We start from the raw sequence: 144,179 nt of genomic DNA, 5'->3' as shown, positions 1-144,179 counted from the left end.
CTGAACAGGGTCCAGTAACCATCACAGTGGCAGATATCGAAGAAAGGGTCTCCAGTATGAAGAGTTGGACAGCACCAGGGCCTGACATGGTTCACGCCTACTGGCTGAAGAAGCTGACTGCACTCCACGAGCGTCTGGCAGCACAAATGAACCAGCTGCTAGTTAACGAGAGACACCCGGAATGGCTAACCGAAGGTCGGACGGTCCTGATCCCCAAGGACCCCAAGAAGGGACCGGTCCCCTCCAAGTACCGACCAATAACCTGCCTCAGTACTACATGGAAGCTCCTGTCAGGCATCATATCGGCTAAGATGAAAAGGCACATGGGTCAATACATGAGCGGGACACAGAAAGGAATTGGCAAGAATACCAGAGGCGCAAAACACCAGCTACTGGTAGACAGAACAGTCAGCCGAGACTGCAAGACCAGACTGACCAACCTGTGCACGGCCTGGATTGATTACAAGAAGGCCTATGACTCAATGCCCCACAGCTGGATATTGGAATGCCTAGAATTGTACAACATCAATAGGACCCTAAGAGCCTTCATCAGGAACTCAATGGGGATGTGGCGTACAACACTAGAGGCCAACTCCAAGCCCATAGCACAAGTCACCATCAAGTGCAAGATCTACCAAGGAGATTCTCTGTCCCCACTGCTGTTCTGCATAGGCCTGAACCCCCTCAGTGAGATCATTAACAAGACTGGCTACGGATACCGACTACGGAACGGAGCAGTTGTCAGCCACCTCCTGTACATGGATGACATCAAGCTGTATGCCAAGAGTGAACGAGACATCGATTCACTGATCCACACTACCAGGCTATACAGCAATGACATTGGAATGTCGTTCGGACTGGAGAAGTGTAGTCGGATGGTAACAAAGAGAGGGAAGGTAGTCAGAACTGAGGGGATTGAACTACCAGATGGCAACATTGCAGACATAGAGGACAGTTACAAGTACCTGGGGATCCCGCAGGCAAATGGGAACCATGAAGAGGCCGCTAGAAAAGCTGCAACCACCAAGTACCTGCAGAGGGTCAGGCAAGTCCTGAGGAGTCAGCTGAATGGTAAGAACAAGATCCTGGCCATCAACACGTACGCCCTGCCCGTGATCAGGTACCCTGCTGGGGTAATAGGCTGGCCAAAGGAGGAGATAGAAGCCACTGACATAAAGACAAGAAAGCTCCTTACCATGCATGGAGGGTTTCACCCCAAGTCCAGCACCCTGAGGCTGTACGCTAAGCGGAAGGAAGGGGGCCGGGGACTGGTGAGTGTCAGCACCACAGTCCAGGATGAGACAACGAACATCCAAGAATACATTGGGAAGATGGCCCCAACTGACCGAGTGCTCAGTGAATACCTCAGGCAGCAGAAACCCAAGAAAGAGGAGGGAGACGAGGAACCATCATGGAAGGACAGGCCCCTGCACGGTATGTACCACCGGCAGATAGAGGAGGTGGCTGATATCCAGAAATCCTACCAGTGGCTGGACAAAGCTGGACTGAAAGACAGCACAGAGGCACTAATCATGGCAGCACAAGAACAAGCTCTGAGCACAAGATCCATAGAGGCTGGGGTCTATCACACCAGGCAAGACCCCAGGTGCAGGCTGTGTAAAGATGCCCCAGAGACAATCCAGCACATAACAGCAGGGTGCAAGATGCTAGCAGGTAAGGCATACATGGAACGCCATAACCAAGTGGCCGGCATAGTGTACAGGAACATCTGTGCCGAGTATAACCTGGAAGTCCCAAGGTCAAAATGGGAGATGCCCCCAAGGGTGGTGGAGAATGACCGAGCTAAGATCCTGTGGGACTTCCAGATACAGACGGACAAAATGGTGGTGGCTAACCAACCGGACATAGTGGTGGTAGACAAACAGAAGAAGACGGCCGTAGTGATCGATGTAGCGGTTCCGAATGACAGCAATATCAGGAAGAAGGAACACGAGAAGCTGGAGAAATACCAAGGGCTCAGAGAAGAGCTCGAGAGGATGTGCAGGGTGAAGGTAACGGTGGTCCCCGTGGTAATCGGAGCACTAGGTGCGGTGACTCCCAAGCTAGGCGAGTGGCTCCAGCAGATCCCGGGAACAACATCGGAGATCTCTGTCCAGAAGAGCACAGTCCTGGGAACAGCTAAGATACTGCGCAGGACCCTCAAGCTCCCAGGCCTCTGGTAGAGGACCCGAGTTTGAAGTATAAACCGCCCGCAGGGGTGTGCTGGGTGTTTTTCTTTTTATTTATATATATATATTAGAGCTGCAACGATATTCGTATCGATATTGAACCGTTCGATACAGTGCTTTCGGTTCGGTACGCATATGTATCGAACAATACAACATTTGTAATTTATTTTATCAACTTTCCTTCTGACGATGCTGTCTGTGTGGAGCGCTCAGTGAATCTGCGTTCGACTACTCCGCCTAGGCTGCACTGTCGAGCGCAGATCCACTGAGCGCTCCACACAGACAGCATCGTCAGAAGGAAGAGTGCAGGGCAAGCTAGCGAGACAGAAGTTAAGCTCTCCTTGCAACATGGCAAATTGAACCTCTCCCACCCTCATTCAGATCTGGCGTTTGGAATTATTTTGGTTTTCATGTGACGTATGACCCTGAAGGTAAGCGAGTCATGGACTAAAGTAAAACAGTATGTTGGATGTGCCACGCAATGCTCAATTACATGGGTGGGAGCTAGTGTGTTAGCGCAGTTAGCTCGTTAACGTGTTGGCCGTCTTATTAATCGTTAGCTTACTATGCAAACATGACAAGTGAAATCTCCCGCAGCAAGCTTAAACATGTGAGAGGTTGATTGCGCAGAGAATCGCTGAGCTTATGTGAGTGCGTGTGTAAAAGCAGCAGGATATATATTTTAGTTCTGCTGAGCCAAATAAGACAGGTCAGGGTGAAGAAGTGACAGCCAAAGAAAAGCTTACCACAAAACGGAGAAGTTATGACAAATCAGACTATAAGGCAACAAGAAAGTGCAGCTTTATGGTTTCATGGACAAAAGAATTTCTGTGGCTGCAATATGATGAGCTAAATAACCAGGGGTGCGCATAAGTGGTCCGCAGGTGCGCATTCGCTGTCAAAATAAAAAACACGCACAAGGGTTAGGGTTAAATTTAAAAACTGTACTTTTGAGTTAAAATATATATTTATAATTTTAATAAATGACAAATTAAAAAGGCATGAACATTTTTTTTGTATCGAAAAAATATCGAACCGTGACACCAAAGTATCGAACCGAACCCAACCGTGAATTTTGTGTATCGTTGCACCCCCTACATATATATATATATATATACATATATATATATATATATATATATATATATTAGAGATGGACCGATCCGTATCGGTATCGGTCCGATACTGACCTAAATTACTGGATCGGATATCGGAGAAAAATAAAAAATGTAATCCGATCCATTAAATATCACGAAAGCACCTCACAAAACTTGCAACACGCGGTAACTCACCTCAGAACGTTAGCACTCGGAGCAGTATGCATCACGTGATAGAGCGGCTGTGGCATGCGGGACCTGTCGGTGGTCTGGATAGCATGTGGAGCTTCGCTAGCAACCCGGCATTTCATCTCCGACAAAGTTATCCCGAGAGAAGTAAAGCAAGTGTGTAAGTCCATCTCTGAATGTTTGTAAAGCATTCCTGCATTAAGCTTAACAAACGATATATGGAGCGACTGCCTCCTCTTGCTGCTACTTCAATCATGAAACTGCTTAACGATCAGCTGATCGGCTTTTCTGTCGCGAGTCCGTGTCTCTAGTTTGTTTTTGGCCCACTTTGCACCAGAAAGAGGAAACCAGCGGCTGAACAACAGCAGCACGTTTAAGCTTGATCAGCTGTTGTTAGAATTTATTTATTATTACTTTCTACTCGAGGATCTTTTTCTACGTAGCTGACGCTGGTAACTGTGCAGGGGCGCATCTAGCAAAGTTTAGCCAGGGGGGCCGATAGGGCATGAACAGGGAAAAGGGGGCACCAAGACATACTTTTCTTTCTTATTCTCATTTAAAATGTCTAGCTTTTAATAAAAAATTATCTGACACCCAAAGTTTTAATTTGATGCAAAATGAATAGAAGTCCATTACTGTATATAGTAACTATTAAGTCTAATATACCCTAGTAAGGTATAGTACTTTTTCCTTTGGGAAGGTACCATCTGTGCAGTCTGCAGTTCTGTAGAAGAAAGATGTTGAATCTATTTAATATTTCTTGAAAAATAATTGATTTCTGTGCATTTTTTTTTCACACTGCATCAAATTAAGGTTGATTACGTCGATTAAGCATCATGAGGTGGAGCGTGAGGGGTGGTTCCCTATTTTTTATTTATTTATTTTTGTTGTTGCTGGGAGTTGGAACCCTATTAGTTAGGTTGCTTAATATTTACGCTAAGTACTCTTTAAAATACCAGAATAGGGAGGATGGTGTAGGTTTAAGTTTATTAGATTGATCAGTATTGCTGAACTATGAAATATTTTTTTTGCATACAGGTATAACAGAATAGCTTTAGTGTAGTTGTTGTTTTAAACTTGAGTATGAACTTATACAAAATGCAGCAAGATATTTAAAAAAAACAGTTTTGTTGATTAAAACACACTATATCGGATTCATATCGGTATCGGCAGATATCCAAATTTATGATATCGGTATCGGTATCGGACATAAAAAAGTGGTATCGTGCCATCTCTAATATATATATATATATATATGCAGGTTATATGCAGTGAAACAAATTATTTTAAAAAAACAACCAACAGAATAATTTACGTTTCTGTTTCAGACAAACACCATCTGACTTCACAAATAACCCCCAAGAAGCTGTACTAGTCATGTGCTTATTGAACAGATAATTAATGTATTATTATGGGATCTCTTAAATTATTGTGGGGTCTCTGCTTTACAATATTAACAATATAAACTTGAGATGACTGCTAGCACTATATAAATAAAACTGAGTTGAACTGAACATAAAAGAGTAACAACTTTACAGGCCGGGTTGGAAAAAGGAAGAATTTATTGAAATCTTTAGCTTCAGCAACCGTTTCTTGTTGTTCCTCATAGGACTGCTGATAAATTCTGGCATATCCAAAAGGTGCACATTTGTTTTCCTGCAAGAGGTCGCTTATCTTGTTAACAGTATTGCATCTTCACTGCATTAGACTCTTGATACTAAATCAGACGTACTTGACTCTCCGGTGTAACTTTCAATAGGTTATCTGTACCTTAAAGCAGATACCTCATAAGCTGGAGAGGAAATGGTGCATCAATAATTTAGACAATCTTGATTTAGCTTTGAAAAATTTGAATTTCTTCCATGTATCCATTCTGTTCCACTTATCCTTATTAGGGTGGGCTGGTGAAAAGTGGGGTACATCGTAGGCAGATTGCCAATCTGATGCAAGGACAGACAGTTATGCCAGTTCCACAGGGTTCAGTACTAGGACCAGTTCTATTTACATTATGCATCCTCCTCCTAGGGGGTATTGAGACTACATAAGATACGTTTATTGTCATTGTAACACACAGCAAAACTGGAGGCACTGTGAACTTGGTGTATACAGACAAATGTAAGCAGTCATCCCATTTGACAGCCATTTAATTTATAAGCATCTCAGGTATGACTGTAATGAAAACAGACCTACAGGGAGTGCAGAATTATTAGGCAAGTTGTATTTTTGAGGAATAATGTTATTATTGAACAACAACCATGTTCTCAATGAACCCAAAAAACTCATTAATATCAAAGCTGAATGTTTTTGGAAGTAGTTTTTAGTTTGTTTTTAGTTTTAGCTATTTTAGGGGGTATCTGTGTGTGCAGGTGACTATTACTGTGCATAATTATGAAGCAACTCAACAAAAAACAAATATATACCCATTTCAATTATTTATTTTTACCAGTGACACCAATATAACATCTCCACATTCACAAATATACATTTCTGACATTCAAAAACAAAACAAAAACAAATCAGCGACCAATATAGCCACCTTTCTTTGCAAGGACACTCAAAAGCCTGCCATCCATGGATTCTGTCAGTGTTTTGATCTGTTCACCATCAACATTGCGTGCAGCAGCAACCACAGCCTCCCAGACACTGTTCAGAGAGGTGTACTGTTTTCCCTCCTTGTAAATCTCACATTTGATGATGGACCACAGGTTCTCAATGGGGTTCAGATCAGGTGAACAAGGAGGCCATGTCATTAGTTTTTCTTCTTTTATACCCTTTCTTGCCAGCCACGCTGTGGAGTACTTGGACGCGTGTGATGGAGCATTGTCCTGCATGGAAATCATGTTTTTCTTGAAGGATGCAGACTTCTTCCTGTACCACTGCTTGAAGAAGGTGTCTTCCAGAAACTGGCAGTAGGACTGGGAGTTGAGCTTGACTCCATCCTCAACCCGAAAAGGCCCCACAAGCTCATCTTTGATGATACCAGCCCAAACCAGTACTCCACCTCCACCTTGCTGGCGTCTGAGTCGGACTGGAGCTCTCTGCCCTTTACCAATCCAGCCACGGGCCCATCCATCTGGCCCATCAAGACTCACTCTCATTTCATCAGTCCATAAAACCTTAGAAAAACCAGTCTTGAGATATTTCTTGGCCCAGTCTTGACGTTTCAGCTTGTGTGTCTTGTTCAGTGGTGGTCGTCTTTCAGCCTTTCTTACCTTGGCCATGTCTCTGAGTATTGCACACCTTGTGCTTTTGGGCACTCCAGTGATGTTGCAGCTCTGAAATATGGCCAAACTGGTGGCAAGTGGCATCTTGGCAGCTGCACGCTTGACTTTTCTCAGTTCATGGGCAGTTATTTTGCGCCTTGGTTTTTCCACACGCTTCTTGCGACCCTGTTGACTATTTTGAATGAAACGCTTGATTGTTCGATGATCACGCTTCAGAAGCTTTGCAATTTTGAGACTGCTGCATCCCTCTGCAAGATATCTCACTATTTTTGACTTTTCTGAGCCTGTCAAGTCCTTCTTTTGACCCATTTTGCCAAAGGAAAGGACGTTGCCTAATAATTATGCACACCTGATATAGGATGTTGATGTCATTAGACCACACCCCTTCTCATTACAGAGATGCACATCACCTAATATGCTTAATTGGTAGTAGGCTTTCGAGCCTATACAGCTTGGAGTAAGACAACATGCATGAAGAGGATGATGTGGACAAAATACTCATTTGCCTAATAATTCTGCACTCCCTGTATAGTCTATGAAAAGCATTCTGACTGAGGGTCCTCAGAGCTCTAGGTGGCTTAGCTGTGGAAATGGCACTATCCATTGATCAGTTTGGTCTGTATGCAAATTCATGGGGATCAAAGTCAGGAGGAAGTCAGGCTCTGATATGTTGTTCAGACATAGCTTACATTTTTATTGCTATGCAATGACCAGTGATGACCAATTAGTTAAACTGCAGGAATGCCCTGAAGACATATGTCTGAGATACTTACACTGAATAGCATTAGGTTGTCCTCAACTAACACTGTGAGGAATCTTGGAGTACTTTTTGACAAGGATATGACCTGTGATGTGAATATTGATCAAATATGTAGGAGAGCTTCCTTCCATTTGTGCACCATCTCTAAAATGAGAAAAATCTCAGAGTCTCAGAGTGACGTTGAAAAAGTAGTTCAAGCATTTATTACTTCCAGGCTGGACTATTACAATTCATTATCAAAAAAATTCCCTGAAAAGCCTTCAGCTAATCCAAAATGCTGCAGCAAGAGTCCTGACAGGGACTAGAAAGAGAGAGCATATTTCTCCTGTTTTGGCTTCCTGTTAAATCCAGAATTCAAAATCCTGCTCCTCACATACAAGGTCTTAAATAATCAGGCCCCATCTTATCTTAATGACCTTGTAGTACCATATCACCCTATTAGAGCACTTCGCTCTCGCTCTGCAGGCCTACTTGTTGTTCCTAGAGTATTTAAAAGTAGAATGGGAGGCAGAGCCTTCAGTTTTCAGGCCCCTCTTCTGTGGAACCAGCTTCCAGTTTGGATTCAGGAGACAGACACTATCTCTACTTTTAAGATTAGGCTTCAAACTTTTCTTTTTAATAAATGCTAATGGCTCATGTGACCCTGAACCCTTCCTTAGTTATGCTACAATAGGCCTAGTCTGCTGGGGGCAGTTCCTTCCTCACTCACCTGTTTTCACTCTCTATACATTACTTTTTTTTAATCATTTCTGGCTCTTCTACAGAGTCTGCGTCCTTTCTTCCTCCCCTTGTGGCAAATAGCTGCTCCTCCATGAGCCAGAGGCTTCTTCCTGTTAAAAGGATGCATACAATTACAAATAAAACTGAATTATATATACACCCTAACTCTAAGTTGCATCCATTGGAGTGTGAATGTGTGTGAATGTTAGATACAAACGTCTTGATGAATGCTCAATCAACCAGGTAAGGAAATCCCAAAAAGAGGACTGAAGACGTCACCTGGATGAGTGACGAAATGGCCTATAATTAACTAAGACTGCTGGGTCTAGAGATGGGCATGTTTGCTGCGCCATGATACATAACAGTGGTGAGTATATATGCGTTTACTCTCATGTGGTAGATACAGATATATTGGCCACATGCAGGTGTTATTTTCCATCCTCTGTGTGTATTAACTGGTCTGAGGAGATGGGGAGCTGGAAATCAATCCAGTCTCTTTGGGTTGTCACTGCAGCGTATCTTTTTCCTCCTGACAGATGATCAACGTGCTCTCCTCCTTTTTTGTGGTCCCGATCAGATTCAGAAGCTTCCTGTGGCTTCAGCACCTGGATGGTGATGTGATCCAGTTTACATCATCACTCAGACAAACAGGTCAAAGAGATTTTGTCCTCTTTAGAAGGGAAAGGCTTCACTTTGTCAGTCCAGACTGTTATAGTCACAATCCAGAGAAACAAGGAGCTAACCTTTTTTGAAGCCTTATAAATCACTAAATTATGTGTTGTTCCCTCTGTTTTTCAAACACATATTTATTGTGGATTCACCACAGTACTCTAAGATAACCTCTTTATCTTGCACAAAACTGTTGAGTATTTTCATGCAACACTTGAAGAACACAACATTGGTATACATGTAATTAGTTTGTTTTGAATGAAGTTTCACAATGTGAAAAACTATTTATCAAAACACATCATATACAGATCCAACAAAGTTATTACAAATAATGACATTAGAGGTCATTTTTAAATCTGCAGTTTTTCAAGTGTCACTGAGCAGTCCCTACCTTTAAATCTAACCTCTCTTCTACCATTTATCTCCACATCTAAACATCTCTACCCCTGTTTTCTCTCCGTGGGAACTATAACAGCTGGACCTTTACCCAACAATGACACACTGCATACGATCACTTTGTGTGTTTGCTGACATTTCTTCAGCTATTAAAAATCTAACATTTGAAATTACCTACCACCAGTGTTGGGTAAGTTACTTTAAAAAAGTAATTAATTACTAATTACTAATTACTAAGTCAATATTGTATTTAAAATACTTATCTAATTACTGTGTCAGAAAAGTAACTTAATTACTAAATAATAATGGATTGGATTTATATAGCGCTTTTCAAGGCACCCAAAGCGCTTTACAATACCACTATTCATTCACTCTCACATTCACACACTGGTGGAGGCAGCTACAGGTGTAGCCAAAGCTGCCCTGGGGCAGACTGACAGAAGCGAGGCTGCCATATCGCGCCATCGGCCCCTCTGGCCATCACCAAATAAGTAATTTAACTAAATACTTCTTAAAATCCCTATAAACCTTGAGTGGCAAACAATAGAAATTAAACTCTTTAAATAACAAATTTTTTTTTTAAAGACGGAGACTCTACAGTACGCAGCGGCAGCATCTCTTCCACAATGTAGCCTGCAATCATTTTTTAAGCTCACCTTCAGACGCTTTCTGTGCTGCTGAAGTAAAATCAGGTTTTGCTGCTTAGCAGGAGTTGCTGCGGTGTTATCCATGGATGATGAACAAGAATCACTCAGAAATGTTCGTCTATGCTCTGTGTCAGGCGCTTCAGTAGATTACTTGTGCTATTAACAGCAGCCGATAGTTTTTTCTCCCCAGGACATAGCTTACATATTACTGTAATGTTCTTGTCTGCTTGTTTCAGAAAAGTGAAGAGACGGGAATATGTCCATTTCAAAATGACGCGCAGCTGCACTACAGCGATGTTAAAGCGGCAGAGTTTACTTCTACGTTTAGAAGACAAATTATGGAAATTAAATAATGATATTCAGCGAGTTTAATTATTTTACAATGTAACGCAAGTACATTGTAAGTAACTGTAATTAAAATACCTAAAAATGAACAGTAATTAGTTACTCTACTTTTTCAGTGGAAAAGTAATTTAATTACCGTAACGCGTTACTTAGTAACGCATTACACCCAACACTGCCTGCCACTTAAAACTTTACTCCTTTTTTGCTCACCGCTCTTCTCTAACAGTAGTTAGATGCTGAAGTACATGACTTACAGACTTCTGCACACATTTCAGCCACTTTAACTCCTGAGTGTAGACACTATAAATGATGCTGTTAAACTTAATGTAAGTAGAAAGAGCAGATGTTTGTGTTAAACTGTAAGGAGTAAAGGTAAAAAGTTACAGATACCTGAAACTTCTACTTGACTAACACTCTTTTAAATTCTATTCAGGGGTCAAACTGCAGCAGGGCCTAACAGTAATGAACTCTAACTCCAGACATACATTTTTAGGTCTCATACATCTAATGAAATCTTTTTTCTTCCAGGTACTGAAAACATGCAGGATGTTCATTTAATGTAATGTGGACACTTAACCAACAACATTGCTTCCCAGAACAGTGACAGTGTTAAAATCAGCTAACATGACCATGGGGCGTGATGCTAAATAAAATGTAATGAAATGGCTGTTCAGTTGTAAGCTAGAAACCAGACCTTATCTACTAATATTACGCTGAACCTCACTAATGCTCTTGTGGCTGAAAGAGAGCAAGTCCTTGCAGTCAGATTCCAATTATGCTCTTCCAGGAGAGGAGGGGACTTTCGGTATGTTGCATCATCAGTAACATGTTTTAGAAACAGAGCTTTTAAAATATGTCTTGGTAAATATTTTTAAATGGTTTGGTCTTGAGCTAGTCAGACTGAAGCTTTCTAGAAAACTAGAAAATTGTTCAAGCAATCGGTATAAAATTGTAGTCTGAGCTTAATTTATGTTTAAAGCTGGTCAGAGAAACAAACAATCTCGACTCTCCTCTGAGAATCCTACATGTTTGTGCTGTAGCCATATTGACAGGACTACATTTGTGTCTGCCATAAAGAGACAGGGAGAGATGAGAGACCTCTGTAATCCGACAGTATTAAAACAACCTGCAGGGAAGAAGGCCATGATTAAATTTATTAGTCTGAGACAGCCCCTACATTTTGTGAGTAACCCAATTTTAGCTGTGTCTGCTGGGGCCAGTGAAAACACTGCTCCCTGCGCTGCTTCCAGCCAGCCAGCCACCATAAATCATCTCTGCTGTTTCATCTGGCGACTGAGAGCAGGGAAAAATATCATCAAACCTGACCTCCATGTCCTACATTTTATGTTTTATGTTTTCCATCAGAGGGAAACTCACTCTCTGTCTTTGTTTTCCTACACAGGGTAGCACCCTGCAATGATGAAAAGCCGGGAATAATGAACACAGACCTAAACAAGAGCATCGTGTTAAATTGTCTTAGTGTTAGTGTCTTAATGTATGTCTCAATGGAACCTAAGATGCCACAGTGCTACTGCAGATAAAGGAACTTTTAATATTACAAAAAAGAATTCCTCAAATAGATTGAAAACAAAAAAGAGGGTGAAAACCAGAGCAAAAACAAACAAAAGATGAAGATCTGATCCAAATGGGCTTCAGAGTCGTGCTCTCCTCAAAAATAATATCAGCAAACTTAACTAAAGAGACCAAAATTCAAAAACAGGACTGCTGGTAGCCTACGACTCAAATTCTGATTAATATTCTGACCCCTTGAGGGAGAGAATGGATGAGAGACCCTACTCCACCTTATTTAAAAAATTTTATTAAGCGTGCTGCTGAGCCTATGAGTGAAGCAGGAAAAGAGAAATCACATAAGAATGATAGAATAAAACAATCAATGTGCATTTGCATCCATTTGCACTAACCAGAGTGATGATTTAGCAAAGACCTTGAGCTTTTCCACTATTTTTAATGCAATTATTTACCTCTGTGAAATGGGTTAAGTGGCAAATTTGGCTCTGAAAATGTTACATTCAATTTAAAAGGGATTACTACTCTGAACAAAAGCTCCACAGTCTAATCTATCCGTCTAATTCATCCAAAGTGATTTTCTGAAATTGTTCAGAACAGAAAGTTTTCATTAATATTATTTCTAATCACACTGAACTGTATTTTTCATTGTTGAATAAACAGTGTGTAACAATAAAAATGATGGTCTTGCCAAACATCAATTATTTATTTTCAGTGATCCCGAGTAAACCGTCACCAGACTGGTTCAGATCTCTGGAATCATCTATTTCTAAATTCCTTTGGAAGGATAAACCCTCGCGTATAAGCTTAAAAACACTACAAAAGACCAAGGATAAAGGAGGACTAGAGCTGCCTAACTTTCAGCACTACTTCTTAGCCAACAGGCTTCAGTTTATCTCAGGATGGCTAAAACATACCCTCTTAGATGAACCTTGGCTAGATGTAGAACAAGCACTTTGCAATAATCTAGAGATCTCAGACCTACCATTTATCAGCTCAAACATCCAATGACATGAATGCTTTAAAAGCATCAACATCAGCACTTCTCTGACAGCATGGTGGGAGTTTCTAAAAATGACTTCATTAATCCCATGCAAACGTACACCTATCTGGAACAACCTTGACATATTACAAAACACTAATATGATAAACTTCCCAGACTGGAGTGGTAAAGGAATTAAATACTTGGAACATACAGTGGGGCAAAAAAGTATTTAGTCAGCCACCGATTGTGCAAGTTCCCCCACTTAAAATGATGACAGAGGTCAGTAATTTGCACCAGAGGTACACTTCAACTGTGAGAGACAGAATGTGAAAAAAAATCCATGAATCCACATGGTAGGATTTGTAAAGAATTTATTCGTGTGATCGTGGCTCAAGAGTTGGCAGTTCGTCTTGTGATCGGAAGATTGCCGGTTCGAGCCCTGGCACCAACAGTCTCGGTCGCCTACTGCCTACTGGTGGTGGTCAGAGGGCCCGGTGGCGCCAGTGTCCAGCAGCCTCGCCTCTGTCAGTGCGCCCCAGGGTGGCTGTGGCTACAATGTAGCTGCCATCACCAGTGTGTGAATGTGAATGTGTGTGTGGATGGGTGGATGACTGGATATGTAAAGTGCTTTGGGGTCCTTAGGGACTAAGTAAAGCGCTATACAAATACAGGCCATTTACCATACTTAATATGATGTACAATTTTGATTACATTCAGTTTACAGTATTAAGTAGATGGAACAAAATTTTGGATTAACTGACCATCTATATTTCAGTTACATTGACCAAGCATGTCAGTGTTATTTACTCAATTTTTTCATGTTTGTTTAACAACTACAATTATTCATTTCAACTTAATATGTTTAAGCTTTAGTTATTTAATTGATCAAGTATATTGAACAGATTTGGCTGGTTTCCAATCTACTCAATATTTTTAAGTGTAAAAGTGTTCCCTCAAAAATTTTAATTAAATGTCACTTTTAGTTTTTAGAGTGTGTCCTCATGAACATAAACTAAAAATAATCTTCATTCTAACCAATATAGAGACTGTCTGATAGATCACATTATTCTTGATACAGCCTCTCCCACCACATTAGGTCAATCCCTCTGGGCTTCTTTGATTGGCTGCTCCCATGTTTTAAACAGCACGCAGCAACACCACATATGAGCAGGCGGAGTGAGGTATGGGGTCTTCTCAGACCTGTTCTCTGTTTGCCGTCTGGAGCAGGGGACCGGGAGGAGGAGTTGGCCGTCTGGTCGGGGTCTGGGATGCAGTTGTAGAAGTATAGTCTTAAACTTAGTTACAGCAGTTTCAGAAAGTCATCTCCTGTAATGACATGCATTCCCCACTGCCGTGTGGGGATAATTGTAAGTTTTAATGATTAAAATTGATCAGACAGAATAGAGTTTTCAGGAAACACTGTTAAATGTTCAGTTTCTATGCCATACAGGGAGTGCAGAATTATTAGGCAAATGAGTATTTTGTCCACATCATCCTCTTCATGTGTGTGAATGTGTGCGTGAATGGGTGGATGACTGGATATGTAAAGCGCTTTGGGGTCCTTAGGGACTAGTAAAGCGCTATATAAATACAGGCCATTTACCTTTTTTTTTCATGCATGTTGTCTTACTCCAAGCTGTATAGGCTTGAAAGCCTACTACCAATTAAGCATATTAGGTGATGTGCATCTCTGTAATGAGAAGGGGTGTGGTCTAATGACATCAACACCCTATATCAGGTGTGCATAATTATTAGGCAACGTCCTTTCCTTTGGCAAAATGGGTCAAAAGAAGGACTTGACAGGCTCAGAAAAGTCAAAAATAGTGAGATATCTTGCAGAGGGATGCAGCAGTCTCAAAACTGCAAAGCTTCTGAAGCGTGATCATCGAACAATCAAGTGTTTCATTCAAAATAGTCAACAGGGTCGCAAGAAGCGTGTGGAAAAACCAAGGCGCCAAATAACTGCCCATGATCTGAGAAAAGTCAAGCGTGCAGCTGCCAAGATGCCACTTGCCACCAGTTTGGCCATATTTCAGAGCTGCAACATCACTGGAGTGCCCAAAAGCACAAGGTGTGCAATACTCAGAGACATGGCCAAGGTAAGAAAGGCTGAAAGACGACCACCACTGAACAAGACACACAAGCTGAAACGTCAAGACTGGGCCAAGAAATATCTCAAGACTGGTTTTTCTAAGGTTTTATGGACTGATGAAATGAGAGTGAGTCTTGATGGGCCAGATGGATGGGCCCGTGGCTGGATTGGTAAAGGGCAGAGAGCTCCAGTCCCACTCAGACGCCAGCAAGGTGGAGGTGGAGTACTGGTTTGGGCTGGTATCATCAAAGATGAGCTTGTGGGGCCTTTTCGGGTTGAGGATGGAGTCAAGCTCAACTCCCAGTCCTACTGCCAGTTTCTGGAAGACACCTTCTTCAAGCAGTGGTACAGGAAGAAGTCTGCATCCTTCAAGAAAAACATGATTTTCATGCAGGACAATGCTCCATCACACGCGTCCAAGTACTCCACAGCGTGGCTGCAAGAAAGGGTATAAAAGAAGAAAAACTAATGACATGGCCTCCTTGTTCACCTGATCTGAACCCCATTGAGAACCTGTGGTCCATCATCAAATGTGAGATTTACAAGGAGGGAAAACAGTACACCTCTCTGAACAGTGTCTGGGAGGCTGTGGTTGCTGCTGCACGCAATGTTGATGGTGAACAGATCAAAACACTGACAGAATCCATGGATGGCAGGCTTTTGAGTGTCCTTGCAAAGAAAGGTGGCTATATTGGTCGCTGATTTGTTTTTGTTTTGTTTTTGAATGTCAGAAATGTATATTTGTGAATGTGGAGATGTTATATTGGTTTCACTGGTAAAAATAAATCATTGAAATGGGTATATATTTGTTTTTTGTTAAGTTGCCTAATAATTCTGCACAGTAATAGTCACCTGCACACACAGATATCCCCCTAAAATAGCTAAAACTAAGAACAAACTAAAAACTACTTCCAAAAACATTCAGCTTTGATATTAATGAGTTTTTTGGGTTCATTGAGAACATGGTTGTTGTTCAATAATAACATTATTCCTCAGAAATACAACTTGCCTAATAATTCTGCACTCCCTGTACACTCCGCTGTTCTTCAGCTTCCCTTCTGTCGGTTCCACCTGCTCGCCTGACTACCATTGGACTCAGAGCCTTTAGTTGTTCTGCCGCGAGACTTTGGATGCACTTCCACTTGTTCTCTGGTCCACACACTGTCTCACCACTTTTAAATCACGTCTCAAAACTCATCTATTTAGAATTGCATACATCTGATCTGTCTTAGTCCATTTTTACCTGCTCAGTTTTTATACTTGCCTTTATACTTTTATGACTGTCTAAATTTTATTTCACCATGTTTATTAAATATACATATATTTTTTAAATGTTTTTTATGCTATTGTTCACGTGTAATTGTAAAGTGACCTTGAGGGTCTGAAAGTCGTCTATAAATAAAATGTATTATTATTATGATTATTACCTTACTTTTCACAATAAAACAGGAAACATAATGAGACGCAGACATGACAACATGAGCTTGACAACACAGGACACCCAGACATTAAACATATGACAGATTAAGACACACAGACTTAACATGACGAACCGACGAGGAACACGCACACTATAAATATATACAGAGGGAAAAGAAGACTGGAGGTGAGACATGGACATAACTAAGCACAAACACAACACGATGGCTGGGGGAAAGACAGGTGGAATGGGTCACAAGGGGAAAACATGTAAAAGAGGAGGAGACGGGAGACAAAGACATCACTGAAACACATGAAGGTCGAGGGAGACTCAAACACAGGGGGAATCTAATAAACAATGAACTATAAGGGCAACCTAGGCAAAATAGAAATGAGTTTAAGATAACTAAATGAACTTAAACATAAACCATAAACATCAAACTATAAGAAAACACTGGGTCAAACGACCCGGGATGGTGACACCTTCATCAGGTTGCAAGTCCAAGAAGTACATACGGCTATTTTGAAATTTGCCACTGACGTTTTTTTGCCTACCACCTGTCTTCCCTCATGTCTTCCAGTTTAGATTTTTGGATTTTGGATTGACTTTCTGCTAGCCTCAATAAAGTTTTTTATTTTTATTTATTTACTTTTTCACCACCTGAAGCTCTGGTGATAACAATGAGCTGGTTAAACCTTTCACTAGCCATCCAGTCACAAAGTACTCTGGTTTCCTCCGACCGTCTAAAAACACATCAGATTAGCTTAATTGGTGATTCTAAATTGACATTAGGTGTGACTATGAATGTTAATGGTTTTATATCTCTGTGTGTTACACCTGCGGGGTGCACACGGCCTCTTGTCCTGTGACAGGTGGAATAGGCCAGACTAATCTTAATGCTGTTGGGCATGACACAATCCTCTGCCATAATGAAGCATTGTGGCAGAGGATTAACATTCATTAATGCCAGGAGTCATTTTTAGAAAATTTGAGAAGCATGCTATGGCAGAGGATTCAGCTGCATGAATCCCATGATCCTTTTTGCCATCACACTAAGTCACTCAATTACATGGACAGCAAGTGATGTAGAAAATTCTTGAAATCAGCAGCTGATGAGAAAAGAACAACCTGAATGTGAGCTGAGGACAATGTTCTCCAAAGTAAAAGTTGTTAAGGCGGATTTCTGCAGGCCATTTCTGCCTTCGTGGTTCCTTGCCACCTAACTGCACATATATTGACTTTGAAGCATTCTTATCCATCTATTGAGGCTCCAGTAACCCAGGGAGGGAAATGCAATCAAGTGGCTTTACTGCTGAGTTATTTACCTGCATTTTAATTCATGTTTGAGGAACACAGCAGAGGTTCTTGCTGCACCTGGTTACTCACACACACACACACACACACACACACACACACACACACACACACACACCTCTACTTGCTCCTATTTGGTGCACTACCGTGTCACTGTGAGGATCGATATGCCTCGGTAATGGCTGCCTGGAGAGTGGTGCGCTTGAATGACAGTTCTGGGACCGTGGCTGAGTGATGGAGCACTATTGCCAGCTTAATTAACTTTTAGTCAAGTCTCCAACAACGTTCAGCACCTCACCACCCTCTGCCGCCTCACCTCTGCAATACTCCTCTCCACCTCCACCATCCCATAAGCATAAACAATGTGCCAATTAAAAGGCTGCCTGCACATCCACACCTCTTTGTTTGACACACAGCTCTCTAAATAAGCATTCATCTTGGTATCTATCAGACTTGTTTATTGGATCATACTTTATTGCTCAAACAGTTTTGCTAATGAAGAAAGGTTTTTCCCTTAAATGAATTTTATATGGCAGCCTTTACTTACTGTGGAGCTTTGTATGGAGACATTTACTGCATTTCAGTAACTGCACATTACTACTAAAGAATTCAATTTTCCCCCTGTCAATCCACATTTAACTCAAAACCTAATTTGCTTGCCTTGTTGTAAGGAGGATCAATAGGTTGAATAGTGAAAGTGGTGCTGTTGGGTGAGAGGGGAATTTCAAGAAAGCGTTACTGAACGGTTTACGTCTGCATGCACATGTCAGGGAAGGGCACACACGCTCCACAAACACACCTCTACAATGTGTATATTTTTTCCCTGATGGAGCACAACAGCAACCCACAAAAGTACGAGAATTCAGCTTAGCTAGCAGAGACCAAACTGTTTGCAGATGCAAAGTCAGTGTTTCAAAAGTTCCAAGCGTTAGACTACCAGTATCGATTTATTCTAACTCAGTAAGCAGCATAGAGCTACAATACAACAGGAGTCAGTCTAAAGTTTTGCAGCATTTCACATTGTATTAGTGTGTTAGAAGAAAGTCAAGTCAAGTCAAGTTTATTTATAGAGCACATTTAAAAACAACCAAGGCTGACCAAAGTGCTGTACAGTAAATACAGATAAAAATACAATAGAAGAAAGAAAGGTGTAATGCAAACCTTCAGCCTGAACAATAAATGACACAACTGATGGTGTAATCCTGAAACTGTGAAACATCTAAATGACAGTCGGAAGAACAACAATGCTGAGGTCAGGAGGAATTATGAGGCACAGTGATGTGCATTTGGTGTCATGATCTGGCTGTGTGGCAGGCAGGAAATAGGACCCAAACGCAAACTCACGGGAAAACAGGACTGAACTCAAAATACAGCTTTATTGCTGACAAAAGATAACAGCGATACAAAATAACATGAAACTAAACTGGGAAGTACTAAGGAACGGACTTACGAGGAAACACACGGACGGGCACACAGTCATGAGGGAGAACACGACACCGAACTGAGGGAGACGCAGACATAAATACACAGAGGGTTAACGAGGGAAGTGGGAACACACGGGGAACACAGCTGACGCATACTGACGAGAGACTGTCAAAGTAAAACAGGAAGTACACGGAGGTTCAGACAGGAGGAGAGAGAGCACGGGGAGAACACAGACATAACGGGCTGGGGAAAACATGGAATAAAACACAAGGAGAGACGAGGGCTCACAGATACACAGGGGCACACAGGAGGTAACCAAATAAGGAACATCTTAACTAAACAACCTAGGAACCAAGGCATAAATAGGGAACAAAATACAAAACACACAAAAACTAAGAATACTGGGCCAACATGGCCCAGGACCAGGACATTTGGTGTTCTAACAGCTAAATAAGTCACGCTCAAATAACAGTTGCCAGCACAAAAAAGTAGCAAGCGCTGAAAATGGCTGACACTGCCCTCACAACTATGCTCTGTGAACCTCAAATTTTGCCAGGATCAGCTTCCTAATTTTTCCTTATTTGGTTGATCAAGTGCTTAAACATGCTGCCTGAAAGACAAGGATCAAAAATGAAACATGAGTCAAATTATTTCATGTGTTGGGCACAGACTGCAATTTAATTCAGTTCAGTTTCATTTAAATCAAGTCCCCTCAAGGCGCTTTCTATTGTAGGGTAAAGGCCCTAAAATTGTATATAGAAAACCCCAACAGTTAGACAACCACCTATCAGCAATCATAGGTGACAGTGGGAAGGAAAAACTCCCTTTTGACAGGAAGAACTGGCAGAACTAGACTCAGGTTGGAGCAAACATTTGCTATGTGACCGGTTGGGAAAAAAGGAGAGCTAAAGGAAAATGAGGAATGCTTCCATCTTCTATTTACAGCAGTAAAAACCCACTTTGTGTTTCTGTTTTGCAAGAAGAGTGTCCCGGTTACCAGTGTGCTTGTTTTAGGTTTGTGTTTATCTGGAACTAAATATACCAGGGGTTTTTTCCCTTTTGAAGCACATTTCACTGGCTGTAGGAGAGCTGAGTCATCATCCTGTGCCAGTGTTGTGTTAGATTATAATATTATTTTATGCCATGTTAAGATAAGATAAGATAAGATAGAACTTTATTAATCCCTCGGGTGGGTTCCTCTGGGAAATTCGACTTCCAAAAAAAAAAAAAATCACAGCAACGACCGAAGTTACAGTTACAGAATTGTTATATATATATATATATATATATATATATATATATATATATATATATATATATATATATATATATATATATATATATACAGAGACAAATATAAATAAAATATACAAAGGGGATAAATAGAATAAACAGGAATAAAAAATAAAAATACAAGTGAATTGCACATTTCAAGTATTGAGTCTATTGCACCGTTGACTATTTACAAAAGGTATTGCACAGTGAGGTGCAGAGGCACTACAGCTTAGTTGTTCCCCCCTCCTTTGTCCCCCTGTCTCCCCTCCCTCTCCCCTCCAGAGAGGAGTTAAACAGTCTGATGGCGTGTGGGACAAAGGAGTTTTTAAGTCTGTTAGTTCTTGTCTTTGGGAGAAGCAACCTGTCACTGAACAGACTCTTCTGGTTGTTTATGGCCGTGTGCAGAGGATGCCCAGCATTGTTCATAATGTCCATCAGTTTCTTTAATGTCCTTTTCTCTGCCACTGTCACCAGAGTGTCCAGCTTCATGCCGACCACAGAGCTAGCCCTCCTGATCAGTTTCTCCAGCCTGGATGAGTCCTTCTTTGCTGTGCTGCTCCCCCAGCACACCACAGCATAGAAAAGTACTCCAGCAACCACCGACTGGTAAAACATCCTCAGGAGCTTCCTGCAGATGTTAAAAGACCTCAGCCTCCTGAGGAAGTACAGTCGGCTTTGGGCTTTTTTATACAGGTGCTCTGTGTTGCATGACCAGTCCAGTTTATTGTCCACCCACAGCCCGAGGTACTTGTACTTGTTGACCACCTCCACCTCCTCCCCCTCTATCTGAACCGGCAGTGGACCTGCTCTAGACCTCCCGAAGTCCACAACCAGTTCCTTAGTCTTTGAGGTGTTGAGTTGCAGGTGGTTTGTGTGACTCCATGCGACAAAGTTCCTCACCAGACTTCTGTACTCCTCTTCCTGATCATCCCAGATACACCCCATGATGGCTGTGTCATCTGCAAACTTCTGAATATGGCATAATTCAGAGTTGTAGCAGAAGTCAGAGGTGTACAGGGTGAAGAGAAGAGGGGACAGCACAGTTCCCTGTGGTGCTCCTGTGCTGCTGACCACAGTGTCAGACGTGATGTCCTTCAGCCTGACGTACTGTGGTCTGTCGGTGAGGTAGTCGGAGATCCAAGCCACCAGGCAGGGGTCCATCTCCATCCTGTTCAGTTTTTCCTGAAGCATACAGGGCCGGATGGTATTAAAGGCACTGGAAAAGTCAAGAAACAGTTATACCCCTAACTAAAGCTTGTGAATTATTATGTAGTTTTAGTTTGCATTATTCTCCTGAATTAGAAGAAGCTGATAACTATTGCATTTGTTAAACTGATTTGCATTATATTAGACTGCTGATTTATTGTGGATGAATGATATTGTTTTATGATGCATTATACTGCTGAGTTATAAGAAAATACTGTTTGCAGAAAGTCATCGCCTTATTTGTCTGATTAGAAGAGAACAGAGCATACTGGAGTTTTCTGCCCCAACTCAGCAGGAGCAGATAAACAGGGAGCCAAGGTCGTAGCTTAGGCGCTGTGTGAGAGAAAGCATGTGAATGTTTAGGCTTTTATGATAAGGTGGAGGCACCAGAGGCTATAAGAGTTTGAGCAATGCTCCACCATTTTGAGATCTGAGGCTGTCTGCATCAGTGTCCATCTCCCACGTGTGTGATCATTAAAATCATCGTTTGACTCAACCCGGCCGGACCAGTGTTGTTATTGTGGTTTTTTCTCTTGTCTCCATCCCCAATATTTTGAACCTTAACAGTTGCCAGTCCCACTAGATTACACAGAGACAGACTGTGCAAACAACGTGGTCACGTGTGATCAGCTTCAGGCCCGTGCTGAATAGTGGCTCCATAATAACTTATTTTCTGCAGTCTTTATCCGACTGGCTGACTGACAATGACTGAGTGATGCAGTAATAGCAACTATTGTGCTTTAACTTCACTGTAACTAAAATGCTACCTCTTTCAATTACTGCAAAATAATTAAAAAAATATTTTTTGTTAATCAAGAGTAAAAATGATCTAATGACATAATACAGAAAAAATACATAAAATTACAAATAAATACTTTTAACACTTTCACTGAAGGACTTTTAGCTTGGTTTCTTAGTACTTTTACTAAAGCAAATAGTTATTATTCTACTAAATAGTTTTTCTACTGCTGGTTAGTGTGGTGTCATCTGGGATTATACTGGTATACATTGTAAATTGAAAATGGTTTTATTGGAAGAGTGCCACGCCCTTTGTAAGCGTGTAGGCCAGGATGGAGTGGGCTGCTCTCACCCATTGACAGATACTAATTTCCTAGTCTGGCATCAACAGGGTCCACTCTTTGCTTTATGGACCATCCTGTTATCCTTCTACCTCAGTTTGACATCTTGCATTGATTTCACTCCTCACTCACTCCAGTGGTGTCCTCATGATTGTCCACAGGGTAATCTGAGGTGAATTTAACTGATGAGTGTCACCTGGTGGAAACAGGGCACTGACAGTAGCACAGTCACAGTCAGTTCCACACACCAAACTTGTACGTATGGATGGAAATGTTGGTTTCCAATTTTGCACAACCCCTTATTTCCCCTTGAAGAACACACATTTCATTTGATACTTAAAGCCTCAATAATTATGTCAATGAAACAAAACAAAAAAAGCAAGCTTCAAATATACTGGAACTCTATTCATGTGTGTGTTTGTGTCTTCTTTGTTTTTTCATTGTGAAATTTGTGTTATTATTATTTTGACCCTATAAGTTGTAGAAGGTTTTTTTTACATGTGTTAGCTCATTTTTTTCTCTACTTAATCAAGTATTTTTTTCAGACTTTTGTTGTATGACTGTTGTATGACTTACATTTTAACTACTGATTGTATCTGTTTTGATTTTATATACTGTTTTGTTTGTTTGTTTCTTTGCTTGTTTTAATCAATTTTAAATCATGCTTTTTATTTGTTTTTGTTTCTAATGTCTCTGTAAAGCACTTTGAATCACCTTGTTGTTGAATTGTGCTATACATGTGCTACACAATAAACTTGCCTTGCCTATGACAGTGGAATCACAACAAAATACTTGTTTTTAATCACTGTTTTTACTGTGATAAAAAAATGACTAGTTAAGCTGACAGAGTAATTTCTGAACGTTTTAATAAATCAAAGTGTTTTTTACTAAATAAAACACAGATGAAGAACGTGAGCGTGAAATTGTAACAAGATGAACATTTTAAAGAATTACACTTAAAACAACATGAAAGACTTACCTTTGCAACATCCTTGTTTCAGATAAAGTTTGAGTTCTTGCTGTGAAGCTGTTTTTTTATTATCAGGGTGGCTGTGGCACAATAAACCCAGATAAACTTCTAATCCAGCAACTCTTGTGTGTGAGTTTATTTCTATAAAATATAAATTGCTGTAGAAATATGTGTGCAAAGGTGAATGTGACTTTGTAGGAGTGAAAACGCTTTGACGTGTGCTCTTTTGTCCAGTGGCAATACTCTCCAATTAAACACACACCAGACAAATAATCCGATCAGACCTTGAACCATGTTTCTTTTCTATCTCTCGCCCATTTTTTTATTTAGAAAATACTGTGATATTTTATTAAAAATGTTGCAGAAAAACTTTATACAAGTGTCCAGAAATATGCGTAGTATTACCGAAGGCAAAACTGCAAATAAATACAAGACTAACTACTAAATAAGGACTTTTCAACTCTATATTAAAACCCTCGTTATCTCGACTGGTTTATAGACCAAATGAATATATATTTAATAGAATTTACAAATGTAGCTTAAAATCATCTGCCTCTTTTTTCATAATAGGATGCAAAATGGAAAGAGAGTTATGACTACTCGTGTTGTAATTTCATAATAATTAGCATCATTAATATTTACACTCATTCACTTTTTTGTAACCCAAAATATCACAATCCTGGCACAATACTTTACATATTGCTAGCATATGACAATTTAAAATATCTAACATATATTTCTTTACAAACATATCCAACTAATATTAATACAAAAAAATCACTGCCTTTTTATTTCTAAATAATACATTGCTGGTCACATCGTAAGCACAGGCAGTGCTGAGACAGAAAACTGCTGGAAGCATAACAGGGTGACAGCAGGTGATGGGAGTGAGTCAGTCCATACTGTCAGACAGTAGATGTCTGAAATGCAAAGTAAAGCTCGTTCTACATGCAGTATCTAAAACGTGGACACGAAGCAATGCACGAGACAGTACTGTATGTGGTGACCTGCGAACCCGCAGTGTGCAACTCTCCGAGTGTGGGATTGTGATCGCAATTTGGTCATTGTGCGAAAATGAATGAAACACAAGTCGTAACAGGAAGAAAGAATGACAGATGTTCAGGTATATTTACACAAACCTCAACATAAAGCACAAGCAAAATAAAAATAAAAACAATAGTTTCAGGAGCAATTTTAATATTGTTTTTCTTCTTTAAAACTTTTTGTATTTCCACTCATGTCTATATACCTTTTTTCGTGTTCTTTTTATACAAAGTTTTCATAAATACATTTCATGTGCCCAAGTCAGGTGCATGGAGGAAAAGATGGTGTTCCATTGTTGCTTTTCACCAACTGTCGTCTTTGTCTGTCAACATAGAAACTGCTGTTTTTGTCTCATGAGATTATATAACAGTCATCCACTGGTTGCCCTTTGTCTTGGTAACACTCCTCGAAAACCTTCGTGACAATTTGCTCCAAACAGTTATTACTGTAATAACATTCATTTTGAATAGTTTTGTGAGTTTATGATCACTTTATATTGTATATGCTTTTCAAGAAGGCTTGGTAGCAAAATAACATCTGCTGAATAACTTATATTCTCCTCGTGTGGGTAGTTGTTAATCCAGAGGGAACCTGGCACAGTCCCGTCCCAGCTGAGCTATACCCGCGTGGTGGAGTGGCCGTGGGGCAAGTTGGTACTGTTCTGGCTGCCACCAAAAGTGTTGAAATTGTGCAGAGGCTGCATGCCAGCCAGGGAATTGGGGATCATGGTGATGGTGCTGGGAGTCATCAGTGGTATATCATCAGGTGACCTGCGGAGAGTCAGTGTGTAGTCTGGTGGGCAGGTGAGCCGCAGCGTGTCGTGGGCCTGAAGTGAGTCACACTCATGGTGGTGCTCGTGTTCCAGCTGTTGCTGCTTCATCTGTAGAGACATCAGTTCCTCACTCTGCAGATGGGCTACGTCATTGGCAGTAGATGGAGTATTGGTTGGAGCAGAGTTGCGCTGCGGGGTGGGGACGCGCTGGTTGGACTCATGGCGACGTTTGTCTTTCTTGTAGTAGAGTGCAGCAAAGGCGAGGATGTTCAGAAATAGCAGCGATGCTCCCACGGCGATCGTGACGCTGAGCTCAGTGGAGTAGTCCCGTTTGGTCTCAATCACCACAGTTGACTCATCAGTCAGGTCCCCGCTCTTGCGCTGGTTGGTTGTTTGCTTGGTGTTGGCAGAAGGAACTCCCGGGTGGCGTGTGGTGGAGGGCCAGTTGTTTTTACCCGGGAATCGTTTGGTATAAGGATACGGTGTAGTGTCCTGTGGAGGTATCTTAGTAGTAGTGGATACATATTGAAAAAATTCATTAATGTTGTGAAGGTGTGGAACCAGTTCGAGCCAGAACGCAACCTTGGTAGCTCGGTAGTGGTCTCGGACTCGAGGTTTGAGGCCAATGTGAAGGTAGAGCTGGTCCTTGGGGTTGTACTTTGTCCACGCTACCTCCTCGAAGCGGTTAGGCTTTGTGTGGATGAATTTGGTATCCTGTGGAACTGGCTGGTTTGGATCCCTGAAAGAGAAAAGCAGATAAAACCCTTTTCAATCAACATGCCAAGGATTTCTGGACAGCTAATTATTACTACATTACTGTATTTCTAATTCATTTTGACAAAGGAAATATACAGCTGTGAAAAAAGCTAAATATCTCATTCATTACCATTTAAAACACAGCGAACACAAAGTAACAAAGCAGGTTTTTCTGACTTTGAATTAGCTCTTCCTCAAATAGTTTTAAAGTGATGTGATAATACAATTCAACAATGTAAGAGTCCATTAGATTCAGTTAGCACGAATTTGTGACACTTCCAGATGAGTCATCAGCCCCAAACCCCAAAGTCTTTCATCTGTTTTCATCTGTTTGCTCCTTCTTTCCAAAGCTAATGTGTTTGGAGGTGACTCTGAATTTGAATGCACAAGCTGACAAAGTCTTCTGTGTCCTTAAACACCAATGACACGTTTCCAGGTTACATTTTCTTAATATTCAGTGTTACTCAGTGCACTTTTTGGTAGCTTGAGAAAGAGCTACCTCTCCAGTGACTTTGTGAGAATGATTTCATTAACTTTGAAGAATTGTGGGGGAGTGAAAGCTATACAACAACCTTGGAGCTGACACGCGGATTGTGGGTTGTTGTCTATCTCAGTACTCAAGAGGAACAGTTCACACATTGCATTTTAAGATGCAACAAGAAGCACTGTTTGTGACGTATTTTGTGATTACAGACAGATGTGTTGTGTACAGTCAGTTTCTGGCTGTCTGAATGAATGTGTTAGAAAATATCCGGTCTCTTGACGTTCTGTTCTGCTTGGTGATTTGCAGTCCAGCTCTTTTCAGTGCCTCGAATCCTTAGAATCCGTTTCTTTTAAAAGTATTATTATTATTAGTATTAGTATTACTGTGAATCTTTCAACGCTTAAGTGAAGCCTGAACTGAAACATAGCCAGAGTATAGTACTGCATATTGCTCTTTATGCACTGCTGCCCTCTCAAACTGACAAAAATGCAAAATTCACTTAATAGTTATGAAAGACATTTTTAATGCTATTAAGGCCAAGTTTAGCCTAAGAGCATATGTATAATTCCTACTGTCAGCAATTAAAGATTGTATTTTAAGGGGAAATGTTCATGATTAGCTCGTTGTGTGTGTGTGTGTGTGTGTGTGTGAGAGATGGTGGATTCAAATCCAGGGCCTTTTTGCTGTGAGGCAACAGTACTTATTGTAATTATTATTATTACTACAGAACTGCTGCCCCTGACACTCCATCCGTCCAGTTATTCCACATATCCAGAGCTGAGTCACAGGAGAAGCAGACCCCCCTCTTCCTAGCAGCCTCCTCCAGCTTTTCTGGTGGGACAGCCGAGAGATATAATCTCTTGTGTCTGCCCCAGGGCCTCCTTCCGATGGGACATGACCGGAACACCTCACCCAGGAGGCATCCGTGTCAGATGCTCAAACCACCTAAACTGACTCCTTTCAATGTCACTCTACTCTGAGCCCCTCCCAGATGGCCGAGAGGCCAGCCAACCTTTGGAGAAAGCTCATTTACGCCGCCTGTATCTGCGATCTCGTTCTTACAGTCACTACCCAAAGCTCGTAACCAGAAACGCAGATCAACTGTTAAATCGAGAGCTTCACTTTTACTCTCAGCTCTCTCTTCACCACAAAGCACTGGTATGTCTGATGACTTAAATCTACTGCCGAGTCTGTTTATTATTCTTAAAGTGTCTTATCTAGGCTCGAAACATGACCGTGTCCAATGAAATAAAGTCTTAAGGGAGAAAAAGCTGACCCAAGAGTTCTACAATCACAGTTTCCGATATGTTATTCCATATATTATCAAAAAATTCACAAAAATACCCACACACCTACACACACACACTTGTATGTGTACCTTCATATATATCAGAATATATAAGGAGCTTAGTAAAACTGGCTAGATATTGGAGAACTGGAGAATCAAACTAAATTATAATGTTATATTGTTATTAAATTGCTGGTCTTTAAGGTTAAGACGATGTATTCATTTTGTAATCCTTTAAATGTTTATTAAACCCTGTTTTTTGTAAGCTATAGCTCAGAGCAGGTCATCTGCTAATTGGAAGGTTGGTGCTTTGATTCCTCCAGTCTGGATACCAAATATGCTTGGGCAGGATACTAACCCCATGTTGCTCTCCAATGCATCCATCAGAGTATGAATGTGTGTGAATGTTAGATAGAAAGCCCTTACATATAAAGAGCACAGTGTTTGTCTGAGTGGGTGAATGAGGTAAGCTGTGTAAAGCGCTTTGATTGCTCTGATAGAAAAGAGCTGTATAAGAACCATTTACCATTTTACTCGATGTGATTGTGTTCTTTCCATAGTATTTACACAGTAGTAAAAAAATAAATATACCAGTGTAATGTATTGCTATATACCAAATAAATAAACAGCTAAACAAATACATTAGTGTAGACATTTATGGGATGGAAATTGTATTTACTAATATTTCACATGTCTGGTATACAGAAGTCAAAGCCACAGCTTGTGCTGTACTACCCTGAGCAAGCATGTCTGGCCTTGGAGGCTTTGCAGGTTGGGTAAAACTCTTACTCAAATAGCCTTATTTTGCTACAGAGATTAGCAGATGCCGTATGTAATCAAGGCACTGCACTGCACTGGTTTGAATCTATCTAACCGACTCCAATTTGTTCATGTAAATGAGGAGTTCTCTCCACACAGGTCTAATTGTGGTGTTACAGGGTTTTGTAATACGTGCTTTGCTTAGGCAGCATTATTAGAAGGCATAGCAAATTCAGATAAAACTCTGGATGGCATTACTTTGGACTTCAACGGACATTTTGAACAAATATGTCGGACTGCTTTCTTGCATTTGTGTAATAGCCCTAAAATCAGAAGCATCTTCTCTCAGGTGCTGCATAGAAAACAACATTATGCATTTCTTCTGGGCTGGACTACTGTATTTATTATCAGGAGTGCTAAAATGCTGCAGCATTTTGGATCAACTAGAAAGAGAGAGCAGATTTTGCCCATATTGGCATGAATGTTCTTGAATAATCCGGGCCCATCTTATCTTAAAGCCCTTAAAGTACCATATCACCCCATTAGAGCACTGGATGGAAGTGTTCATCCATTCTCTTCCACTTATCCCTTTCAGGGTTGCGGTGGGGGTGGAGCCTATCCCAGCTGTCCTTAGGGTAAGAGGCAGGTTACACCCTGAACAGGTCATCAGTCAGTCGCAGGGCTAACACAGAGACAAACAACCATTCACACTCAGATTAACGCCTATGGGAATTTAAAGTTACCAATTAACCTAACCCCACTGTCTGCATGTCTTTGGACTGTGGGAGGAAGCCGGAGTACCCGGAGAGAACCCACAGAAACACAGGGCGAATGTGCAAACGCCACACAAAAAGGACCAGACCAGGTGGTGGAATCAAACTCAGGACCGTCTGGCTGTGAGGCAACAGTGCTAACCACCATGCTGCCGGCAGGCCCTAACTATATGCTTTAGCAAAAAGGAAAGTTTGAAGCCAAATCTTGAAAGTAGAGATAGTGTCTGTCTCCTGAATCCAAACTGGAAGCTGGTTCCACAGAAGAGGGGCCTGAAAACTGAAGGCTCTGCCTCCCATTCTACTTTTAAATCCTCCCCAAGTCTAATTCTGACAGAGGTTTCTTCCTGTTGTTAGGGAGTTTTTCTTTTCAGCTGTCACCAAATGCTTACTCTGTATTATTGTAGAGTCTTTAGTTTAAAATAGAAAAATGACTTGATGTGTCCAGTTTAGAAATAATTTAGAAATAAAACACACACAAAATGAGACCCCAGCTGACAAAAAGGCTCAAAACCAGAACTTTCTTGCTATGTAGCCAGCACAACGCCACCATTGCTTTCTGCACGTCTTTAAGAACTTTCACAAAAATGAAGACTGCAGTTGTATGTATCTGCTAAGCAGTCTGCTTCGTACTTACATCCATATCTGTCCAGACCTATTCAAACATTTGTTCACCACCTTCTGTTATTGAATAACAGAGCTGAATTACAAGCAGATTTTCTACCTTGTGTGGAAGACATGAATTTGTATTGAAGTTTGATCTCTTACCTTTGAGCGAGTGAGTGCCAAATTTGAAAAACCTCCTATAAAATGTTAAGGAGAGATATCATTTGGGCATGCCCATGGATGGCTGTCTGATTATGTAAACCCACGTTTCATTTCAAGTAAGGAAAAAAAGTCTGGAATTCAGATGGAGACATACAGAAAACAAACAGAACCAACAAAAACCAGCATCAGTGGCATTCATACCTAAACACTTCACAGTATTAATGCTTTCTATATTCTAAAGGTAATGTAGGCCATAGAAAATATTTCTATACAGTTTCCAGTTTTCAAAGACATGAGTGTAATATGTTCACAGCACCACCTGTGCCATTTCATAAATTTGTCCTCTCATTAAAAAGGTTGATCACAGCAACGCTGCGAGGCTTGCCCTCCAACTGGTGCTTACATATGGACTCATACATTAGGCGTTGCTAGCAGGTGGCGGCGTTTCACTTAAGGCCTGTCATCTCAGCACTAACATATGCTGGAACAATATGCCATCCCCTACCACTGCTATCAGCTTTAAGAAATGTCAATGTTTGAGGTCCTCCGTGCTTATTGAACAGCAAAATATATACTCCTCTTCCAGGTTTCCATCAAGCATCCCATCTGTTGGAAACAGCGACTCTTGCTGTAAGTTGGAATCCTACATCTGTGTTCCTGTCCATAAAGCAGGTGTTTTAAGGCATATAATTCACAGCTGCAATGCAATGTCACTACAGAGGTGCAACAGATACTTTCAGTGTTACTTTGTCCCAGCTGAAAATATCTATGAATAAAGTAGTATATTAAAAAATATTTTAAAAAATGTCTAGAATGTTTCAATCCTGTTTTAATCTGAGTTACAGTGATGGGGAATGAGGTAGAGGCCAAATACTTTGCTTTGGGAGAGGTAAATCAGCAAATGATGATATTATGAAGTGAACACAGTCTAAAACATTACTTAAGATTGCAGTTGCAATGCAGCTTTTATGATATCACTTCATGAAAAATGGGAAATATATGGCACTCATAAAACTCATAAAAGACAAAGAGAGGAAGTGAGGAAGCATTTAACGCAGTGAAGGCTGACATACTGCTGATTCTTCCACTTTCTAAATCAGTTGTGGAGACTTCAATATTAACATCGCTCTAGGACTGAACAGAGAGAGACTCAACTTTTGTTCGTCTGCCTGAAAAACATTCACTGTTTCCAAGGGAATGTGCTCGGTCCAGTCAGCAGCAACACACATGTAATGGGCCTGTAATCACTTTTCTCCTTTCCCTACATGTATGTCTGTGAAGATTCTCAGTCATCCAGGTCATCGTGCCACCACCATCTTTGAACAGAGGGCGGGGCTTACGACACCAACTATCCATCTATGATGCGGTTCTGAGATCCTTCCCAGACGCATTAATGCCCACATACATCTTGGGCCATTTGACCGCAGTAAGTCATATGATAGGGTGAGATTAGGTTTCACAGTGAGTGTAGCTGAGATATAATGTACGAATTGTGAACATTCTCAAAACTGTATTGTACATAGGTTATACTTTTTTATTGTGTGAACTTTATTTTTTGTGGAACTGAGGTCCCGTGTGTCATTGTTGAAGTGGGACATTAATCAGTGTAACGCCACCTGCGGCCACATTGCGGGTGTGGGGTTTCCTAGCCAGAGCTGTACGGACTCCACACTGGGTGAGGAGAAGCCTGCTGCCGCTGTGTGACACTGATTTTGCTGCTGCACTCTGTTTTATAGGAATAAACCCTGTTTCCAGCCAGTCCGTGTCTGTTGTCACAACGCAGTCGACCATTTCACATCTGCTACATAAAAGTGGTGCCGTGACCCGGATGCATCTGATCAGCCGCTGCCGATCGCTGAGGTTGAGCTGAACACTTCCGACACCTGTAATATAAGTAAAATTATTCTGTGGGTCAGCAAAAAATTTCCAGTGTTCTGTTAGTAGGCATTTCTCCCAGTTACACCTGTTAGAGTCTAACTGAGCCGTGTTTACTTGTGTTGTATTTTTCTGAGTGATAGGTATTTTTGTATTCCTTTTGTTTCTGATCCCCTTTGTAGTTATTGCTAACCTCCTGTAAGCAACATGGCTGGTAGGGGCCAAGACTCCTTTAACCTTTTCACGCCAGTCGCTGGGAGAGGTTGGAGACTGTCTGGGGCAGATGAAGTGAGAGACAGGTCTATAATGTCGCGTGATGAGCCAGCAGAGTCAGATGACATTATTCGAAATAAAGCTCATGAGCGCCAGTCCTCAACCCCTGCTTTGAGCGACGACAGCACACACAAAGAGCTACGTGAGCTCATTGGTGAATTGGGAACCCAGATAGGTGAATCAATCGCTAGCCGGCTACTATCCAGTCAAGTCCCACTTGGTCCAAACCAGACAGCTCCAGCCGAGTCCCCCAAAGTTAAGAGCCCTGACACCACTCTCGACCTCTCCAAAGTGAACTTAGTGGTCCGACAAGATATCAAAGACCCACCTATGTACAGAGGTGATGATGCGGATAAGTACTCTGTTCATGAGTGGATAGACATGATGGAAGTGTACTTAGAGAAGAGAGGGTTGTCTAGAGCCGTGCAGGTGGATGAAGTCTTAAACCACCTCCTCGGCAGAGCTAAAAACATTGTTAAGGTGGGTTTGAAAAGTAACTCATGTTCTGGTGTAGTGACCAACCCTGAGACCATCTATGCCATACTCAGGCGTTATTTTAGTGATAGTCCTGGCTCCTGTCAACCACTGGCTGACTTCTATGCCACCCAAGCAGTTGCAAAAGAGACCCCAGTAGACTATTGGGTGAGGCTTAATATCGCTGCTGAGGCAGCTGACAAGCATTTACAGCGTCAGGGAGGCAAAATGGAGAACATGGAGGCAGAGATAGCCATGATGTTTATCAGAAATTGTCCTGATCCCAGCCTCGCCTGTGTTTTCAAATGTAAGCCCATCAGTAAATGGACAGTAATGGAGGTTCAGGAAGCCATTGATGAACACCAAAGAGAGTGTCATGCAAAAAAGAAGAGCCTGGGCTCTGCCAGACCCCATCCCCTCCTCGTGGCCACTGCGACAACCACAAGCGAGTCGCCTGAGTTTGAACTGAACCATGCCCAAGTAGGTACAGTAAAATGTTCCCAGGACAGCCCGGGTAAGGCTGCTGGAGCTGCCGCTTCAGACCCAAGTGCTCTAGACCGCGTGCTCAGTATGCTGGAGAGGGTGTTAGAGCGCTCCAACCAGCCTGTCCACCCCGTAATTAGACCACAGCCTCTAGCCTCAGCCAGGTTCCCTTCGTGCCAGGTTTGTGGCAATAGCTCACATTCCACGCGCACTCACTGCATGAGAGAGAGGAGATGTCTAGGTTGCCTGGAGGTTGGGCATCAGAGGAAAGACTGCCCCAGAGCAGCTGAGCCCATTACCCAGCAAAATAATCCCCAGGGAAACTAGGGTGCTTGCACTTGGGAGGGGACAGTGTGAGCGAAGAGTGTGAAACCCTCAATCCCAGTGATGACATACAGACTGTATACAAAGAAAGCCTGAAGTGTGCCCCACCTGGTACTGTTGTACTTTCCCAGAATATAGTAAGACTTGATGAGGCAGACAGCCTATTTTACACGAATGCATTGGTGAATGACAAAGTCTCTTTGCAGGCCCTTCTTGATACAGGTTCCATGGCGTGTACCTTGAGCGAAGAGGCGGAGCGAGAGTTAAAGAGCGCTGGGGTCGCATTGGAATTAAGCGACACTCGTACCGACATTGTGCTAGTGGGCTGTGGTGGAGTTCAGGTTAAACCCAAGAGTATATGCGAGTTGAAAATGGAAGTGTATGATTGTACGTTCAGAGTGCCTGCCCTAGTGGTCCCCGGTCAGAAAGATCAGTTGATTTTAGGGACAAATGTTATCAAACACCTCCTCAGACACTTCAGGCTGTCCCCCCATTTCTGGCAAGTCCTGAGCAAACCCGAATCAGCAGAAGCGCCTGAAATAGTGCAGTTTCTGAATATGCTGTCTGGCATTAACCGGTGGAGGGGTGACAAAATGCCAGATGTCATTGGCACTGTCAAACTAGCTCAGGCAGTGACTCTACTCCCCAAGCAAGAGCACCTTGTATGGGGCAGACTGCCAGCGTCATCACCCCTTTCCGAGGGCAGCGCCATTCTGGTTGAACCACCAAAATCGCAAACTCATAAAAAAGGTGTCATTGTCTGTAGAACTGTGGTTTCTATGAGTGGCGATAGGTGGGTCCCTGTTCGAATCCTGAACACATGTGATAAGCCTATCACATTGAGACGAAACGCTAAGGTAGCAGATGCTTCCACTTGTGTAGCTGTTGAAGATCTCGAAGTGGCTTCTGACCAAAACCCAAGTGAGACCCTTAGGGTCCAGAGCCAGACAGTGTGTAGCGACGCACAGAGTAGCCCTCCCTCCTGCCCTAGCCTGCGTGACAGCTTGCAGAAGATGGGGTTGGAGGACCTAGACCTCGACTCTTGTGAAGTCTCAGACCACTGGAAGGCTCAGGTACTGCAACTGATCCACAGGTATGAGGATGTCTTTTCCAAGGGTAAGCTGGACTGTGGACTGGCAAAGGATTTTGTCCATCGCATCCATCTGTCTGACGACAGGCCGTTCAGACTTCCCTATCGGCGCGTCCCTCCAGGGCAGTACCACAAGTTGCGACAGGTGCTCACAGAGATGGAGGAGCGAGAGCTGATCCGCAAATCCAACAGTGAGTGGGCGTCCCCACTGGTACTGGTGTGGAAGAAGAATGGAGATCTCAGAATATGCGTGGACTACCGCTGGTTGAACGCACGCACAGTCAAGGATGCCCATCCCTTGCCCCACCAGTCAGACTGTCTGGCAGCCCTGGGAGGTAACGCAATTTTCAGTGCCATGGATCTCACCTCTGGCTTCTACAATATTGAGATGGCAGAGGAGGACAAAAAGCTAACGGCCTTCACAACACCAATGGGGCTCTACGAGTTTAACAGACTCCCCCAAGGCCTGTGCAACAGCCCGGCGAGCTTCATGCGTCTCATGATGGGCATATTTGGCGACCAGAATTTCCTAACCCTGCTGTGCTACCTGGACGACCTGCTTGTTTATGCACCCAATGAAGCAGAGGCTCTCAGGAGGTTGGAGATTGTGTTTAGCAGACTACGTGCCCATGGACTGAAGCTGGCCCCCAAAAAATGTCATCTGCTCCGAAGGAGTGTGAGATTTCTGGGCCATGTTGTGACTGAAGGCGGGGTTTCGACCGATCCTGACAAGGTTAAGGCGATCACCGCTATCTCAGAGGCTGATCTCATGATGGAGGACGGGGTTACGCCATCCCAGAAGAAGATAAAGTCATTTCTGGGTATGGTAATGTATTACCAACACTTCATACAGGACTGTTCTAAGATTGCCAGACCCCTTTTTACCCTGACTGCCGCTCCTAAAGGAAAGAAAGTAAATGCCCGAGGTGCTGCTTCTTTCCGGAGGCTCAGCCCAAGTGATTGGAAGAAGGAGCATGTTGACTCGTTTGAACGCTTGAAGGCTGCACTCCTTGACTCCGTTGTGCTTGCTCACCCTGATTTCAACAAACCATTTATCTTGTCGACAGACGCTTCACAGGACGGCTTGGGTGCTGTGCTGTCACAAGTCCAAGAGGGCGAGAGTAAAGCACGTCCCGTTGCATTTGCCAGCAAGGCCCTCGCCCGTGCACAGAGAAACTATCCCGCCCATCGCCTTGAGTTTCTGGCGCTAAAGTGGTCTGTCTGTGACAAATTCAGCCACTGGTTGAAGGGGCATAGCTTTACCGTCTGGACAGACAATAACCCCCTAACATATATTCTCACGAAGCCCAAGCTTGATGCATGTGAACAGAGGTGGGTGTCAAAGCTGTCCCCCTACGACTTCAGCATCAAGTACATTCCTGGCAGTAAAAATGTCGTTGCAGATGCACTGAGCAGGCAGCCATTCGTTCACAACCGTGTTAGTCAGAGACTCATGACTGAACCCTATGCAACCCTGTTAGAGGAGTCGCAACAGGTCAAAGAAATCTCGGTTCAGGATGCATTCAGGCTCAGTGCCAACCACCAAAGTGTTGAGTGTTTGGCCCCTGCAGAGAGCCTAGGGTGTTGTTCCCTGACTAATGATGAAGTTTCCGCAGTCTTCGCAGGCCACGCTGAGTGGGACCAAGGCTCAAAACAGAGAGCAATCTCCTGGTTGACTCAAGAGCTAGATCGGTTTCCCTCACTAGGCCAGAACACCTTGTCTGCCTTCTCGCTCCAGGAGCTACAGGAGGAGCAGAGAGCAGATGTGACACTGTCTCAAGTCATTCCGTTCGTCGTACGTGGTCGGCGTCCATCACGTAGAGAAAGAGCTCACCTGTCGCACAGAGCGCAAAAGACGATGAAACAGTGGGAAAAGTTGAAAGTGTTGGATGGTATCCTGTACAGAGTGAGCAAAGACCTGCTCACTGGCAAAAAGCGCCATCAGTACGTGACCCCATCCACATTAATCAGTCAAGTCCTGTCAGGTGTCCATGATGATGCTGGCCATCAGGGCCAAAGCAGAACTCTGTACCTAGCCAGGCAGAGATTTTTCTGGATCAACATGGAGCATGACATTCGCGAGCATGTCAAGTGCTGTAAACGTTGTGTTGTCAGCAAAACACTCGAGCCTGAGGGGAGGGCTCCTCTTGAAAGCATTAAAACTACCGGTCCTCTTGAGCTCGTCTGCATAGACTTCTGGTCCGCAGAGGATCACAGGGGCAAGAGTGTGGATGTTCTAGTAGTGACTGACCATTTCACCAAGATGGCCCATGGTTTCCAGTGCTCAGATCAGACGGCAAAACAAGTTGCGCGCCAGTTGTGGGACAGATATTTCTGTGTCTATGGCTTCCCTCAAAGGATCCATTCAGACCAGGGCGCCAATTTTGAGAGTGAGTTGATCCAAGAGCTGCTGCAAGTGGCCGGGGTGCAGAAGTCAAGAACGACACCTTACCACCCTATGGGTAACGGTCACACCGAAAGGTTTAACAGGACCTTGGGAAATATGATCAGAGCCCTACCTCCGAGGGAGAAGCACAAGTGGCCTCAGATGTTGCAGACATTGACCTTTGTCTACAACTGCACCGCTCATGAGTCCACTGGTTACGCACCGTTCTTCCTAATGTACGGGCGTATCCCCAGGTTACCAGTGGATGTCATGTTTCACAATGTTGCAAGGGACAATGATGTAACAGACTATGACAGTTATGTAAAAAGGATGAGAGATGACCTCAGAGAAGCACTCGCATTGGCCCAGACTAACACCGGAGCTAGTCAGCAGCGTCAAGCAGACCTGTACAACAAAAAGCAGAAAGGTGTTGACATTGAGGAAGGAGATCGTGTCCTTTTGGCAAACAAGGGCGAACGGGGTCGTAGGAAGTTAGCTGATAGGTGGGAGTCGACCATCTACACTGTGATCTCCAAGAACCCCACATGCCACACGTATCGCATCAGGAACGTCAAGAGTGGACAGGAGAAAGTTGTCCATAGGAATTTGCTTTTGCAGGCTAATTTCCTGCCCATAGAGTCCGAGGGCGAACCAGAGATGTCTTTTGCCAGTGAATCAGAACTCGGCCAGGAGCAGAGTCAATCTGATGGAGAATCCCCTGTCGCTGATCCTGAGGACGATTGTACTGAACGCACAGCCCGTTGGGTGGCTCAGATGACGGATGACTGTGTCCCGGCTCCTAGAGGACCCCAAGAGTGTGACAGTATTGGAGACAGTGTCTGTGCGCAGTTGGATGATGAGGAGCATCAGGACAGTGACAGTGCCAGTAGTGAAGTAGCTGCTTACCCTGAAGTAGATGATGACAACAACAGCAGGGCTTGCACTACCCCAGTTGAGGAGGGAACACTACCAAGTATCAGTTACCCTGAAAGTCAGCCAGTCAGCGAGGTTGGGAGCCTCGTGAAACATGGTGGTGTACCCCCAAGTAATGCAGCAGGCCAGATCAGGACGAGAGTGGGTCGAATAGTGAAGCCTGTGAATAGGTTAATCCAGACTATGAAGCAAAGAAACCTACAAACAGGCAATGTAGTGAGCAGCTTTGCCAAGAACTTGTTTCTGTGAGGGCTACTTGTTTTATATGTTGGGTGATTTTCATGTCAGATGTTAACACCTATTTTGAGATTGTCTTCAGCTCAGAGTACTATTCATCATATAGTAGCTGTTACCGTGTTGTTTGTTCAGGATAGTGTATAAGGCACTTTCTCTTGCGAGTAAACATTAGGGGGTCTGGCCAATTTTCTTCTGTTTACTCTCCCCATGAGTTGGGAAACATATTTGTTGCACGTATCACCGGGTAGTGAATTTCCAGATCATTGACAGTTACGAAATGTTATGTGACGCTCAGTTGCTCACCCTTACCTAACGGGTTTTGAGAAGTTCAGGGGGGAGTATGTAGCTGAGATATAATGTACGAATTGTGAACATTCTCAAAACTGTATTGTACATAGGTTATACTTTTTTATTGTGTGAACTTTATTTTTTGTGGAACTGAGGTCCCGTGTGTCATTGTTGAAGTGGGACATTAATCAGTGTAACGCCACCTGCGGCCACATTGCGGGTGTGGGGTTTCCTAGCCAGAGCTGTACGGACTCCACACTGGGTGAGGAGAAGCCTGCTGCCGCTGTGTGACACTGATTTTGCTGCTGCACTCTGTTTTATAGGAATAAACCCTGTTTCCAGCCAGTCCGTGTCTGTTGTCACAACGCAGTCGACCATTTCACATCTGCTACATGAGCTCACCCAAAACTTGCTGATTGTGACCTACACCCGTTTTCACACCTTGGCTTCTGTGATTAGGTAGAGGATCAATGGGGGTCCATGACCCTCTTGGGGACACTCCCATAGGGCTTAAAATCTGGGACTCTCCACCAATTGCTCTTAGAACTGATGAAGCTTCTCAGATGAAATGTTTTCAAGAAAGCCAGACGCTTTTCTTTCCAAGCCCCTTAGACTCTCCCTACACATACCTGTATCAGTGCACTGGCAAATCAAAAGTTCAAAACTTCTAAAACTTATGCCTGCTATGTGACAAATGGCAGAACTGTACAGCTGATATTCTGAAACTCAGCTGTCACTGCATCATCCAACACATCACATCAGTATGTTTCAGTCATATTGAAACGCTTCATCTTTAAGTGGCAGCCATGAAAGGCAGATAAACTGTTTTTGATGATGTGCCACTTCTTTAAAGAATTATGCTGATGTGTTTTGAACATTCAGCGTGCAGTTAAACCCACATGTACACTTATTATTCAGCTGTTATCTCAAACAACGTGCTTTGTAGTGTCAGTTTTAAAATGGTGATCTTTAGAAAAAACTATTAGCAATAAGAAAAAAGGATCAACGGTAAGTTCACATTACATAGGTCATCGCGGTTAGCTCTATCTTAATCTTAAATGTTGTTTGGGATTATACTTAATTACTTTCATCTCAGGAGAGCAGTTTATTTTTCCTCCTTTTTACTCAAGACTCAAGTTATTTGTAAGATACCATGGTCAGCAGTGGGCTGTGTCTATCTGAATATGAAAGCCTGGGATAGCACAGTGATGCAGTGATTAGCACTCTTACTTCAAGTAGGTCTCCCATCTACCATCTCCACACTGGGGTGCTTTGGAGTGTGCATGCTTTCACTTACTATGTGTTTATACACCTCTGCATTTAAACATTATTATTCATCTTTGGCTCTCTTCCACATTGTGTCTTTGTCCACATTTGTGTCTTTTGTCTTGGCTCCCACACCTCGCCCTTAGCCATTCGCAGCAGATGGCCCTGCCCCTCCCTGAACCTGGTTCTGCTGCAGGTTTCTTCCTGTTACAAGGTAACAGGTGGCTGTAGCTCAGGAGGTAGAGCAGGTCATCTACTGATCCGAAGGTTGGTGGTTCAATCTTTGGCTCCTCCAGTCTGCATGTCAAGTATCCTTTGGCAAGATACTAATCCCTCTGGAATGGATGCATCTCCAATGCATCCATTCCAGAGTGTGAATGTACTTAGAAAGCACTATGTATAGAGAAAGTGCTTGTGAGAATGGGTGTGAATGTGGCATGTTGTCTAGCTTTGAGTACTCCGAGAGAGTAGAAAAGCACTATATACGAACCAGTCCAACTCCACCTGGGTGTCTATTGTCTTGTGTAGTCTGGAAGAGGATTGGATGATGGGGTTGGTGCAGTTTTCTCTGCGGTGGAGTCGGGTGGGCTGTCCCGGACTCTGTGGGGCTGGGTGGTGCTGCTGCTGCGGGCCCCGGTCCGGATGGGCCTGGGCCCCCTTGCCCTGGTGGGTTCCGGAGTGTGGGGGTGCCTACTGGGGTCAGCGGGGGAGCTGGCCCCAGGGAGGGGCCGCTTGCCCCTCCCTCTCTTCCCTCCCCATCCTCAGCTGCCTCCCTATTCCCACTCCTCCACACCCACCCACACACGCAGGGCTTGGGGTGCAGGTGTGTCACCAGGGTGCAGGGGAGGCACTCCCCCTCTGTCCCCTTCTGGCCGCCTGTGCCTCAATTTTATTCTGCAACCTAGACATCCACATTACTCTTACTCTCACATAACACATACATATAGGGGCTTGGGGGTGGGCACGTCATACAGCGTCCAGAGGATGTTCTGTGTATTCAAACCCACCTCTGGCGCTGGTGCCCTATCCTCAACTTTAAATGCATTTAGACACTGAGGGTTTTTCTGGAGGAGCCGTGCTGCTCTCTGAGAGGAAGCTAGTACCATGTTCTCCTGAGTTTTAAATGCACTTTAGAACAGCACACAGCAACACTACATATGAGCGGGCGTAGGGAGGTTTGGGGTCTTCACTCACCCCGGTTGTGTTAGCCGTCAGGGCTGGGGGGCAGGGAGGAGGTGCTGGCCGTCGGATTGGGGTCTGGGATGCGGAGCCTCCCTGCTACTGCAGATAAGGAGGCGGTCTGCTTTCCTCCACCCCAGAGAAAAGGGTTACATGTCCTGGGTCTGGGTACGGTTTTCCCTTCTGGGGGCGGGGGTACCTGGACCTGGGATATAGAGTATGTTTGGGGAGTGCGACTGTCTGTGCAGTGTCTATTTGTGTCTGTCTACACGTCGGGTGAGTGCTGAGTATTTGGTTGTGCATATGGGGTGGGAATGCATGTTTGTGTCCGCGTGCGCCTGTTCGTCTGTGTCTATATGTCAGCTTGGGTCTTAGACTCCACCTCTCTGAGGTATGGAGACCTATCTCCCCTCACCACACTCCCTGCCGGTGGCTGATGCCCTCAGACGTTGGTGTGTCGGTGGTTCTTGGTGTCTGGGGCTGGGCGCTCATGTATGTACCGGCTCACTCCTGGTGGCCGATTGGCGGGGCGTGGCGCCTGTGGCCCAGCTGGGCCCCTTCTGGAGGGTGGGTGCCCTCAGGCCTCTGGGCCCGGTCCTCTCTAGTACAGCTGGTTGCCGGCAGAGCCCGCGGACACGTCACTGCAACCCCCTCTGGCCTCTGCTCCGTGGCTGCTTGGTGACCTCTCGTTTGGGGCTCTCCTCAGCTCTTCCCAGGAGGGTGACACGGTTCCCCCCCTGGTGGTCCTCCTTGGGTCCTCGTATTCTGGGGCCTCTGGATGTCTGGGGCCTGGATCTCCTCCATACCTGCTTCATACCCTGGTGGACGGGGCTGTGGCTCCCCACACTCCCTAGCAGATCGTTACATGGAGAAACCTTTGGAATGCAAGCATGCTGATCCACACAGGTGTGCACACAGGTGTGCACACAGGTGTATACACGGGTGTTCACAGACGCGGACTACAGCTTTCTTGGCTGCTGCCTCAAAGCACATTGTGCGCTGTCGATCTTGCGTGCTGCACAATAACATGTAATATTTAGTATCTACTGATATCTACTGTTAGCTAGTTTATTGTGATGGTGCTGTTTTTTTATTATGTTGCTCTTTTGTTTGTTTTCTCTTCTGGTTTTTTTTCTCCATACAGGTGATCCAGGTGTTTTGTTTGTTTTTCTTTCTTTCTTCCCCCCCTTCTCACCGTCTCTTCTCCCCTCTGTTTTTCTTTCTCTCCCTCTCTTTCTTTCATTCTTTCTCCCTGTCCTATCCCCCAGTCATGTTTGTCCCTTGGTATCTTTCTTGGCCTTCAGACAACAATTCTGATGGCTAAAGATCCAAACGGGACAGGCAAAAAAAACAAACTCTATAACTGTAGGGTCTTTATCCTATTATATCAAGCACATTGTTGTGATTTGGTGCTACATAAATAAAATTGAACTGGAGTGAATTCAATGTTCTTCCAGTGTCTGCGTGAGTGCTCTTCAGGTACTTTGCTTCATCTCACAATCCAAAGTCATGCAGTTAATGGGATTATGTTAACTGGTTTTTCTAAATTGCCAATGGCTGTGCATGTGAGTGTGGATGTTGTGTGTCACTCTGTGTTAGCCCTACAACAGAGTGGCGACTTGTGATAGGCTGAAAGCCGACAGCTCGCTGATCCTGATGTGTCGGCGGGTCCGCGCTTTGTGTTTACGCCTGTTTTTGCACCGATTCTAAAGCTGTTAGTTTGATCTCTCTCCAAAGAATATTGACCGAACCAGCAGCAAAAGAAGATCCAACCCTTCACATAAACATCGTCATGAATTCACTCTGACTTTCACTGTTTTGCTTCGACCACGATGCACAGCTCCCTCTCTCTCTCTCTGTACTTCAAGAACAGTTTCCCTTTCTTCATTATTCGCTTGCTTGTTACGCACAAGTCTTCCGTTGTTTACAGGCTGTCGGCCGCTGGTTTTTTTTTCTGTTTACATACTTCTGAAAAGAAAACCTAATTTCTGCCGTTCAATACTGAACAAATTTAAACTTTTTAAAATTATACAAAATGCAAAACGCTCAGCCGTGTCTCTAATAAAACCGCTGTAACGTCAGAGGTAACGTTCATAAGGTAATTAATGGTTTTCTTTCGTTTTTGATGTACTGCAGAATATTTTTATAAAATCCAGGCCAGGAAAATCACCTTCATGTTTTTCTGTGTTTTATCTTCAGCTACTTTGACACAAAGGCCTCTGCTTTGATAAAGCCTTGCATGTGTCAGCTTCCTTTTTATAGATACAAAAATATGTAAATTTACTGATCTGAATTATAATATTTCTGACTGTCAAAATTTCCCAGATTCAAATCGAATCGAATTTAATAGAATCGTGGATCGAATCGATTCTAGAAATCAGTGACGATACCCAGCCCTAGTTAACATGCACATATGGTATCATGCTCAACTTGTCCAATTCTCTGTAGTGATATGAGGAAAAGTAAAAAAAAAGAAACGTCACTCTGCCATGATTCATGACAGTGCTTTATTCTGTGCCCATTAAAAAAGCAGCAAGAGAAAAGAGTCTTCCAAAATGTCTGCAAGTCTGCCAGAATGAACACTGCAGATTATGAAGCTGATCATGACTTTATTTATTCGCCTTAAAGTGAATTTTCAGTATGAGTGGGCTGCAAACACGCTGATACCTAATCTCAAGGTGTGTGTGAAGCAAAAGCGTGATCCAAATATAAACAGCAAGAAAATCCTTTCATCAAACCCAGCACTGCTGCAGCAGCTGGGCGGATTTGACTTGTTTTATTAACCTCCATTTGATCTTTTTGACTCACATGTTAATCATTCAAACTCTAGGTTAGCAAGAGTTTATGTTCTATCCTTAGAATATTAAGTATTTATACACAGTATGTATTATAGGTTACCTGACGTGTATGCATGCCACCATACTGTCCTTTATTGTGTCACAAACATACAATAAATGCATCTCATTAGGGGTTGGAGGTCATTTTGCTGCACTAGATTGGATCCACCTATATTTCTTTCAATTAAATCATGACAGTCTTATTTTAAGTGATCACCTTTACCCTATGATCAAACATTTCTGTCCTTATAGGAGGAGTCATCCATTGCCCATTAGGGCTCACGGAGGTGTTTGCAAGTAATAAAATGATTTGAATCACACGTTATGTCTTCACAGTCACAGGATCTGATGGTGATTCATGGCTACAGTGAAAATTTTAACTGAAAATAAAAATAAAAAAAACTACAGAAGTAATTAAATGACTATTTGAATCCACTACAGTCATGAAAACACGTGGAGCTGGTTTCTTGAGAAACAAAAAACACTTTACGATGCTTTTTGCCACTTCACTCACAGTACAATTAAACCAGTTATGAGAATAAGAGGGTAGCGAAATGGGAATATGAATTTGGTTTCTTCCATATAGTGCTTTAAAGAAAGTACATTTCAAATAAATCTGATCCCAAAAGAATGGCAGATTAGCTTGGGTAAAAGACCGAAAGTTGAGGCACACAACGATGTGTGCTGCTGGTAAAGTTTCTGGGCTGCCTTTACTCGTAACAGCCATCCCTCAAGATTCTTTCCATTTATTGGAGATTATGTTTCGGAATTTCAGGAGTGGGACCACGCCTCCAAACACGCTTCCGGCTGTCATCTACAGAGGTTCCCCCAGTTCTGCAAGCTGATCATTCTCGTTTACGTGCCCCACCCTCCCTCCCTCCTTGGTCTCCATTTTTTAACTTCTTCACTTCTATTTAGTGCACGGGGATCTGCCAGGGAGCCGTCGCCAGTCCCCTTCGAGGCCTTCCCAAAACAGCAGCTCAATTCATGTCAAAACATCACCTTTACCTGCTAAAACGCTGTCAAACCTAAAATGAGGACGTGGGCCCAGCGAGTGAAAAGCAATGCAATATCAGGGACTATAACATCTAATCCTTTTACTGAATCTGATGTTTTTGGCTTCTTTAATTATTTGTCTGTTTGTCTTGTGTTATTTTACACGTATTCAGAAGAGTTTGATACTACTGATTCTATAGAGGCATTAAATAGAAAGAGCAGTGAAGGAAAAGAAGCACTTACCCTGTTTTAGCAAAGTTCGTCCAGTAGGTCATGACAACAGCACTTAACATCACGTCATTCTTGGAGAAATTGCAGTTGAAGAGATCCGTTGGGCCGATCATGGGGATTCCAAATACGTATGGGACTTCATCTCCATGAGCTGAGTCAGCCCAGCTGGGCTTCATGTCACTCTGACAGTGGTGATAGAAAGCATAGAAATATGTGGGCGAACCATACTGAGCATGGAGGTCAGCTGTGGCCACAGCTGGTGCCACCCACTGATGGTCAGTAAACAGAGCCACCAGGGTTTTGCGGCGAGTTTCTGGGTTCTCCTTGTCAGCCCAGTCAGTGTACATGAATTTGATGGTTTCACGGAGAGTGTCTTTGCCCTCAGGGTAGCCATACAGATGGTCAACAAAGTCAGAAACAGCAAAGTCAAAATCATTGGCAGACACGCCATCCTCACTGTCCACAATGCCATCAACAAATTTGAACCCCTCACCCTGATTGACCCCCAGCATAATGTCATAGTTCAGGAACTCCCCTTGCTCCATGAGAATCTGGGGGTCATCGGGGATCACATCACCATCGATCACTGGCCCGAAGGCAATGTGGTACTTAGCGGGTGTGATGTACTGCTCAATTAGTTCCTTGTAGTTCTTCTTCTGCAGACACTCCACCAGGTCGATGGTGTCCAGCATGTTGCAGCCCACCTTCTCAGCCAGGGCTCTTGTATATTTGGCAGGCTGGTAGTTGACTGCCCAGCTGGACAGAGCAGTGCCGCTCTGGATGATGGCTTTCTGGAACAGATCTGAGATTGGAATTCGTGTTAGTAATATACACACTTCACTGTATTCATGCTTTATGGTTTAAATTGGTATTGCAAAATCGGCAGTACTTTTCTCTTTCAAAACAGATTTTGATGGCACTCCAATCTATTTAACTGTTTGTCTGGTTACAGTGATTACTGAGTACATGCCCTTTTACCATTTAATTGAATTCAGAATCGCTGAAAAATTCTGTGAAAGTTATTTTCAGATTCATTGTCACACATTGTTAAAAACTGGTGCAGCAGTTTATTGAACATGGAAATACAACATATGAAACAAAAACTGAGTTTTCAAGTTCAAACAAGCTAGAAAGTCAGTATTTGGTATGACCACCTTTAACAAAGCCTCAACTCTCTTAGGCAACCTTTCACCTTGATAAAGCAAATGTTTTGCCATTTGTTTGTTAACACTATACCAAGCAAGACAAGCACAGTTATGATCTGGGAGAACTAATTCTCAAGCAATTTGATGTACATTATTCTATTGTAAGACTATAGTAATTAACCCTCTACGGCTCCTCTTCTTTCTTGGGTTTTGCTGCTTGAGGTATTTACTAAGCAAATGACGAGTTTTGGTCATCTTCCTGATGTACTCATGGGTCTTTGTTGTTTTATCCTGACACTCACTAGTCCTTGGCCACCTTCCGCTCAGCTTACGGTCTCAGGGTGCAGGACTTATGATCCCAGCAGGGTGTAAGCATTGATTGCCCAGATCTTGTTATTCCCATTCAGCTCACTCCTCAGGACTTGTTTACTCTCTGAAGGAATTAAGTGTTTACGGCTTTCCTAGTGGGCTCTTCATCATTCCCATTTGCCTGTGGGATTCCAAGGTACTTGTAGCTGTTTTCAATATCTCCAATGTTGCCTTCTGGTAGTGCAATCCCCTCAGTTCTGACTACCTTCCCTCTTTGTCCGAATGACGTTCCAATGTCTTTGCTGGAGTTCCGAGTCGTGTGGATCAGTGAACTGATGTCTTGTTCACTCCTGGCATACAGCTTGTAGCATGCCAGTAGTATGTAATATCTGTAGCCAGTCTTATTAACGATCTGGCTGAGAGTGTTCAGGCCTATGCAGAACAGCCGTGGACAGGTTAATACTTGGGAAATCCCACACTTAATGGCGTTTGCTATATACCCATAAAATTCCTGACATATGCGATTTGGATCTTGTTGCATTTGTACTGTTTTAGGCATTTCTGGATCCATGTCTGATGCAGTGTTGCAGCTTTTCTTATAGTCAATACAGGCGGTGCACAGGTCGGTTAGTCTGGTCTTACAGACTCGAGAGACTGCTCTATCTACACGGAGTTGGTGTTTTGCCCCTCTGGTGTTTCTGCCAGTTCCTTTCTGGGGCCTGCTGATGTATTGAGCCTGTTCATCTTAGCCGCTATGATGCCTTTCAGGAGCATCCATGTTAAGCTGAGGCAGGGTAATGGCTGGTAGTTGGATGGGACCAGTCTGGGGATCCTTGAGGATCAGGACTGTCCGGCCTTCAGTTAGCCATTATGGAGGCATCTCCTCCATTAGTAGCTGATTCATTTGTGCTGCCAGATCTGCTCATGTATTAGTTTCTTTTCAGTTAGCCAGTCCTCCAACACTTCAACACTTACAGAAAACATTTCTATCCATCTACCCTACATGTAAAAAATAAAAATAACAACATGTACTAAGTGGGTACAAAGTGTGATAAAATGTGTTGCCAAAGAGGTCATGACTACACATTAGTACATGATGATGTGATGTGGGTAAGACTTCTCAAATAACACTGGGCATGCAGACCAGTATAACAGAATTCTAAGAAGCCATGTCTCCATTATTTCCAGCACACATTTCATAGCAAATAATAGAATAATTCATAATATTTAATTTACGTCTTTCTGTCTCTAACGAATGAATGAATGATAAACTGGCATATAGAAGATATTTGCTGTTACTATACTTCAGGCTGGTTCCACATTCTGGAACATTGTTAGCATGACTTCTCGAGCTGCCAGTCAGTAAGTGGGCCACAGTGCGGTAGGAACACTGAAGCCATGGGTTCTATTTATATTCATGCAAACACAGTGGTGACTCAGCCGGGCTCAGTTAAAAGTATGTTATTCGGACAGAGCAGATGTTTCCCATAAAGCCTGGTTAGTCGTGTACAAGCTTTCACCACTGTCACTGTTAGTTAGATGTTCACTCTAAAACTAAACACACTGAAAGAGTGAGAGTGTTATCAGCTTCTGGTGTGCTGCTAATGCAAATGTTGAAGCTACATAAATCTTTATGGCAGCTTTACAACAGAGATCCAACTGAGGCAACAAGTGACAATACCTTCCTTTGTGAAGTCTGATGAAATGAAGGTTGCCTACAAGGGTGTATGGGCACCATGACTGCTGCAGCAATTGAACACAAGGGATTTTATATGTGTCTATCAAGCCATTCATGTTTCTTCAAGTACAAGATAAGGAAAATGAAACGCCAAAATAGCCATGACATAAGGAAATAAAAATCTTCCCTCGCATATTTGGTAAAGCGACCAAGAGACTTTTACCAGCAAGATAAAAATATACATTTTGTGCAGAGTTTTGTTTTTCACAAAGTTTTCATATCACAAAGAGAGGACAGCTGAAGGGGAACTGCGAGAACATTTTCCAAATCTTCCAAATCCTGTTTTTTGCTTGTTTGTTTGTTTTTACTAGAAGAATTATCTTTTGTGTTTTTTAATTAAAATTTTCCATATTATTGTCTGTAAACAAAGATGTAAATACAGTCTTTTTCTCATTCATACCTCATGCTCCAGTGTAAATGACTACAGACTGCATTTCAGTATCAAATATGATAAACAACCCAAGGAACGTGCATGTTTGTCATACGTATGAAGTGTTCTCTGTATTAGAAATAATCTAAGAGACAAAGAGCAAACACTCCATTTTCATACAGGAATATTTTTTGTTTGAAAAAGCTACAAAGTACACACGGTGAACAGGCGGGGCGATGGATATACAAACTGAAGCGCTTCCTCCAGCTGAGCAGAGCTTAGGTTTATATTGAGGTTATGTTCTCTTTTCTGTGGTTTTGTTTCTTTGTTTACAAAAATTGCCCATCGACCTCTAGTTGCTGTGCACAATTAAGTCAATTAAGTGTTTGATTTGCTAGAACTGAATATGAACGAATCCAGTCTATGTTTGAGAAAAATCTGATTACCTAGGTATACATATATCCACTCAAGGACAAATAAATACCTCAAAATAGTGTTGCCATTGTTAACTATTGCACATGCCCCTTGCCACAGATGTATGTAAATGCAAAGCAAGAGGAAACAGATGCAGGAGCTACTTGTTTGCATCCTTAATATCAAGGGTAAGTGAAGGATAGGTCTAAATAACTGCATGAATCTATTTAATACTGTAGGAGTTAATTTTAATTTTAACTAAACAAGAGAAAACAGATGTCTTTTTGCTACATTGTTTCCTCTACTATGAAATGTGTTATCATTTCAGGTCTGCTTTAAAAAAAAACTTCCACGCTTCACGATTCACTGTGGGTTTGTTTTTGATGTGAAATCCACACTATATCAAAATAACAGCAGGAATTATAAACTGATGACAAGACCCCTGCTTTTGACCATATATTACTGTGGTTGTGCCTTGATCCGTGAAAAAGAACATGTACCTTCTGAGTAATGTGAGAGGGTTAGCAGGCTGACACACGATGCTCCTGCACCAGAGCCAAAAATGGTCACTCGCTTTGGGTCTCCTTTGAAGGCCTGGATGTTTTCTTTGATCCACCTGAGAGCCTGAATTTGATCCAGCAGTCCATAGTTGCCCTTGGCTGCCTGGTCTCCTGTGCTTAGAAACCCTGTATTGGTGAAAACACACAAGAGAAAAGAGATCTATTCTTTACTTCCAAAAGGCACTGATTTAATGGGAGTATTCAAATTACAAGTAATTTTTTAATCTCTGAAATGCCTAGTACACTTTTTTTAATCTGGAGGCAAGTTAAACTGGTGAAATAGTGTTATATTTCTCATCTGAATCAATGTGACCTTGAGTATATTATGAAAACAGAAGATTGTGCTTCTCTGTATAATTATTTCAAAGCTGCACTTAGCTTCTTTTTAAAATCTTCTGAAACCATCTAGAGGTACTAGTGTGTACAATGCTGTAGAATATACTTGAAGAAGTACCTACTATCTATTAAACTTAAAATACTACCTATCATCCTCGTTTCTACAAGCACAAAGCAAAAGAACCAACCAAAAGCCCACAAATTTCCTTTAAATGTGCCTCTAAACTGTTATGCACAGAGTGTATGTGCACGAAACTGTCTGGTAAATGCTACCTCCTGCTGGTGACTTTTTTAAAAATAGGAATCTTATATATTAAAGTTTCAAAGGGAACTTGTGCTAAATTCCAGCTCTGTGTTATTATTTTCAGTCTGTGTTTCCTGTTTTATTTTGAAGGTCCAGGTCTGATGTTATGTATCTGGTTTTGCTTCCCCTGTTTCGTTAGGCCTGATCTGCACACAGCCGTCACATAACAGTGAGGTGATTTGAGCTATGCGACAAAGACACAATAACAAATCTCCAGCTGGAAACAGTGATTAGAAGATGGGGGCACTGGTGATAAGTGGATGGACATGGTCAACAACGATACTGAGGTAGGTTGTTGTGTTTTGACAACCCTGCTGGTTCTAAAGTGTGTCAAGAAAATATCCCTGTTGCACCGGCCTAGGGGGAGCCGGAGTGCAACACAAGGAAAACAAGAAAAAGAAAGCAAAGAAGTAAAACACACAGCCACTATTTGTTTTATTAATTCAACAGGTAGCGAGCATCAGGGTGGGCATGGACAAAACAACAAACAAAACACACTAGAAATGAAACAGAACTAACTTCCCTACAGTGAGAAAACCCTAAAAGAAAATACAAGCCTCTTACCTGTCTCCCTAACCGAAACACGAGAAAAAGGTTCTAAAAAGAAGCGGCTTCCCACCCCTACAGCTACCATGTCCAGATAGAGGTCTTTCTAAACTATTTCCACTGCAGCCTAGCTCTTCTCATCTCAGGAAACTCAGTCACACAGAACACAGGGCCGAACGCACGGCTCGCTACAAACAGGAAGTAGGAGAGGCTGCCGGCCCAGTCAGGTCCCAATTTGTAGCCGGCCTCATTCCATCTTCCACCAATGGTCGGCCTCCACCTGGAAACTTACATAACGCAAACATCACAGAGTGCAGAGGTTTTTTTTCTTCGTTCAATGCATCATTAAGTCCTTGCAAAAATGACACAAAGACAAAAAAATCACTGGAGAGCGTCTTTGAAAATGGAGAGAAAGCCAAAGATGTGACACCAGAAGAATCGGAGAGCGCCAACAAAAAGAAAGCTGCATTTAAAAGAAAATTTCAAGGATCATTATATTTGTATTACATCACCCAAACACACACACAGACAGTTTGTCCAACGTGAAACTGGTCCATGATAAAAAAGGGTTGGGGACCGCTGCCTTAAATCACCTTTTTTCCCACTGCCATGTCATTGTACCTCGTAAACAGGTATAAATCAATCAAATGGCCAGTGATACAGCACAATAGATGTCATGGAATGACTTTATGTGATGACCAAATTGATTTGAAGAACCACAAACATGCCTTGGCATGGAAATGTGCCATTTCTTACTCCAAATTTCAATTTTATTCAATTCATTATCATTCTAGCATTAAAGTATTATCTGAATAATATCTGAATTCATCTCTATTAATATGCAGAATGATAAAAAAATAATTGTTATCGTTTACAAGCCACTCACTGTCAAGTACTGAAAGTGCTTTGAATTTGATTTTGCCCATGCCTACACAAACGGTTGGCCAGCAGACATCCATTTCAGTCAAGTGCCAGACCGAGCAGCTTGGCAGAAGCTTCCACATCCAAAACTTGTTGACAAATTAGCAAATGTGCCTAAACCCATTAAGAGGGTTTCTAAATGCTGACACTGGGGGAACTGGTGGAGCGTTCTTGCCAGGCCTGGGAGCTCGGCAGCCAAGCCGGGCAGCAACAGCCGGGCAGCAACAGCCAGTCCCTGTGAGTTAACCAAGAGTGAGGCAGGGTAAATGACAAATGGGATGAGGGCGGCTGGGTAAGAAAGGGGAAAGAAAGACAAGAGGTAGCCTTTGGCTTTTTCATAGAGAGCCGATCCTGTTTGTCATGGTGAAGTGGAAAGGATGAGAGAGATGGGATGGAGGGCAGGGTAAGGGGAGATTACAAGGGCTCTGGCAGCCTCGTACACCCTGTAGGATGACCACGGGTCCTGGCACTGCTCCCCTTCCTTTTTCCCTTCTCCCTTCAGTCTTTCATTCCTGTTCTTTTCCCCGTTTCTCTCTCCCCTCACATATCTCACCACAAAGAAGCCAAAGAGAGAGGCACGCCTATCAGGCAGTCTTCAGGATGTGTGAAGATTAGTCAGTGCTTCATTTCAAAGCACTATGTCCTCAAAATAGACTGCATGCATAACTAAGCCTACAGCCTAGAGATGCAGCATTGACAACATTTTAGAAGCACAGGCTTAAAGACAAAAATAAATCTACATGTCAATTTGAAACATCGTTTAGACAAAACTTTTTGGGGTAAATTAGCACGTTACGTGTAGCACTGCATAACGTAGAGTTAAACAAGCTGGTGTTTCATTTTAATGATGACGCTAATTTCAAATAGACAAAAGGGACTCAAAGTTTGTTTGTTTTTTAAAGAAAAATATCAAAAGCTGAAAAATGTGGTTCATTAACACATTTTCCTTGTATCTGAGTCTCACCCAGTCCTCATTAGTAGTCCTACAATTCATCAGTCTCACCTGTTAAAGGTAGTTCCCCTACTAATTGTGGCACTTGTCATTTCTGGAATGATTTTAGTAGCCTGGACAGCAGGCGCCAAGGAAAGATTCATTTAGTGCCACTAGGTAATGGACGGGTTTTTGTACAGTGCTCTTCTGAGCACCCATAGTGCTTTACACAACCCTAACTTTATTCTATGCTCTACGTAAGTGCTTCCATCCCACAGACATTCAGACAACGTGGGGTTAGTATCTTGGCCAAAGATATTTGGCATACAGACTGGAGCAGACAAGGATCGACTGGTAGGCTCTACCACCTGAACTACAGCCACCAGGGGAAACCTGTAAGAGCTATTTGCACAAATAAAGAATAATCCTCAGACTTTTACCTTTACTGCTCCATAAAAGGTTAAAAGTGAATGTCCACAATTTAGAATTTTATTCAAGCAATTTAGCAGGAGCAAAGCAAATGAAGTAGTAGGAATCCTAAACCAAAAAGGACCTCAACAGCTACAGGCCGGTGGCTCTGACATCCCACCTGATGAAGACCCTGGAGCGGTTGGTCCTGGCTCAGCTTCGGCGCCTAATAAGCTCATCACTGGACCCACTTCAGTTTGCCTACCAGCCTGGCATTGGAGCGGATGATGCCGTCATTCACCTCCTACATCGTTCCCTCGCTCACCTGGAGACCGCTGGAAGCACTGTGAGAATCATGTTCTTTGACTTCCGGAAGGAGAAACCAAGATGGACGTGTAGTTGGGAGTCTGGCAGCAAACTTTTCTAATTAACCCCCCAAATTCAAGAAGATACACAATTATTCGTGATTCTTGACTGGGATGAGTGGGGGTAAGAAGACGAGAAGTCACAAAAAGCGAGCAGCATACCAAGAATATAAAGAAATGGATAACTCTGATCAACGGCGGGACTCCGAGAGTGTTAGCGAAATGTTAAAAGACATCAAGATGGAGCTGCAATCATTTCGCGCTGAAAGTAAACAAAATATGCTAAAAATTAGAGAAGAGTTGAAACAAGACATGAGAGTTGAGTTGGCATTATTGAAAACAGAAGTCTATCAAAGCATCTCTGCAAATACTGAAAAAGCCAACACACTTGAGCGTAAATTGACAGAAGCAGAGACACGAATAGCGGAAGCGGAGAAATTAAACGCAGCCATGAAAGATGCTTTAATCAAAGTTATGGAAAACTACAAATCTATACAAAGAAAGATGACGGATTTGGAAGGACGATCCAGGAGGAATAATATTCGACTTTACGGAGTCCCGGAAGGAGTAGAAGGTGAATCGATGCCACAGTTCGTGGAAGATTTATTGAAAAAAGCTCTTTCATTGCCACAGGATATGAGACTACGGATACAACGAGCCCATAGAGCGTTGACGGGAAAACCGGGTCAGAATGCGCCGCCCAGGTCAATAATAATAAATTTTCAGGAATATATATGTAAGGAGGACATCTTGAAAAGAGCCTGGGCTGGCAAAGTGGAGTATGAAGGTCAGCATATATTATTTGACCATGATTATGCCACAGAGGTGGCCCAGAAACGTCGGGAATATGGGAACATCAAAAGGGCATTGAAAGAAAAAGGCGTCAGATTCCAAACACCGCTGGACAAAATTCATATCCATTGGGATACGGGTGTACGAACCTACGGCAGCGCAAGGGAGGCTGCGCTTGAGCTGAGAAAGAGAGGATACACTGTGCAGCTGCCAGGAGCAGATTCAACGGATTTGGGACCGGAGATGGAGCATCTTTTACGAGCAACAGTGTGGCAGTGAATCGGCGCAGTAAGAGGATAATACAAGCTGCTCTCAAGACATGAAGACCTCATCTATGTCACTCAAGGTATCGATTATTTTTCCCACGGGATTACTTAACTTTAGAACTGTGAGTCCTCAATTATTCTCTACCCGGGGTTTCCCCCTTTCCCCCTTTTTCCCTTTTTTTTTTTTTTTTCTCTTCTCCTTCCTCTTCCGAGAGTGACAATCTATTCCTAAGTGTGAGAACAACGATCAAAAAAGAGCACCTACTGAATAGTTTAATACAAAGTAGACTTCGCTGTGACTTTAAATATCGCTGCCAGAGATCGTTGGACTTTTGGATGTGTGAAACATTATGTATCACCGCCAAGGAGGGGCCCTCTGTGAAGAGACTTTCTCCTCAGCCTGCCAACGGGGATTCGGGGTGGGAAGCGTTCACCCCAACGTGGAAGTCGGGTGTTATAGGGTTTGTTTGTTTTTTTGTTTTTTTTTTGTTTTTTGTTTTTTATTTTGCACTGTTGTAATGGTATATGGTGGTTGGCCAAATGTCAAGGCCACAATTTTTTGTTGTCTGGAGAATTACGATCTACAATCGCGTGGATTACATGCCTTTTAATAATATAAAACTGGTGTCACTGAATGTGAATGGTCTGAATAACCCAATCAAAAGAAGTAAAGTGGTAACAAAACTCAAAAAAGAAAAGGCACAGGTAATATTCTTGCAGGAGACTCACCTGCCCCAACAGGAACATGAAAAATTGAAAAGATTTGGTTATAAAAACACCTATTACAATTCCTACAGACAAAGTCAGAAAAGAGGAGTAGCTATTTTAATAGCAAACTCTGTACAATTTGAATGCCACAAAGAAGTGTCTGATAAAGAGGGTAGATACACAGCAAATTCAAAAGTGTTAAATTTTTTGGTGTTAATAGTCTCCTTGCAAAAGTAGAGTTAATTTTACTCTAAGTAGAGTCACATTCTTTTAATGTAACTCTGAGGTGTAAAATGATAGTAGTTAAAATCGAGTGTTAAAAATGAGTGTTTCGCTGTCAAATCTGGAGGTGTTAAAATGGAAACATTAACTCTTGACCTCTTAACTCTGAACTCCTACAGGGGCTATGACACCAACAGAGTAAATTCACAGACTCCGCCCCCAGCACGGCTCCAATCGAAGCTGAAGTGAAGCCGTTTCAGAACATTTTGCTCTACATATTTGAGTTGTTTGCCATGCTTGGTAAGTCATTTTTTCAAAGATTGTTTCAATTGTTATTAGCTTTTACTTCTGTGGCTCTTTGGAGTTGAGACAAAGCTGTGTGAAAGGCATTAGCCATGTTGCTCGGTGATAGCATAATATTCTGTTTTAGCTAGCTGAAAGGTATTGTTTGCAGGCAAATACCACAGCCTTGAAAAAAAGCTTGCATGTGAATTTTCAGTCAAATCTTTGGTCAAATACACCTAAAACAATGTCTAGAATGTGAAATGTTGGTATAATGGTGCTACTTGAAGCCTGAAAACGATCGCCCATAAAAAACAAACAAACGAGCAAACAGCAGTAGCAGACGTCCTGACTGGATTCTACGTTAGCATAGATCCCTCCAGAGTTTTGTGCACACGGTTTAGGTAAAAATGAAAAAGGTTGAGGTTTTACATATAGTTCAGTATTACCTGTTGCCTGTGTCCTTGTCTTTTGGGAAAATACTTTACACAAGTAATGGCTCAAAGAGGATTCCTTTTTTTTTTTTACTGTGCTGCAATTGTTTACTGGATTATTTGTGCCATTAATTAGTGTCAACTATTTTTTATTCAATCTCCGCACAGGATATGCTTGTGAAGATGGAATATGGGGGAGAGCAGAAGTGCGTTGAAGTTCCACAAAGGGATGAATGAAGGACATGCATATTGTATTGAAGAAATAAGTGATGAGAATGCTGTTATTTGCATTTACCATGTCAGACCTTTTGATAAACAAAATTCTAATGAAAGTGAGAACATGTATACTGTTACATCTTTCAGAAAATGTTTTGAAATTGTGGTGCACAGTTCAGAATAAATGTTTTTCAACAACCATTGCATCTTTTTAGTAAATGTTTATTTCCAAAAGAAATTTCTAGAAGATCAGAACAGTAAAATTCCCACTTTTTAGAATGAATTAGAAGATAACTCTTACGTAGTTAAACTAAAATACTCTTTGAGAGTTAATATATAAACTCTTAACACCAAGTGTTAAATGATCAACTCCAGACAGATTTGGTGTTTAACACTAAATCAGAGTTAACGTACCAACTCTCCAAAAAGAGTTAAATTAACACTCTCTGGTGTGGACCCATATAGACACTTTAATAGTGTTGAAATCAAATCCGACAGTGTTAATTTGGACATGCTGGATTTGCTGTGTACTTACTAATTAAAGGGAAATTGGAAAATAAACTAGTTACCCTGGTTAATATCTACGCCCCACCAGGAAGTAAGAAAAGTGATTACAAAGATTTATTCAATTTAGTGACACAAGAATCTGAAGGTCTGGTGATATGTGCAGGGGATTACAATGTTGTGCTAAATCGGGATATTGACACTACCAGTGCTGCAACATGTAAACATCGTTTGTCTAATTTTATGAATACAATATTACAAGAGGTGGGACTGATTGATGTATGGAGAACACGTAATCCTCAAACCAGGGACTACACCCACTACTCTGCACCTCATGCCACATATTCGAGAATTGATTATTTTCTAATTAATATTGAAGAACTTCATAATGTTACAGATTGTAAAATAGGTGTGGCAGATGTCTCAGACCATAGTTTGATTAGTCTAGAAATCAGTCTCGATAATAGGAAAATACATACAGCATGGAGACTTAATTTGGGTATTTTAAATAGGGATGAACATGTTAAGAAAATTAAAGAAGATATAAAAATGTATATAGAAGACAATGATACCGGAGATGTGAGCCCAACTATACTTTGGGATGCATTAAAGGCAGTCTTAAGGGGAAAACTCATAGCCCTAACAGCAGCACAAAAAAAAGCGCGACTGGCCCTATATAAAAATTTGATAGAAAAACTTAAACATCTGGAGAGGGAACATAAACTACTTAAAAATCCTGAAATTCTAGAAGAAATATCAGACATCAGAAACCAAATTGATGAATTACTAAAAGAAGAAGTAGAAAAAAAGGCTAGGTATATGCAACAAACCTATTACAAATCAGGGCCCAAAGCAACTAAAATACTTGCCAGTAGACTGCGTAAAAAGCAGAGATCAAGGATTATTGATAAAGTAAGAAATTTGGATAGTAACAAATTACACTATATGCCTAATGAGATAGAAAATGAATTTAAAAAATATTACACGAGACTGTATTCACAACCGGCAGCCGCAGACCTTGAGACAATAAAAAATTTTCTTGACCCGCTGGATCTGCCCTCCATAGGAGATACCCAAAACAAGTTACTGATTTCACAGATTACAGATAAGGAACTAGATACAGTTATTGCCGAACAAAAAACAAATAAAGCCCCAGGAAGCGATGGCTTTCAGGCTGAATTTTACAAAGTTTTCAAAGAAGAACTCAAGCCACTTCTTCTATCTTGCTTCAACTGGACTCTGAATCAGGGAATAGCTCCACCATCATGGGGAGAAGCTATTATAACAATCTTACCCAAAGAAGGAAAAAACAAAGAATACTGCAAGAATTATAGACCCATTTCCCTCCTAAATAACGACTATAAATTGTACGCTTCGATCATTAGCAAAAGACTCCAAAAATTTGTACCAGATCTGATAGAAGTGGATCAAACTGGATTCATCAAGGGACGTCAGGCACAGGACAATATAAGGAGAGTCCTTCACATTATTGACAATGCAGAAAAAACGAATATCAGTACTGTGTTAATTAGCTTAGATCAAGAAAAGGCATTTGATAGCGTAAGCTGGCTCTTCCTATTTGGAGTATTGGAAAAATTCGGGTTTAAGGACAGCTCAATACAATGTATAAGGACAATCTATAATCAACCTACAGCTAGAATCAAGGTGAATGGTAGTCTGACAGATAGAATTCGGCTATATAGAGGTACAAAACAGGGCTGTGTCTTGTCACCAATTCTTTTTGCTTTATATGTTGAGCCACTAGCACAAGCAGTGCGACAACATTCAAAGTTGGAGGGGGTATCCCTTGCTGGACAAAAACACCTTATTGGATTGTTTGCTGATGACGTTATTATTTTTCTACGAAACCCTGACAAGTGCTTCCCAATTTTGATGCAACTATTCCATACCTTTGAATACTTATCAGGCTATAAAATTAATGTATCCAAAACACAAATTCTATCATTCAATTATATACCCTCCCAAAAGATCAGAGACGAATACAAATTAAATTGGCACTCGAACAACATGAAATATTTGGGCGTAACCTTGACAAAATCATTATCAGATATGGCGGACATAAACTATAATCAGGTGGAGGGCAACATTAGAAAAGATCTAGAACGGTGGTCGGCAACACCTACAAACTTCTACTCAAGAATCCAAATAATAAAGATGAATGTTCTCCCAAGACTGTTATACATGTTTCAGTCACTCCCACTTCCTATATCTCAAAAAAAATTCAAAATATGGGACAAGATGATATCAAGGTTTATTTGGGGTGGGAAGAAGCCCAGAATAAGACTAACAACACTGCAACTCCCGAAGCGCAAGGGAGGGATGGCCTTGCCGAACCTAAGGGAATACTTCTATGCAGCCCAACTCAGACCACTTGCTGGTTGGTGTAGACCAGAATATGAGGCAAGATGGAAGGAAATTGAGAAAGAAATCGAGGGAAACAACATTCAGATTTTTATCTCTGACAAACATTTAATGACAAAGAATAAAAGTGGAATGAATCAAATTGTGAAATTTACATTAGACATATGGCACACAGTAATAGAAAAATGCCAGTTAAAAGAACAATTATTTATACTCAGATGGTTTAGACATGATAAAAATTTCAAGGCAGGACAATTGGACCAAACATTCAAACAGTGGGAACTAAAAGGGATTACAGCAGTTTGTACCCTTATGAAAAACGGAGGACTAATGAGTTTCCAACAACTAAAAAACAAATACAAATTGGAAAATAGAGATTTCTTTAGATATTTGCAAGTTAGGGACTACTACGCAAAACAAATAAAATCTGACTGGCTTGGGAAACCACTGGGGGTTGTCGGAAAAGTAAAAGATTGCTATGAACATAAACAATTTAAAACTATTTCCACCTTCTATAGGTCATTAGAAGAAAATAGACAAGATTCAACACTCTATATTAAAAAGAAATGGGAAGTTGAACTGACCATAAAAATAACAGAGAAAGAATGGCTCAATATGTGTGAATTGCAACACAGTACAACTAATTCGTCGTTGTGGAGGGAATTTTGTTGGAAAAATTTGACACGTTTTTTCATTACACCCAAAATAAAAAGCAAACTGACCTCAAGTTTACAAAATTGTTGGAGATTGTGTGGAGAAATGGAAGCGGATCATTCTCATGTATTCTGGAAATGCATTAAAATTAAAAAGTATTGGGAAGACTTAAAAATGAATATGGATAATATTTTGAGTTATACATTCCCAAATACTTGCCAAGTGATGTATCTAGGAAACATAAAAGAATACATACAAAAAGAGGACGTGTATTTAGTCAAAATAATTCTGGCCGCAACAAAAAAAGCAATTACAAAGAAGTGGTTACATCCAGATCCTCCCACCCAGCGGGATTGGATCAGTATTGTAGAGGATATCTCAGAGATGGAAAAAATAACACTCAACATTAGACTGATGGGAGGTAAATACGACAGACTATGGAGGAAGTGGAAAACATTCAGAAGTGACACAAATGAAATAACATAATAGGTTTTCTTTTTTTTTTTTTCTGCAATGTGATAAATGGAGAAAGATATGTAAACTCCAGACTCTATGTTTGTTTATATGTATGTCTGTTTGTTATTTTCTTTACTGTATGTCCACAATGTCAAAATAACCTAATAAAAATCAAAGTAAAAAAAAAAGAGAATCATGTTCTTTGATTTCTCCAGTGCCTTCAACACCATTCTTCCCTCGGTTCTAAAGGACAAGCTGGTGAACTCTGGAGTGGACCATCACCTCACTACCTGGATCCTGGACTACCTCACCGACCGACCACAGTATGTGAGGACTCAGGGCTGTGTGTCGGACAGGGTCGTCTGCAGTACGGGGGCCCCACAGGGAACGGTTCTGGCTCCGTTCCTCTTCACCATCTACACTGCAGACTTCTCCCACAATTCCACCCAGTGCTTCCTGCAGAAGTTCTCTGATGACTCTGCAATAGTCGGCCTCATCACTGATAGGGGACGACAAGGAGTACAGAGGACTGACCCAAGACTTTGTGGACTGGTGCCAGCTGAACTACCTCCAGATCAACGCCAGTAAAACCAAGGAACTGGTGGTAGACTTCCGCAGGCACAAGCATTCTCCACTGCAACCACTGAACATCCAAGGTATGGACATTGAGGCTGTGGACAGCTACAGGTACCTTGGTGTTCATCTGAACAATAGACTGGACTGGACTCATAACTCAGACGCCCTCTACAGGAAAGGGCAGAGCAGGCTGTACCTGCTGCGGAGACTCAGGTCGTTTGGGGTGGAGGGCCCACTCCTGAAGACCTTCTATGACTCTGTTGTGGCTTCTGCTATCTTTTATGGCGTGGTCTGCTGGGGCGGCAGCATCTCTGCTGGGGACAGGAAGAGACTGAACAGGGTGATCCGAAGGGCCAGCTCTGTTCTAGGATGCCCTCTGGACCCAGTGGAGGTGGTGAGTGACAGGAGAACGGCGGCTAAGCTGTCATCCCTGTTGGACAACGTCTCCCACCCCATGCAGCAGACTGTGACAGCACTGAGCAGCTCCTTCAGTGGGAGACTGCGGCACCCACGGTGTGGGACGGAGAGATTTCGCAGGTCTTTCCTCCCCACTGCTGTCAGACTCCATAATAAAGACTTTAACTGATCAAGCACACACATCCACACATGTGCAATAATACTAAGTGCAATAATCCTTTCTGTCATCGTTGTATTTTTACTCAGTTGTATATAGTATTTGTATTTGTATTCTATTTTTATCTTATTGTATATTTATTTTATTTTATTCTACTGTATATAGTATTTTATTTTATTCTATTCTGTACAGTTGTGTACTGTATTTATTCTTATTGTATTCTAATTTTTGCCTCATAACTTTTGCACTGTCCACTTCCTGCTGTGACAAAACAAATTTCCCACGTGTGGGACTAATAAAGGTTATCTTATCTTATCTTATCTTATCTTATCAAATCACTTAAACTGTACCTAACTAACCTGCTCTGAGCCAATCTGATTTTGTTCTTATTTTGGTGGAGAGAGGTTTATCCCCTTGTTCTGAGTTGATGATAATCAGCCAACAGGAAAGGAGAATCCCCTGGGCATTCAGTGGAAGTATGACGTGAATCAAAATCCTCTTCTGAGCTGCTCGTCTCGCAGAAGACAAAAGGGAAGAACCCTGAGTCTCTGTCACACTTTTTATGACCAGTGCCTGCAGTGCTTGGAAAAAGAATTAACATAAATTCCTGATTTTGAAATGTGTTTTATTTTGATGCCAAAGGGAAATAGGATCAGAACAACATGACATGAACATTTTTGGTATTTTGTTAGTAAAATAAGTCCATAATTTATTCTGGTGATGAGTCATTTTGGAAACCAAGTTGCTAATTGACATTATCAATATTGGTGTAGGGAAACCAAGGTCTTGGAGCAAGTTACACTAATGCACGCTAATGCAAACTTACTTCATCCACATAGAAAATCTGAGGTGAGATAAAAAATGGATTTTTACTAGAAAATAGCATCAGATGACATACAGAGTGAGTGACACATATGAAAGTGAAACTGGCACTGCAGCTCTGTGGACAGACGGTGACCCGGCAGAATGCCAAGTGCTGAAGCTTTGGGCACAAACTGTTCACAGGCCACAGAGCGTATGAGTCACTGTGTTTAATTTAATAACATTCACTTACACTCATACTGGAAATGACAAGTATTTCTTTATCTCATTGAAACTTAAATGTATAAGTTACATTTAAGTTAAAAAACAAACTAGAATTACCAACAGGATGTGAATAAACAGCCACAATCTCAGACATACGTCAGACATAATATATGTTGCAACAAACATGTCAATATGTAAAGCCATTAGCAACATTGCAAATCTTACCTCATTTAAACTTCACCAGTTGATGTATCATGACATATAGCACAGCTGTCTAACACCAGGACCAAAGAAAATAATAGCTTGTTTCTATTAAAACTCTCTGACGACTCTTTCCAACCCATATTTCCTGATGAAGCCTTTTATGAAATGCAATGGAGAGTTTTTGGTTACACGTGACCATAGAGGGCATTTTAAACTGTATTTGAAAAGAGAGTGCCTTCCAAAGATCACCTCAAACAAGGATAATGTGAATCTAAGAACCGCTCTTTCTTAAAACCTGTTGAGGACCATACCTGAGGTTGGTATATAGATGCATACGTAAAAAAATGAATTAATAATCTATATAAAACAAGCAAATGATCTGCACTGGTGTCACCTTTTGTCTTTGGTAGTACAAAGAACAACAATAAATGTGAGCGTCGTGCTGTGACCATTATCGCAGCAGACAGCGGCTGCATGAACAGCTGGTTAACATGCAGCCACTATCATATTTCCAACACCCGGCTAAGAAGCACCTGAAATCCTGTTTAATTTCACCTCCTGACATTTTTCATCATCACAGTTTTCATGACAGTTGAGACAAGAAGCTACAAGGTGACTGAGTACTGCATCCATGCCCCCCCCCCCCACACACACACACACACACACACACACACAGTGAATATTACTATCCTGGATATTGTTATGAATAGGCTCAGGTCTGACTCACTATGGGTGCTTTCAGCGTTTATTGACATGGTGTTCTTGTTGTCCATGTGATGTACAGTGGGGCAAAAAAGTATTTAGCCAGCCACCGATTGTGCAAGTTCCCCCACCTAAAATGATGACAGAGGTCAGTAATTTGCACCAGAGGTACACTTCAACTGTGAGAGACAGAATGTGAAAAAAAAATCCATGAATCCACATGGTAGGATTTGTAAAGAATTTATTCGTAAAGTAGGGTGGAAAATAAGTATTTGGTCAATAACAAAAATACAACTCAATACTTTGTAACATAACCTTTGTTGGCAATAACAGAGGTCAAACGTTTACTATAGGTCTTTACCAGGTTTGCACACACAGTAGCTGGTATTTTGGCCCATTCCTCCATGCAGATCTTCTCGAGAGCAGTGATGTTTTGGGGCTGTCGCCGAGCAACACGGACTTTCAACTCCCGCCACAGATTTTCTATGGGGTTGAGGTCTGGAGACTGGCTAGGCCACTCCAGGACTTTCAAATGCTTCTTACGGAGCCACTCCTTTGTTGCCCGGGCGGTGTGTTTTGGATCATTGTCATGTTGGAAGACCCAGCCTCGTTTCATCTTCAAAGTTCTCACTGATGGAAGGAGGTTTTGGCTCAAAATCTCACGATACATGGCCCCATTCATTCTGTCCTTAACACGGATCAGTCGTCCTGTCCCCTTGGCAGAAAAACAGCCCCATAGCATGATGTTTCCACCCCCATGCTTCACAGTAGGTATGGTGTTCTTGGGATGCAACTCAGTATTCTTCTTCCTCCAAACACGACGAGTTGAGTTTATACCAAAAAGTTCTACTTTGGTTTCATCTGACCACATGACATTCTCCCAATCCTCTGCTGTATCATCCATGTGCTCTCTGGCAAACTTCAGACGGGCCTGGACATGCACTGGCTTCAGCAGCGGAACACGTCTGGCACTGCGGGATTTGATTCCCTGCCGTTGTAGTGTGTTACTGATGGTGACCTTTGTTACTTTGGTCCCAGCTCTCTGCAGGTCATTCACCAGGTCCCCCCGTGTGGTTCTGGGATCTTTGCTCACCGTTCTCATGATCATTTTGACCCCACGGGATGAGATCTTGCGTGGAGCCCCAGATCGAGGGAGATTATCAGTGGTCTTGTATGTCTTCCATTTTCTGATGATTGCTCCCACAGTTGATTTTTTCACACCAAGCTGCTTGCCTATTGTAGATTCACTCTTCCCAGTCTGGTGCAGGTCTACAATACTTTTCCTGGTGTCCTTCGAAAGCTCTTTGGTCTTGGCCATGGCGGAGTTTGGAGTCTGACTGTTTGAGGCTGTGGACAGGTGTCTTTTATACAGATGATGAGTTCAAACAGGTGCCATTCATACAGGTAACGAGTGGGGGACAGAAAAGCTTCTTACAGAAGACGTTACAGGTCTGTGAGAGCCAGAGATTTTCCTTGTTTGAGGTGACCAAATACTTATTTTCCACCCTGATTTACCAATAAATTCTTTACAAATCCTACCATGTGGATTCATGGATTTTTTTTTCACATTCTGTCTCTCACAGTTGAAGTGTACCTCTGGTGCAAATTACTGACCTCTGTCATCATTTTAAGTGGGGGAACTTGCACAATCGGTGGCTGACTAAATACTTTTTTGCCCCACTGTATATGGATTAGTGCTACTCGTGGCATTGATGGTGAATGCTCTATGTTAGATCGTTGATTCTGTAGAGGCCCAGGCTGTTTCTTTTCAATCTGCCATTATTCTGTTTTATCAGCTGTCACTTACTGACCTTAAACCACACCACTAAGATTTACTTAAATTGCATTTTGCTCCATCTCTCTTCAGTTTCTCAATCTGGGATAAATATAATATAAATCTCACCAAGCTTGTCAACATTTTCAAGCTTCATTCAAACCGAATGCAAACACGCTGCAAATCTTTCTAAATTACAACAAAATGAATGTTCATCCTCCCATCTGTTTCCATTTCACTTTGCCCTTTGTTGCATTATGTTGTCATCAGTAAGCCAACTTTCATATGTTATTAAAAACATCATATATTAAGATTTCCTTTTTCTTTTCAAGTTTTTTGCTCAGGGTGGCTATAAAAAAGGCGACCGTAACCTGCAGCTGGAGATTCATTTGTAGTGACATTCTGAAATTAGATGCAAGAGACGCATACCTGAGATTCATGAGAAACAAGCTAACTGGACACTTCCTGCTCTCCACTGCTTCAACAAAAGCTCAAGAAAACAAAACAACAAAACATCACTTGGTCTTTGATAGAACCTTGGAGCTATTTATTGTATGGACACATTATTTTGGTGCTAATGCGGTACATTTTCTTGGGCATCAAATTCAACGATACGTTCTTTCGGTCCACGTTTACAGTCAGTGGCAAATGAATGGTAAACTGAGCATCCAAACAGGTGGCTGCTACAGCAAATACTCACAACATGAAGGTAATAGCAGTACACTGTGCATGCTGTCCAGAAAGTAATCTCTCCATGAAACATTAATTATCAGAGAGAATGGAAGGCGGTGATTTAAGATAAGCTTAGCAAGGTCAGCAGCTCTCAGCCATAGCCATGTCCAAACCTTCCTCGTGTCGCATGCAAATTTGCTGAACAGGCTAAATCAACTGAGCACAATCACTGGGGCAAGGGAAGGTGAAGACAAGGCATTTAAAGCGTGTCAATTTCTGGTAATGAGAAAGAAGAAGCTTTAAAGCCCACACGGGACATCCCTGGCATTAAACACTAGCTCCTCTGACTGACAGCACAGCAGTGGAACCAACAGACCACAGCTGTCAGGTACGTCAGCCACTGTGGGTGCATTTGAGGGTCACATCATGTGGCACATTTTTGGATGGCAGCAGAGCAATGAGTCACACTCACAATGGCATTATGATAATGACTGAAAAAGATATTCCTCTACTAACTTCTCTTTTTTTCACGTAAGCTGCAGATTAGCTTTGGTTGGCTAGGCTTCATCCTGTCTCTGCAGACTACACATATTTGACAGTATTTTGGAGGTTAGCACCAATGTCATCATTAATGGAGGTACAAATACATGTAATGTATGTCAATTCACATACTAACACAGTAGGTTTTCCTTCAGGTCCATTAAAGAGTCTCACAGCGACACAGTGTTGCCTTGAATGATGTCATCCATCATGTCCAGCAACACATGCTCCACGGTTTCGTTATGCTGTGACTTTATTATGCAGCCAGTTACCAGTTTAATGATACTATGTTAAGATTATCCATTACAGCGCCCTGCTGGTGGCAATGGGGGCCAAAACAAAGGTAAAGACCAGAAAATGCCCTGTGATCTATCAATGACATAATCGGTAGAAATTAAGTGCTGATATAATCTCACTGCGTAAGGTGACGTTGGAGTGATGTCTTTTAGAAGGACCTTCTTGTAAAGGCTATTTATAGTCCAAATGTGGTCATTGTGGACATCTTTCAATCTCAAACTTTGTTTTTATAATGTTTCTACATGTATAGGCTCTGCAGTCCCATGTTTTCAGCGGAGGGCAGGTTTTCTGGACGGACACAGTCATGTGTGAACGAAGGCAGAGGGAAGAGCATCTCCAAGATGGCGCGAGCTCCTGAGCTAAAACAAAAGTGAACAGCTGCGCGGTGCAGAAATGTCCTCAGCTTCTCACAAGCAGTTTGCAAAATGTGAGCATGAACTTGTACAAACTTCTACTTTAGTCGCAACTCCTCTCCTGTGTGCTACCGAACACAAACACAATTACTTCCTGTTACAAAGCTCTTCATGATAAAACCCAATACCAACCTCACTAAAATAAAACGCAAGTGCTCTTTTAAACTTGATAAACACATTGTACTCCTTTTAAAAGGAATTCAAACTTCTTTCTAAATACTTGAACCATTATTATTTTACATTTTAACATCGATCAATTTAATAAATGACAGTTTTAACCTGGTTACAAACAAATAGGTTGATTAAGTACAATAAATAAACGAATGAAAGAAAAGCAGGAAAACCTACATGCACTGAATGAATCAGCAGGCAAAGACACAATAAATCGTGTTTGTTTATAGATAATCAGTATTCCTATGTATCATTGCTGATAACAACAATGTTAAGATTTGTAAATAAAAATAATTACTTTTATTAATCCTGTAAATTCCCTGCATCTGTCATAGACGTCCAAAGAAATGAACCAGTCCAACGTTCAAATGTTGAACGTCATTGTTGATGTCCAGGCTGGGTCATGGTTGGACGTCCAAACTGTGGATCAAGTTTGGACGTCAAACAGAATTAATCACGGACCCACGGACCGAATAAAGGCGTGATCCGCACGTCTAGCCAACGTCCAGTGCTTAGTGGGGGTTTTGTTCAGTCTTTTATTAAGTTATTTTAGCAATTCTTAGTAAAATTCTTTGTGTAGCACATCCTCCTGAGACCCAGCCTATTCATTACTCTCCTCTGTAGTGGGCACATAAATAAAAAAAATTCAACTGAAAGATATTTTCCTCAGTCCTCACGAGCTTTTGGTCCTGACCGTTCAATAGAAATTCGTGGAAACTTTTCTCTTTTGCCATCTACAGACTCAGTGTGGTGCAGCCACCCAAACTTTGGGCCCAGTGAGGTGGATTATTTTGGTAATTGTGTTGTAACCATGTTGGGTATAACCTTGGATACTGAAAGTAACAAATCAAAAAGAAAAAAATCAATTCACCGTAACTCAAAAAAACAAGAGTGAGCAGAGTGATTCCATCTGGCCCAGAAAATCGTAGAATCTTGTATAAAAAGCTCTTTGGAAAGCTAGGACAGACAAAACAAATATTTATTAAGGCTGCTTCGCTTGTGTTCTTTCCTATTTAATCCAATTCATCAATGTGACAATTAGAGCCCATTCCTACAACACTGTTTCATAAAGTACCAGTAATCAGTGCTACGATTTTAAATATCAGTTTATCTCTAAAACGCTGTGTTCCACAGGCTTTTAAGGGGCCTGCAATTAAGCCACCTCTTATGAAGCCCTTACTTGATCTAGCTAAATTTACACTAAGATTCAGACCACAGCTCAGAAAGGCTGCAGCATGCCTGTGCTCATGAATTTGATCAGTGGAGGAAATGGAGATGGATGAATGGCACAAACCAATTACTTAAAATACAGGCATGTCTTTCTGGGCCCTCTAAATCTTAGAAACATTTAGTTATCTTGGGATTACCTTGGTCTCCAATAACTACGAGCAACCTAGGACTCATGTTTGACCATGATGCATTCTTCACATAAAACAAATATGCACTACTGACTTCTTTCTTCTGTGCTATATTGATAAAATTAGAAGCATCATGTCTGAGAGTAATGCTGAAAAACCAGTTGTTACTTCTATGTTGAACTATTGTAATTCCTTATTACCAGGCTGTTCCAAAATCTCCTTGAAAAAGCTTTCATTGATCCGGTTGCGCTTTACTGTTAGACTATAGGCCTACTTGTGTTTCTTTGTATTTTTAAGAATAGAATGGCAAGAAAATCCATTTGTTATCAGGCCGCTCTCCTGTGGACCCAACATCTAGTTTGGATTCAGGAGACAGACATCCTGTTCTATTTTTAAGATTAGGTTTAAAACTTTCCTTTTTATTAAATTGTATAGTTAGGACTGAATCACGTCACCCTAAATCATCCCTTTGTTACTTGTTGTAAGTTCAGGCTGCCGGGATACGTTAAATGATGCACTGAGCATTTCTTCTGTATTCCACTCTTTTCACTTGAGTTTGACTTTTGTGTTCTCTCTCCTATAGTGTGCGTGTGTGTGTGTGTGCGTGTGTGTGTGTGTGTGCGTGTGTGTGTGTGTGTGTGTGTGTGTGTGTGTGTGTCTGTGTGTGTGTGTGTGTGTGTGTGTGTGTGTGTGTGTGCGTGTGTGTGCGTGTGTGTGTGTGTGTGTGTGTCCCTTCCTTCCTCCTTCCTTCCTGTTCCTGTTGCTTATAGGGCATTTCTGATTGAATTCTTCTCTAATATCGTAGGCTCTTATTTTAAGGTTCAGCCTGTAACTTGCCTCTTGCGTTTCAGTAACTGGTATGGGCGCCAACTAAGACTGAAAGTGTCCATAACCTGCACTGCAAGAATGGTGATAATTAAAAATAATTACTGATCATTCAAAGTGAAAGAAATGGAAAAGAGCATGAGGGAGACAGTGAGTGAGAGAGAGGCGTCATACTGAACATGTTAGTCAAGATGTGTAAACATACAATCACTGAGGGTACAGAATTTTCACATACTACAATGTAACATAATAGTACAAAAAAGTAATTATTCTATTATCAAATAATAGAAATGTAAAGCATCCTTCCTGGAATATGTGCTCCTTTCTTGTTCGCGAGATGTTGGTAAAGTCAGAGTCAGAGCCAGCTGTAGCGTCCGCTAATCTGTGCTCTGCACACACACAAAAGATTATGTGCCTATAAATAGATGAAGTTTTAATGAACAGGCATTCATCCATACACTTTTGTGGTGTTTGGAAAAGAAGACTTGAACCTGAACACAACTTCTAAATTCTGGGAATTCTTCTCAATAGTTCGTATACTGCCAGACGAACCCAGATGTTCCCTCTTTGAATTATTTGAGGACATTTCAAAGTGGGTAAACAATGTGCATCTGTTCTCTGAGGCTTTTTTCTCACTTTGAGTGAGAAAGTCTTTGATGAGATGCAACTTTTATCACAATAGCAAAGTCAGAGTCTTCTCCTCTGTTTACTTTGACATGAAAGAGTCTGTTTCACAGTATCAAAGGGAACAACACAGACCTCATTTGTGGATTTGGTACAGCTTTGGGCACAAATAAACCCTTCTACACATTTATTCGCTGCCTGCTTAAATGCTAATGACAGGTTTTTAAAATGTGATCAGATCAACACTCGTGATTAGATCAGATCTACACCAGTGGAACACGGAGTGCTGGAGCATCCCCCAGAACTCCTACTCCCCACAGCCTTGCTCCTATTATGTGTTATGTAATGATATCAGCTTTTTGTCTGTTAGCCTGTTGTTTGTGACTCTTGTCATTCAAGCAATCATGTTCATGCCGGTGTATGATCGACAAACACTCGCCACTGTAGACACGCTGGTTAGCTCATGAAGCTGAGATCTGCATTTTTCTACTGTTTTCCAGACAAAGCAGGAATTACCACCTTGCTTCTTTGTGTCCTGGTGCTTCCTGGATCCCACTGACACTTGCCTGGAACCTGTGGTTAGCCTGGATGAGGTGTTCCAACCCCACCGCCTCTGTTGCCCCAGGCCTGCCTGCACAGGGTTAATCTCAGGTCCTAACCTAGAGGTCCTGCTGAAGTCCTGCTGCTCTAGATCCTGCCAGGTTCGGTCTGGTAAATACCAAATCACCGGCAAACAAAACTTTTAACCTTAGGAATGTGTCAGTCACACAGAGAAAAGTTTAGGGGAGCTGAAAATATCCCCTAGTGCAGCAGTCCGCAACCGTTTTTGCTCCATGGACCGGTTTAATGTCAGACAATATTTTCACAGACCGGTCTTTAAGCTGTTTTGTTTAAATACAACAAAATTAAAGACACGACCGAGACAGAAACGGTGGTATTTTGTAAATATAATAATAAACATGAATTCACTGTGTAACTATTAGCAGCGTCCTGCTGAAATGCACCGACAGCATTGAGCGTAACATCCTCCTCTCTGCCCCTTAATGCTCTCTGGTCGCTATGGTAATGCGTAAACATTCCTTTCAAAATAAGACGCACGACTACAACACGGGAAAGACCCAGGAAACCAAGTTAACGATGAAAACCCTGAAAACCATACATTTCACAATTTCACAGCGATTTTAAGCTCAACAGTTAAATCGGTGCAGTAGTGAAGTCTTGTTTCTTTTGTTTGAGGTGAAAGATGAAACCTGTCCTCTTTAGCATTTGGAGACAGTAAAACATGCCTTCATTACACCTTGGCTAGTTTAGTGTAATGCACTTTATGCTGGAATTAGCCAGTCTTCCCTCTCACAGTTGATTTAAAATGAAGCGCCTCTTCTCTTAACTGGAAGCTGCACATTACACGTTCTAACTTCCCTCCACTGGCTGCCTGTCAACTTTGGTGTTTCCTTCCCTCTGTCACCAAGTGCTGGCTGAGTGGGAGCCGTCTGATTGTTGGGGTTACTGTAGGGTGTTTACCTTACAACATAAAGCATGTTGAAGTAACTGTTGTGATTTGGTGCGATTGAGGTTTTGCACGTGATGTCATGCGCACATCTCTCAAGAGCTGTCCGCCATATTGGACATAATAATGGGTAACAATCACATCCAATAAATCATACGTCGTTAACACAGAAATTTCCATCGTAGCACCCAACAGTGGAGCAGAATATAGACATCGTGAGGGGAAGAAAGCAGTCATCAAGATAGAAAGAGAATCTTTCTTTTTATCACTGTCCCGCCGATTTGGATAGAGGAAGACGAAAACAAACGTTTACCTGATATAGTAGAATCAGTTACGCATCTTTTGAATTTTAAAAATGAACAATATCTGTTTCAAATGCCGGCTAAACAACAACAAAGCATGATAAGCTACTGTCATGCCAGCTAACATTAGACTTAGCATCCTGAAACTCCTAATATGTTTTTCCTTCATAAAAACAGTTTAATTACACTCTCAGATCACATGAGAGTTTTCTTGCTGCGTGCTTGTCTGCCCACATTAGCTTCACCTCAAAAAGACTTTCAGTAACAGCAGTGAACCGGAGCTAACAGCATCTAACAGAGACAAAACCTACTGATGGGAAATTATCTTCATCAGCTCACCTCAGTATCAATGTCTACCTCAAATGAGATGCATTAACTTGTTGACAATGTCAGAGATAATAAGCAGAGACATGGAAATTTAAAAATGTAATAAAAATCAGGTAAATATGTGAGCAGTGACCAGCGACTCTGATTCCAGGCAAAATCAAGTGACTTTAGTTTGTGACCCCTCTCGACAGAAAATACTCATAACCATTCAAACTTTTGTAAGCTTCAGATCTCATCCAGTATCGTCTGAGGGGTCAATATAAATCATGTGAAGTCAGCGATAGTGACAGGATTTCACTTCACAACATCAGTAAGCTGAAACTTCCATCTTCATCCCCCCCTGCCTAAAATCTTTACATAAAGAGCAAAATGCTCACCATGAAAGTGCTGTACTTCCTCTGAGAGAGTATATACCAGGGGTGTCCAACTCCAGGCCTCAAGGGCCGGCGTCCTGCAGGTTTTAGATCTCACCCTGCTTCAAAACACCTGAATCAAAAGATTAGTTCATTACCAGGCCTCTGGAGAACTTCAGGACATATTGAGGAGGTCATTTAAATCAGCTGTGTTGGATCAAGGACACATGTAAAGCCTGCAGGACACCGGCCCTCGAGGCCTGGAGTTCTCCACCCCTGGTATATACTCTTGTTTGTTTACCCTTTAACTACCACACCAAGTAAAATGCAATGGAAAAAGCCTAATGTGCTCGACCATTTGGTTAAGCAGGTTCTTAAAGGGTTAACTCGTCTACTGAATGTTTAGGAGGTTTTTACTCACTTAACGTGCCAGGATTGTCCAACATGTGTTCTTATCTAAATCTGGGTAAGATGCTAAATAAGTGTTTGTCCCAACTGAAACTTTACAAGGAAAGAAAAAGCTGATTTTTCCGTGTACTGCAGCAGTATTTAAATATCAGCTTTAAATATATTTCAGCTCCATGAAGCACAGCAGTGATTCTTTTTGTTTTTAATGTGATCAAAATTCTAAGCACCCTGAGACGTGGTTTAATGGGATCGTAATGCATATTCAGGAACATGCACCATTTGGTGCATTTTTATGTGATTGCAATTTGAACACTAGGGACATTAGGTAAAATCCCTTTGAAGTGATATCTATGTCCAAGATTCTGTGACATTTGACTATCTTCAAAAGCTCGAAATGGGTTTGATTTAGGTAGACCAATGCAACACTCCAGAACAAAAACACTTGAACAGAATCAAACATTTAAACAGTCTGTCCTCTAAAAAAGATTTCAGCAAACTTTAGTGCAGAGAGGAACTCGTCGCCATTCAAGGAAAGAAAAAGGGAGTCTGTGTGTGAGAGAGACAGATATTCTGCTACAGCGAGCCCTTCTCAGCTGTGGAAAAGCGTGATTGGTTTCCATTCATCCAGGGTGCTACCCCAGTCATCCACTGGCGTATGTTCATTAAGTTCTGTAGAGCTAATTAGAATCTATTTGACATCCATGGGGAGACATCTGCACAGCTTGCAGACTGCACAAACATTTCACAGGCACAAATAGTCGTGCGCACTGTAAGCATTTTACATGGGGGAAGATGCTATCATAGCATGCAAGGTATTATAAAGCACGTGAATAAACGTTTCATTAGCAGTGCGTATAATGAAACCAGTTTTGACTATTGTGCCTCCTTAAAAAATATAGGTGGGCCTGACAACTGACGTCATTGTTCTTTTATATTATTGGCTCTTTGCTCTCTGAAACAGATCTCGTCCCACCCCTTATTTGAACAATAAAGCAGATTTAATTACATTCAGTTACTGGCTGTGCAAAAAAGGGAAAAAGTGTCCCTGTACCCCCATCAGAGTTCATGTTGACAATAAAAATCATTTGAGAAGTTAGAGTTGAAACAGAACAAAACTTGTAATATTGCAGAATGCACTGGAGGCACTTTGAGCACATTTAGCAAAATAAAGTTCTAATTAATCAAATTACTGCAAACCAACTGACAAGTGATGAATGTGGAACGCTCAGGGCTCCCGTGGGTTAGTGGCCTGAGGGCCAGCAGCCCATTGTACCTGGTTGCTGGTGAAGCACTAATAATAGAAACTCTCCCAAAGAATCCTTTTTTAAATTATTTATTTATTTCTTCAAATTGATTCAGATGTTTAACAACATCATCAGTGAGCAGGGAGAACATGTTTGACGAGTTCTGCTGCAGGAAAAAAGAAAAAAATGCAGATGTTCCCCTGATCAGGATCAATCCTGAGTATTATTTCTCATAACAGCAGAAACATATTTTTTAGGACTTCATTCACAATGAAAAGCTCAGAGGCCATATGTACAAACATTTATCCCAGTAAAAAACTAAGATGAGAAAATCAAAGCCAAAATTACCAGATCGCTAATCCACCATCATCTTGATTTTCTTCTTTGTGTTAGGTTGCTCCCTTCAGGTTGCCGCATTAGATCACCTGCCATCGCTACCACCCTACACCTGGCTTTCACCCACCTGAGCCTGCTGTGCCTGAACACCTCCCTCTGCAACTGGATCCTGGACTTTCTGACGGAGAGAACTCAGACAGTCCGGATCGGCAACAGCATCTCCAACACCACCACACTGAGCACTGGAGCCCCTCAGGGCTGTGTGCTCAGCCCACTGCTGTTCACCACATCATCAAGTTCGCTGACGACACGACTGTGGTTTGTCTCATCAGCCCAAGTGATGAGTCAGCATACAAAAAGGAGGTGCCATTGGGCGGTTGCCCGGGGCAGCATCGTGGTGGGGGACGGCATCACGGGCATCAGCAAAAAAAAAAAAAAAAAAAAATTGCTCGTACTCATGCTGCCCCGACATCAGCAGTGCAAGTAAACAAACAATAAATATAAGAAGAGTAAGAAAATAAATATACACTTTAGGACTTGGGGTAAAGGATCAATAACAATTTAAAATTTATAATTTACAGTTTGATGATTTAAAGTCTCACACAACCTGTCGAAAGGGGCGGGGCCAGCTGCTTCCAAATAGAGCACATTTCATTCATAATGTTGTAAATCCAAGTCCATCATGTATTCATGATTTGAATCCTGGGTTGTGTGAAATCCCAGAAATACACCTTAGACAAAGTGAATCTGTGAACTAAGGTGTAGGTGTGTTAGGTCATGTTGTGGTGATCCTCGGGTTGGGGGATTTGTGTTCATACTGGAGTGCAAAATTAAAACCAACAGAAGATGGACAAGAAAAGTTCAAAGCCATCAGGTGCTCAGTTTAGAAAAAATAGAAAAGAAGAGAAACGAGCAAAAGATGCAGGTAAGCAGATGTGTGATTGGATAATGGCAGGTCATCCTGAAACAATCAGTCAGAATACTTTATTAATCCCTAAGGAAATAATGTGGGTTACAGTTACTCCAAGAAGAAATGGATTGGATGCTGGCGTGACCACAGTGCTCACGTCTGCTGTTGCTCACAGTGGTCCAAGGGACGCTCAGGAAGTTTGTGTGTTCAGACACATGAAACATTAGAGGGAACATTGATTATAAGGCACATTAAGTAAAACAAAACAGTCAGGTAAGTCAAACTTTACTCAACTCATTGTTCTTTCTTCCTCCACTTCCGTAGCTCTCGCAGCTGCTCTATTCCCATGCAGCAGTATATGAATGACTAACCTCGTATTGTGGATGGATTATCTCAGTTGTTCTCCTGGCTGAAGTTTGGTCCGTTTACAGAATCCTGCCATGCGATTGCATTTGTCCCTAACCATATACCAGCTAGCTAAACTTCAGTAACCCTACAAACGTGACTGCTGTTTAGTTTCCTGTCTTCATTTATGTTGGAAGTGACAGCAGAGCTGTACGTTTGAATTCTTTCAGAAATCTCTCAGTCAGAACATGCTATATCATGTTTATGTGGAAGCTAGCGAGCTAACTTCCTGTTAACTTCTAACTCTGTTAAATGTAATAAATTCTGTTTTCATGGATGTTAAACTCAATTATTACACCTAGTAGAGCAGAACGCTGATCATTTTATTGAAGATAAAAGAGTTTAGACAGTTTGTAACTCTCAGTGATGCTTCAGTGTTCGTTTGACTTTGGGACCTGAAGAGGACGGAGTTTAGGACACAGATCACTCCGCGAGGCTCCTGACTACGGCAGCCGTAATGCTCCGACAATCCATCAAGTGGTGCGGCTTCATAGCTTACCAAAGTCGTACTAAAACATTTTTGACAGATTTCTGAGTGCCGTGTAGCACAGCGGTCTCCAACCTTTTTTGCGCCACGGACCGGTTTATGCCCGACAATATTTTCATGGACCGGCCTTTAAGGCGTCGCGGATAAATACAACAAAATAAAAGTAGTACTGGTTCAGAAAAAAGAAGATTTATTTATAACCAGTGTTGGGTAAGTTACTTTAAAATAGTAACTTAGTTACATTACTAGTTACTTCTCTCAAAAGTAACTCAGTTACTTCAAGTTACTCGTTACTTTCAAAGTAACTAGTTACTAGGGAAAGTAACTTTGGTTTTACTCAGAATTCTCTTGTTAATGTGTTGCTTCCATAACTTTGCCAGTCTTCTAGCTTGCTTACTTGCCACAGTGCACTGTGCCACCGACCAATAGAAAGGAAAAGATAATGTGCACATTTCCACGAGAGAAATCCCACGCCTGGACCGTCATTGACTGCTGCCATGATTCTAGCCTACGTCACAGCGTCATGTGCGCCTTTTACATCCAACACAAAAACTGCAGTCGTGGTGCTTTGATTGTACTCAGAACTTGGAAATTCTGCCTTCTGAATAGGAAGATGTAGGCAACACCAGACTGCAGATGAGCTGCATACAGGGCTGGACTGGGACAGAAAATCGTCCCGGGCATTTTGACTAGAGACCGGCCGCCATTATAGGAAAAATCATAAAGCCTTTGAATGAAAACAAACGCTGTTGTGACAGTGATGTTCACTGTTCTGATGGTATATATGCATCAATCTATCAATCGTTTGTTGTAAGATTCAGATAATTATTTTTTAAAAGCGAGACATTTTAAATGAGAATAAGAAAGAAAAGTATTTCTTTGTGCCCCCCTCTCCCTGTTAATGCCTACCTGGCCCCCTGGCAACACTTTGCTAGACCCGCCCCTGCACAGTTACCAGCTGTCAGCTACCTAAAAAAGGATCCTGGTGTTATTTGTCTCTCAGAAACAGTTCATAACTTCCCTTCAACTCATTCATGTCACCTAAAAGGTAAACCTGTTTCTCCATCACCTGTTCAGCTCTGATGATTCAGTAAGGACATCTCCTGGTTTCATCTTCATGTTTCCCTCTCACCACACATCCAAACCCACATCATGACCAGCAGCTTTACAGCTGTGGCTCCAGCAAACATCAGCTGATACTAGAAAGTAATATTAAATAAATTCTAACAACAGCTGATCAAGCTTAAACGTGCTGCTGTTGTTTAGCACGACATCCGCTGGTTTCCTCTTTCGGCGCAAAGTGAGCAATAAACAAACAAGAGAGAAAAGCCGATCAGCTGATCATTGATCAGTTTCATGATTGAAGTAGAAACGGGAGAGGGAGGGGGGAGAATGAAAGAAGAGGCAGCTGTGCAGCAAAGACACAGAGTAACTCCAGCTTTGTGTCTTTTCCATTGTAGCTGAATTACGGGACAAACTGTGTTTCTTTTCACCTCAATAAGAAACGCGTAATATTTTCTCTGAATACCAGACGGGACGGTTGGCAACTCTAATAACTTATGAACAAAATAAAGTTCAACATCATTAACTTCATAGCACCACCCAGCTGTATAGAAACTCCGTCATGCTAGCTAGCACGCAGTATGGAAAAAGTCAGAATAACGAAAATAAACTCCACCTAAACTTGGTTCATATCTGACCCAGAGAGACTGCAGGTCATAACTTCTTACCTGAAGTTCAGTTCACACTTGGACCGGCGGCCGCCTCGGGTCTCTCTTCCTTCTGCGTCCCTTTTCCTTCATCCACCTGCTGGCCTCCACCACTTGCTAATGTTACTGAATCTGTGGAAGCTCCACGATAGCCACCACACGAAGTAACGAGTAACGACCCTATCAAAATCCCAGTAACGAGTAACGCATTCCTGATTTTGGCATAATAACTAGTTACCGTGCTCGTTACCACAATAATAACGTAGTTACTGTAACGCGTTACTTAATAATGCGTTAGTCCCAACCAGAGATGGGCAGTAACGCGTTACTTGTAACGCGTTACTGTAATCTGATTACTTTTTTCAAGTAACGAGTAAAGTAAGGGATTACTATTGCAAAATCAGTAATTAGATTACCGTTACTTTCCCGTAGGAACGCTGCGTTACTGCGTTACTAAAACCGTGATTTTTTTTGCGAGAATGTCTCATGACAGTGACGTAAGCAAGTGCGACGTTGGTGACAGCAGCTGTGTGCAGATCAACAATGGATAATATATCGAGTGCGGGAGAGAGTATGAGCGTGCAGCGTTTAAAGCGTGGAAGTACTGACCTTACTTTGAGTTTGATTCCATAAAAAGTGACAAAAACATTAGCGTCCATCGTGCGTGGGAAGAAAACTTCTTTTTACAGCGAAAAAAACCCCTAAACTTCCGAGCAAGCACCGAGTAGCTAAGACGTGATGGGAAACTCACAGAGACACTCACGCGGATTCTTCAACTGACCGCAGCACACCTGCACCAGGGTAACCCTCCGCCTACCCTGCTCCTGCTTTACAGGTGAAAATAGAGCAAAAGGACCGCTGAGTCTTTGACTTTATTTATTTTCTGCTGTGTTTTACTTGCATCTGTTTGAAAGAGTGAGTGAAAACACAAAAAATATTTTATTTTATGTGCTGGAATGTGTAGAAAATAGGTTTAAATGTTAAACTAATTTATTCAAGTCAGAGAATGTTGCATATAATTAAATGTTTTGCTTGATGCATAAAGTTAAAAGATTAAAACTGATAAAACAAGTTAAAAAAAGAGACTTTTCCATTTGATTACATTTTGTATGATGGATTATGTAGAAAAAGTAGAATTGGGCTGAAAGATCTATCACTTTATCACCTCTTCAGGTTGTAAATTGTGTTTTTAAAAAGTAACTAAGTAACTAAGTAATTAATTACTTTTGAAAATAAGTAATCAGTAAAGTAACGGGATTACTTTTTTGGGGGAGTAATCAGTAATTAGTTACTGATTACTTTTTTCAAGTAACTTGACCAACACTGGTCCCAACACTGTTTATAACACACGTGAAAAGACCCAGGAAAACCGAGTTAACAATAAAAACGATAACAAAATAACGCGATAAAAACCCTGAAAACCAGACATTTCAGACCTGAGCCTCAACTCTCGCGGCCCGGTACCAAACGACTCACGGACCGGTACCGGTCCGAGGCCCGGGGATTGGGGACCGCTGGTGTAGCACATAAAATCGGTTTGAGGTCAGTAAGCACAACCAAAATTCATACATAAGGCGCACTGTCGATATTTGAGAAAATTAAAGGATTTTAAGTGCGCTTTATAGTGCAGAAAATACGTTATATGTATTGATAATTAATATGAATTACTGTCATATACTACTGGATACATGTGTCAGTTGTAATCTTTATAACTTTTAAAAATCAAACCAAGTCAGTTAACTCTTAACCAACCATAATAATACACTATATATTACCATATGTAACATGGGTATAACTAAAATTGACAGTTGAACTGACTGTCACACAGTGCACCTTAGTGGCCACTGTTCAAACCCTAGGAATGGTGTTCAGTTCAGTATCACTTTAAAAAAGCACATACTCGGCTGAATCACCTTGAAAAACTATAATGCAAACATGTTTTATCACATTAGAGCACAAAATGTGATGATGAGATCCTGAGGCATCCTGTGTCATTGCTTCATAAACGGCAGCAGAGCACCCAGACTCTGACCATGTGTCACTGCACGTCAGAGCTACCTCCTTACTTCCCCTTCCTCTTCTTAGCTTCCATCTGTGCCTGCAAGCCCCAGGCAGGACTGCTGTAGCTCAGACACCCACATCTTCAAAGACTCATCTTTGAGTGGCCATCCACATGATTTTACACACTCACACTCTGTGAGTGTGACAGGAGTGATGCAAAATCTATGAGAAAGTGCCCGCTCCTCTACTGGGCAAGCAGATAGACACTCCCATGCTTGCCTGGTAGAGGGAAAAAACAAAAAACAACCACAGGCTGAAAGGATGCATCCCAATCCAAAATATTTTTCTCTACCTTTGAGTTTCATGACATTTACCCTCTCGTCATCATACAGCTCGGTTAAGTGGGGGTGTCAGCCCCCTCTTAGTTTCCTACAATGGTCCTGAAACCCAGCCAACCATGGCATATCTGCAGTTTGCAGAGAAATGAATGAGGCCACACAGAGAGAAATATGCTTTCAAAATGAAACACGTTTCTGAGCAAGATGGCCTCTGGGAAGCTGACTTGATAACAGGGTGAAGGAGTCACTTAGTCATACCGGCTGACAAAGCCAACCTTCAGGATGTTCATGTGAGGACATTACTGCACAAATGCATGTGGGTATGCTATGTGTAAGATGCTTCCCTGACCATATATCATATTAAATAGTCACAATAATGGGAATTTCATTCAAAATCAAAACTGTAGGTGTTGCATTGGAGGAGGAATACAAGTGCATTTACTCAAGTACTGCATGGAAGGAGTTTCTCCTTTTAGTTTCCAAACACAATCATGTACAGTATATGACATACGCACTCAGCATGGATGATAGTCATCTTTTTTCCTCCCGTGTTTATTTTAACATTTATTTCTTCACACTTGCTTCCTTCCTCTCTAACCTTCCTTCTTTACATTCCTTTTTTCTGCCCTTGCCCATTTTATTCCTTCCAGTCCCGCCTCCAGTCTTTCTTTGGCCCCTCCCTCTTCTGTTTGTTCTCCCTTTTTCCCTTAATTTTTTTATCCTGTTCCACTGTTTAATCTGTGCTTACATCTTTTCTTTCTATTGTTTTATTTACAACTTCTTGCTTATAATATTACTTTTAGTAGTTTTAGTAGTGTTGATTGTTTAACTTTAATAAAGCATCACAATATTCCTTGCATGCAGCACTCTACATAGAAGAATGGAAGTGTACTGGTGTCATCAGAACACTTTACACTTGTCATGTGGGGAAATGGGAGACAGCAAAGAAGAAAATCAGTGGAAACTTGAGGTTGTGGATCTGGCAGTGAGGCTAATGAGCTTTTCACTCCCACCTCAGCTGTGCTCGTCCCTCCTTGGAGGCTACTGCCAGCTACGGCGTACATATTTCGGGGTTGTATGATGTGTGACAGAGCTGTCACGGGTATCGAGGCTGCGTGCAGCAAATCCAATGACTGTGGCGAGGAGTGCGGGGAGGACAGGCCAGGCAGCGGGAAGTAATGGTGGGATGGAGGGGGAGAGGAGACGGGAGGAGGAGAGCTCAAATAGAGTGACAGCTTGTCCAGGTGGGGGACAGGACAGCTTGGTGACAGTGATGGAGGGGGAGAAGCTCCATCGCACACTGTCATCATGTTCCTATGGTCACTGCTATCCTTTGCAGCATTGCAGACTTTCTTTACTACTGAAAACCCAGCAGCGTTTTCAGATTTGTGCAGTGAAAGCAGATAATTCAGTGTGGACACACTGCAGCAGAGCAGACTGTGCACACTCTGCTACAGCACTGAACCCTGGACACAGCTCTGGCTAGATCTGGGTCACAAGGCATTAAGCTGTTCATCAGCTGCCCTTACACACACACACACACACACACAAACGCACACATACATGCACGCACACACGCACACACACACAACTGGGCCCAAATATGCAGCCTACTACCGTCACTTCACTGCATCCCATCTGTCCCCTAAAAGCCTGGCTATCAAATCCACCAGGGTCTGATAGGTCAACTTCCATGGAGCTGCCAGACGCACGTGAACCAGCCAGCTGACAATGCTCACATCCTACTAACAACAACACAGAGAACAGAGGCTGTTGCTCTAGGACTGCAATGTACAAACCAGCATCTGGAAACATACCTATTTAAAGCTCACTCAAATATATAAAATATGACATATTTTTCTTAATAATTATGAATTATGAAAAAAAGATTTAATATTGTAGCCCCACCATTCTCAGTCAGATTACTGCAAGCTGCAGTGACCATATAAAGGAGTATAAACAGGTCAGAAATCCAGAGAAGGAAGATATCCAGCAATTCAAATTAAAGGCTGTCTGGTGAAAAAGGAAGACCAACAGAGCTGAGGAGATAACCACATTGCAGAATTCTTTGAGGAGACCTCAGCACAGCTGGTGTTTTTCCAGCTACTATCCACTGTCAGACTTCACCATGAAATTCTTGAGCTGATCCGATGTTCGTTTTTACTTCTGAAAATCAATCCAGGGAGATGAGAAAGCTGACTTCCACCACAAAACAGGGGAAAGGGTGCAAGCAGACATTCTCTTAGTCTAGATTCACTTGATGCTTAAGTTCAGCTGCAATGCTCTGTTAACAACACCTGAACTGCTGTAAATAACCCAAATCAAATTTCAGCAATGCTATGTTCAAGCTCTTACAGCTCCTTTATGTTGAGGATGAGGCGAGAAATCCAATTTAATAAATAATCAATATCTGTGATTACATGTCTGTTGGTTTTATGATGTACCATTCCATCACCTCAACCATTGTGTCGAGTCAACAGACGTAGGTGGAGAAACACATCAGGAATCACCACTGAGCAACATGCAGGCATATCAAAGCAGCTCTTTGTAGGAGGTGCTGCTTTCAAGAACCACATGGCATTCTCAACATGCTCTGCCACCCCAATGCCTGAACAAAATAAAGAGACAAACATCCATCCCCAGTTTGGGTCACAGGGCAGACCTCACTCTTCCTGACCACCACCTCCAGCTCGGCCAGGGGAAAGCAAGGCATTCCCAAGCCAGCCAAGAGACACGTGTCTTGGGTATGCCCTAGGGCCCTGTCCTAGTAGGACACACTTGAAACAACTCACTTAGGAGGTATCCTGGAGGCCTCCTACTCAGATGCCCACACCACATCTAAGTAGCGTCCCTACTCTGAGCCCCTGCACCATGTGATCAAGCTCCTCATCCCACCTTTAAGGGAGTGCAAACTCCCATATGAATTCCCAGAAGAGCAGATTATCTTCTCTGGACGATCTTTCTTTTCTTTTTTTTTAACCACACTTGCTCTTCATGTTCTAGAATAGAGATAAAGGACAACAATGTACAGCTCACAGCGCTAATGTGCTACATTTTTGCACATCTTTGTTACATCATTCTTTGATACCTTTCTCTTAAACAACCATCTTCACCAGTTTTCAGCATCCAGTCTGTATCTGGAGGGATCATTTGGAGAATCACTTGTCAGGTTGCAATGGGTTTGATCAATGCATTCCAGTAAGATCTCATGCATGAATAGCAACCTATTTTGTTGGGGTTGTGCACATGTGCACATCCTTTGTGATACAAAATGATGTGCAAAAAGCAAAAAAGTGGATTTTTTTCACAGTTGTTATCACTTCATGTGTTATGAGTAGTTTTCATACCTGCTTAGGTATCCCTGTGTACTAGAAATTATATTAGACAACTACCTGTTTTCTCAGTTACACCTGAGTGAGACATTATCCCTGTCTTGATTACACTTAGAGACAACGTGAGGACTACATGTATGAATTGCATGAGCTGGCATAGGCTAGACACACAAAACCAACAACTTCATTACTTATTTTAATTTCTCAAAAGAGCCACAGTTTATGTTTTTAGAAGAGCATTCACAATCTGAAGCAGATTCTCCATCTTTTGCGTCCTGAACAGATAAAATCAGATTCAGGTGTTCTGCTGGGGAGTGCAGACAAAAGCCCAGAGTGCAGGAAGCATCAGACAGCAGAGACACAAACACTGTTCATGGTTTCACTGGATTATGTTCACTTGTGTTCTTCTCAGATCAACTGTGGTGCTCCCAATACTCCCACATACCTTAAACACAGCTGGCACGCAGAAAAGGCAGCCGGATAAAGTCCAAACACTTTTAAATTTTTCATCTAAATGCTAAAGGATGAGAACTGGTACAGACCTGTGTTAAAAATATAGTGCGCATGTGCCAACCAGCGTGCAGCCTGTTACAGTCACTCCTGCTTTTTTCTGATTCTGATTTTGAAAATACATAGTGAGACATAAAGTCAGATCTTGCTCACTTCTGTACAAGTTGTGAATGAGGTTTTGATAATGTACGAGATATTAAACTTACTGATGCATGCTCACCACATGTGAAACATCCTGGAAATCATAAATGACCCATAGCAGCAAATGCTGCTCTGTAGGTAAGAGCTGTGCATTAGCGTGAATACATATCTGCTGGCTAACATGAAGTCCATTCTACAAAGACCGGCTGGTGTCACAAGTACCCAGAACCTATTGAGAACTCAAGTGGAGATGTTATTTGAAAATACATCTGTTAATCTCCACCTAACATTGTTTAGGTAACCTGAATAATTTCATGTCTTGCTGACAGTTTTCTCTGGTAAGAAGACAAAATTGCCATGTTTTTAGACTGAACACAAATTAGCCCATATGCTGATCCATAAAGGTCACCATGCATGTAAGAATGGAAGAATATGACTAATAGTGACGTTAAACCATGTAATATGTGTAGAGGAGCTCGCATTCATCAAGATTCATTTGAACTGCAATAGGTTCATTAAGGAAATAAGCACCAACCGCTGCCTCCATGCTTGTGTGGTCAGCACATCAAAGCAGCGTTGGCCCCGCGTGGTGGTCGGTCATCTCACTCTTCTCTATCTTTGCCCTCGAGTTGTTGAGCGACAACACTCTTTAATCAGCTTTGCATCTGGGGAATGCTCTCCCTCGCAGATATCATGCAAATGAGGCTACTACTACTCTTTGGTGGGGCCTGATGCATGCTGGTGGTTGGCTGCTATGCAATCAGCCCTGAAATTCGTCTTCTGACAGTCTCTCAGGAACAAACACAATTTACCTCTTACGTTCTGTGTGGGCTTCCAGATGGATGGAAGTGAAAAGTGATCTTTGGTTTTGCTATCAGTGACTAAGACTGTAATGAAAAAGCTGTGGTGAATGTACCGAGAAAAAACCCATTCAATGACCGGTGTGCACATCTGCAGATCCTTCAAGGGCCAAAAGAAACTTTGATTTTGTTCATCTCTGTTAAATCTTAGATTACACTGAGTGCTTGAGTTATTCAGGCGAATGTCCAGACACCTGTAGCAACGACCCACTCTACCTCCTGAACCACAGCCCTTCAACAATCAGCCAGTAATCACATTTTCATATATCACTTTCATTTCCATACCTCACACCCTGATCCAGGATACGTCAGCCTGCAGGTAAGAAGAAATTCAGTCTGATGGCTGTTTTTGCCTTTCTGCAAGTGTAAGGAAGAGCTGTCTCTGATGCCCTAAGTGTCTGCAGGAGCTGAATAAAGGTACACTGAGTCTTTGTGCAGACAACCTGCCTTTCAGCCACAATGGGCTGAGTGTGATATGAAAGCTCATATCGATGGTTGTATAGTCACATCTCTGAGTAATCTGGAACGAAGCTGACATACCAGACGTTTCTTTTCAGTGCTGTTTACTATTCCATGCTATGGCTTTTATGATAAGCATCAATCAGATTCCAGGGTCTGGGCTCTGTAACATCTTAAACACGCTTTAAGAATATGACAGCTGTGATGCAAGAGCAATGGCTGAGTGGTGACACAATGAAAGCTAACTACTAAGGACAAAGGTTGAACAAAGGTGGGAAAAGAAGACTTTACTAATATTCTTATGAAATGAGTGATGTTGAGCATTTAGTCTGCATCACTCGCTGGGCCCACGTCCTCATTTTAGGTTTGACAGCGTTTTTTACTAGATAAAGGCAAATGGCTTCAAGATGAACTGAGCCGCCGTTTGGGGAAGGCTTCGGAGGGGGCTGGGCCTTTCTTTTTTCTTTGCTATGAGCCCAGAGTGATGTACAATGCTGCATATTGCAAATACAGTACAGATGGAGTCCATTATGTCAACAAATGAGTGCCAGTGTGAGGAAAGTGTGAGGTAGTCACAGGACATGACAGGGGGAAGTTAGCCGATGCCCACTGAGTGATACCAGCTCTTTAAGCTCTAAAATCTTTGCTGTTATTCTCCTTCACTTTGATTTACATGTGTTGGGGATATTTTTGCTTTGTTTTCTCAGAGTGTTCATGTGGATGAGGTAATTTTGTGGTCCCTTTTATTATCCTCCAAACCTGTGGTGCTGCTTTTCATTCAGAGAAAAACAAGCATGTCATCTTGTCTATACGCAATTACTAAAAAATCATTTGTAGCTTGCAATTATCTTAACTATTCTTTGGTTGTCATAGCATTTACTCAGCGAACGATAGCGTACTCATCTAGCACAGATCTCTGAGAAAACAGGACAGGTCCCCACCCTATGCAGCCTTTGTTGTTGCTGCTGCAGCCAGCTTCTGTCGTCAGAGGAAAACAGTATTAGATCACAGAGGTTTCAGGAGCAATAGACAATTAAAATGAAAAGAAAAAGAAGAGAACAACTGTGCTTCCCTTTGGCCATTGTATCTCCTGTTATTGGCTGCAGCACAGCTATGTTTATGTGTAGGCTGATGCTGCGAGAGGCATCCATCTCCATTCTGCCTTCTGTATATGGAGAGTAGCAACGAAAGCTAATAAAATTTCAAATGTAAGGCAGGGCAAGTTTATTTCTATAGCACAATTCAACAACAAGGTGATGCATAGTGCTTTACAGAGACATTAAAAAACAAAAACAAATAAAAAGCATGATTTAAAATTGATTAAAAAAAAGTAGATACAATCAGTAATGCTAAAGAAAGTAATGCTTTCTTACCAAAAATTACTCAAACAATTCAAAAACTCAAATGACAACAACTTTCCAACAAGTAGTAAAAACCAACAGAGCGCAGGCCCAAAAAGACAAAAGCTGCTAATCCATTAGTACTCGCCACGGCTCGCCACAACTCGGTTTGCCATTACAATTGAGTAGTCTAGGCTCTCTGAGGTATGGAGGCCTGTCTCCCCTCACCACACTCCCTGCCGGTGGCTGATGCCCTCAGACGTTGGTGTGTCGGTGGTTCTTGGTGTCTGGGGCTGGGCGCTCATGTATGTACCGACTCACTCCTGGTGGCCGATTGGCGGGGCCTGGCGCCTGTAGCTGGGCTGGGCTCTTCTGGGGGGTGCAGTACCCTCAGGCCTCTGGGCCTGAGGCCCGGTCCTCTCTGGCACAGCTGGCTGCCGGCAGAGCCCGCGGGCACGTCACTGCAACCCCCTCTGGCCTCTGCTCCGTGGCTGCTGGGTGACCTCTCGTTTGGGGCTCTCCTCAGCTCTTCCCAGGAGGGTGGCACGGTTGTCCCCCCAGTGGTCCTCCTTGGGTCCTCGTACTCTGGGGCCTCTGGATGTCTGGGGTCTGGATCTCAAACTGAACTAAATTATGTGCATGCAGGTTTTAAGGATTTCAATATGTGTATTATAATATACTGAGTCTTTAATACTCTGAATGGAAGAATGTTGACAGTAGATTTACTAACCCTGCGCAAATTTGCGTAAATCCCCTGGTGTGTGTGTGTGTGTGTGTGTGTGTGTGTGTGTGTGTGTGTGTGTGTGTGTGTGTGTGTTGGCATAAACAGGTGGAGATTGCTGATTTAATAAAGTTTCACCTCCCTGTTCTGAGTGGTGAGTTTTGTCTCATGTTATGTCGAGGTTAACCCAAGCCCAGGGACGAAACATGAATTTGGGTGTGTCCATTCTTTCTTGTGTTCATTGTCCTTGTTGTTGCGTTGTGTAAGTTGCTCTTTGTTTTTTTGTTTTTTTTCTTGTGTTGGGGTGGCACTATGTGAGAGGACTTTAACTGTAACTGAAGAAAAGTCGAACAGGTGTAAGAAAGATGACCTCATACCTTTTGCAAAGTTCTTTGCTTAAGATTTAGGTTTTGCTTGTCATGGTCCTGGGCCATGTGGGCCCAGTATTCTTAGTTTTCATGTATTTTTGTATTTTGTTCCTTATTTAGGCCATGTTTTCTGAGTTGCCCTGTTGTGTTGTTCCCTAAGTGTTTTCCCTTCATGGCTCTCTCCCCCCTGTGTGCCCTCTATGTATTTATGAGCCCTCGTCTCCCCTTGTGGTTGTTTCATGTTTCCCCAGCCCGTTACGTCTGTGTTTCCCCGTGCTCTCTCTCCTCCTGTCTGAACCTCTGTGCCTGTACATGTCATGTTCAGTTCACCCCGCCCTGTCTCGTTATGATTATCAGTGTCACCTGTGTTCCCCGTGTGTGCCCACTTTCCTCGTTTACCCTCTGTGTATTTCTGTCTGAGTCTCCCTCTGTTCGGCGTCGCGTTCTCCCTCATGTTGTGTGTAATTCTCCCCGTGGTTCGGTTCCCTTGTACAGTTCATGCTTTAGTTTTCCCAGTTTTAGTTTATTTGTATTGCCTCCCGTGGCCAGCAATAAAGCTGTGTTTTTGAGTTTATCCCCGTGTCTGCGAATCTGCATCTTGGGTCCTTCCCCTGCCTGCCACACAACGTATCATGACAGAAGAACGCGACCACAACATGGACCCAGCAGTTCACAACCCCTCCGCGGACCTCCAGTACGATCTGACCATGTCAGACCCAGCGGACAGTCCGGACGAGATTGGGGAGGAGCTGCAACGGCTCTGCCGGCTCATGACGCGCATCTGTGGGTGCACGGACCCCAGAGTGGTGTCCACCGGGTTGGCGGCCATTGACGCAATCCTTCAGCAAGCGCCACAGCTCCGGCGGTTTCCCCAGCTTTTTGAGGCGTTCGACTCTCTGGCCCCCCTGAAGGAGGAGCTTCGCGCCCGCACGCTGGCCCAGAGGGTGTTAAACGCCGCCTCCGCACCTACGACTCCGACCCGCAAACGGTTGTCGTTGCCGCTGCCTCGCGAGCCGGAGGCAGTCAGAGTAGGGACTCTGAGGCTGACCGCTGCACCGCCATCAACTCACAGTTCGTCTCCGCCACTGTCAAGCTACATAGCCCAGCGCACCGAGATGGTGGAGGCCACAGATTTCGACGACGATGAGCGACAGCAGGTATTGCTAGCTTTACGGGAGGACGAGCTTCGTTGGAAGCCCTGGCTCATTTCAGAGGAGGAACTCACACCTGTTGCACCGCCTCGGACCAGCCGCTCGCCCTCCCCACACTGCTCAGACTTTACTTCGCCTGCCTCTTTTCTGGCAAGGATGTGGGCGGACGACGAGGAGATCGCCGCCACATCACCCTCTGCTTCGGTGGCTCCAGCATCCATCGTACACACTTCCAGAATGAACCGGCGTCAGCGCCGCCGTCGCGCACTGCTACGTCCTGTCTCGCCCTCCACGAAGCGTCCCGCGGACGCTGTGGGGGTCCTGGACGTCGATCACGAGGGGCAGCAGCACGCCGCAGGCGCACAGCTAGTGGAAGAGTTCGGGAGGGAGCCGTGGCTCGCTCCTGATCATGACGAGCGCTCTTTCCGGGGGACTCGACTGGCTCTTGGGGGTCCCCGGAGTTGCCAGGGACTTCCACCGCTCACCCCGCCCGCTTCCACGGATAGAAGGAAGCGGCACTCTCGCCGCCGGCACCCTGAGCCTGCCATTTCTCGGACAGTTTTTTCTGAGCCTGCTCCTTTTCCTGCTCGCGTTTCTCCTCCCAGGCCAGTTCAGTTAGCTCCCTCGCAGCCACCCTCAGTTCAGTTAGCTCCCTCGCAGCCACCCTCAGTTCAGTTAGCTCCCTCGCAGCCACCCTCAGTTCAGTTAGCTCCCTCGCAGCCACCCTCAGTTCAGTTAGCTCCCTCGCAGCCACCCTCAGTTCAGTTAGCTCCCTCGCAGCCACCCTCAGTTCAGTTAGCTCCCTCGCAGCCACCCTCAGTTCAGTTAGCTCCCTCGCAGCCACCCTCAGTTCAGTTAGCTCCCTCGCAGCCACCCTCAGTTCAGTTAGCTCCCTCGCAGCCACCCTCAGTTCAGTTAGCTCCCTCGCAGCCACCCCCAGTTCAGTCTCCAGTGTCACCCCCAGTTCAGTCTCCAGTGTCACCCCCAGTTCAGTCTCCAGTAGCTCCAGTGCCGCCTGTAGCGCAGGCCCCAGTAGCTCCAGTGCCGCCTGTAGCGCAGGCCCCAGTAGCTCCAGTGCCGCCTGTAGCGCAGGCCCCAGTAGCTCCAGTGCCGCCTGTAGCGCAGGCCCCAGTAGCTCCTGTAGCCCAGTCCCCGATAGCAGTACGGTCCGCTGGTCAGCTTAACATCCAGCCAGGGGTCTCAAATCTCTCTGGCTCTGCATCAGCTCCTGCTGGGAGCTCGGATGAGCTCATCCAGGACTCCGCGGCTCCCACGCCGCCATCTACCTCGTCAGCTGGAGGGTCCGAGGGGCCCGTTCAGCCTCCTGTCTCCGCTGGAGGGTCCGAGGGGCCCGTTCAGCAACCTTCCTCGTCAGCTGGGGGTTCAGGAGAACCGCACCAGCCTCCTGTCTCCGCTGGAGGGTCCGAGGGGCCCGTTCAGCAACCTTCCTCGTCAGCTGGGGGTTCAGGAGAACCGCACCAGCCTCATGCCACGTCAGCTGGAGGGCCCGAGGAGCCCATCCAGCCACCTTCTGCTACGCCTGGTCCAGCCAGTGCTTCGTCAGCTGCAGCTCCAGCCTGTGCTTCGTCAGCTGCAGCTCCAGCCTGTGCTTCGTCCGCTGCAGCCTCAGAGCCTTCGTCCGCTGCAGCCTCAGAGCCTTCGTCCGCTGCAGCCTCAGAGCCTTCGTCCGCTGCAGCCTCAGCCTGTGCTTCGCCTGGTCCCGCCTCGACTGGTCCTGTGCCCACCGGGCCTCGGCCAGTACGCCTGACACTGGAGAGCCGCCGCCGCTGCCTTGCGCGCGGCCGGCCCCCTGAACTGCTCCGTCGTCTCCTTCGCCGCCGCCGCTGCCTTCCGCGCGGCCGGCCCCCTGAACTGCTCCGTCGTCTCCTTCGCCGCCGCCGCTGCCTTCCGCGCGGCCGGCCTCCGGACCAACTCTGCCACCTGTGCCACCCGCCTGGTCGGCCCCCCGACCGTGTGACCCGTGAACTCTGGTGCCTGTGGGCTCTGGGTCGGCCCCCTGAACTTTATTTTGACTATGGTCATGTGCTCCCGTGTTTCCTGTTGTTTATTTTGTTTCCCGTTCTGGTCCCTCCGTCCTGGTCCCCCGCCTCCCGCCCTGGGTGGGTTGTTTTCTGTTTTTGTTTTTGTTTCTCGGGTTTGGGCTGTCGGGAGCCAGCCCTTTAGGGGGGGGTGGTGTCATGGTCCTGGGCCATGTGGGCCCAGTATTCTTAGTTTTCATGTATTTTTGTATTTTGTTCCTTATTTAGGCCATGTTTTCTGAGTTGCCCTGTTGTGTTGTTCCCTAAGTGTTTTCCCTTCATGGCTCTCTCCCCCCTGTGTGCCCTCTATGTATTTATGAGCCCTCGTCTCCCCTTGTGGTTGTTTCATGTTTCCCCAGCCCGTTACGTCTGTGTTTCCCCGTGCTCTCTCTCCTCCTGTCTGAACCTCTGTGCCTGTACATGTCATGTTCAGTTCACCCCGCCCTGTCTCGTTATGATTATCAGTGTCACCTGTGTTCCCCGTGTGTGCCCACTTTCCTCGTTTACCCTCTGTGTATTTCTGTCTGAGTCTCCCTCTGTTCGGCGTCGCGTTCTCCCTCATGTTGTGTGTAATTCTCCCCGTGGTTCGGTTCCCTTGTACAGTTCATGCTTTAGTTTTCCCAGTTTTAGTTTATTTGTATTGCCTCCCGTGGCCAGCAATAAAGCTGTGTTTTTGAGTTTATCCCCGTGTCTGCGAATCTGCATCTTGGGTCCTTCCCCTGCCTGCCACACAACGTATCATGACATTGCTGGTCTTCCTGGCTGACTGCAAAGTCCCTCTGTGCAAGTTGGTGCTTCGATGGAGGAACTGCAAGTAATGCATCTCATAAAGGAGCTAGAGTTGCTCATTTAGGAACTGCTCATAAAGTTAGAGGTCATGCATTAAAGGAGAGAGCTCAGGAAATGGAGGAGCTGCATCTGCCAGTCCTTCCACTCTTTAGTCAGCCCCTCAGTCATCATCCCCTAAGCCAGAAGACAGCTTTGATGTGAGCAGTCACAAATTAGTCCCACCTTTCAGAGACTCTGAAGAAGATTCACATTTCACAGCATTTGAGCGCACTGCAGGTACATTACAATGCCCAAAGAGTGTGTAGTCTCTTTTTTTGCATGACACTGGTTTCATGGCGGTGTCCTACTGTTTCCAGCTCAGCCTTACAGTGGCAGAGATGGGTTAGCGTGTGGAGTTCTGCATGGTGTATGCGTCATTGCATTTCATTCAGTAGTTGTCCCAGATTGTGTCAGACAAATTTAAAATCGCTGTGCAACCTCAGTTGCAGTTGCGGGTATTGACATTATTCTCTGAAATGGTTTGGCAGGCAGTGAAGTCTTTCCATTCCCTGAGGTCATCGAAACACCACTGACAGATACGAGTGTCATGAAACTCTGTTCCTCAATTAAACTTATGGTCGTGTCTCAAGTCTAATGTTGTGAAAGTCTGTCTCTCATTCCATCCATGTCAAATTACAGACAAACCAGATCATGTGAGTCCTGACACGCCATTAAAACTGATCGCAGGTATTGGAGAGCTATTCGAGCACGTGATTGTTGACTGTGTCGGCTCTTTTCCAAACACAAAATCAGGAAACCATCACATTCATGTCATTGTGCTTTAAAACCTGCACGACTGTGAAAGTGCTTATCAGGTTTATTCAACCGTTGGGTCTCCAAAAGACGTCTAAACAATCAGGCCACAAACTTCATGTACAAAATGTTTACCCAAGATGTGACAGAACTTTACGTCCAGCACTTGTTACACAGAGAGCCAGAGTGCATGAGAAATGTTCTACCAAACCCAAAACATTGCTTTGCATGAGTGCCATGAGCAGAGATGGGCAGTAACGCGTTACTGTAATCTGATTACTTTTTTTCAAGTAACGAGTAAAGTAAGGGATTACTATTGCAAAAACGGTCATTAGATTACCGTTCCTTTCCCGTAAGCACGCTGCGTTACTGCGTTACTAAAGCCGTGATTTTTTTTGCGAGTGTCTCATGACAGTGACGTAAGCGAGTGCGACGTTCGTGACAACAGCTGTGTGCAGATCAACAATGGATCATATATCATTTGCGGGAGAGAGTATGAGCGTGCAGCGTTTAAAGCGTGGAAGTACTGACCTTACTTTGAGTTTAGTGTCCGCTGTGCGTGAGAAGAAAACAACTTTTTACAGCAAAAAAGCCCCTAAACTTCCAACAAGCACCGAGTAGCTACGACGTAATGGGAAACTCACAGAGACACTGCCGTATCCTTCCACTGACCGCGGCACACCTGCACCAGGGTAAACCTCCGCCTACCGCAGTCCTGCTTTACAGGTGAAAATAGAGCAACAGGACCGCTGAGTCTTTGACTTTATTTATTTTCTGCTGTTTTACTTGCATCTATTTGAAAGACTGAGTGTAAACACAAAAAATATTTTATTTTATGAGCTGGAATGTGCAGAAAATAAGTTTAAATAGGTTTAAACAAATTTCTTCCAGTCAGAGAATGTTGCATATAATTAAATCTCTGCTTGATGCATAAAGTTAAAAGATTAAAACTAATAAAACAAGTTTTAAAAAGAGACTTTTCCATTTGATTATATTTCGTATGATGGATTATGCAGAAAAAGTAGAATTGGGCTGAAAGATCTATCGCTTTATCACCTCTTCAGGTTGTAAATCGTGTTTTTAAAAAGTAACTAAGTAATTAATTACTTTTGAAAATAAGTAATCAGTAAAGTAACGGGATTACTTTTTGGGGAAGTAATCAGTAATTAGTTACTGATTACTTTTTTCAAGTAACTTGACCAACACTGGCCATGAGAGGTCATCGCTTCTGCTGTTTGCTACCAGAGATGTGTCAGGAATCTTTGGGGTTCAGTCTTCCTGATTTAGTTTTTGGTCACATGGTGCACATTTTGTTACGTCTGCTGAAAGTCCAATCCAGAAAGAAGCATTTTGGACTACTTTACTTTGTTTGTGACTATAAATTCTTGTGACGCTGACTCAACAGAGAAAACAAACTTTGGCAAAAAGTGATTGGTGACTTCCTGAGTCCTTGAACCTCCAGTTGACACCCAGAAAACAGACCAGATGAGTATGAGAAGTCTGAACAAAAGTTGTTGGGGAACATATTCTGATATCTTCTAATATGTTTGTTGTTTTGGAGCATTTTGTAAATAGTTTGTGAATGTTGAAATGAGTCAAAGTTAGACAATTGTCTATAGTTTTACTCTCAGTTAGGGAAAACTAGGCAGCATTAGAAATGAGTTTGGTTTTGAACTGCTCATTTCTACAGCAAATATACTGCCGTCTCATATTTTCAGTGGTTCCGTGTTGCTGGTCTTTTCTTGGGGGGTGGTTGGAGTGGGGAGTGGCACCTCATGTTATAGAAAGTGTGTACATTATTGTACATTATTGTACATTATTGTACTTTATTGAGCCCCGTGGGGAAATTGCTCTCTGCATTTAACCCATTCACTCAGTGAAGCAGTGGGCAGCCATTGGGCGCCCGGGGAGCAGTGTGTAGGGACGGTACCTTGCTCAGGGGTACCTCAGGGTAGCTGTTAAGGGGAATCGAACCCCCGACCTTCCGATCATGGGGCAACCACTCTACCTACTGAGCTATCCCTGCCCTAAATGTGGAGGTTACCCTTTGTCTGGGGATCTAACACTAGGCTAAGCTAACATATCTGCATTCCTCTGTGCTTTAAACATGATAGTAACTGTTTCATGACATTATCATACATTAAAAAAATCAGAGTATTTCTCGGAAATTGTATCGAACCCAATATCCTGAATCAGTGACACATGGGGGGAAAGGAAAGGGCAGATGTAATGAGAACTAGCAGATACTGCTGAGTAGTTGGGACCAAGGCACTGGCACAGTCTGTCAAAGGCACACAGAGCAGCATTTGCAGAGCAACATCTGTAAGTGACAGATGACTCCACTCACCATCATCCACTCACCGTCTTCATGTGTACAAGATCAAAAGCATGTTTTTCAGGGTTTTTCTGCCCTTTTTTTTCTGGTAGCAGAATGTGAACTGCAGCTCCAGCCGTCGGCCTTTCTGTGTCATGTCAGAAGACATTACCTCATACCCTGACTCACAAGCAAAGTGGATAGCTGCTGCTCACCACTGTCGTGAGGCGACAGCAGTGACAGCATATTCTTCTCTCTCCTCACGTGCTGTCATCGCTGCACAACCAGGGGGAAGAGTTCTGGAGTGGTAATGACCTCCTCCCAGCAATAGCTGTCCTTGCAGAAACTGAGGAGTTATAGAGAAGCAGGAAGAAGAGGCTGCTTGGGAGGCTGAGCACTTTGCCTCTGACTACAAGAGAGGCTGGTAAAGGATTGGAACAGAAGAATTTAGAATGAAATACTAGAATAAAGAGGAATCACACAGAATACGCAAGACAGCTATGTGACTAAAAAAGAGTTTTAAATAAAAGTAACAAACTATCAGCTTCCTGTCTCCCTCTCTGTTATTCTTAACTTCTCTGCAATAAGCTACAAAAATCTAACTTTGTTAAAACTGTTATATGTTTAATTGTGCTCTTTGTTTGTGAGCAGGTACTATGCAGTGGTTTGAGTTCTCTCCCTCAAAGCAGTTGCCCACTGAAGGAATCAAATCAAATCAAATCAAATCAAATCACTTTTTATTGTCACATCACATGTGCAGGCACACTGGCACAGCACATGCGAGTGAAATTCTTGTGTGCGAGCCCCACAAGCAACAGAGATGTGCAAACACAACAACACAAACGAGCAAAATACAAGAATGGCCAACCTGAAACTAATAAATATATGTACAATATATAATAGTGTATGCATTTCTGGATGTGTATGCTAAATATTTTTCTACGTGTGTGTGTGTGTGTGTGTGTGTGTGTGTGTGTGTGTGTGTGTGTGTACACATATTTTACAAATTAAATAGAGTAAACAGTATGGAGTGCATAATGTTGAAGTTCCAGTAGTGAAGCTGAGGTGTCTATGACGTGTTCAGCAGTCTGATGGCCTGGTTGAAGAAGCTGTCTCTCAGTCTGCTGGTACGGGACCGGATGCTGCAGAACCTCCTTCCTGATGGAAGTAGTCTGAACAGTTTATGGCTGGGGTGACTGGAGTCCTTGATGATCCTCCCCGCTTTCCTCAGGCACCGCTTCCTGTAGATGTCTTGGAGGGAGGGAAGCTCACCTCCAATTATCCGTTCAGAGCACCGCACTACTCGCTGGAGAGCTTTGCAGTTGTAGGCGGTGCTGTTGCCATACCAGGTGGTGATGCATCCAGTGAGGATGCTCTCAATGGCACAGCGATAGAAGGTCCTGAGGATGCGGGGGCTCATGCCGAATCTTTTCAGTCTCCTGAGAAAGAAGAGGCGCTGCTGCGCCTTCTTCACTGTTTTGTTTGTGTGTACTGACCACGTAAGATCCTCAGCCAGGTGTACTCCAAGGAACAGGAAGCTGCTCACTCTCTCCACAGCAGCGCCGTTGATGGTGATGGGGGTGTGTACTTCTCTGCACCTCCGGAAGTCCACTATCAACTCCTTTGTCTTTGCGACGTTGAGGGTGAGATGGTTGTCTTGACACCAGTGGGTCAGGGCGCTGACCTCCTCCCTGTAAGCCGTCTCATCACCGTTGGTGATAAGACCCACCACTGTAGTGTCGTCCGCAAACTTCACAATGATGTTGGAGCTGTTAGTGGCTGTGCAGTCGTAGGTGTAGAGTGAGTACAGGAGAGGGCTCAGTACACACCCCTGTGGAGCACCAGTGTTCAGTGTGATGGGGGATGAGGTGATGCTGCCCAGTCTGACCACCTGGCGTCTGTCAGACAGGAAGCTAAGGATCCAGCTGCAGAGGGAGCTGCTCAGTCCTAGATCCTGCAGTTTCCTGTCCAGCTTCGAGGGAACGATGGTATTGAATGCTGAGCTGTAATCTACAAACAGCATTCTCACATACGTGTCTCTCTTCTCCAGGTGTGACAGGGCAGTATGTAGTGTCAGGGCTATGGCATCATCAGTGGACCTGTTGTGGCGGTATGCGGACTGTAGAGGGTCCAGTGAGTCGGGTAGTGCAGAGCAGATGAAGTCCCTGACCAGCTTCTCGAAGCATTTGCTTACGATGGGGGTCAGGGCTACAGGTCGCCAGTCGTTCAATGAGGAGATGGTGGAGGATTTGGGTACAGGGACGATGGTGGCCATTTTGAAGCAGGCTGGGACTACAGACAGAGAGAGGGAAAGGTTGAAGATGTGCGTGAACACTCCAGCCAGCTGAGCCGCGCATGACCTGAGGACGCGGCCGGGAATCCCGTCCGGACCAGTAGCTTTGCGTGCGTTCACCTTCCTGAAGCACTTCCGCACATCCTCCTCAGACACAGTGTGCGCACTGACGTCATCGACGTCAGAAAAAGATTAACGAGAGCAGTGAGACTGAAACTCAAACAGATGTACGGAAACTGGTCTTAAAAAAACACACACACAAAATTGTGCAACACTATTACGTAAGGATTCTTCCTCTTGGATAGTATGATAAAATTAAAACAATGTAGAGGAAATCCTTGTTGATGCGTGGTCAAGAACTAAATTCTGGAAGATTTAAGAACAAAAAGCTCGGAGCAGAGCATGGTTACATATGATAAGATCTGAAGGGGTTTTGAATCCTAATTAGGAAGGATGGGGTCTATGTCTGGATTCATTTGGGGTATTTTCTTACCTTTCTTTGTTCTCTATGAACAAAGAAAAGCAAACGATAAAGGCCTGGCAGTACTTATATTTTTGTTCGGGTAGGAACATCTTTACACATATTAGTGACTGTTAACTGTTCTGTGTTTGTTTCTAATTAACTGTTATCTCTTGTCTTGGGTAAGGAAAGCTGTGAGATGTGACATGAAAGGTGTGTTTGAGAGTGAGGCTCTTTTCTTTGTTGCAGCTCTGCTTCTTTGCCACAGATTCAGCAATCAGTCCCTGTGGTACAAAGTAACTGGAAAGCTTTTGTTAGCTAATTAGTGATATTACTGAGATCACAACTAGTTGAGTCACTGCAGTAGCTTGTAGCATTCCTTTCAAACTATAATGACTTGACTTGAAATTCTTCAGTGCTGCATTATTTCCACAGTGGTCTGAAAGTCAACAGCAGCAGTCAAACTCAATAATAGCTACATGCTCACATTTTGAATGTCAATACTAAAAAGGCTATTTGAAAGGAAAGTGTATTTAATTCTTTGCCAATGCAATGTGTCTTTATTTTAATAATTTCCAACAAGTATGTAATTTGGAGGGAATTAAATTGAGTGTTTGCATGTGATAAATGTGTATTACCTTCCTTTAGCTGTGTTCAGCTTTTATAAAGTGTTAGCTTTTGTACACAAACCATCTGCATGCCCCCCTTCCCTGTATCCATGAGCTCTGTGGTCTTCCTCATTTGCTCCTGCCTTTGTTAAATATATCCCTCCCCTGCACAAACCATCTCAGCCTTGCCTCTCCAACTTTGTCTCCAAAGCGTTCCACCCGAGGTGTCCCTCTGTTGTACCCATATGTAGTCCGGTCTATTCTGGTCATCCCCAACAAAATCCTTAAAATATTGAACTCTGCCACCTCCAGCTCTGCCTCCTGTCTTTTTGTCAGTGCCACGGTTTCCAAACCATACATGAAAGCATGTCTTTCTGCCATCGTGTAAACCTTCCCTTTCTCTCTTGCTGCTATCCTTCTGCAATAAATCACCCCTGATACTCACCTCCACCCTTCCTGTACTCTCCCTTTCACCTCTTTTGTGCACCGTCTGTTGTTTTGGGTGACTGACCCCAGTAACTATGCCTACTCTTTGCAGCTTCAGTGTTACAACCAAAAAATGAAAATGACGAGCTGAAAACGAATGCTAAACGCTTCACAGTGCCAAACTCCATAGTTCACACTAATTAGTGCAGCACACAAAAAACATTTGTCACAATACTGTTGCTGCAGCGCACTGGGAAATTTGTTAGAAAAGACCAATCACTAAGGGTAATTGGACTCAGCTGTGCAGTTACAAGTCAATATGGTAGAAAGCATAATGCAACAGAAGATGTAGAAATAATAATTTCACACTCAGTGCAACAAGATCCAGAGATATACGACACAAACTGAAACTTTATTTTATGTCCAATCAATTAAGGGTCTTTTCCTCCTGGTCATATAGTGAGAGATGCGCCACAACACTGACATGTGAGGTAATGCGCATGCACATTTGGATCCTGACATGTATGATCCACACAAGCATAGTTCTTGCTCCCCCGCATTGGGCAGCCGATATTGGCCTGACCCAATATTGACATGTGCTACTTTTTGACACATTATAGCAGGTTAATTTTAGCAACAGGGTGGATTGAGTTGTACACTTGTCCTGTGGAAACAACAAGACCAGAGCAGAGCAATGTGAGATGTGGAAAAAGGTGTAAATGATACACTGACGGCCGTCCAGCAGGGAATTTGATGTTAAAGTGGTGCGAGCTGATGAGTGTTTGATGACTTCTTACACCCGTCTCCAATCACCCTGCCGGCACAGACACGATCGAGCTGCTCGGCCTGCAGAGATTGTTGTCCCTTCACACTAGGCATCTGCTTCAGCCCAGTGTCACACATTTACTCACTCACTGAGTCAGGCACCATTGCATGTTAGCACCTTCTCAACATCTGCTGCAAATATCTGTGTGAATCCTTTGAACTGCAACACTCAGGCAATAGTGAGGTGACAATACTGCCGTGTTTACAGGTGTTTCACAGACGATTCTCATTCTACCTGTTTTGTTCTTCCTTTGGTGCAGATCCACACTGGAGGATGAGTGTGAGAGCAGCATTATCACAGAAACAACTTCTCACTGAAATGTATCTAAAATTGCAATTCTTAAATAAAAAGTCATTTTATTTATATAGTTCCAGTTCACAGGTGCTTTATAGAATACGCTACAGACCATCCTGTGTTAAATAACTAATAACAAATAACATTGTATTTATATATCACCTTTAAGTTAACAATTCATAAAGGTGAAACAGACAACATAAAACAGGCAAAAATGAACCAAAAGCGGTTTTAAAAAGGTGAGTTTTGAATTGTTTTTTAAAAACACAGTTCTGAGTCCACAGTCTCAGGCCACAGTGGCAAAAGCTCTGTCACCCTTAGTTCTCATGTTAGTCTGTTTCATAGCAAGTAAGTCCTGATCAGATGACCAGTCAAAACCAGGATCTTAAAATGGACTCTGAGTTCAATAAGAAGCCAGTGTAGCTCAGATAGCAGCGGTGTCACATGTGAATACTGGATTTAGTCAAAAGCCCAGCTGCAGTGTTTTGCACAACCTGCAGAAGCTCCAGGGAACCTTAGACACATAAGCAGTGAGTTACAATAGTAGAAGCGCGAAGAAATAAATGTACGTATAGCAATCAGAGCAAAATAAAATAGTGCCTAACTCAGCCACATTTCTTAAATGATAAAAACAAGACCGAACCAGAGAATTCACATGCCCATCCAAATGCGAGAGTCGAGTCAAAGGTGACACCAAAATTCCTGATAGAGGATTTAACATAGACCGAGAGAGGACCAAGGACTTTCACTATCTGGGATTAAAATCTGTCCGGAGCACATACGAGGACTTCAGTTTTCCCCTCGTTGAGTTGAAGGAAATTTGCAGCCAACATCTGATAGAATCTAAGCAGTCATTCAGAAGCTGAAGCTTCAATAAATCCTGGGGCTTAAAAGAAACATACAACTGAATGTCACCAGCATAACAGTGATAAGAAATGTTCTTGAAGGAGCCCATTATATGCTGGAGGGCGAGAAGACATACTAAAAACAATAAAGGCTCCAAAACCAAACCCCGAGGGACAGCACAAGTTAGGGAGGTAGAGGATGACCTAAAATCAGAGACCACCACAGAAAAACGTCGGTGATGTAGATATGAGAGCCACTCCAAGGCAGCTCCAGGTAGACCAACCCAATGTTTAAGCCTTTCAAGCAGGATGTGGTGGTCAACTGTGTCAAACACCGACGCGAGGTCCAACATAAGCAGAACAGATCATTTTCCTGCATCATTACTCATCAAAATGTCACTTGAGACCCAAAGAAGGGCTGTTTCCATGGAGTGAGCTCTGCGAAAGCCGGACTGAAACTTAGTGCAATGCTGTGGTTTTCAAGAGCTGCTATAAGCTGCTTAGCCACAACATTTTCTAGAAGCTTAGCAATTAATGGTAATTTGGAGATTGGTCTGTAGCTGCTCAAAAGAGAAGGGTCTAGCTGAGGTTTTTGTAAAAGTGGGAGAATAGCAGCATTTTTAAAATAAACCAGAACTATACCAGACGCCAGTGAAGAGTGGATTAGAGTGAGCAGATATGGACCGATAGCCTGGAAGACATTTTTGAATAATTATGCAGGTACAATGTCAAATGAACAGGATGCTTTCGCTGAATTCCCTAGTTAGAGAGAGATAGTTGACGATGGTTGGGCACAAAGGGTCTTTAACAGTCTCTCATAATTGACTGGGAGAGGAAGGGAAAGAAAAGTTGGAAAAGAGTGCACAGAGAGAATACAAAACAACAAAATAAAAAAACTGCGAGAGAGAGCAAACACAAGTTAATGGCATAGAATAGAAGTAACCCCTAACCCTAACCCTAAGAAGCACTGGAGGGTCAAAAACAGTGCATTAGAGGTCCAGTGGGCTGAGCCTAAGGTCTAGAATATGATTCAGGGTCACCCTAATCATTCCTGAGTGTAAGCTTTTTTCTTTTTATACTCAAAAAGTGAAATTTTAAGCCCACTGTTAAAAGCAAATGGGACATTCTGAATCCCAACTGGGAGCTGGCTCCACAGAAGACAGGCCTGATAGCTGAAGCGCTCCCATTCTACTTTTGGAAACTCAGGAATCACAAGTAAGGCTGTGCTCTCAGTGGGCTCTTTTTGCTTGATGCAGTATACAGGGGTCTTTGGAAGATATATAGGATCAAAACTTGATAAAACCTGCAGTTAGGGGTGATCCAGTGACCCTGAACGATTCCTCACTTGTGTCTGTGGGTTTTTTGGCTCAGACTGTAGGATTTCATTTGCACTGTGGACTCCACCCACAGCACTTTCTTACTCACCCACATTCATACAAGTACCTAACACTTTAAGTAAACGTTCACACACTCACATGCTGATGTAGGTATTGGGGGCAGTTTGGGGTTCAGCAAGGACAAATGCAAAATGCAGTAGTCGGGGATCAAACCACCAACTTTCCAAATAGACAATCCGCTGTACCTCTGAGCCACAGAAACGCCCCAAAGCTTGCAGTATTTGGTATTTCCAGATGGCTTCCCATCCAAGTACGAACGAGGCCCCATACCGCTTAGCTTCTGAGATCAGGCGTACTCATGGTGGCGAGGCCATAAGCCTTCCTATACTTTCTTTTTTGAACTTGACACATAAAGTGCCTTGAGATGATTATTGTTGTGATTTAGCACTATATTAAAAAACCTTTTTGAATTGAAAACTAGATGGGGTTTGTTTCAAGTGAAGGATTTTAAACTGAAATGAACAGTCAGTCAGTTTGGGAGAAACTCTCTCTGTAGTTCTTGGTAGTAAGCTTGTTGAGGCATTTTAAATCAGATGGTTTTCATGGAACTGAATCTTTGACTTTTGCATCACTTTGCTTTCTCCTAAATGTAACAGAATAATTTAGCTGTATTGGGAAACACTTTTTAATAGAGCAGGATGATGATAGAAATCTTAAAAATCAATCCAGTCAAACCCTAAGACGTTCCATTCTCTGTAGGAAAAGAAACAAAGTAACAAACACAGAACTGTCACCAGTTTGTTCATAATGCCACTCTACGATGCTTAAGTAACCAGATTGATGCTCATGAGTGATTTTTTTCCCTTTTTTTTTCTTTGTTACATAAAGATTTTAGTATTTGAATGTCTGGGTGCATGGTTAATCCAGAAAGGTGATTCTGCTGAAAGCTGAACAGAATCATCTTTCTGGCTACGCTGCCATTCTGACTGTCTTTTTGTTATTTGTCCTAATGTTCTCCTTCATCCGTTGTCTTTATCTGTTTTTTCATCTGTATTCTCTCCCTCTTTTTCTCATTCTCTGTCTCTCTCCTCTTCTCTTTTTTCCTCTCTGCAGTGCACACTTTTCCAGAACACCTTTTCCCCCCGGCTCCCAGGAAACTAAATATAGAGACTGGTGCAGACAGCTCGGCCTTATAACAAATGGTAAGCAGAGCAAAGCACGGCACAGTGCAGCAGAGCAGCGGCAGCGTTCATAAGGATATACTGTGGCTTCACTTCACTAAACAACACACCTCATGCAAACAGCAAACAAACCATATGGAGCGCACTTTCAATTCAAACCCGGAAACAACAACCATGAAGGAAATTTGATATTTAACACCGAGATAAGTGTTTTATATTTGTGTGTATCTGTATAACAAGGTGGTTGTTGAAAACAGCTTCATCAGAAGTGAACAACAACTGGTGTCAAGACAAGTTTCACTCATCCATATGTACAGATGAGTGACACATTTAAGAACAATATGCAAATAATTGAAATCCCATGTTATAGCCTTTGTAACAATAAGATCTCAGCTCCGTTGAACACCTATGGAAGTTTTTCTAACGACGTGTTAGACAGGGTTCTTGTTGGGCTCTGCCTGAAAATTTCAAGCACAGGAATAAACACGACAACATGAGACACTGAAAAGAGCAAAGGTCCTACCAGACCAGTCTGACTGGGGTTCATATGTGGGTCCCTGATCTGCAAACATTCGATAGTCTATTTCTGCGGCCTGTAGCTTTTCTACATGCAAGCCATGATCACCATGTGACTTCAAGTTATACACCTACAGCTGAAGCACAGATGGTTGTGAGGAACTAAAGGCCAGGGAGGTTGCAGCAACAGGTTTACATCGATAATTCATCTGTTACATGTCAGATATTTATGTACACATTTTGTGTACAAATTATGCAAAACTATCTTAACAGCTTGGTAGGTGTATAGCTAACTACTCTAGCTACTTTCCTCCTTGGTTTCAGACTGGCTGCTGTTTTTACTATTTAGTGCTGCATTCTGTACTTCACTGATCTGATGAGCAGATGCTAGCCTGTAGGAGATCATCATATATGGTTTGTCCAATGCACTTGTAGCTGCTCTTATCCTAACAATTTCCAGGGACTTCCAGGCTTCTACTACCAGCAGGATTTTGGCTTGTCCAGGTAACTTCAGGGGTAACCCTGGGTTTTCAGTACTATGAAAGCATTTCACTTCTTACTGGGGTAAATCGCCATGGTAACATGGTAACAAGTTCAACATACTCACACTCAATCCGGTTGTTAAGTCTGACATCACTAGCCGTGTCTGGGCCTAAACTCCGCTGCAGCGTTCTGCTCTACCAGGTGTAACTATTGAGTTTAACATCCAGGCATCCATGAAAATGGAATTTATGACATTTAACAGAGTTAGAAGTTAGCAGGGAGTTAGCTCGCTAGCTTCTATCTAAATACAATATAGCATGTCCTGACTGCGGGGTTTTGGAAACAAATTAAAACGTACAGCTCTGTTATCACTTCCAGCATAAATGAGGACAGAAAACTAAACAGCAGTGACGTTTGTAGGGTTACTGAAGTTGGGCTAGCTGGTATATAATGATGTGCTACGTGACCGCTAGCGACACAGCTATGTTAGCATAATATAAACAAGCTAACTGTTTTTCCACTCGATAAAAGTTAACGTGAGTGTTCTCGGTGGTCAGGAACAAATGTAATCGCATGGCAGGATGCTGTAAAAGGACCAAACTTCAGCCAGGAGAACAACTGAGATAATCCATCCACAATACGAGGTTAGTCATTCATATACTGCTGCATGGGCTGGGCTGTAGTTACATCCTAAGGTTTTAAAAACTGAGCTTAAATAAATGATTAGTGGTAATAAAAGCCGAGGGAGGTCAACAGGGATCACTGACTGTTTTAGGAGCTTTTTGAGATTAAATAGAAGAAAATACAAAACATTAAACATGTTAACAACACAAAAGCCATATTAAACGCAGACTACTTTAGACCCGGAAGTACGATTCGTCACGTCATCACGTCATCACTTAACGACCGGATATTCTTTCTGTTATATGGATTTACTTAACATAACATTAGCGATTAGGTGAAGCAGCCACATAAAGCTGCTTATCAAGGTGTGAAATGAACAACTTGAGCTGTTTCATGTCAGGGGTGGTGTTCGTAGCATCTATGCTGGAAATTGTGTGAAACATTTTCACAGGAACGTTGTTAGGTTTAAATTGTTAAATGTTGTCATAGCGTTACTTAAATTTGTAAAGTCTTAACTCAAGCAGCATTATCAAAGACATCCCTTTGTCTCTGAGCACCTCTCCAGCTTGTTGAATGATGGGGGAGGATGTAGTGTTTTATTATGGGACATCCTATGTGAGGGTTCTGTTTTCTTGGTTAGTAAACTTCCTGCCTTTATGACCCTTTTGGTGAGCATGAGGTCACACAAACGTACCCCCAAACACAAACACTCAGATGCATACAGACACACACATTCTCGCACTTGCATACACACACACATACACACACGTGCTTACACGTGCACACACATGGTGCCTTTTAGAACCATAGGCGGGTTTTACAATGGGTGGTGCTTGTGTGTATTGTAACTGTTTTCAATAAAAGGCGGCAAGGAAGGCTGTTTATTTGAAGCTGGCTAGGAGACGGGTGAGGAGCGTTTAGCTCCAAGAGCCTGGTTCCGACCAGCCTCCCTTTCTCGCAAGAAAAATCGATCGATTGCTGATTGTCTTGCTTCCTTGTCGTTAACGGGAATACGTTTCTAAACCAGCGGGGCCTGTGGAAGCGCAGACCCAACAAATGTATGTATGTAATTTGTTGATTTAGAGCATGGTGTGCTACTCAATGCTAATCTGCTGCTACTCGAACACAGAACGCTAGGGTTGCCAACCGTCCCTTAAAAAACGGAATCGTCCCGTATTTCGAAACAAAAGCACACGTCCCGTATTGAGCTAATAAGGGACGCACTTTGTCCCGTAATACAGTGAGAATCAAAAGTAGTCTATAAATGTTAATGCAATTAACACTTTGTTTGAAAACATAATTCCCAGCCCCTCTCCTGCTTTGTGACCAATGAGCTGACAGCACACTTATGACAATTTGAGTATGACAAGTCGGATTACAGCTCATCTCATTGGTCGAGGAAAGGTCGCTTACAGAGAAAATATTGGAAGACAACAGATGACCACAACAACAAGCATGGCCAGCGGGGAAACAAACGCCGACACTGCGGTGCAAGTCTCGGACGACAGTACACCTAAAGCTGGGCAGACACTGTGCGATTTTCAAACTGCACGATTGACTCGCAGGGGTTAGAAGTTGGTAGGTCACGATGCAGGGTCTCACACTATACCGCCCGATGCTCTGATGCGACCTGAGTGCTCACACTGTGCCTCCATAACATGAAGGTTATAACAGAAAATCTGTCGCTCTCTCTCTCTGTCTTTCACTCACACAGACACACCACCACCATCAACTTTGCTAAATTGCTAATGAAAAACATTGATCAGCTGTGATTGAGCAGCAGTGTAAATCCAACTATTTTCACGGTTGTTGTGGTCGTGATAATTTTGTGAGGCCACATCGAAAAGGCTCGGATGAGCTTTCCAAAGTTCTACAAGTTGTGCCTCCATCGCTTGTGTCCAGATCACACGCTGCACCGCTGCTCCGTCTTTTTCACCAGCGTTTACGTGTTTGAGCGTGAGCAGTGTGAGCGGCTCACGAGCAATTCTCGTTACCCCACGTATACTACACCACGCACGATGAAGGCCAAAATTGGGCCGATCACCAAATCGGTCGCATGACTCAAAAATCGGCTCAAAATGGGCCAAAAACCGCACAGTGTAAGCCCAGCATTAGAGCAGCAATGTTTGTTCCCCTCAGAGAAAGAAAAAAAAGGCTGCAAAAGCACAGGGAGGAATGGGAAAAGGAAAACACCTGGCTGGGAAAGTGCACGATAACACCTATAAAGCGCACTGCACTGTGTGCCGGCGCACTTTTTCCATAGGCATGCTTCTAATGGTGGGCACATGAAGAACATGAGGGGCGTGAAAGCTCGGGGAACCCTTAACCAATTTTTTGTCCACCAGGCCACGGCAGAAGCAGATATGGTATGTAAACACTGGTTTGTTGTTTAAACCCTCTGGTTAAGGTTAATATGGGCATGTGCAGTGAATATCAGCGCTATGTGGCCAGAAGTGTGATAATATAACTTATTTTGTGTAATAAACAAATGCAAGGATAGATGATTACAACAAATAGATGACTAATACATAAAAGTAATACATAGATGAATAATGATGATGAGTTATGATGCGTAATCATGGGAACAAGCGGGTTTACAAACAGGAGCAGCTGATTAGCTTTAGAAAAGCAGAAATAATACCTCAACTGAAGCCAATTGTACTAAATGCACTATATGTGCACTGTTACAAGAATATTTTTCGTTCTATTGTTTTCTATTAATTTATATAATTTTAAGTTAAGCAGGGCAGAGTTCTTTTAAAGAAAGATTTACTTATATTCTCAAAAGTTAAGCATGACAGGCTTCTGTTTAAGAAAGAGGCCTGTGTTACTGTGTTAATGTTGTCATTTTGAGCTAAAAATAAATGGCTAAATGATCATTTGTTTCCCATACGGTCATATCACAAAGAATATGCATCTGCTTAAATCAAATTCAAGTCAAATGGTTAAAAAATAATTTCACACACAAAAAAAAGAGCTACCACACTGGGAAGGGTGAAGACAACTGGGTTGCCCAGCCCTGGCCACGAGGTGTCCCTTATTTCTTTTTCAGGGAGTTGGCAACCCTACAGAACGCATACCAGGAATACCTGGAATAGTCAGTCAAACAAATGTCAATTTATCTGCCAAGAAATAAAAAGATTTCCACACCGTCTTCATTAGGCAGTACCCTTAATCATTTAATCCAGTTCAACGTTTGAGAGCTGTAATGTGCAGCCGTCACTTGAGAAATAAATAACAGCATTGACAGCACACACTAGATTATACTTTGTTTTCAAAACTTAATTTGATGTGTTTCATCAGGTTTAACAGATCCTTTAGGTTTATTTTCATAGTCACTAAATTAGTGCAACAAGTCATTAAGGGGAGAGTCTGGCTGGTAAACAAATCTGACTTGTGGGACTACTCAGTTAAATGCTATACATGAGGAAGCTGGGTAGGCACTGCAGGCAGGTAGAGCTAGCTGTGTCTGCCCACCACCACTTTAAAAGGGCGACAGTCTTTAGAAGCAGAGACTCTGACCCTTTAGACAAACAGTTGGTCGAGATTTCCTGTATGTGACGATGTACCAGTCAATTCATCAAACTTGATGTAAAGGAAAATCAAAGTTGTATGATGCTTCTCCAAAGCAGTTTGAACACAGACACAATATCTTCCTCTTATCTTACCTAACTGAACAATTACAATCATGCTGAGTGGAAACAGGTTATTTGTATCTAAATCTAAGACATGGATGCCAAAATATGAGGGATTTATAAATATTATGCATGCTGTAAAGACACTATACAAGAAATATGGACTACTTATTCAAACTGGTAACTGGTAAAAATAACCCACGATAGCTGAAATCCCCGAAGTAGCCAGCTTTATTTTTTACAATTATTATAGATGTTTTAAGGCTGTAAAACCCCCTCACTACACACTTTACACACTTTTCTCAGACAGGCATGAACATTTTCACACTTTTCTCTCTTGTTTAAACTCTCGAAGTTCAAACCTTCGTAGAAAAATAAGTCCAGTATCATAGAACGAAACCAAAGGCGCCCGCAGGTGACGACGTTTCGTCGACATTGTTGTGTCTGTTTGGCCAATCAGGACTCAGAACAGAATGCGCTGCACAAAAAAATAAAATAAAAAAATATCAAAAAAATTGCACAAAAAAATCAGCCAAACAGCGAGGCTGCGAAAGGTGAACTGCGTTATAGCGAGGGACCACTGTACATCCCTGCAGAATGGTTGCACGCTGCCATCAGGAAAAAATGAAGCAAGTAATAAAGTTTATCAGAGAAACCAATGATTTTAGACTCATTCACAAAGTCAACATACATCTTAATATACATGCATCGTTGTTTTCTAAAGGAAAAATCATAGTGCCTTTATGCCTACCTCATCATTAGCAAGATTATCAAGTCAGCAAGCTGTTTTGATCTTGACACAGTTGGTCCACCAAACACAAGCCTTAGCACACAAATCTTTGTCCATTTGCATCATGACTTAAATAATTACTATAATGACAAAAAGTGCAGCTTTGACTCGAAATCTGACCCTGGAAAAGCGTATCTGTCTTCATTTGTACATTTTCTTCTGACAACCTGGGATAGCTAGGTTAAAGGGTTTTTTCATGCCAAATTAAAGAATGTTGTTACAATTTGATAAAATACTTTCAGAGAAACACGTCTCTTCATAGTTCATCTCAAAAAGAAAAGGGTTATTGTCCTAATAAGAAATGTGGGCTGCACTGATATAAAGGTATTTTAAACAGAGATGAATACAGACAAAAATGCAAACCACGTCCTAACCTGGCAACATGGAGGATTGGAGAACAGGAAAAAGAAACTGCAGCTTGAAAACTCCACGATGATGAGTGGGAATAGTGTATCAAGTATATCTGTGTACGTATGAATTTCAGCTGCAAATCAATTTTTAAGGAAAAGTTTCAAAGATAAATATGTGATCAAAGAAGAACATTTCTAATGTCCCGCTCCCTGAATGTAACAGCGAGCCAGTTAATGAAAGAGGGGAAGCCAAACAGTCAAATCAATCAATAAATCAATGAACCACTTATGCCACAATCAGCACTTCTCCAAACCAGTTAAAACACCACAATTAAAGCGGCGGACTCACCGAGAACTCCGAGCCGGTAATTGATTGTGATGACGATGACATTTCCATAGCTGGCCAGGATGCTGCCATCAATCATGTTGCCAGTTCCCTCCATGTAGGATCCTCCGTGGATGTAAACCATGACTGGCTTTAACCCGTTCTCATCGTGGATATCTGTAGATAAGAAAATACAACAAAAATGTCTTTTTTAATTGAACCCAATGATTTTTTTAAAATCAGGAACTCGTTTTCATGCAGAATGTGATTACATTTTATTTTGTTTACAACTTTTAAACAAATACACTAAAAGTGTTTTCAGTGCTATATTGGCACCTGAACCTACAAAAATCAGGAAGCGCACAATAATGTTTTACTGAGGTTACTAAAACAACTAAACAGACTAGATAAACAAATAATCTGAGCTAATATTCAGTGTTTCGCTTTTGTTTTATGATCTGTTCTAAAGACAGTATGAGAACATATAACATATACTATTTTAATGTGTTTTAGGAGAACAGGAAGCACAAATCAAATGTATGCAAAGATGACAACGTTTCTCTAACTTCCCAGACCATAAAGGGCTCCAGGCCGACTGTGTGGCACTTCAGTGAAGTGCACATTTGTTTGTCATTAGTGGAAAGAGATTACATCAAAGCATCAGATGCTTTAAAGACCTTAAGGCAACCACTATGTTTTAATTGCGGGGCCCCATATTGACAGTGTCATGATCCACTGTTGGGTTCTTATATTTCACTTAATGTGAAACTTTCAAACTGAAAGTGGTTTACATCGTTTGAATCACAAGGCTCTGCTTTTTGAAATAACAATTTAAAAAACTCAAACTTCCCTGTTTCAGGGGCTGAAAGATTATGAGGGTAATGACTATAGTGTTACCATACTATACGATACACAGATTATTGTGTGTATGGTTAGCAGAATGCTGTAAAGTGTAAAAGGTCATTCCTCAAAATAAGATCCGTGGCTCCTCCAGTTCATGTGTCAAAGTATCCTTGGACAAAGTTCTGAACTTGTGCATTTACCCAGTAGGCACAGATAAATGCATGGTATGAATTTGGTGTAATAGACTGACTGACTCTTGTAGTAGCAAGCACTACTGCTCACGTTGTGTAGCATGGCACCTTTCTGTTCACTAAACTGGATATTCAATGTTATTTTTTACATTTCAGTAGAAAATATGACAACAAATTGTGCATTTGACTGGAAATTCATCTGGTAGCTTTTATATCACAAAGCAAATACATCAATATAGTGTGACTGCTCTATGACGACAACACAGTTATGTCGATAACTTTTACAGTTACTACATAATTCACTTTGGTTTCATTGAACACTGTCTGAGAGTCATTTCTCTGTGGTAAGAATTGCTGGTTACTGTTGGCAGGAAGCAAACATGTACGTTGTGTTAAAGTTTTCACGTGGCTCTGTGCAGTTCTGTTCCATACTGTGATTCAGCAGGTCCTGCCACAGTATTGAGTTGAGGTCTGGACTTTAACAACTGCTGTTTATTTTGTACCTAATTCCATTTGTCAAAATAACCACATCTGTGGATAAATGCCACTGGAAGTGTTGAACTGATGACAGATTGGCTGAGGTGGGTTTTAATGCACAGCATCCTATATGATTATTGTGCATTAACATCTGTGCATCCACTGTAATGAACATATGACCACTGTAAATTGTTTAACTATTGATAAGAAGAGTTTTAGTGCAGTGTTGTCATTTTAAAGTGATAAACTAGCTCTATAACATGTCTGTGAAGGTTCTCAGTCATCCAGGTCATCGTAGTCAAAGCAGCTTGCAAAGAAAAGCGTCTGGACTTCTCTAAGTTGCTTGAAGACGTTTCACCTCTCATCCGAGAAGTTTCTTCAGTTCTAAGGTCAAATGGTGGAGAGTCCCAGATATAAACCTAGTGGGAGTTTCCCCCCACAGAGGGACAAAAGGACCCCCTGATTAGTGATGGGATTTCCGGCTCTTTTTAGAGATCCGGCTCTTTCGGTTCGGCTCACTAAAAAGAGCCGGCTCTTTCGGCTCCGAACCGGCTCTTCGGGTTGTTTTGTTGCTTTAATTAATTTATTATTAACAATAATATAAAATTATGCACAAAAGGAATTACTAACGTAAAAAAAAGTGGTTTTATTTATATATGTTTATATATAAATATATGCAGTGGCCCCTAGAGACAAAACACGTACAAACTCCAAAACACATTTCTAGCATGAACTGAACTTCCAAAAAGAGCTACTAGATCACTTAAATTACACAATTGAAAGCATGTGTGCATTGTTTGTGTATTTATACACAGGCACTCATATATATTCAAATAATTAAAAAAAAAAATGTTCATTTACCTGTTACTACCACACACCAAATCCGGTCGTTGGTACTTGCTGGCTTGTGTAGCCACAAGATAACAAAAGCTCAACACTGCGCCCAGCATCCTGGAGCACTTCTGTTGTGTTTTGTACGTGTTTTCAGTTTTTACGTGTTTTGGAGTTTGTACGTGTTTTGGAGTTTGTACATGCTTCAGAGTTCGTACTTGATTTGAAGTTTGTATGTGCTTTGTCTCTAGGGGCCACCGTAAATATACTTTTATTTATTCACTCCATATAAAATGTAATAAATAAATCATATAATACAAAAATCAACTATTCACATTTCAACTTTTAACTATTTAAATTTTCAGCTTTTTCCTTTTACAAATTTAAAGTGAAACAACACAAAACACTGCAAACCACAACACAATTAAATATAAATTATAATATGAAAACAAAAAGAACATGCATATTCTCTGTCATATGGACCTGCATGAATAAACTTTCTCAATCCTTTATCATCTGCAACCGAAAATAGCTGTGGATGATTACTATACCTTTCTAATGTGACGTTGTTGTCCCTGGCTCTCTTTCTCTCTCTCTCCCTCTGGCTCTGATCCTGTGCTACTGAGTGTAACTACCGCCCCTCCCCCCTCTGCCCAGCGTAAAGCACAAGGCTGGCGTGCAGAGTGAAGCGGGAAAAAAGTGCGAGAGAGAGGGTGAGAGAAGAAAAAAAAAAATACAACCCACGTGACGGTTCGCGATAAGGAGCCGGCTCTACCCCTGATGATCCTCTAATCGCCTGACAGCTCCTTGGAGGACAGGACCAACTTCACCCCCGATCAGACCTGCACACTGTTAGACCTCTGCCTCACCACCACATACTTCAAATACAACGAAGGCTTTTACAGACAAAAACATGGCTGTGCCATGGGCTCCCCCGTGTCACCTATTGTAGCCAACCTTTACATGGAGGAAGTGGAAAGGAAGGCTCTTGACTCTTTCAAAGGAAGAGTACCCAGCCACTGGTACAGATATGTAGACGACACCTGGGTCAAAATCAAGACACAAGAAGTGGAATCCTTCACTGCGCACATTAACGCTGTGGATAAAAACATCAAGTTCACCAGGGAAGACACAAAGGACGACTGTTTGCCTTTCCTGGACTGCGCCGTGCACATTGAAGAGAACGGCAACCTCAACATCGAAGTTTACCGGAAGCCCACACACACGGACCAGTACCTCCTCTTTGACTCCCATCACCCTCTGAACACAAACTTGGAGTAATCAGGACCCTACACCACCGGGCAGAACATGTTCCCTCTAAGCCTGAAGGAAAAAAGAAGGAACACACACATGTAAAGGAAGCACTCAAAACGTGCGGCTATCCTAAATGGGCGTTCTTAAAGTCAGCAAAGAGGCACAGAAAAGAAGACCAGACACCAGCGAGGGAGGATAAGAAGGACAGACGCAACAACATTGTCATCCCCTATGTAGCCGGTGTATCAGAGAAACTCAGGAGAGTTTTCTCCAAGCACGACATCCCAGTGTATTTCAGACCCAGCAACACACTCAGACAGAAACTGGTTCATCACAAAGACAAAACTCCAAAACACAGACTTAACAATGTGGTGTATGCTGTACAGTGCAGCGAGGAATGCCCAGACCTCTACATTGGAGAGACCAAACAGCCACTTCACAAGCGCATGGCACAACACAGAAGAGCCACCTCCACAGGACAAGACTCAGCAGTCCATCTGCATCTAAAGGTCAAAGGTCACTCTTTGAGGATGCCAACGTTCACATTTTGGACAGAGAGGACAGATGGTTTGAAAGAGGAGTGAAAGAAGCTTCTATGTCCACTGTGAGCGACCATCTTTGAACAGAGGCGGGGTTTACGACACCAACTCTCTGCCATCTATAATCCAGTTTTGAGATCCTTCCCAGACGCCTTAATGCCCACTCACATCCTGGGCCATCTGACCTCAGGAATTCGCATGATAAGGTGGGGCCAGGTTTCACAATGAGCTCACCCGAAACTCTGGCTGATTGGGACCCACGCCCAGTTTCCCACCTTGGCTCAGGTGATTAAAGGATCATCAGGGGGTCCTTTTCTCCCTCTGTGGGGGGAAACTCCCACTAGGTTTATATCTGGGACTCTCCACCATTTGACCTTAGAACTGAAGAAACTTCTCGGATGAGAGGTGAAACGTCTTCAAGCAACTTAAAGAAGTCCAGACGCTTTTCTTTGCAAGCTCCTTTGACTACGATGACCTGGATGACTGAGAACCTTCACAGACAATAATAAATCCTTTTACTCTCTCAGTGAGCCAAAGATGTGTTTGCAGCATAATGCAGTTGTTTCCGTCCTGGATGCAGTTTGCACTTCACCATCATGCCCTCGCCCTTTTGTGCAATAAAAATATAAGTAATATCCATATCCATGCTGCAGACTGCATCCCTATTTTCTGCCTCCTGCATTTTGATAAAATAGTTTTCAGATGTAAAAGTGGTCTGGCCCCAGTGTCTTTCTGGACACATTCAAGGACATGGCTAAAGGATCATCAGGGGGTCCTTTTGTCCCTCTGTGGGGGGAAACTCCCACTAGGTTTATATCTGGGACTCTCCACCATTTGACCTTAGAACTGAAGAAGCTTCTCGGATGAGAGGTGAAACGTCTTCAAGTAACTTAAAGAAGTCCAGATGCTTTTCTTTGCAAGCGTCTAAGAGCTATAACAGCATTGTACACTGGCTAGGCTAGCTAGCCTCTGTGTAACTCCCTTGTAGATTTGTTGTTGTGCTCATTCTGCTGTTTCATGACCCAATTTTAGCCGAGCTGTAGCTGTGGGGCAGATTTCCTTTTCTCTAGAATACTTTGTGATGGAAAATCGTGTGTTGTAGCCAAACATCCCCCCTCCTCACCTGTCCTCCGAACATTATTCCAGAAGCAGTTCATTACTGCAAACCTGTTTTTGCAATTACTCTGACCTTTGACCTCTGGCTTGGGCTGAATTTCCTGGGCTAACACACACCCGAATGCTCCTGACCAGCAAACCTTTGTGTTTATAGATGTGTTAGCTTCATTCCTGCAGACGCAGCAACAGTGTCCTTAGTTTTCCACATGCACAGAGTCCTGTGAAAACCTTTTGCAGTTGTGTAATATTCAGTTTAGATCATACAATCAATATGCAAGTTCTAAAAACTATTATAGTGTGTACAGCGGGGACATTAGTTTGACCTTTCTCTTCTTTAGTAGGACCCTTCCATTTAAGTACCAGCCCATTTTAAAGTGGACATTTGAGGAGTGTTGTGCTGGAGATATGGTTTGACATTCTCGAGCACACCTGCTGGCTTTTACCCAGTAATCTCTATATCTGTCTGCTCTCCCACCTCCTCCTTTTGTTCTTTATATAATGCACAGGCAGCATGGCAATCAGGCCAGATGAATACCGTGTTTATGAAGCTGCCCAGCTGTGATTAAGCAGCATGATTAGTACATGTGTAGGTGGTCATTATAAATTAAGAGCGGGTCCTTTGCATAAAAGAAGATGGAATGAGATGCAACCAGTCAGAAAAAGCAAGGTCTGCAATAAATCGCTCAGCAGCAGCTTCTTCGTCTGGACCTCAGCATATTTTAACAAGAAAATATCTGAGAGTACTCTGGGAGCACTCTGCTGCCACTGACACAGGAAAGCGTTAGTGGACACATCACTTCTATTAACCCAAGGGCAAAAACTCTAGAATGGAGTTATCAGTGCTGTCCTCACATTGCCCAGCATCTGCTGCACTATAACAGTTCTCAGTGTCCAACAGCCGAACGAACACATTATCAATGGCCCTGCTGACTAGACTGCTGCAAACTCTCCCAGATGTCATTTCGATGAAAGCAGCTACTGAGGAAAATACTGAACTGGGAGTAGAGGTGACCAACTAAACATCTGAAAGTAATGATTCTGCATATACTGACAGATAGAAGCCTTTATATACTTCCAAACATCTTAGTAAAAGCTTCTGTTTGAGAGAGCATATATATGTTTTTATATTATTTTAACTTATAGAAAGTTAGCCTGCTTCTTTTTTATTCTTGATGATAATTAAATGATGATTAGTTAACACAATATTGTGTTATGTGTTACATGCTGAAGAACCTAAACAACACAACCACCCCTGGACAATTTACTGATAGTTTTATGTCCTGTCAAATCACCTTAGGTTCACTGAGGCTTTCCAGTGCAAGGCCTGTGATCACCTGTGATCATTTGAGCCAGGATGAATAAGGTTATTCTAGCACGAGACATTTTTTATGGAGATTGTCTGCTCATGACTTTTTGGCTCTTTCAAATTGGCTCAGGTTTTACTTACAAAGTATAGACTAAAAAGGGTTAACATTTATACACAGCAAATCCAGCATGTCCAAATTAACACTGTCGGATTTGATTTCAACACTATTAAAGTGTCTATATGGGTCCACACCAGAGAGTGTTAATTTAACTCTTTTTGGAGAGTTGGTACGTTAACTCTGATTTAGTGTTAAACACCAAATCTGTCTGGAGTTGATAATTTAACACTTGGTGTTAAGAGTTTATATATTAACTCTCAAAGAGTATTTTAGTTTAACTACGTAAGAGTTATCTTCTAATTCATTCTAAAAAGCGGGAATTTTACTGTTCTGAACTTCTAGAAATTTCTTTTGGAAATAAACATTTACTAAAAAGATGCAATGGTTTTTGAAAAACATTTATTCTGAACTGTGCACCACAATTTCAAAACATTTTCTGAAAGATGTAACAGTATACATGTTCTCACTTTCATTAGAATTTTGTTTATCAAAAGGTCTGACATGGCAAATGCAAATAACAGCATTCTCATCACTTATTTCTTCAATACAATATGCATGTCCTTCATTCATCCCTTTGTGGAACTGCAACGCACTTCTGCTCTCCCCCATATTCCATCTTCACAAGCATATCCTGTGCGGAGATCGAATAAAAATTAGTTGACATTAATTAATGGCACAAATAATCCAGTAAACAATTGCAGCACAGTAAAAAAAAAAAAAGGAATCCTCTTTGAGCCATTACTTGTGTAAAGTATTTTCCCAAAAGACAAAGACACAGGCAACAGGTAATACTGAACTAAATGTAAAACCTCAACCTTTTTAATTTTTACCTAAACCGTGTGCACAAAACTCTGGAGGGATCTATGCTAACGTAGAATCCAGTCAGGACGTCTGCTACTGCTGTTTGCTCGTTCTTTTTATGGGCGATCGTTTTCAGGCTTCAAGTAGCACCATTATACCAACATTTCACATTCTAGACATTGTTTTAGGTGTATTTGACCAAAAGTTTGACTGAAAATTCACATGCAAGCTTTTTTTCAAGGCTGTGGTATTTGCCCGCAAACAATACCTTTCAGCTAGCTAAAACAGAATATTATGCTATCAGCGAGCAACATGGCTAATGCCTTTCACACAGCTTTGTCTCAACTCCAAAGAGCCACAGAAGTAAAAGCTAATAATAATAATTGAAACAATCTTTGAAAAAATGACTTACCAAGGATGGCAAACAACTTAAATATGTAGAGCAAAATGTTCTGAAACGGCTTCACTTCAGCTTCGATTGGAGCCGTGCTGGGGGCGGAGTCTGTGAATTTACTCTGTTGGTGTCATAGCCCCTCTAGGAGTTCAGAGTTAAGAGGTCAAGAGTTAATGTTTCCATTGTAACACCTCCAGATTTGACAGAGAAACACTCATTTTTAACACTCGATTTTAACTACTATCATTTTACACCTCAGAGTTACATTAAAAGAATGTGACTCTGCTTAGAGTAAAATTAACTCTACTTTTGCAAGAAGACCATTAACACCAAAACATTTAACACTTTTGAATTTGCTGTGTAGAACTATTAACCACTCTGTGTCATCTGAATGAGTGAAATGTTTTAAATCCTAATGTTTCACATTTCAGTATTCTTAATTTTCTTTCCATTGTCATCACAACCATCTAAACAGACCAGTTAGTGTGGATGAGTCTATCCGATTTGGCTAAAAACAAAGATGTCAGCGGCAGCTAAAACTGGTCACTTACTGGTCTGTTCTTCAATTCCTGTAAGCTGTGTGGAAAGCACACGGCTGTATGTATGAGGCATGCCAGTAAGCTTGCTACAAATGTAGGCAGGCGGGCAGGTGGGCATGGAGCAGGAGGAGTGTATCACTCCACTCCTCTGCATAGAAAACAATGAAGTGAAGCAGTGGAGAGCAGCCCACGGAGAGAGGTTATTAATCTCTGCTGTGAATTTGTACCTTAGATTTGCTAATGTCTCTGCATCAAAACTCTCAGAAGGAACTGGCGCTGACACCCAAAACCAACCTTGGACTTACTATGCATAAAAGCAGGCCTGTTAATTACAGGGCCATGATGGCTGCGTGGTGTTAGTGTGTTCCTGTTTATCACTCAGCTCCACACTAGTAGAGGCCCAGTGGAACAGTGTGGGTGGTGGAAACAACCTTGAAGAGGCAGCTGCGGAAAAAACAACTGCCACTGTCATAGGCTCTAACTGATAGACATCTGATGGTCGCTTCAGGCCTCTGTGGGCTCAGGCAAAACTATTTGTTGGCTCTCCATCAAACTAACAGACAAACCGGTACTACCCATCTCTTCTGGTGTATTGCACCAGTGGAGTCAGAAGTCTGAGAGAAGGAGGAGGTGAGTGAATGCACTCAGGGCACTTTTATCCAACAGAGAGAAGCCCATAGATTTAGAGCTGTGTTTTATGACTGGAGAAGGAGAGGTGGTCTTGGGGCACCATGTCCCAATCCTGTCAGCTTGGAATGCACTTAGAATTAAAGAAATCAAAGTGCTTCAAGTACTCCTCTCTCTGCCCTGTTCTTACTATCTCTGGCTCTCTGTACTCTCTTGGGCATGTGGAGCTGCCGGGGTGACTGTGCAGCAACTTTGTCCCACACATTCATCACTGCCATCCAGGCTGGGGAGAGAATATATTCTTCTACTGGCTGCGCGTGTTGCACACATTACTCATTTTATATGGGTGTGGAGGCTGAAGAGAGTGAAGCGAGTGGGGTAATGTTTGGGGTAGTGTAGTGGGGTGGAGGGGTCCTTCAGCTTTTTCTGCTGTTGGCAGTGGAAGATGGTTAATGGAAACTCTGTAAAGTGCATCTCCATCGCACCACTATCACTGCAATCACAGTGATATAACCTCCTCTCTCAGGAGTGATAGGACACAACGACCGAGACTGTCAGAGCCAGGGCTCGAACCATCAACCTTCCGATTACAAGACGAACTCCCAAATCTGAGCCACGATCGCCCCTAGTTGAAAAAATATTTTTAAAAATTATTTTAAAAAATGATTTAATAAGAAGGCAACAGGCAGAGTGTTACCTAAAGATGGCGGCGCACACTCTCCGTCTCAGTACTCCTTTCTACACCCGCCAGGGCCTTGCTGAGGCTAAAAAACCAACCACACAAGCCACCTCTGCCAAGCCTCTATCTCTCCAATGCCAGATCCCTCATCCCCGGACGGTGTTCACATAATTGCAGGTGACTTTAATAAGGCCGACATAAAGACCCCAGCGCTCCCAAAGTTATCAGCATGTCAAATGTTGCATGTCAAAAACTTTGTTGAACGCAGCCTCTTGGAAGAGTCCTTTGGTTTCTTACTTTAGGACATTGGTAGCTAAACCTGGATGTAGTAAATGTCTGGATACTCGACTGGATGGCAGTTTGAAGCCTTGGCCAATGAACTGGTTTCTGTGAAGCCACTATACTCTAGACTCATCACAATGCTTTCCTAATCATGCAACACAATAAAAAAGTGTGAAACTGTCTTTATACTTCATTTGCAGTTGTTAGAAAAGTTCAGCTAATGCTTGAAAGCAAACTTCAAGAGTGATTGTGGCAGATGAAGTCTAAAAGGTTCTCTGCAGTGCTGCCTGTTGCATCAGCCACTGAGGTATAGGTGGAACCACAGGGGAGCTACAGGAGTAATAAATTGCCACTGCAGATATTCAAACAGTCAGTGTGCATCGATCCTGAGTGCTTCCCTTAAAAAACAGGCAAGCCAAAGAAGTGCCTGAAGATGCTTTTTCGAGACCTTTCAGCATAAATCAATCTATTCTCCTGGTGCATCAGGCTATATTCAAATCTGATGTTTCAACTTAGCTGGTATATTACTCTTTAACAGTGAATTTGAGCTAGCAGTGTCTCAGTAGGAAAACTACTGAGTGCATAGTCACAGGCAGTGTGTTTCGCCCTTGCAGTTAAAAAGGTGGATATCCAATATGGCTCTTTTGTCTCTTTTCTCAACACCTGCTGTCAGCAAATAGTGTGTTTTCAGATCTGTTTTAACATCAAAATATCATCTCCCAGTGGACTGGTCCATCTAATGTCATGTAAAATGTGCTAACCCTCTTTGGGGTAAATGCAATAAACTAATGTAATAAAAACCCCCGAGGAAATGCAAGGTTTTTGCAAGATCCTAATATAAAACAGTAAATAAATAAATCACAGTTACCTACAAAACATTCGGAGTATTTAAAATGTATCACTTCATAATATTTTTTCAGCATTTTATTCAACCAAAATTCATAGAAAGCAAGTTGACTACACAATAAAAAGCTTTACTCCTGAAATTGGTTCATCTGTCACAGATACCCGCTTGTGCTTTCATGATAGCTAATACATACATTTTAGTTCAGTTATTTCAGTTAATTTACTAATAGATTACCAATCCAGAATTTGGGATGGGATACTGAGCTGGGGAGGAGAAGGGGAATGTGATGGGAGGCATGGAAAACAGGGAGGGAAGGGAACCTTTGATTCTGCTGAGTCGAGCAGAGAATTACTGCTGTGGCAAAATAATCTAAGCAAGTAAAGACTAGAGTAAAAAGCAGGGCTGGACGAGGCGATGAGACCAAACTGGGACAGAGTAAAGTGGGTCGTTGAGAACAGAGAAACTGGTGGAAGAGGAGGTAGCATTGAAAGATGAGATACATTTTTACTGTTCCTTATTTTATTCTCGCTTTCTGGTCAAAAACAGATTAGAAATTATATGACTGAAGATATTTAGGTTTCATTTAGTCATAGCCAATTTTCTGTGGACTTACTAACTCTATGGCTAACTAAGAGAGAAGGTGGGCAAAGACACTAAAGTGAAATGTCTTTAGTTCAATGTACCCTTTAACTGAAACATGCACTTTGGCTTTTTAATCTCCATATGATCTATAATTGTGTACACAGCACAGAGAACTCGATGCTGTGCTGTTTGGTTATTATCATGCATAGCAAGGTGTTAATAGAAGACAGGAACAAAGAAACACACACACGTGGCAAACGTTTTTCCAGAGCTACAAATTTCTCTTTCTAAACAACAAAAGTTAGCGCTCATGCTGCACCAAGGAATGAAGGACAGAATGTACAAAAGGATGTTTAGATGTTTAATTATAGGGACCTCCTTCCTACTTAACCCTCCTCTCGTGTTAGGGTCGGCACCGACCCATTTTAAATTTCAAATGCATAAAAAAATCACATACATTTGTTTATTGTATCAAGGCTTTTTGACTTTGTCAGGAACCTCTATTTCTACAAAATAAAACAAAAAAAAATATTTTCACTAAATTATAAAATGCCCTAGTTGAAATTATGACCTTTGTGTTGTTAGGGTCGGTTTCGACCCAGGTATAATATTATGAGTATAAAGCAATAATTAAAGCCAAAACTGAAATCATAAGTGCACTGTCAGCTAAAACACTTACAGCAAGCGCCTCTCCTAATCATATGAGCTTTAGGGGATTCTTATTTTTCATGTTTTTTGCAGTATACCTGCACAAAAACAAAACAAAATAAACACGGGCATGTGAGGTGAATTCACTATTTGAGTGGCCATTTGACTTCCAGAGTGCACATTTACAATTTGCAGCATACAAAAAATGAGAAGAAGATTCACAGTGAGCTAAGTTCAGGATCATATTTTTGGTGAAAATGAAGGAGAGGACACAGAGCAGCATAGCGATTCAGATGGGCAGGTTTCTACGGAAGAAGGCAATGTGGACTATCATCCAGAAGACACAGACACATCTGATCAGAGGTGGAGGTCGCTGGTGCTGAAGCTACTCCTGCTGAAAGATTCAAGTCCAAAAATGGTAAGATCTTTTGGAGCTCAGTACCTCATGATGTACATGGCAGGGCAGCTGCTGCAAATGTCATCAAAATGACCCCTGGAATCACAAGGTTTGCTCTGACCAAAGTCAGTGACATCAAGAGATGTTTTGAGATATTTATGCCATTGTCACTAGAAAGAATCATCATTACTATGATAAACCTTGAAGGAAAAAAAGTCCATGGCGACATGATGAGGAATACCTGGATGCTTTCATTGTTCTTGCTGGAGTGTACAGATGCTGCAATGAGGCCACTGATTGTCTATGGGATGCATCGACAGGCAGAAACATTTTCTGGGCAACGATGTCACTTCAGACATTTGATATCATTTTGATTCAAGAGTCCTCAGATTTGACAACAGAGAGACCAGACCGAGGTCTGACAAGCTTGCTCCCATCAGGGATGTCTGGGAGAGATGGGTGCAGCTTCTACCACTGATGTTCATCCCAGGGCCAGTGACAGTGGATGAACGTCTTGTCCACTTTTTGAGGAAAATGCCCCTTCCGGCAATATACCCATATGGAAAAGATATATATAAATCTTATAAAGTTTGTATCTGTCTTGTGTGAAACTTGTATGAAAAGCATATAAGTGTGAAAACAGATATAAGATCCCTTGAAAAATTATATAATGAAACTTGTATGTTTTGGATACTTACTAAAACAATGTATGAAAGTAATGCGAAAGTGGCCACTTTCATGAGTAAATCATGTAAGCCTTATATGATTTACTCATGAAAGTGGCCACTTTCATGAGTAATCACATATAAGTTTTTACTATTTCTTTTCTGTATGGGTATACCCAGTAAGCCAGGGAAAAACGGCAGAAAAATCTGGGAAGCCTGTGATGCAAAAACCAACTATGCCTGGAATGTACAGATTTTCACAGTCAAAGCTGCGAGTGGCATCCCTGAGAAGAAACAATGAAAATGTGTGGTCCTCCATATGACCACTGGACTGCAGGATCACAATATCAGCTGTGATATTTTATTTTATTTTTTACCAGATATGACCTCGGACAAGAACTTCACAAAGGAAACTGAGGTGAAGCTGTATCATTGGGAAGTGATAAAAAGCCCACAATTACCCACGGCTATAACCAAAACAAAGGAGGAGTGGACTTTTTCTTTTTTTCAGTTTATATTAAAGGTCTACTGCTGAAAAAACAAACTTTTTTTGTCTTTTCTTGATGTAAATGTCTATGGGTCGGAATTGACCCGTAACACCATAGATGTCATTTTAGTTATTAATCTTAAAATGAAAAAAATCAATAAAACAGATTTATTTAAGAGATGTGTCCTATACCCCTCAGTAATACTCAGGTAACACAGAAAACTTTTATTTATTAATATGATTCTCTTGAGGTTAATTTTACAGTTTTTTTTAATTGAAATCGAGGGGTATAGTGACAAAAAAAGACCCAGAGGCCCACACCAAAGGTATTAAAACCAACATTTTCATGGATAAGGAAGCCTAACAAGGTAACCAAGAGATGAGAAACAAATTGGATGATAACTTATTGTTTTTAGTATATTTTATAGCTGATTTAATTCACGGGTCAAAACCGACCCGCTAACATAAGAGATGATAACAGAAAGCTAACACGAGAGGAAGGTTAAAGCTACCCCTTTGCCTGAGAAACCTCTGATTTAAAAGGTTAATCCGAAAGATCAAGCCTGGATTTGAGTTTGCTCAAGGATACTGAAAGGAGAGCAAAAACTAGGAGACTCTTGAAAAACAGCTACGACCTGCAAGAACTCGGTCACATGATAAGTGAAACTGGCACATTTTAGTTATGACTTTTAGCAGCATTTGAAAATCACTGTTTTATGTTTTCTACTCTTCTGATTTTGAGGCTTCATGAACAAATATACACAGCCTATACAGGGAGTGCAGAATTATTAGGCAAGTTGTATTTTTGAGGAATAATGTTATTATTGAACAACAAGCATGTTCTCAATGAACCCAAAAAACTCATTAATATCAAAGCTGAATGTTTTTGGAAGTAGTTTTTAGTTTGTTTTTAGTTTTAGCTATTTTAGGGGGATATCTGTGTGTGCAGGTGACTATTACTGTGCATAATTATTAGGCAACTTAACAAAAAACAAATATATACCCATTTCAATTATTTATTTTTACCAGTGACACCAATATAACATCTCCACATTCACAAATATACATTTCTGACATTCAAAAACAAAACAAAAACAAATCAGCGCCCAATATAGCCACCTTTCTTTGCAAGGACACTCAAAAGCCTGCCATCCATGGATTCTGTCAGTGTTTTGATCTGTTCACCATCAACATTGCGTGCAGCAGCAACCACAGCCTCCCAGACACTGTTCAGAGAGGTGTACTGTTTTCCCTCCTTGTAAATCTCACATTTGATGATGGACCACAGGTTCTCAATGGGGTTCAGATCAGGTGAACAAGGAGGCCATGTCATTAGTTTTTCTTCTTTTATACCCTTTCTTGCCAGCCACGCTGTGGAGTACTTGGACGCGTGTGATGGAGCATTGTCCTGCATGAAAATCATGTTTTTCTTGAAGGATGCAGACTTCTTCCTGTACCACTGCTTGAAGAAGGTGTCTTCCAGAAACTGGCAGTAGGACTGGGAGTTGAGCTTGACTCCATCCTCAACCCGAAAAGGCCCCACAAGCTCATCTTTGATGATACCAGCCCAAACCAGTACTCCACCTCCACCTTGCTGGCGTCTGAGTGGGACTGGAGCTCTCTGCCCTTTACCAATCCAGCCACGGGCCCATCCATCTGGCCCATCAAGACTCACTCTCATTTCATCAGTCCATAAAACCTTAGAAAAACCAGTCTTGAGATATTTCTTGGCCCAGTCTTGACGTTTCAGCTTGTGTGTCTTGTTCAGTGGTGGTCGTCTTTCAGCCTTTCTTACCTTGGCCATGTCTCTGAGTATTGCACACCTTGTGCTTTTGGGCACTCCAGTGATGTTGCAGCTCTGAAATATGGCCAAACTGGTGGCAAGTGGCATCTTGGCAGCTGCACGCTTGACTTTTCTCAGTTCATGGGCAGTTATTTTGCGCCTTGGTTTTTCCACACGCTTCTTGCGACCCTGTTGACTATTTTGAATGAAACGCTTGATTGTTCGATGATCACGCTTCAGAAGCTTTGCAATTTTGAGACTGCTGCATCCCTCTGCAAGATATCTCACTATTTTTGACTTTTCTGAGCCTGTCAAGTCCTTCTTTTGACCCATTTTCCAAAGGAAAGGACGTTGCCTAATAATTATGCACACCTGATATAGGGTGTTGATGTCATTAGACCACACCCCTTCTCATTACAGAGATGCACATCACCTAATATGCTTAATTGGTAGTAGGCTTTCGAGCCTATACAGCTTGGAGTAAGACAACATGCATGAAGAGGATGATGTGGACAAAATACCCATTTGCCTAATAATTCTGCACTCCCTGTAAAAAGAAAGCATGTGTACCATATTAGTTTTGCTGCCAAAATTAATTAATTAATTGTAAAGTGTTTATTTGTGTTAGCTATTATGCAAAACACGTTCCCTGCATTGCAAACTGATCAAGATATGATATGACAATGAAAACATTGTCATATCATAAAAAGGTAAAAAACAATGACTCTGATGATATTATTTCTGCACAATACTTAGGTTAAGACTTTTGATCCATGGCCCAAACAACATTTACAAATGGTGTAACTAAGCCATAAGCATTTAAGAAGCCCAAATTAAGCCCAAGTGTATATCTTTGTTCTTGTTTAAAAAGTCTTAACAACACCAACTTAGTCAAACTAATAGAACAGCCCAATTTTTCAAGTTAGTTATTGCAGTTCAAGTCATTCAAGTCCAATGAACAGCTTAAATGGTACAAAGGTAAGTGCTGAACTGCCAGAGGCTAAAAAAGGTAAGGTTGACCAAAACTGAAGAATAATGTGCATTTCAGAATTATACAAAAAGGCCTTTTTCAGGGACAACATGGTTAACAGTTTAAATCTGTTCTGCAGCAATGAGGTTGATCAAGCCTTGAAAGCTGCTGCTACTAATTCCTACAGCTGTTCCAACCTTTCTGGATTACTTCCCCCTCTGTCTGCATAAAAGCAGTGCTGGGACACACTGATGTACCCTCGTGAGCATCAGCTGAACAATATTGTCCTGCAGAAAGTAATGTGTTGCTACAAACATGGTGAGAAAGAGGCAATTAACAGTGGAAGAGACACAGACCATCATAACACTTATAAATGTCGGTCTGTCCTACAGAGAGACTGCAAGTCAAGGTGTCAGTGAGTCCAGTTTCCTTCAGCATCAAAGGCTCAGAAACTGTGACAGCAGGAGGTCTGCAGACCCAAAGACACGACTGACTCAGAGGACGAGTTTCTGAGAGTTAACAGCTGTGTGATCAGCAGCTCACAGGACAACAGCTTCAAGCAGCTTCATACTGGTCGTAGTGAGAAAGTCTCAGTTTCAGCTGTGAAGAGAAAACTTCAAGCTGCAGGTTTGACAGGACGAGTGGCAGCAAGAAAGCCCGAATAAGACAAAGAGGCTCGTCGGGGCCATGAAACACCGACACTGGACTACTGAAGACTGCAAGAAGGTTTTATGGACTGATGGATCAAAATCTGAAACCTACGGTTCATCACGCAGGATCTTTGTACACCGTCAAGTGGGTGAAAGGACAGTTCCACAGTGTGTGGCATCAACTGTCAAACATGGAGGAGGAAGTGTGATGGTCTGGGGCTGTTTGCTGGATCCAGGGTCGGTGACTTGTACAGAGTGAGAGGCTCCCTGAACCAAAACAGCTACCACAGCATTCATGCAGCACTGTGCAGGACCCTCTGGTATGAGGCTAGTTAGTCAGGGGTTCATCCTACATCAGGATAAAGACCCCAAACAGTCCAAGCTGTGCCAGAACTACCTCAGGAAAAAGAACAAGATGGTGAGCTTGAAAACATGGAGTCCAGCACAGCCTCCAGACTGAAACCCCATCGAGCTGGTTTGAACTGGACAGAAATGTGAAAGCAAAGCAGCTACAAGGTCCACATTTATGGGAACTTCTGCAACAGATATGGGAGAATATTTGATTTCTATTGTAGAAAGAAGCCACGGCTGTGTTCAGCTGTTATATCTGTCAGAGGTGGCTCCTGATGAGTCAAAGTTTTGGTTCATTTTGGTCCATAAATTGATTCCATGATTTTTTTTAACTCCAATTGCTTTTTTGCACAATGCTTTCATTTCAGAGTGCAGTGAGACATTAAACGGAATAATTTTCAATGAAAAGGGATTAAAAAAAATGTGGTTTTTCTAAAAATTTTGACCATTAGTGTATATTACCATGTAATTTTCCATTTCTAAAAATAAACTCTGTAGATGCTAGAATGTTTATTTGTGTGGATTCTGCATGAACTGCTCTAGTCAAGGTTATAAATATTTTTCTGGCTATTCTGTTTCTATTCACATTATGCATGCGTTCCTTGGGCAGTACTATTGGAAGACATAACATAAATTTCCCCTGCTACACAGATGATGCCCAGCTTTTCTGTTTTGTTTTTATATGGGGTGGCTGTAGCTCAGGTTGCAGAGCAGGTCAGCCACTAATCAGAAGGTCGGTGGTTCGATCCCAGGCTGCATCCTGGCTGCATGCCAAATATCCTTGGGCAAGAGACTAACCCCATGTTTGCCTACTGGTGGTGGTCAGAGGGCCCGGTGGCGCCTGTGTCCGGCAGCCTCGCCTCTGTCAGTGCGCCCCAGGGCAGCTGTGGCTACAATGTAGCTTGCCATCACCAGTGTGTGAATGTGTGTGTGTGAATGGGTGGATGACTGAATGTAGTGTAAAGCGCTTTGGGGTCCTATGGACTAGAAAAGCGCTATACAAATGCAGGCCATTTGCCATTTACCATATATTTATTTTTTTGCTTTGAGAAATGGATTTGATGCAATTTGATGCCAGAGTGAGGTCACTGAAGCAGTTAAACAACTCCTTGGTGGCAGAGCCCCTGGGTGGAGGAGGTTCGCCCTGAGAATAATACTGTAATCTTGCTTGAGATGCCTCTACGATGTTGCGTGTTGATCAGACCAGGGTGTTAAATCCCATCTTTATGAAGGGAGACCGGAGAGTGTGCTCCAACTATAGGGGGATCATCTCAGCGTCCCTGGAAATGCCTACACCAGGGTGCTGGAAAGGACAGTCCTTTGTCTTTTCATAATTTTTATGGACAGAATTTCAAGACGTAGCGAAGAGCCAGTAGGCTTCTGCTTGGGTGCTCTCAGAATCTCCTCTCCTTCACTGCAGAGTGTGAACCGTCAGGAATGAGAATCAGCATCTCCGAGTCTGAGGCCATGGTCCTCAGCTGGAAAAGAGTGGAGCGCCCACGTCGGATCATGGATGAGTTGCTGCCCCAATTGGAGGAGTTTAAGTATCTCAGACTCTTGTTCATGAGTGAGAGGAGAACGGAGTGGGAGATTGACAGACGGATTGGTGCTGTGGCTTTAATGATGCAGACGTTGCACTGGTCCATCACAGTGAAGAGAGAGCTGAGCGTAAAAGCGATGCCCTTGATTCATCAGTCGATCTGCCCTCATTTTGGTCACAAAGGTAAAAAAGGTAAAAGTGCCGGAAATGAGCTTTCTCCCAAGAGGGGCTTAGAATAGAAGTCCACATGGAAAGGAGGTGGTTCAGGCATTTGACAAGGATGCCTCCTGGGCGCCTCCTGGGTGAGGTGTTTAGGGCATGTCCAACCAGGAGGAGGCCCAAAGGCAGCCTCAGGACATGCTGGAGAGATTATATCTCTCTGCAGGCCTGGGAACGCCTCAGTGTTCCCCCGGACAAGCTAGAGGAGCTGGCAGGTGAGAGGGAGGTCTGGCCTTCTGTGCTTAGGCTGCTGCCCCTGCGACCCGGCCCCGGATAAGCAGAAGAACATGACTGGATGGTTGAATGAGTCTTCATATAGTTTCCAAATGCACATTGAGTTTTAATGACTTGCAAGTCATGCATTTTGTTTTTAACATCTCAGTTCTTTTGTAAGCTGTGTTGCATATCTCTGAGATACCAGTAACTTTGGCAAAATGGCAGTAAAGCTAAAAAAAAAGAAAATCAAAACCTGATTTGGGAGTCGACACGAATAGATGGGCTAATTGGGTTGACTAAAAGTTGGAAAACAGCGTGGAAACTGATCTAACTAATCTAAGCTTATGGTATCACTCATATGCCACCATGTACTTTTCAAGGGCTATTTTAAAGATGATGGCAGCCAAGTGCAAGATCACACACTTAACATGTCACATCCTGACTGCTGTTATATCGCTGTCACCTCGAGCGGACTAAGAGGAGTTTGCAAGACAGACACCACTTCTGTCTTTCTGCTACGTCTTGAACAGAGATGGGCAGTAACGCGATACTGTAATCCGATTACTTTTTTTGAGTAACGAGTAAAGTAAGGGATTACTATTGAAAAAAAAGGTAATTAGATTACTGTTACTTTCCTGTAAGCACGCTGCGTTACTGCGTTACTAAAACCATGATTTTTTTTGTGTCTCATGACTATGACGTAAGCAAGTGCGACATTCGTGGCAACAGCTGTGTGCAGATCAAAAATGGATAATACAACGAGTGCTGCAGAGAGTATGAGCGTGCAGCGTTTAAAGCGTGGAAGTACTGACCTTACTTTGAGTTTGATTCCTTAAAAACATTAGCGTACAGCGAAAAAAACCCTAAACGTCCGAGCAAGCATAGAGATGAATGTGAAATCCACAGAGAAGCTGCCGTATCCTTCCACTGACCGCTGCGCACACCTGCACCAGGGCAAACCTCCGCCTGCCCCACTCCTGCTTTACAGGTGAAAATAGAGCAACAGGACCGCTGAGTGTTTGACTTTGTTTATTTTCTGCTGTGTTTTACTTGCATCTATTGAGTGAGTGTAAACACAAAAAACTATTTTATTTTATGTGCTGGAAATAGGTTTAAATGTTAAACACATTTCTTCCAGTCAGAGAATGTTGCATATAATTTAATGTTTGCTTGATGCGTAAAGTTAAAAGATTAAAACTAATAAAACAAGTTTTAAAAAGAGACTTTTCCATTTGATTACATTTTATATGATGGATTATGCAGAAAAAATAGAATTGGGCTGAAAGGTCTGTTGCAATATTACCTATTTAGGGGATAAATCATGTTTTAAAAAGTAACTAAGTAACTAATTACTTTTGAAAATTAGTAATCAGTAAAGTAATGGGATTACTTTTTTCAGGAAGTAATCAGTAATTAGTTACTGATTACTTTTTTCAAGTAACTTGACCAACACTGGTCATTTCCTTCGTCTTCTTCATGTGAATGAATGTGTGTCCTAACCTTTCCTGCCTTTCATGACACTTTCAACTCTAGAAGGCTTAGTGCTGAAAAGAGAGCCAAAAGATCACAGCTGTGGAATTAGTGAAAATGCAGCCTTGAACAACTGGGATCAGTAAAGCAACAAGAGGGTCCTTTTTTAACAGGTGGGAGCATGAAAGGCCTCACACACGCTGCATATTCATAAATCTTGGATGTGAACACGAGTCACTCAATACTTGAAGGAAATTTGGCCATTTCCCCTTGCTGTTTGGTGGAATATAGAAAGAAAAGTAAATAAAATAATACATTTAAAGATGTATTACTTCCTTTTATACCTCCTCATCATTTTAGATGAGAAGGTATAAAACATAGATTATTGTGATAAGATTATGGTAGATATTCATCAAGCTAAATGGAGCAAGGTGCAGCTGAAAACAGGCAAAAAGGGTAAACAGATTAGCAACATTAATACAGCATTATTAACCCTTCATGGTTCAGACAATTCACTTTGCATTAGCATACTTTTTTCTTGATGCACTTGTTTGACTTGTGGTCACTAATTTTAGAAAAGCTCTATAAAAATATGACATTTTTATTACATACAATGAAAAGACAAGAAACAGTGTGTAGTGTGTTTGAATGTTTGGCTGTATGTAGGCACTAGAGTCCATCCCCCTGAGCTTGTAGGGCACTGCAGTTAATTGTAGGTGCTGGATCAGTCCAATCATCTAACTGTGCGAGCACAGAAGAAAGGAGGCTGAATAATACTGTAATTGATTAGGACTTTTATAATGATAAAACATATAAAAATGACTGAAAATATTAATTGATTGATTTTATTTCCCAAAAGGAGACAATTTGATCCTTAGGGAAGTAAAAAGCTGGACTGCACTGGCTTGGAAAAGTCAGTCTTTTTGCCTTTGCTGCAACACTTTCCTCCAGTGCAGCACAAGGACCTGAAAAATGTCTTCTGGTTTTACAGTTTGGAGTAAATCATGACCACTGAAAGATTAATCTGCTGGTAATGCCAATAGAAGGGTATATGAAGGAAATGTTAACACTGTTTTGGGTCTCACAATTGAGCCTAATGTTAAGCAGTAAAACAGAACCAATGTGCGAGATGTTGGAAATGTAAAAACGGGAGTGAGTCAGCCTCAGCATTGTCTTACTCTGTGAGAAAGCCCCCTGAGGAAACACCTTCACTCTGATTAATGCACTACAGCTGCATACCACCTCCCCAGTCTACTGCAGAGGCTGATAAAGGAACATACACACTCCAAACTGCCTCCCTTTCTTGTATCCACATCTCCATATCCACATCCTCTCTTTATGCAAACAAATGAAAAGAACGGCTGGGCATTTCTGTTGCAGACAGCCAGTGCCTCGTTTGCTCGCCCAGTGAATTCAGTAAGAAATCTAAAAGGCTATGAAAATACAGTCATCTGAACGTGCTCAGCACCGGCTGTGGTGGATTTTACTCTTTCAACTTTGGATGACAATAGGTGTCTTAATCTCTCAACTCACTTGAGGTGCAGAAAAACTATAAATCCAGTCTGATCCTCAGCTGGCAGGATATTTTGACATTACACTGGATTTCTGAAAAGGCCGACTCAAGGGATATAAATATGATGGACAGTGAAGGGAGCTCTAACTGGGATACACATGTCACTCCCTGCTGAGCTCAGTCTGTAGAGGTAATTTATTATAACTCTTTTAGCCACTGTGCCTCACACTTTTGGTTCTATATGTGCAATAATAAGACCTAATGAGATGCTGACATAGGATGCAATGTAATATTTGGCCCATTTATCAAGCCACAGATGTTGCACAAGCTTCACATTTTGTGTAATGTCAAAGTAAAAAGTCCATTGTAGGTGGCCTGCTGTAGTCTAAAGCCTCTATGTTGTGCTTTCCTACAGAGTCACCTCCAAACACAGCGGCTCCCACAGCTTTCAAAATTGCATTAAAATAACTCAGAGACCCCGTTGGATAAATGTCATTGCAGTGTTGAATAGGGCTGAACAGCATCTGTTATGGAGGATTTCAACAAAAACAGTAAAAAATGAGGGTCGGTACGTTTCTTTGCCTGTACCAAGAATTGCATGTGGCTGAATCTTTTATAGGTCAACTCCTACCAAACACAAATCACAATGCACAGTAACTATAACAACACTTGCACAGGTATGGCGATATGGCAGCCTCGCTTCTGTCAGTCTGCCCCAGGGCAGCTGTGGCTACAACTGTAGCTGCCTCCACCAGTGTGTGAATGTGAGAGTGAATGAATAGTGGAGTTATTATTATTATTCCAATTATTATTATTATTACTATTATTACTCTTCTGGCCTGGTTATTGCTTCAAACATGGAAGGAAAGATGAGACATCACCACGGCTTCTATTTGTTGTCTTTGCTGCAGCATTTTTGATTCACCACAAACTGAAAAGACCTCAGAGAGCTTTGGAGAAAAGTCCCAGCAGTCTTCTCATGACACTTTATATTTAGAGGTTTCATTTCATTGTAATAAAAATATAGGTACAATTCTGTCTGTCACCTGCAGGACTGTTATCTGTTTTCAGTAACACTATTCTGAATCACTGAGTCGAGGCCTTTGTCATGTATGTATCCTGATGAAGAGCATTTAAAAAAAGGAAAGTGAAAGAACCAACGTGAACAGAGTGACTCGATTTAGCCCAACTGAACTAAGGCCTTTTGTAACTTTGGAACCCACCTGAGATTCTCCTTATTGGCACCAAATCCAACCTTTTGAAGGCGAACCATTTCTCACTCACCATCGATAACCCCACAGTTTTCCCTTCTCCTCAGGTTAAGAGCCTTGGTGTCATCCTAGACAGTTCACTTTCCTATAAATCTCACATCAATAATCTCACCCGTTCTACCTACTTCCATCTATGCAATATTAACAGATTGCTTCCTTCTCTTTCCACCCAGTCTACGTCCATTCTTGTCCACAGTCTTGTTACCTCCCGTATTGACTACTGCAACTCTCTTCTGCATGGTCTCCCCCAAAAATCCCTCCATCAGCTTCAACTGGTTCAGAACTCTGCTGCTCGCATTATCACCAGAACCCCTCCTACCAGCACATCACCTGTTCTTCAGGAACTTCACTGGCTCACAGTGAAAATCCAGATAATATTCAAACTTCTTCTACTCACCTTCCAGGCCCTTCATAACCTCGCTCCTCCTTACCTTTCTGACCTGTTAACCACCACCTGTTCTGCCCGCTCACTTCTTCTTCTTCTATCCAGCTTGCTGTACCTTCCTTCCGCCTCACCACCATGGGAAGCAGAGCTTTCAGCTGCTCTGCTCCCAGGCTGTGGAATTCTCTGCCCCCTGAAATAAGAAACATTGGTTCTCCCCCAGTTTAAATCCCAACTCAAAACCCATCTGTTCAAATCTGCATATTCACTGTGAATCCACTGTTTGTCAATTTTATCTTGTGCTTTTGTTTTATTGTTCTTATCTTGCCATTGTTTTACTAGGTGTCTTCTTATTGTAAAGTGTCCTTGGGTGACTTGAAAGGCGCTCATAAATAAAATTTATTATTATTATTATTATTTAAAGCATTTGTACAGCATATTGAAGAGGAAATCTTCTATTTAAAAAAAACACTCCCACTGTGGAAGACAAACAAAGCTCTGTTACTGACATTACAGATCTGCACCAAATGTGTCTCTGGGATAAGAGATATCAATAATATTGCTTTATTTGCAAAACACAGTCATCTGCTGGTTTATCTGTAAGGGGAAGGGAAGTGACTAAAAGGAGATGGGACAAAAGAAACACATGGGAGACAGCCAGAGGTTAAAATGAATTACTAATTATTAAATGTATTGGCCGTGTATAAACACAAAGAGAGTGACAATTTTATAAAAACTTGGATAAATATAAACTGGTTCTGAAAAAAGTTTTGATATGTAAAATAAAACAATAATCCTGCAGTTTGAACTTTCATAAACCCATATCCTACTGACAGAAGACAATATGTTTCTTAGTTTAAATATATCAAATGTTTAAAGTCAGAAAACTTTAAGAGAAATAATACATCATTCTGAATCTGATGGCTGGATGCAACAAAATGCTGGGACAGTCAGTCCTACTAAAACAAAACAGCTGGAAACAGTTGTGGGTGTACATGAGTATAAAAAGAGGATCTTAGAGAAGAGCTTCTCAGAAATAAAAATGGGCCGAACTTCACCGGTCATCAAAAATAAATCTACAAATCCAATGATTTAACATAGAATTAGAGTCTCATTTGCATAAATGTAACTCATGTTCTTCAAGTGTCGAAATGCATAGAAATCAATACAAAAGAAATTTTGTTCCTCTAACACAGTTATATAACTATACCTTACATTTATTAAAAAAAAGGTAAATACACAGTTCAAAGTGTGGCAGACGAAGCTTCCATGACAGCCTTCTATCTAAATGATTACTCTCGGTGCACTGTGTACTCTGCAGTCCGTATGCTCTCTAAAAAAATGTCCTCTGGGAAAAGCTTTACTGCCAATGAGGTTTTGGCACAACTCTGACAGTGAAAGAGACCTGGAGGAGACTGTGTCAGAGGATCATGTTGAGGAGGACACTGATTTTGAGGAATTCTCATCTGATGAGAACGAGAGTGTTGACCCTCCTGTTGTCTCTCAGCCACCAGCAGAAACAGTCCCCTCCAATGATGTGGTCCCTTTCCCAACTCCAAAAACAGGATAAACTGAGTGAGGCTAATATTATGAGAATGGTTCCAGACCCCACCAATCAGCCATGTTGAGGACATCAAGTCATCACTTTAGCTCTCCTTGACACCATCGATGTACTTTGAATGACAAACTTAGAGATGCTTTATGGGGACAGCTGGAAATACTTGGATGTAACTGAAGCTTACATTGGCTGGCTCATTTTGGAAGGAGTTTACAAGTCAAAAGGTGAAGCAACATAAGCCTTTGGAGACTAGAAGGGCAATATTTCCAGCCACCATGTCTCTCAAGACCTTCCAAGTTTTGTCCCAGGTTATACGCTTTGATGACGAGGAAACAAGGCAGGTCCGACAAGAACGTGACAAACTTGTGGCACAAGTGGGTACAGTGTTTACCCCTGCGGTACAATTCAGACCCCCATGACTGTGGACAAATCCTTGGTTTCGTGGCTGCTGTCCATTTCGTATGCCGAGCAAACCTGCCAAATATGGCATCAGAACGTGGGCAGCATGTGATGCACAGTCCAGCTTTGCCTGGAATATGCAATTTACATAGGCAAGTTTGACCTGATGGGGGCGCTAGAGAAAAGGGCATGCCGTCACCAAAAACCAATAGGGTTCATCCACTTGTGGTCATTAATGCTGTCAGTTATTATGAAAAGATTTGAATGCAAACTTTTCAAGATACATTTATTCTAAATTAAACGTTTGGCCTGATGGTGGCGCTAGAGTTTCATTATCAATGGGGCTATTTATGTAGTCCAAAAATAAACAAAGTGCCTGACACAAACACTTGGTCAACAGTTGTATGTTTACCATTGTCTGGAGGCAAATATCCCTCAGGGTGAAATGGGTTGGTAATATTTGAGGAGAATAGGACGGTTAACAACACGTGCAACTCTGCAGCCGTTCATGTAGGTACATTCAAACTCTGTAAGTCTCTGTGGTTTGTGGTTCCTCTTTGGATCCACAATCAGGACACATAGAGCTGAGCTAATTTTTATAGAGTACAAAACCAACGTCTGAGTGAAAACACAAGTCCATCTCACTATAGAAGCACTCTAGAATAAGATCAACCGCACTCTGCAGGAGCTCAAACCACTCCTACCTTCCCCTATTTTTACAGAAGAGCCACCTTGATTGGACAAGACTCAGTTGTAAAGCTGCATCTAAAGCAGGGGTGTCCAACTCTAGGCCGGTGTCCTGCAGGTTTTAGATCTCACCCTGGGTCAACACACCTGAATCACATGATTAGTTCATTACCAGGCCTCTGGAGAACTACAAGACATGTTGAGGAGGTAATTTAGCCATTTAAATCAGCTGTGCTGGATCAAGGACACATCTAAAACCTGCAGGACACCGGCCCTCGAGGACTGGAGTTGGGCACTAAAGGGTCACTCTGAAAATGTCCACATTTTAAACAGAGAAGACAGATAGTTTGAAAGAGGAGTGAAAAAGGTCATCGATGTCACTCAACACTCAAGTCAGGACACCAATATTCATTCACAACGACAATAAAAAGAATACAGCTAAGAGTTACTGGACAGGTGGGCATCACAGACATACATGTTTATAAGAACACGGAAACTGTCTCAGCTGTCCAAGCTGAGTATAACAGAGGAAAAAGTCTACTTTAGTTTCTACATGAATTTTGCACAATTTCTATGTAAATATTTTAAATCATACATATGTATGTATAAGTCATTATATAGTCATTATCTACATGGAGTTTACCTGCTGTAAGAAGACTACACTGCATTTAACTTCAACAAAACAGTGGGATTTATGTGACTTATTATAACATTCTTTCCGGCACTCAGGGGACGGTAGCAAGGATAGCGAGTCTTTACTCCAAAAAGTCCAGTACAAATATTTTATCTGCTAACAGTCTGACTATGCAGCAAAAGCCAGTTAGTTATAGTAAGGTAACTTTACCAAACATTAAATGATGCTGCACAGAGAATTCAATTTAAACACAGGCTTATCACGCATTTAAAACTTGCCTTTTTGTCCTTCGGGAGGGAAAATGAGCCTAAAATGGTGACAGTGCAATCGCTGTAATGCTCTGTATCCTACACAGACCATCACCAGTCTGAGAACTGGGAACTCTAAAGTGGACATGAGACACTACACTATGGAGCCCGACTCTTAAAAACTGACATAGACTTGTGAAGGTGGGATTAAGAAATAAGTCCTTAAAGTTATCAGAGCATGTTTAGGGCCATCTTGTGCCAGCACACAACATAACGTCATTGGTTAGTTGGTTGCGGCTAACTGACTTACATTAGTTTAAGTTAGGTAACTGGTGACAGAACTGATAACTCAGATGAAAATAATGAGAACAAAACTAAAAATCAGTCTGTGTGTGTGTGTGTGTGGGGGGGGGTGTCCACTTTTGTAGCGTCTCTGGCTGCAACATTGAGTTTTATGTTAACAAACCAAGGATGTGCTATCCAGCTTCACTCTCTATCTCTCAAGCCATAAGTGGTTTCTCACTGTTTGGCCAGCTGCCCTGAAACAGGTAAATCCACCTGTAAGCTGTAATGTGTTTGTAAATGAGGACTATGTGCAGGAGATCCTGTTTGAATCACCAGACTGACAATCTGGAGTCCGACACTCTGAGTTCCCCTCGTCCGCCCGGCTGTGATGAACTGCACAAACCAGATGTGATCAGGACTATTTTATGCAGTAAAACAGTCTCATTTGCCAAGAACACTCAAACAGTTTATCACATAGTATCAGACTATTATATACATATGGTATGTATATATTAGTCTATACTAATCCATATCTTTATATGTCTGTGTGTCTGTGTGTGTGTGTGTGTGTGTGTGTGTGTGTGTGTGTTTTGCATGGAAGTGCTTAATAGTCCTTAATAATTTGAGATTAGCTCCCAACTGTGCACCAAAGTAGGATTGTGAGATTATCCCTCTCTTCAGCACTTTTTAATCTACAGCGTACTCAAGGGCTCAGACTAAATTTAGCATGGAACTGTCAAAGATATGAGCCAGACACACAACTTGATGTGTTTCACTGTCCTTTCAGAGTCTACAACAGATCTACAGCCCCTGATCTTCATTGACTCCGAGTTACACACTGTGCTTTTAGAATCCCGTCCACAGACGATGCTGCAGAGCCTGAATTGTTGAAGTGCTCGGCTGGTACCATTAGCACACCTACTCCAAATCACAAGTACTCCTTCAAACAAGAGCGTGTGGAAAATCAGCTAACGTAGAAGTCTTCCACTCAAACCTCATGCTTTTTAAAAAATATTTAATCAAACAGTGCTCTTGGTTAACACAGCAACGTGGACTCTAAGCCATTTGACAAGAATTTTTGCATTTCCTCTTTCTTTGGAAAAGAAAAAAGAAAGAAGAAAGGAAACGTGTGGTTATTTCAACCACTGTGTGCTGACTGTCAGGAGACCTCACTGGCTGAGCCCTAGAAATCAAATTTGCAAAGAAATCAAGTACCGTAATTGTCGGGCTATAAGCCGCTACTTTTTGCACAAGCTTTGAACCCTGCGGCTTTTAGTCAGGTGCGGCTTTTCTATGGATTGTCCATGATTTTTGTCATATCGTAAGAGGATTTGTTTTGTTTGTTCCGCTGTTGTACGGCACTACGTTGCCTGGCGGAAGGATCGGGGTTCAAGAGTGGTATGTTGGTCACATGTCCGTCCGCCAGGCAACGTAGTGCCGTACGAAGTAGCGCGAAAAACAAACTTCAAAGTAGCGCTACGCGTTCAGCGGGAGGCGTGGATGACGAGCGGCGATAAACTTGCGAAAAGCAAGTTATGCCCAACTCCACCGGTGGATTCTGACAGCGTGGAAAAGTGCGAAAACATCCACGATCACCAACAGATTTTGAAGGGCTGGACTGCTGCATGATGGAGAGGACGACACCGCCACGGCCCTTCTGAGGGTGTTCGACTCTGACACTGACAACGAAGATTTCTTTGGTTTTGAAAGTGACAACGAAGGAAAGAAGCGGAGAGTGGATGACGAAGCCATCCTGAGCCTGTTCGTATCCGACACTGGAGGAGAGGACTTTGGTGGTTTTAGTGGCAGGAAGATGGTGGTGAATGACTGACTTTTCTTCTTGTTAAAGCCGTGTCACTGCACCTGAGCATAAAAGGTAGTCCGAATCTATTTTTCTGGTGTGCTGTAGGTTACTGTTATGTACTACATTTGTTACTCATTTATGAAGCACAGCACATGTGCAAATATGTATCCATAACTTGTTTTTCAAAATATTAATAAAAGGGGTGTGTCTCCAAACAGCCATCTCTTTCCTGACAATTCCCTTTGTGCATATTCTCTTACATATGATAAGTCAACATTGAAACACCTGCGGCTTTTGGTCAGGTGCGGCTAATGTATGTACAAAACAGGATTTTCCCCTGATTTTAGCTTGTGCGGCTAATATTCAGGTGCGCTTTGTAGTCCGGGAAATACGGTAAGTAATAAATGAATAGGTAAAAGGTAATCGGCAATTAGAATCTGGAAAAGAAAATCAGACAACCTGACCAGGACCACCAAAAGACAGGTGTTGATTAGCTAATCACAGGCATACAAATGTGCAAGCATCACTTAAAGTATGTAAGCAACAGTCGTGGGTAACTGGTCAGAAGAATCTGTTGACAGCTTGTGCAGGTGATCCTCACCAAGCTGCTGACCACACTGCATATGTTTCACCTCTGTTACAGAGTTCACACATACATGTGGGAGATTCATTATATTTTGGTCATAAACTCAGACAACAACTATCCTCCTCTATCTTTACATGACTTTCACCCAATAATGAAACTGCAGAAGTATCATATCTCAATAAAGACCATTCTAAAGTTTTTATCGACCTTAAGCAAACTGTCAGTGTTTGACAGGTTTGAGGTTTCTACCTGTGCTTTCTCTCTCTGCTCTCTCAGGTGGAGAGGGGGGCTGTGTTCTGCCCACAGGTGGAACTGCCCTTCCCAGGCTCGCACTCTTGCACCTGCAGTGCATCCTCTCATAATGACTGTGCATTTATGAATCCACCGTGGTGCTAATTTGGCTCGCTCATTAGTGCTTATTGCTGAGTTATTTGTCCCATAACCTTGTGCTTCTGTTTTTTCTCCCAGTTCTCCATCGGTAGCTCGATTCCTGTTCCATGGACGGTTTAAGTAAGTTCCAGTAAGGAGTCACCTGAATGTCACACGTGACTCTGTGGATTTATGGATCAATTCAGTATAAGGTTAATTCAAAAAAATTAATGCTCTGTAATACTGAACAGGATGTATTTATCATCACATCTTTTCTTGAAATGAAATATGAATGATAACATATGAAACTGGGTTAGCCAAAAAAGATCAATAAATGGATTCGATGGTTAAAGATCAGTGTTATTAGCTAAAATTAACAGGTAGCGACTTTTTATCTCTCACGTCATTAAATCATGTCATAATCACCATTGTGCTACTCACTCTGCTTTAAAGAGGTTTTAAAATGTGCTTTTATTAGCAACTGACTTGCAGAATTATAATTCCTGTATATACCATGTTTTTGTTATATCAGCACAAAAAACAATTAAATGTTTTGTAGATGTAGTTAACTAGAAAATAACAATTGTGATTCTTTTTAAAAATATTGTTATGTAAATTATTTAACATTACTACCCTGTGGATTCATAGAACTTTGAAGGAAATGTGGCGCTTTAACAATGTATATTTGAAAAGAGGATTGGGTCATTGCCCCGGCGCAGCACCTGTAGGTGATGCAGACCTGTCTACATCTAATCCAAGCTCATGTCTTCTATTAGTGGATGAATAATTCACTTAGTAAATGTCTTTCAGGGAACGGTGAAAGCAGTCTGTCAAGGAAAGAGCTGTGCTTTAGTCATAACACAATACAAAACTGCAGAATCATTACAAAATGGAAGTGGCAGATTGATGTGAGACTGAGCAGGTGTTGGGAGATGAATGTAAGTCTGCCAGAGGAATACTAAAGCTCAAATAAAGTGAAATATAAGCTGTAAAAACACAGACACATGACAACGAGCAGAAAAACGGGGTTTTCCTACCGTCCTCTGTGGGGACATAGATGTTCAGATAAAGGCAGTCCTCGCTCTGCTCCTGCACGTAGGTAACCACTGTATCCAAGTTAGCCGTGAACCACACGGGGAGCATATCATTGAGTAAAAAGCGGTCCTCTAAGAACTGAGGACAAACTGAAGGAAACTGAGTAGCATTCCTGATACCGGGCCACGACATGGGGGGCTCTGGTGGTTGGAACCTCCTCTCCCCCGTTGGGGCCATTGCATATGGAATCCCCAAATACTGCTCCACTGGTCCCAGTATCTCATTGGGCAATGTAAGTTTCACTCCCCGCAACTTCCCATAATTGGTGGTGACTACAGGGTGCTGCTGGGCTTGAACGATAGCTGACGAGATCAACACCAGCCCCATCCACGACAGAATGCTGACCTTAGCCATGCAGTAACACATCCATGAAAGGCCTCCAGATGCTGTCATGCTCCTTTTGTGCTGAGCCCGAGCCTGGCAGGTTGTGGTTTTGGTCCACGCTTGGGTCCTGGGCACCCCACCAAGAAGCTGCCTGCTTCTCCTCAGGATGCAAGTTGAGCACATGAGCCCCGGCCAGTCAAAGCAGCTTTCTCAGAGCTCCCCATCCCAAGACTCTGTGGAGGTTGATGGCTGCTGGGTAACTGTCACTCCCAGAAGAAAGCACTCTGAAGAACACTTTGGTTATCTCAAGTCCAGCTTGACGAGATAGATAGTCCTAAAAGAACAACAAAAAGCATGTTGAGTGTTTCCACTACGACATATTTACAGTGTTATTGCAGTTTACCAGATGAGTCTGAGCAGATTAATCATCTTTAATTCAGCAAATTACTAGGGAAAAATTACTTGGATATATGATGTGTATGCACACGTATGTTCTTGAGAGGGTGAACTTAACCTTGGTTATCTCCTAAATGGTTTTGTTGGTTAGGACGAAGGACAAAATTTTGACTTTAATTTAAAAAGTGTTCAAACTTTTATTTGAAATGATTTTCTGTGCTCTCAGAATATATTGTTTGGTTTAGGTTTTCTTTAAACTTACCTTGACCTCACCCCCAACTGTAATGTTTCTATGTGTCGTTTTGCATCATAGATTGAAACATTAATGGTTTCAAAATGTTGCTTTTTAACAAGCAGAACCACGATTCGTCTTATATTAAACAACCAGTTTGGCTGCATGTACCTAACCACATTTTGAGTGAAAGTAGCAGCAAATAGTGTAAATAAATATACTATAAAGTGTATACGAGTCTAAACAACTCTTCCTGTTTTCCATATTCCATCCTACATCCTGTTTTTTGTGTTGGTGGCCAGGAATGAAGTCAAAGTTTGATCTGACCTCTGCGACACTCGTAACTCTCTGCTGATTGTGTTTACATTAATTTGAATAAAACATGTGTTAACTATACTTTATTATTATTGTTATCATCATCATCATCATCACATTGGTTTTTGTTTTGTTAAAGTGACCGAAGGCATCGGTGTCCTGCAGTTATTCTGAAAACGTCTTCATTTTCACTGCTTGCTGCCCAATAGCTAAAAATGAGAATACTTTGTTGGCTCCAGAACAAAAGAAAAGAGCGAGCAGAGGACTGTGGAGGATTGAGACTGGTGGAAATGAGTCAATAACAGCACATTTTCTTTGGTGAGGGAGTTCTGGAAAGTTCCTGGAATTATAAATCTATCCTGTAGGCTCTGAAGCATCTCACTGATATTAATTCAAGGTCCTGTTATAGCACCTTCTTCATTTTAAACTATATAGTTTTCATATTTTATTGGTTAAGGAAAATCAGCTCCAATCCAAATGTGTTGATTAATTATCCTCCCATTAAGTGCCACTGAAAGCAGCCAAATCAGTGATTCAATCTCATGCTGACCAGCACTGAGTCCTTTCTCAAAATGAAAAAAACAAAACTGCATGAATAGATGATCTTAGTAAGAGAGTCAAAGTGCCGATCTGTCCGATTCCAACAGCTTTACAATAATGATTAGTAAAACAGAACAGAGGGGAAGAAAATGTTGACTACATAGTTGAGACAAAGGCAAATGGCTGTACAGGCACCCTAACACTAACTGAGTGAATTTCCAAAACATTAACATCACAAAGTCAATCAGCCCTACAATGAGTGTGGATGTAGTGAAAAGAGAGTATGTCCCTGATCAGCGACACTGCAGTGCAGCAAGTGTAATTAGTTAAAGTCATCACAAAAAATGATAAAGAATTTTATAGTTTTCATGTTTCAGGAACACTGTATATGCCTGTAACACTGTGTAACATGTGACTATAGTTGCCTGCAATGCACTGGGTGTCTGCTGCTGTGCTCCATATGTATCGAGGATCATTAGTTTCCATGATCAGATTCACATTTAGTTTGTGAAAAGAGACACA

The 144,179-nt window shown here is 42.3% G+C and overlaps 3 protein-coding genes across 3 annotated transcripts; 2 read left to right on the top strand and 1 right to left on the bottom strand.

Moving 5' to 3' along the window:
- Window positions 1-25,189: 25,189 nt before the first annotated feature.
- nlgn4xa (neuroligin 4 X-linked a) lies at window positions 25,190-142,357 on the bottom strand. Its single transcript, XM_085348754.1, has 5 exons — window positions 141,793-142,357; window positions 110,222-110,374; window positions 49,519-49,704; window positions 45,055-45,844; window positions 25,190-26,084 (listed from the first exon to the last, which is right to left on the bottom strand). Exons 1-5 carry the CDS (start codon window positions 142,355-142,357, stop codon window positions 25,190-25,192), a joined length of 2,589 nt encoding a protein of 862 aa, XP_085204880.1.
- LOC146609007 (uncharacterized) lies at window positions 31,640-33,605 on the top strand. Its single transcript, XM_085348063.1, has 2 exons — window positions 31,640-31,653; window positions 31,761-33,605. Exon 2 carries the CDS (start codon window positions 32,253-32,255, stop codon window positions 33,600-33,602), a length of 1,350 nt encoding a protein of 449 aa, XP_085204189.1. The 5' UTR covers window positions 31,640-31,653; window positions 31,761-32,252; the 3' UTR covers window positions 33,603-33,605.
- Window positions 88,746-95,874, top strand: LOC146609006 (uncharacterized). The gene is made up of 2 exons (XM_085347771.1): window positions 88,746-89,875; window positions 95,856-95,874. The coding sequence occupies exons 1-2, from the start codon at window positions 88,752-88,754 to the stop codon at window positions 95,872-95,874; spliced, it is 1,143 nt and encodes a 380-aa protein (XP_085203897.1). The 5' UTR covers window positions 88,746-88,751.
- Window positions 142,358-144,179: the final 1,822 nt, after the last annotated feature.

This window comes from Diplotaxodon limnothrissa, linkage group LG23 (genome assembly GCF_057381915.1).
Source record: "Diplotaxodon limnothrissa isolate DT_005_m linkage group LG23, D_limnothrissa_male_GT1.1, whole genome shotgun sequence".
NCBI lineage: Eukaryota > Metazoa > Chordata > Actinopteri > Cichliformes > Cichlidae > Diplotaxodon > Diplotaxodon limnothrissa.
Note: the sequence above shows the minus strand (reverse complement) of the source record. Positions and strands in the feature narration are given on the sequence as shown.

Excerpts from the sequence above, each read along its gene's own strand:
- LOC146609007 (XM_085348063.1), top strand. The coding sequence starts at position 32,253 with ATGGCTGGTAGGGGCCAAGACTCCTTTAACCTTTTCACGCCAGTCGCT.
- LOC146609006 (XM_085347771.1), top strand. The coding sequence starts at position 88,752 with ATGACAGAAGAACGCGACCACAACATGGACCCAGCAGTTCACAACCCC.
- nlgn4xa (XM_085348754.1), bottom strand. The coding sequence starts at position 142,357 with ATGTGCTCAACTTGCATCCTGAGGAGAAGCAGGCAGCTTCTTGGTGGG. Across the intron at positions 110,375-141,792 it reads CTATGTCCCCACAGAGGACG|ATATCCACGATGAGAACGGG; the intron begins GTAGGAAAACCC and ends TCTTATCTACAG. Across the intron at positions 45,845-49,518 it reads CCTCTCACATTACTCAGAAG|ATCTGTTCCAGAAAGCCATC; the intron begins GTACATGTTCTT and ends TTCCAATCTCAG.